The sequence below is a fragment of the Syzygium oleosum genome, unplaced genomic scaffold (genome assembly GCF_021117445.2).
Source record: "Syzygium oleosum isolate NSW1041296 unplaced genomic scaffold, Sole_v2.1 Sole_v2.06, whole genome shotgun sequence".
Classification (NCBI taxonomy): domain Eukaryota; kingdom Viridiplantae; phylum Streptophyta; class Magnoliopsida; order Myrtales; family Myrtaceae; genus Syzygium; species Syzygium oleosum.
The window spans coordinates 187728-327149 of NW_026607490.1; the positions used below are offsets into that span (position 1 = coordinate 187728).

The following is a 139422-nucleotide window of genomic DNA, read 5'->3' on the forward strand; positions in this document are numbered from 1 at the left end:
GGCTTTGCACGGGACTAGCAGCCGAGGGGACAATTATCTGATGCTGTTACGTTCATCATCTTCTGTGGTTTTCTGGACAACAGCTTTGATGCTTCAACGATTGAAGATCTGTACATGCCGGTGTCTATGTTCGCATGTGATTTATGATAATTGATCTAATTAGACGATTGTACTAAATAGCTAATGGATTACAGCGTTGGAGATTCCATACCTACAAATTAGATCAAATTGTAAAGGTAACGTTCGTGTTATTTAACAAGATATTAGAACGCACATTGGCTGTGGAAAAAAGCAATTAACTATGACAATATCAGCGCACGGATAAAAAAAGTTCTGGGTCTTGATCCTCACTCTTAGTTTTCGCGTATAAAGAAATTTCTTGAAAGATTTCGAGTATATATAACAAGCATCAGTAAGGTGGCCAAAAACAAAGTCTATAAATAGTTCGAAGTGACACCAGCCACTAGGATAACTAAGAAAGATACAATTTCTTTCAAATTGGATCAATCCCTGGATTACAACAGCTTTGGCTTGGAACCACTTATAAAAAGAAAAACAATTTGTATCTATGCAACATCATTATGCTAGAAGTTTAGACCATTGACACCAAGTGACATGTCGGGTTGCTTCTCTTGGAGAATGACGATGCCAACTACACTGTTGATGACCCAAAAAGATCACACCTAAACTATAACGTTGTTTACCAAAAGAATACACAATGTTAAAAATTTCTAACCTGAACACCACTTTCATGCCAGACTTAAAATTCTTATCTGCAATAAGAAGATCCTTTAGCATGTTAGCTGCGAGAAGAATTTCTTGCAACCTTCTGGGTTGTCCCTTTTTCCCCAGGCAACATATTTTACACGAGAAGCCCACTCGGCACTCAGCCAAACATGTCGGCCGCCATCACCAGTCTGATATTTGCTTATTTGTGCATTGTTTGGCCAATTATCAGATCAAACCATACATCCTGGAACAATGCAGCTCATAAATCAATGGTCAGCCATATGGAGCAATTTATACTAAAGGAGAAACACAATAGCAATATCTCTACAACTTCAATGGCAGAGGGTCAAAGCAAGAAAAATACTAGAACAAAGTATCGTATCCATTCTCATGTCAAGTTCAAATCGGGTTTCCTATCATATTAGGAGGTACACTGATGACTTGAATCTACCTTCGCAAATTTCCTATAATTTACTTAAAGAAGACTATTTACATGGGAACAGATGTCTGATGAGTGTAAAACCGAGTAGTTTTGCCTACCATGACAAGAATACAGTGAATGAATACGCTTATTATAGTGATGGAAACTCATTACAACTGTACAGAAGGACCGCACCACATTGACCAACATTATCATAGAACCTTAGGAAAGGAGAGCACACCTTCGAGAAGCTGTCCAACCTTCAAGCAACAGCAACAGATTCAAGTTTCTTCTTGACATCATCGAGGCAACATTGGATATCAGAGAATTCTCTGGTGTCAACAAAGTTTCCAGCCTGAATTGAAATCGATACCCATATTAGTGATTGTCCACCAGACCATGCCGAAAACAATTTTATTGTAATAAATGACAGCAGTTTAAATTCATTAAGCCGGTTTAATTTCTCTACTACAAATTGCAAAGAACTGAAACCTAAAGTCATTTCAAACAGGCAATGCGGCATGCTTGCCTGTCTAATGATGCTTTTCAAGTGCATCTCAGCTGCAAGGAGTTCTCTTCGGTTTCCAGTAGATGATGAAATTTCCATATATACTCTGCAAAGGTCCAAGGAGGCCAAGGCGAACTTCTTAAACCGATCACTATCCTTCCACAAATCTGACCCCTGAGAAATAGAGGGAGAGATATCACATTTTGGACGTTTAATATAATCATAAAATATTGAACTAAGAGAAGCTAACTTATCGAAAATACTGACTCCATGGATCCAAGACGTATGGGTTAAAAATTATTCATAAAGTGGTTTATCAAATGGACAAGATGATTTAGTACCACAGTTATATTTTCACTGTGAAACAGGCTAAAGAAAGTCTAGTTTGGTTTGATCGGCAGATTGACCAGAATAAACTTTCAATTTGGTCGATTTTAGCACAAAACTGAAACTAAACAAGAACCATACATTGGACTATTGGACTACCATACGAAGCAGTCACCTAGATGCCTCTTTGCGACAGTATTTGAGACTGTACCTGATACGACCTAACTTGCTTCAATAGGGCTTCAGAGCACATTACAAGATCTCCTTTCATTTTGTGCCACCTTGCATATAACCCCCACACATCTGCTCCGGCACCACTTCGAACTATCTGCATTGAAAGAGATTTACGAGATTTGCATCTAAAACAAAAAATCATATTTTCTCATCTCAGTACTTGTTACAATTGATTACAGATGCATCATTTAATTTTCACCCTAAAACCTTTGCATTTGGATAATTATGATCTCAAATGCTCTAGTCATCATTTAGCTGGTATGTACAGTACAGTTTCATGGCATCAAATGCACATTTGTCTGGCTCTTGCCAAATGGAAATTGTTAAACAGGGGATTAGATCAGGGCGGGGACACGCAATAGTGGATTTCTATAAACATGAACACTATGGCATGATGAGTACATAGAGTTAACCTCATTGAGCTCACTCATAAAATAACTTAACATGAAAAGCTTGCCAAATAGTTGGAAATTGACGTCATATAAGCAGTTAATGTTTAATGTACATAATCAAGCTTGAAAATAACAAAAATGTTAGGATATCCATCTTATGGAAAAAAAAATGACTATCATTTGAGGATCGAGGCTTCGGCAAGCAGAGATAAGTCACAAAAGACTTTGGTTTCTCATGATTTATACACGATCCATGTAGTAGGTTCTGGATAGATACCAGCGACAAGCCGCAGAAAAAAATATGCCTGCTTTGGCTATTTATTTAGAGGAATAAATGAAGCTTTTCATTTCAGAGGTTGAAATGAACACATAGTGATTAGGAAAAAATAGCAAACCTGCTGTAATATCTTTCCGAGAGAGTCTACCAAGTGCTCCCTTTGCCGTTGTCTCCCAGCCTGAGGATCATTACATCCTGAATCGTTATCCAACTCTGCATCAGAATCAGGAGATTGATTTTGATTGGTAGAACTTCCAGCTCTTTTTTCTATCTCTTCAGTGATTTTCCCTAATAACTCAGCATCTACTCTTTTACTGTTTGTCATATTCAGTACCATCTGCATAGCTTCCAAAGCCTAAGAGGAAAAGCAAATGAATAGAGTATCCATTTTAGTAAAACATTTCTCCGACTTATTGCACTTCAATCAAGAGAGCAGAAGGGTTTTTACAAGAAAATTTATTTGTCAGCAGTACAAAGCACCATGCCCTCTCAGCTGTATTAACAATTGGAAAATGCAAATTTGACAAGGGAAGACACTAAATCATACAGTCAAGCAGAATTCACAAGAGGCAACAGAATATGACCCTTCCAACTAAGGCAGGCACATTGGTCACGTTAAAGGGACAGTAATAGGTATTCGAAATTAATAGAATCAAAGTATCGCTATTTAAGATCAAGGAACATTTTTAATCATCCACAATGAGCTGTTCATTGAACTATTTTTGTGTAATTTTCCAATTCTCACTAGTCTTTGAATGCATTATTTCTTGAATGGATTTCCATGTAGCCTAAGTTATTATCATCCAGCACCTCCATATAATTTCATGACTCAACCCATATATGGTTGAAGTATAGCTCGCATGGGATCTGTAAATTTCTTGTCCTTCCCAGATGAATTCTAAGAGATTGGTCAAGAGATTGCTAAATTTGTTGATCGGGTACAAAAAAATCAGAACAATGGATGAAGATAATCAAGATTGACTTCAATTGCAATTTTTTAGATGTGCCTAGTAGACTCGAGCAGAGAGTCCCACGATACATTGATACACCTAAAATGATGAGTTTGGCATACATGCCTCACAATGCCGTGACCCGCCAAAACAGAAAAATTTATAACAGCTATAACCAGTTCTACTAGTTTTGAAAAATGAGTCACCAGGACATGAACCAAACTGCAAAATTCGATGTTCAGTGGTTACCACTGAAACTTTTCTGGAATTTGGTCAATACGCTAGTCCTCAAATTACCTCATAGTGGACATTAGTAATTCCTCATAAAATATTAGTGAATTAATTTACGCACTCATTCTATGGTACATGCAAACTTTTGAATGGTATCAATCTCAAGAGTTTAAGTAATTTTGCTTAATGCCATTGTAATCATTATCCTAACATTGCTTATTTATCCTTATAAAAGTTCAGTAACTCAGCTTATTGGTACCGATAGACGTGAAGTAAAGATGAAGGACAATAAAGGTGACAGAATTTTCCCGTTTCCTGCTCATGGCACTGAAGAAATGACCCAACATATAAGAATAGACGACCATAAGCTAGAATAATATATGTTTACTTTTACAGAGCACCAAGGAGGTGCCTCCTATTCACAACCTAAAGAAAAAAAATATCTAAGAAATTCGAAGACGCAGTGTCAGAAGAGCTCCACCACAATGCCTCAAAAATAAGGTGGAAAACTGAGTATCCTTTCCAACACATATAAAAATTTCCTTATTTTTAAAAGCCCACCTATTTCTTTCCTTTGATATAACTCAAAGAATGGAACCGGAGTTTAAAAAACAATTAAGCTTTCAATTATTTTTAACAACAATTAAGTCCAGACCAATCTGAGTTCCTCTCTAACAGACCTGCCACAACCCAACTAGAGTGCATGAGTGAGAAAGCCTTCAAATATGTTCAGAATCAAGCATCATCCATAGGCTGAACCGCTGAAGTTGCCCCATGGTTTGATAGAAATTTTAACATCAATTGGTATGGTTCAAGCACATAGAACCCACTAACAGATAACTATTAATATGTGGGGCAGCAAAATGCAAACAATATTTACCTGATTGATATTACCAACATCCATGGCGACTTGACTAAAGTTCTCCCACAATTGCCAGCTGTTTCTTCTGCCAACAGAGCATTTTTTATTTTCAGATTTCTTCATCTTTCACAGTTTGACCCTGCAGTTGAAGTAATCCCAAACAATACTACAAAAGAGAACGGACTTAACTTGAACTTCAAGGCTTCCTTAAATGCAATGAAAGCTTCTTTGCTTCTCTTTTTGATCATATGCCTGCAAAGTAATATACAAACTCATCTTGATTTTCAAAGTAAGCAATACCATATGTATTACTTCATGAGGAACAAACAAACTATGATCTAACTATTAAAGACCATAACAGCCGTAGATGAAGTACAATTCCTGCAAGTCATAAGGGCATAGCAAACATATGGCAAGCAAAGACATGCTACTTCCTCTATTGATATCACATCCTTTATGCAGTATATAAGAAATGGTATCCAGAAAAGAGGAATTGTGCTGGTCGATAGATGCTTCTTTTCTTTCAAAAGAGAGGCAGAGACCGTGAGACATCCCCTTCACTGTCCGTGGACAAGAATGATCCGGGCAGCCTCTTAAGCCTGCACTGGGCTATCTTGGGTTATAGGAGGATTACTGTACAAGAATTATTGGTTGAACAAGGTCTTCTTTTGCCTCATGTTAAAAAAAGAAAGGATTTCCTCAATCCCTCTGGTTGCTTTTTGGTTGATTTGGGAAGAGAGGTATAAGAGAGCCTTTATCAGAGTAATGACGCTCGTTTTTGCAGAAAGTCTTACATTTTTGGTGCAGAGAAAAATATGCGAGGATGTAAATGTTTTAATTGACTTTGTAGATGATTTATTTTGTAGCTGAGCTCTTTTTGTATATGGGTTTGCACCCCTTAGCGACCTATAATAGTCTTTTCTCTTACCTATTAAAAAATTATAAAGAAATTGTATCTGTATACCCTATGCAAATTGCTGTAGTTAGAGTGATAATACTTGTTACTTCATGGGGGACAAACAAACTATCATCTAACTATTGAACACCATAATGGCCATAGATGAGGTACAATTCGTGCAAATAATAAGGGAGTTCCCAAACATATGCTCCATTTTCAAGAAAGTGCATATCTTATAAAATGCACCCATTTAAGTGCATATTATCTACATGAGTGAGCTGAAATTGGGGCGGCCTTTACTCTCCACACATGCTTTAATCTTAATCCTTCTTTATGCATCCTTCTCCTTCCCCTCTTGAAAGCTAGTTATCCTACATAAAGATTTTAAATCCTACAATGCTTGTCTATGGGGTTTCAATGGGCTTTATATACATGCATTCTTCCTCCACCTATTTGCTTAAATTTTTGGTTGAATGTTCTTACATGGTGTGAGAGTTAGGTTCCACAAAGGTATATTTCGCTTGTGAGTCCACCAATTCCACGTGCTGTGCTCAGTCCCATTTGCAGATGAGAGGAGGCGTTAACATATCCCACATTGCTTGTCTACAAGATTTCAATGAGCATTATGCTCGTATAGGCTCCCTCTACCAATCAACTTAAGTTCTTTGGTTGGATTTTCTAACAAAGTTCAACGGATATAAATGTGTTAATGTCTTAAAAAAAATAATTGGCTTTTACACCCGGACCATTTTCAAGAAATCTAGAAAAATTCACTGAGCTCCCATGTCAGCAACGGTACTTACTCGTAAAGAAGCAAGAACAAATATGTTAGTGACCTTCCTTAGACAGAACACCATGCATAGAATAAAAGATAGGAGATCATTTTCTTTTGGTCCCTTTCTGAAAGAAGCAGGTGAAGGACATAACATGTGATACACCCAACTAGTAAGACTATCCAATTTCCAAATTGGCATCGAAATAATGTAAGAAATTATCCAAAGAGTGACAATATGAAAGGGTACCACTGAGAGGCCAGCAGGGCAATAAAAAAGGAAAAAGGCTAATATTCAAACCTCAAAGAGATCATACCACGAGAAAAATAGAAATGCACCACTGAGCATACGTGTTCACATCAACCATTCACTGGTGGGATTGTGATATAGTAGGAAAATGAGATAGAATACACAACAACCAGTGGACAAGAAGGGTCCAGAAAATGACAAGAAACTCACAAACAAGCAATATTGTTCCAAGCTTCCCCATTATCCGGATCAAGTTGAACCGCACGAGTGAACCCATCTAGAGCCTTTTCAATGTCCCTCGCCTATATCAGAATTAGAAAAACAGATTGTATAGTAAAAAAGATGTGCAATTAACAAAAGAACAACACCTACAGGATATAAAACATTATACGCAAATCAAACCGGTCTTGAACCATGCTAACACAAAATACCTTCAAAGCTGCAGCCCCCAATGCAAACCAGCCATCTGGATACAAAGAATTCAAGGCCATTGCAGAATCCCTAAGATGGAACAACGGCAAAATCAGTGCTTGTCCATGTCACCCAGGGATAGAGGCCAAAATTTATGCAAAAATTGAAACAAAAAGGTAAAGCACGCGTATAGACTTGCCATAAAACCATAGATTTCCCAAAGTCCCCCTTGTTGTATGCACTTCGAGCAAGGGACCTCTGTCAAAAAAAAAAAAAAAGAGTTAACAAAAATTAGCAGTTTAAAGGAAAATCGCTTCAAAATTTATGAATCAGCAAGACCAGTTACAGAGGAGGCTTGTCGCAACACATATGGAGTTGATGATCTAGGGTGGCTGTTAAATACAAGTAGACCCCGGCCATGGAGAAGGATTTTGGAAATGTGTTAGGAATGAATGGCCTATATTTTCAAGCTTCATCGAGTACGAGGTCAGACATGGGTCCTCTACTTCTTTTTGGAATGACCACTTCCTTGAAAGAACTTTTTCCTATCCTCTTTGGGCTAGCCACAATGCTAGAGGGTGCTATTAGTGCTTTCCACTCCACTAATGCAAGTGTACCCAATGGAATGTCCCCTTTGTCCACATGTCTGGATCAGTGGGATGACAAAGTCTAATGGACCCTGACCTCAGGTGGAACCTTTTCGACCAAAACTTTCTGCCATGCTCTAATAGTGCAACCTGCCTTCAAGGAATCCTGACTTTAGATGGAAATAGATTTTAAGAGTCAGCCTCTCAAAGCTGCCTCCTTTATTGGGAGGTTGTACAGGAGAGTATTCAACAATTGACAACTCTCAGAAGAGGTCTTCAGCTAGTGAATAGACGCTTCTCTAAGTTGACCACATCCTAACTCATTTCCCAGAATGAGACAACAGTAAATGCTGCATTGGGACTTTTAGGCATTCATTAGTTGAGGCTTCCACACTTAAAAACTACTCCAGGCCAGGAAAGGAACTTGTTTTGCAAATAACAAAGAGAAAGAGATCGATCCTAGCTAATATTCCTCCAGCATCTTTTTGGATTGTTTGGAGGAGAGAAACTTGAGGCCGCCTGCCACTTGAGAGTAGAGTCTAGTTTCCTTGATGTAAAGACAAGATCGTTAGATATTTTGAGTCTTTGGGCTACTCGAAACCACTTTTCATAATTTGTTAGAATTAGTAGACTCTCTCTGTGTAGTTGTATAGGGTTACTACTGCTATTGTCCGAGCACCTTTCTTAATAAATTTCTTTATTTAGCTTACAAAATAAAATCCGGTAAAGCATGCCTAGGCTATGTTCTGTTTGCATAATCGAAGCAAAATATGACTTTCCAGCTGTCTTCAGGACAATATTGGTTATAACATGCTCAAGGCATAGAACAAAGACAGTTACATACAAAATTACATATTTTGATGAAAAATATACCTGCACGCAAATTAGAGTCTAAACAGTGGCATGTGGACGAGTTTATTCACGTATTGGAAGGTGAATTCACCATAGCACATCAGAAGAGTAGCATTAAACAAAGCCTGCTTTCCGAATCTCAAACAGAGTATTGTGTCTATGGCCTGAACTGCACAAATGGCCACCACAAAGCTCACTGTCTTACATTTTGTTCTTCTTGTGATACAAAGAGAGTTGCAAAAGATCTCTAAGTAAATTGGAGCGGGTGGTGAGGTAAATGGGTACATCATCAGTCCTTCTCTTCATCCCCAGATCTGGACATATGTTTGTTATTGCAAAATATGATATCAAGATACGTTCTTCATTTTCCTTCAAATTTCTTTGATCTAACTTTCAATATACTTAAAACAGTATGTGTTACCCCTGCTTATGCCATCACTTTGCAACCTAAGATGTATTTGGCTTCCTTAACCTAACAACTGAACAACCCCGGCATTAACATCATGGGATTTACAAAATGTAATGTGAATGCTACCTTAGCTCGAGCAGATCTACCATTTGAAACTTCCAGTGCCTTTTCATAGCAGGCATCATTATTTGTCACATCACCCAATGAACACCTAGCAAGTAAAATAAAAACAAATTCAAGCTCTGAATCAGCAATGATTTTTAATTTAGTAAAACTTAAAAAAAAATTACAACAAATTTCTCCTCCTACAAAGCTAAGACAGGTTTCTCCAATAATAAACAGACATAAAAATTCTAAAAGCAAAGAAAATGCACAACACTAATCAAGAAATAATAACAAAATCTAAGCCACATACCAAAGCCTGGGGTCATTGGACATGACAGAGAGCCTGGTTTTAATAAGTTCTACCGCTGCAGCTTTCTTCTCCAACAAACTGAAAGACAAATCAATAAAATGTCAAACAGGAAGTGAACCACACATTAAAATACTCACTTCTCAACAATAGCTATTATATCATACCGATAGCAGTATATAAGATTGTCCCACAACTCAAGATCTTCAAATATCTTGACTGCCTCTCCCATTAAACCACACCTTATTAAAAATTCACCATATTCCCTGTGAAAAATTAGGGAAAAAGGTACCATAAGTTCTCACACAAAGTGCAGTAGAAAAAATGCTATTGTCAAATTCATGAAATTCCTGGTTAATAAAATATATTGGAGATACAAATTCATGCACATGTAAAAAGTTTATAAACATGTACACACATATATACATGACAGCTGCAAACAAACGCATATACAGATTAAGACAGACAAATATGTATAATTTAACCACATGCCTACACAGATGTACGCATGTCCGTATCGTCCTCCTAAAAATGGATACATCAGTAAATGTGCCTATTTTCATTGCCAGCTAATATGTATATTCCTTCTATTTACTTGACCGAAGAATTAATCATACTTTCGAAGTGCAGGAATAGTAGGCATATATACTCCAAAGCTACAGAACATCCTCTTGGCAACCTGTGGAGAAGGCTCATACACACCCTTAACCTGAAATATTGAAACCATGGTTGTGGTGAATCAACAATAATGCCAATAAGTAGTAGGCAGACATCAAATTACGACTCAAAAGGACAAAAGGACAAAAGAGAGCCGTTTTTAATAATCTAATGAAGACATCATTATAGAATGGATAAGTGATAAATCAATCCACAGATCTTCTGCTAGTGCTTCAAAAAATGAGGTCAGAGCAGAACGATTCTAATTAAGAAGTCATTATTTAAAGGAAAAACGAACTAAGTCAAATAGATGCCTCTATACCAAAGTATCCATCATCAGCAAAGCACGCTCCTTTGTGCGACTACGAGTTGACTCCCATTGTATACGTAATATGTCACAGAAGCAACGTATCTGAAATAACAGAGGGGGTATTAAGTAATTGGATACATAACAATATGTGACCAGAAATCTAGACAAGATGGCCAAAGATTGATCTTCTACAGCAAAATACAACAACAAAATATGCATCGATCATCAACTGACTATTTCTAGTAAGAAGAGATAGCTTTCATAAAAACAAGTAGAGAGCATAACGTTTTGAATATATTATCAATAAGTGGTCATGGCGAACTGGATAAAGATGATAACAGTAGAATAAAGTGCTCTCTTTTTGTATGTGCAAAATCCCACGTTCTTGGCACCAGGGCATTACAATATGCAGCAAAACTACAATGCAATAAAATTTGACTTACAATGAAATGCACAGACTGCTGGGAATCGACGGCCTCAATGTATGGAGCCATATCCCATCCTGAAATCGAATAAGTAAGTTACCCAAAAAGTAGCTCCGACATATTTCAGATGAACATACAACTACAATACCGATTAGGATAACGGTGGACTCATAGTATAATATGGTAACGAGTCACCAAATTAGTAGATACTGGATAAAAAATGTTTGTATGTGTGAAAACATGCAAAATAAACTGATACTTTTCATTTAAGTTGCACACAATATTTATCATTTTCAATATATGAATTTGTTAATAATTAGTTTTTCAAATAAAGTGCCACTGTTCTAATTTCCAGTCGCATCCAGATGTTAGTACTCAAGGGTCTAGCATTAGGATGTGACTTGTTATAATGGTTATATTATACTTATAAAGTACGCTAACCTCATGAACTACCCGACTGGAACCGTCCACCTAGTACGATAAAAAACCTGTGGATTGGCTTCAAAGTCCCACGATTCTTTCAAACTCAAAGAGGGTTGTTTCTTTCTCTAACTGCCAAAATACACTGCTTCAATTCTTCATATGCGAAACTTACAATGTAATGAGAAGGTCTACGAAGTCAGGTTCATCGCATGACTGGTTTTTTTCTTCAGTGCCATAACTATTTCTGGAACCAAACTCTTTCACTTTTCACTAACATGTGTGCATGATCCATTCCCACCAGTATTCATAGTTTAAATGTCAAGCATGTTAACATTTTTCTACTTTCAATTCTCTTTTAAACTTTCCAGCGCACTGCCTCTTTCTGTGCATCAACGGCTCAATGGTTTAAATTGTCTTTGTGGATAACCTCACAATATATGTATATTGAAAACATTCTCAAAGGATTGACATTTCACGTGATGATGTACCAAGACGACATGCTTATGTAGTTAAGTAAAGGCCAATTTTTCAACATCGAGACCAAACGAAACAGGAACGTTTGCAACCCACAGACAAAATAAGGAGTACATGGTCAAAACATTACTTTGTATCTCATCCTGTCGAGAGCTCCTTTCTATCAGAAGACATTTTGCCAGGATCACTGCCTGTTGGATTGCATGCAATGGGAGAGCCGCAATACTACCACTCTGAACGCTTTGAATAGCACTCTTAACATCACCATGATTATTCTCTAACAATTTAGGAGTCATCAAAACATCAGAGGTCTCACATGTGACATGTTGCAATGATCTCGAATTATTTTCACCAAGCCTCAACAAGGGCTCTATGTCTCCATCGTCCAATGAGCTTACATTTGTAACAAGAACTCTTTGTGCTTTTGCTTCTACCTAGTATCAATTATTAAAGAAAACGGAAAGAAAGTTATAAAGAGATGCAAACCCACTTCAGTCCAAGCAAAAGATTATATAACGTTCCTACTGCTCCCTCTTCAGAAAAATTTCAAAAGGCAAAAAACCCAGTTGTATATTAACTAGAAAAAAGGACAACAATAGCATGTTCAGATAGCAACAACAATTGTCTCAATTCTGTAATCCTAGAGGAAATAGAGCAGCACAAATCATGCATCACAGCCATTCATTTGCATGGGTCCCAAAACAGTACCCATGAAACGAGTTCTTCCATGATAAAACAATGGACACTAGCAGCACTTCTATTCACCTGATGTGCAGTTCGGAATCCAAGAACCCCAGTCACCGAGAGCTGAAGCCCAGTAGCCATTTCCGCTGAATCAAAATGATGCCTATTGATGACGAAAATCATTAGCACACATATTGCATCAACATCATAACTTCACAAAGTGTAATGAGTGGACCAGACTTTTTGACGCCATGCAATGTGGCAAGCCATCATCACACTAGACTAGACTTGAATCAGTTAATTGCTGTAAGAAAATGATATTGCTTTTTACCGATAAAAATGGAATTTTATTGAAGTAGCAGCAAGGAGGTCCTCACCTCCATATGAAAGTCATTTAGAAGAACTACCAATCTACTGTGGTAACTAAAGAACAAATTAATAGTAAAGAACTGCAAATACTACACATTTACACAATCTCTACATTCTCAAAAAAACTCTCTTATTCCTCTCCCTCCATGCCAACCCAGATGATGTCTAAGGTATAAATTTTGGACGCTTCTGCGTGGTTCTCTTTGATTTAATACCCTTCATGCCTCTATTAACTCCTCCTCCATACATTTTGCTGTTACCCACCTGACACCCGTGAAAGGTAAATATTCCAGATACCTCGAGTCCTAGGACGGTGCAGTAACAAACGGTCCACTTATTCTGCTGCTGCTCAACAGCTTTTGCATGTATTTACCAAGATTGTTGATACTTAACTACTTGACCAAGATGCCTCCCTTGCAAAAGAGGAAACCATAGTGGGCACAGTTCATTCACAAATTATTCTCCAAAAAAGAAAATTTGGGTTTCCATTTTCCCTGGTTGCCAAACCGCAAGAATATTCGTTGAATAAACTCAGCGAGACTCTTCATTCATTTTTTTCCACCAAAAACGAGGGGATCAAAAGACAGGCCCAGCAAACCACCACAGCCCCCCCGCCCGGGGGGCGGGAAGAGACCTTCTTTGCCTTCCACGAAATTCTTTGCTTGCAAGGGCAGGAGTGGAAACGTGTAGTTTCTTTGACTGGTGGAGGTTCGATGATTTTGATACATAACGAGGGGTATATAATATAGGATAGTAAAAGGACATAAATGTGAAGCAACTTTTCCTGGTAGCTTGCTGTCTTGATGTAAGAACAGATCCATAGGGATGGAGACTTTGGTCATGTTGCCTCAGCCTAAAACCTCTAATTGCACAAGAAAATGTGCTAGTAGGTCATACATTGCTGACTATTTTAGGATGACATTATACGGAGTCGCGTTTCACCGACGCATTCGATGTCTATTGCCAGATCAGCATTTTTAGAAAATTTAATCAAAAGCAAGGAACAGCCAAATGTCATATACACAAGCACTGTCAAAGAAATGAAATCATTTGGGAAAAAGTAAGAACAACATACTTTATTTAAAGAGCATGACAACATGAGCTAAACATGTAATACTCACTGCAAACTTCGTTAATGACAATTCAAAGTGTAAATTGGAAAAAAAAAAATGGAAACTGACCTGCAAGAATCAATCCTTCCATAGCTATGTTCCACCATACCTGCTTCTAGATGGACCATTGACACAATCGTCTTTTTTTCATCATCACCTAACTTGGGACCCCAGTAACCAGATACCTTCTCTAAAGAGCCAAAATGATGCAAACTCTCAGCAACAAAGACATGCAGGAGATCAAACAAAGAAGAAGACCTCTCATCCAATACTCTTTGATGAATAAACAGTACACGAGCCAGCCACCATGACATGCTTTGTAGTCCATCCACCGAAGCTATAGTGCCACGAACTGACAAGTCCTTTGTCCTCACAAGCAACATCTTAGCAAGGACTATGTACTATCAACCGGAAGAGAAACTGAGTCAGAAACATTTGTCGAGAAACTGATACTTGAAAAATCCAACAAATTACATGCTCTTCCCAACTACAGAAAAATTTCTTCATTGAATCACGTTTTTTAAATAGCAGATTATAATTATTTCAAAAAGAAAAGGTTTAATTTTGTTGTAAGATGTGTACTTAGGCAAAGAGATGTAATCGTCGGTGCATTGCCCGATTGAGGAGATTCCTGGCATTCATACTTCACCCACTTATGGATTTTCCTTCGTCGTCATTTATGAGTTTCAAAAGTATCAAGTTCGTCGTGTTAAGATGACTTTCATCATCCGACGAGAATTCATTTAAGGAAAGTGTTAAGATGTAAAATACATTTGCTGGTGCACTCAAGTTTAAGAAACACCAGCATATGCAGTTGCTATGTCAACAAACACAGGCACAGGCATGGGTGCACACACACCTAGAGGAAAGAGCATCTTTAATTTCCTATGTGAGTTACTTTTAAAGTTTTCTAGTCCTACGTTGGTTGATCAAATGGCTAAGAGACAGGGTATAGCATGTTTAGTACATTGCATAAACGTGGCCAAGGAATAGTGATCACTCTCATCTTCGTATCACCAGAAAAACCAAGTTCCAGCCTCAAGGCATGTAGAAGGGGAGAGAGATCACACACTCGATGTAAACGAGTTAGATGCACACATAGAGACTCATACAACATACATCAAAACATACAAGCAGACAGATACAAACCCACCTGAAGATGAGTGAATTTTCCGAGCAAATCAGAACCTGCAGACATGAGCTGATGACGGGCCCAATTGTCCCACTCCACATATTCCTCCACATCCAATGGCAAAGGACACTTGGGAAACTCCTTCAACGGTCTGAAATTTACATAAAAATCAAACCTTGATCAATTCTGGAACTGAAAAATCAGGTCTTTAAATGCAATTCAACAATAATTAAGGAACCTTTAGCACAATTGATCCACTGATAAGTTTGCATATAAAATTAGCAAGGAGGAAACCGATGGGACTCACCCGGTGATGTTACATTGAGTGAAGACCAAAAGCGCCGCCACAGCTACACACAAGACGAGAACAACCCTCAGACCGCTCTCCTCCGCCTCGTTGCCCGGCACGTTCACGAGGAACGACTCGGCTCGGTCAATCAACTCGGAGTAGGCGGCCTCAGCCGAGTCGGCGGAGTCGGAGAGCTCGGGGAGGGTACCCGCGGAGAGGCCAAAGACGAGGCGGAGGGCATCGGAGTCGAGAAGGGCCGCGCGATACTCGCCGGCCTCGACGGAGAGGAGAAGGCCGTGGACGAGGACGTGGAGGCGGTGATTCGGAACGGGAGGCGGAGATGGAGCTGGAGCCTGAGGAGGAGGAGGAGGAGGGAGGGTGCAGCGGAGGAGGCGGAGCTCGTACTCGCGGAGGATTCCGAGGTCGGAATCGCACATGGCTGGAGCTGGGGCAGAAGAAGAAGAAGAAGAAGAAGAAGAGTAGTTTCGCCGCGCGGGGGAGGGTTTAAGAGAGGTTTATATAATGATCATCGGACATGGCTGGGACTTGGGAAGCTTCAGCAGGTGTTTGCTGGAATCTTCGAGTTTTTACGGTGTCCAATGGTTGGGAAGCAAAGCTTCTGCACGTGTTTGCTGTAATGTCTTCGGTGTCAAACTGGAAGCGAAGTGTTTTTGGCTTTTCTTAAGGCGAAGTTCCAGTTTTTCACCCCCCGAGATTGCGCGCAGATTCTCAAAAGTAACCCCAGGGAACCGTCCTTTTGTTCCAAATTGCGCCCCCCACCACCCTAACTTGCACGAAAATTGTCTCGCTTTGTCCCCAAATCTCCGGCGAGAGCGAATGCTTCACGTGCCATGAAGGGAAATTGAGGAATTATCCCCCCCCCGCCCCCTCCCCCAAAAAAAAAAAAGTTGGGCCCCGCCTCATGCGCAACGGCTTATTCCTTTCCAAATCAGTCGGTTGGGGTTTGGCAAACAAAATTGGGATGGAACGATAAGATTTTTTGCCTTTGTGGTGGAAAGATAGGGCCATCACAAAAACCTCCCGAATCCGGCGAGACGTTTCCTAGCATGCCCCAAAAAGATGTGAAGTATTGCACGTGTCATATTTGTTTAAATATTTGAAATTCAACTTTCATTTCTTACTCACATGAACGTGTTCCATTCGTCTCTTTTAGTACACACTTTGTCCGAGCACGCTTGGTAAAATCAAGCTAGATAAAGATCGGTTATCGTTTGCAAAATTAAAACAATGCACCATAGCATCTAAAACAACATTTATGTCTGAGAAATTTGTATATGCGGTGAGTCCTCTTACATTCAAACGATTTTTGATGGTTTTGCAGACGAGGTGATTATGGTTTCTATTGGCCTAAACATCCACATGCATTGCCATTTGATCGATGCCGAAAAGTTTTAAAGCATAAAGTAAATTGTTGAAAAACGTTGCTTTTAGTATATAAGCAAATGATTTTACAAGTAAACTCCTTTTTCTTGGTGACATGCAACAAGGCCTCTCCTCTACTCTCAGAGAGGTAAGAGAAGCAACGTCCACATCTCTCGTCCAGGTCCAATCAGCGGCGGGAGTATGACTCCATGAGTTGAGTGAGTTCGGTTTTGAACTCCTTCTCCAACTCCACATCCTCAACCCAGCGCCTCTTCTTCGTCGCCGCCAGCTTCTCTTGGTGCCTTTTCTCCAACAACTCCCTTTTCGCCACAAATTCCTCCATTTCCTTTTCCTGAAGCTGAATGAACTCGGCGATTTCCTCCATCCTAAACCAAAAGCCCAAATCAGTACCGCAATTGTCGAGGAATGGAAGAAAATAAGAACAGCACAGTAAAGCTTTCAGTACCCCCTCTTTTCATCTTCAGCACTCGAAGGATTGGCATTTGACAGCTTCACTTGCTCTCTCTTCTCCTGTTGTTCCCTCTCGAAGTCCTCTTCCTCCGCATTCAATTCATCATGCATGACCTTAATTTGCTCTTTGTAAAACTGCTCCTGATAATCCGTCTGTCGGAAGCACATCGCAAGAGTAAGTGGACATGAAAATACAACATGGGGGGAAGCGCGTATTCTTTAATCATACGCGATAAACATTCTACTAAGATATTCAAATATTCCACCAAACACAATGAGCAAATAGCATGGACCAAATTCAGCCTTTCAAAAAAATTGAGCCTGAGATTTATAATCCTAAGGATTGGCCTAACCTTTTGATATGGTAAACATAGAGGGGCAAAAGGCATGCAAGTGGGCAAAAGTATACTGCTTCTCGCAGTTTGAAAAACTAAAGTTGAAATGAAAAACTTTTGTTTCTCCAGGTCAATTTACTTCTTCCGCAAATGAAATAACAACAGAATACAAGCACATTGAAGTGATATATAGCTCTAGAAAAAGATTTCTCAAACTTAGTTTTACTGAGATATGAATCCATACTTCCTCCTTGTTCTGTTCATAGAATATTTTTGTTCTTTGCTTGACAATACAGTTCTCCTCCATGGTCCTCCCCAGCCTTTCATTCACAATGCCAAGTGATTTCTCGAGTGCCCTCGAGTGCATTCGCTCCTTAACAACCTTGTTCTTAAGCCAGATGAGTTGCTGGTTGTCCTCTGTCATCTGATTAATTTGGTTGACCACCGTCTCTTTGTAGGATCTCATCTCAAATTTCAGCTTAGATTTAGCTGACCACAAAAATATTTTGAAACCGAAGGGTCAAAACAGAAATGAAAATACACAGGCAATACAGATTCAATATACAACAAACACACATGCAACCACACAAACCCACACGCCTGGAGAGAGAGAGAGGAGAGAGAGAGAGAGAGAGACCTTGTGAATGCCTGTTAAAAATGTCTAAATCCTCCTTTTTGGCTATATATCCATAAAGCTGACGTTTTCCCCCAGGATAAAATAAGGCTCCTCGGCGATCCCAAGCATTTCTATCTGTTCCTTGGTCTGCAAAGTGCTTGTGTAGACGTTCAGCCTCAAAAAAGCCCCTCACAGAGCTCTCAAAAATGAGAATGCTCATGCCACGGTGACCCCGAGGACCGTAAGCATGGCGAGCTTTTACGGCTGGATATTTTTCGAAGGAGTCCAGAAGTTCTTGGTTTCCCATACCAATCCACTGAAATTGAAGACAAGGCAGAGTTCAATTGTACTCTACCTAAACATAAATGATGCATTTTCCAACAGATCACAATGCAGTTGCCTATACTTTGCTGACTAAAATTTTAAGATAGAAAGTGACATGTCATCAATGAAATGAACAGAAAACACCAGTCTTTCCACTATTGTCAATACAGAGTGTCGTCGCGAGAGAAGACAACTTTACCTTGTCATCTTCGCCCTTTTCCAGGATTGTGTTCATGATGACAACCATTGGCGGCCACACTATGTCATAATCTTTCTCCTCGTCCTTCAACCCTTTCCACTTACCAAATACTTCGCCAGCGGGGACCACTGAAGTGCCTCTCCTCATCAACTCTTCATCCAAGAGTTCCGCAAGCTCCCGGTGAAGCTTAACCCTTTTCGCTCCGATTGTTTTTGCATGTGCCATCAAAGGCTGCAGACCTCGATACCAATCGATTGCACCAGGACCCCCACGACAAGCAGGACAGTGCCACTGCCGTTCAGGATCGTTTATCTTATCTAAAGGCAACGAATTGATTACCTCAAAAAATTTCTTAAACCAGCTACTGTTCTTCCGCGTTCCATGGCTCTTTTGACTTGTGTCGGAATCAAATTCATCACTCATCAAATCATCATCAGAATCATCCATCATATCAATGTCATCGTCATCCAGGTCATCTTCGTCAGCATCATGATCCTTGTCGCCCTCGCCGTCCTCACCAGCAGCATCATTTGAGGACAAGTTATAATTAATTTGGTCATCCTCTTGAAAGCTATCCTGCACCGAACCAGCTCTGCCTTGCCAATTCCATCCATGCTCAAGAGGTGCACTAATCAAAGTTTGTGGCGCCAAATATTGTGGAGACCTCATGCTTCCTCTACCAGCTGGTTTCCTAATGTCAGAAGCTTGTGGGAACCAGGAATTGCTGCCAGCTGCCCTCCCTGATCCACTATTAGTCCTTATAACTGGCTTCTGAGCCACATCTTGCTGCCCCCATGCTTTAGAATTAGAATTCTGAGGAGGCCGGGGTTTCCCGGAGCTACTTCCAGCTTTGGTTTTCGATTTCCTAGCATATACTTCCCACTCACCACCATCAACTGGTGCAGAATCCAATCGAACTTCTCCCACTCCCCGACTCAATTGCTCAACCTCTGATGTCTCTTTACCCTTGGAAGATGGATGACTATTGTTACCAGAGCTAGAAGAACTCCAGCTCCCTCTCCTGGAACTCATCTTTGTACGCAAACCCTAGCTGGATTACATATTCAGTTAGAAATTAAAGAAAAGAATTGATATAAAGTAGACAAAAAATAAAAAAACCATGCAACAAAAATGAAAGATATAGGCCCCTTTCTGGTTTTTTCCCATTCTAACTCATCGTATCATGACAACAGTGAAATTAAATGAACTAAACTTTGGCCAGAAGTGATGACCCCCCCCCCCCCCCCCCCTCCCCCACTTCCAAAAAGAAAAAAAAAAAATTTAAGGCGGTCTACCCATTCGTTTTAATTTATGGTTTCCTGTCACCAAGGTGGATAAAGCTGCTGAGGTGATGAACAACATCTTACCTAAAGCAACACTCTTAATGCAAAATGGGGAATAAACTGACAGAAGTAGAACAGATTAAATCCATCCAAGCCTCCTTCTTGTCCACCTATTTGATAATTTCCATCTCCCGATCTTTTGAGGGACTCCATACAGGGGAGGAAAAGCAAAAGTAAGGAAATAGAAGAAAAAGTTTCCATCAGATAGCACCAAAAACACATCAACACTCAGTTTGGATGGAGTACTTAGAAGAGAATGGAAAGGATTCGGATAATGACCTCAGGAGAGAGAGAAAAAGACAGGACATGATTTGTTTTATTGTTGTTAAGAAGGGAATTTGACAATTTCATGTTTAGTTGAAGAGGAGAAAAGAGCAGAAAAGAATTCTTCGAAGATAAAAATGAATGAAAATTGATTTTACCAAATTAATTCACGTTATCGCGCCGATGTGCGGGGTTGATGTTAGCAATGTTAAAGTAGTGAACCAATGAAGATCGCGCACCATGAATGACTAAAGTACGCATTACTTTGACATGATCTTCTATAAATTGACAAAGCCACAAAACTTGAAAACAAGTTTAAAAAGGCATGTTATGCTCACAACCGAAAAATTATAGGAAAGATACTTAAAAAGTCGAACGAACGAAACGGAGAAAAAGTATACCCTTTATCTTTTTGCCAGCAAAAGAAGTGAACTGAGGCTCATATGAAAATGCTAAAAAATCCTAACGAAGTTGTCAGAGATGCATACTCACAGGATTAACAACACGGCAAGTTAAAAGAAGTAGATGACAAAAATGAAAAGTAAACAAGAAAAAGGGGTGTTTTTTATTCGCCAAAAGAGAATTAAGGCTCACATGACATCAATGTTTTATAGAAATAACAAGGGGGCGTACATGTAAGAGAGGGGAAAATAATAATTTACAGAGTCTCCCACAATATCCAGATTTGGACTGATTTGAGGAGATTAGAGAAAGCAAAGGAAATTTGGGACTCTAATCCCTCCTCCATATCCCTTCTTAAGTCCCTTGATCTCAATCCCTCCTACCAATCAAGAAGTACATTTTCTTAATCTTCCCTCTTCCTCTCTAAAACACTCCTAATCACCCCCCATCCAAACTGGAAAAAAGGAAAAAAAAAGTTACTTTGAACAGTTCCCCTCATAGGCCCAACGTTTTCTCTTTTGCTCTTTTCTCTCAAGGTTTTACAGCAAACACGCACACGCAAGGAGATACGGAGAGAGTGGATGATAACCAAAAAGCATCCCGAAATCGACAAGGAAACCTATACCGTTTCGATCGATACGTGGATGGCGAGACGACCAGAGGAAAGGAATGGGGGAGAAACCACGCAGAACCCACCAGTGCACCTCCGATTCCGACGCGACCGACCCTAGGAACGACCAGTCCCGAGAGGCCGAAAAAACAGGGTCGAAAGGCGCAACCAGAAAGGCGACTTCGTGAGCCGATGCACTCAACCCAACAAGGACGCAACAGAGAGGAGGTGGTGGGGCGACGAATGGAGGGGCCTCGTGATGCATGCATGCAAACAAGTAGCAGCGGAAACGCACATGAACAAGCGCAGGCGGAGAGATAGAGGGAGAGAGAAGAGAGAGTACCTGAAGATCGAATGAGTCGGAGGAGATCGCGCAGGGTGAAGCGGGCGCGACGGCGAGAGGAGCGGAAGACTGAACGACTGACACAGAGAGAGAGGGAGAGGGAGAGAGAAAGAGCGAAGATCGTAGGAAAAATGTGAAATGAAGGAGTGAAGGCGCGACGAGGAACGGAGGACGATCTTTGGGCGTGCATGGTGCGGACCCCAATAGCGTCATATTCCGTGTTTGGTATAGAGAATCATATTTAATTTTCCTAAAGAGACGTACGCTATTCGGACGCTCGTAATTTTGTGAATTGATAGCTACGGTACCGGATACGGGCACCACACAGTCCCGGGTGTGGCCTCGATGGGGCCCGACCTGGGCACCAAGGATCGGGGCATAGGCACTAGGGTCCCGGGCTCGACGTTGATAGATAGGGGCGCGAGTGCTAAGGTACCGCTGTTCGACCTCAATAGACTTGAGAGTGAGCACCGAGATCCCAAACCTGGGCTTGATGGACCCAAGCACAGGCACAGGCACAGGCACCAAGGTCCTAGGCCTCGGCCTTAATAGACCCTGGCTCGGGCACCAAGGACCCGAGCCCAGGCGTCGAGGGCTCGAGCATGGCTATTGTGGACCCGGGCCTTCCCGAGGTCCAAAGTTTGAGCATCGGGGATGTGGGCATGACTTTTGTGGATCTGGGCCCGTGTGTTGGGGATTTGTGCTCAGGTACCGGGATCTTGCACTCAACCTTTGTGGATCCAAGATCGGGTATTGGGGCATCAGGCATGAGCACCGGGGCTTTTGGTCCGGTCTCGATGGACTTAGATGTAGGCACCAAGGTATTGGGCTCGACTTTAATGGACACGGGCACATACACCAAGGACCAAGGCACGAGCACTGAGATCGCGGGCCTAGTCTCGATGGATTTGGGCCCAAGCACCGGAAATTGGGTCCTGGACGCTGGAAACCAGCATTAGGGCTCCCATGCCCAAGCAACAAATTTCGGGTTTAAGCACAGACACCGAGTCATATTTTGGAAAATGATATCTGATTTTTTAAAATGGAAATTATTTTTCTGAATTTAAACATAAGTTTTCTGTTAATTCATTTTTTTTAAGCGAACCAAATGCCAGAAAATGAGGAAAATATTTTTCGCAAAATAAACGGACACTTAGTATTGACTTGAGATGGGGACCGACTCCGAGGTGAGTGGGCCGTAAGATTATGTTCCCGCAGCTTTCAGGCCCCACTAATATTTCAAAATTTTGCAAAATTTTCTTTATTATTTAGGAAAAAGTCACCAAAAACCCCAAATTATGTCCACTTTAACACATCTGCCCTGAACTTTTTTTGTGATATCAAAACCCCAGACTATACACACTGTGATACATTTGCCATAAATTTTTTCTTTTGACATAAAAAACCCAAAACTTGTACCTATGTGATACATTTGCTCTCTGTCAAAGTTCCGTCAGATGATTTTTTAGCCAAAACAATATCGTTTTTATTTCACTTTAGCCTCATGGGCATGTCAACATTATTTGCTTTTCGGAGTCCATGAAGACAAATTTTTAGCAATGATCATTGAGGGATGGTAAACGTATCACACAAGTACAAATTTGAAATTTTTTATATCACATAAAAAGTTTAAGATAAATATGTCACAGTGAGTATCATTTGAAATTTTTTTATGACTTTTTCCCTTATTATTATTCTAATTTTGCGATTGGAAGTGGGAACTCCTGGTTGATGAAGTCATTTACAATGCCGATCCATGAATTTACTTCCCAACCAAGGAAAAGCCATGCCCCCCTAAAAAAAATTTCATATTTTATATAATTATATTTTTATATGTGCGGTGATCACGTTTATTTGGAAGTTCTCCGTCTATACACAATTTGGTGTTTGCACGAGCATAGAGATTCGATCATCATGTACAAATCTTCTTATATGAAATTAATGATAATTCTGGTAAATCTTTTGAACTACGTTTGATAATCAGGACAAAAATCGGGATAGAATAAAATGTATCATAACCCGTATTTAGTGCTTACCTAAGATAGGATAAAGTCAGATGTAAAGAAGATATAGCCTAGATAAAAATATCTCACGGGAGAGGTGGAATAAAGATGGATATGATTTCTTATATCCATGGCATAAAAGCTATTTTTCTTGAATAACAAACTTCTTTAAATCAAAAAATTAAAGTAATAATTATATATAAAATAATATTCAGATTCTAATATAAAAAAATTAAAAATAACAAAAAAATTAATGGACAAGTTTTCGTTTTTTATTCCTAATGTTATTTATATATTTGCTTTCTTTCTATTCCATAATATATATTAAGTTTATATATATTCAATATCTATATTTATTACATATTTTAGGTATATTAATATAGTTTATTATTTAATAAAGGAAGGGAATAAAAAAGAAATAAAAAAGAGAGGAAAATTTGTTAAAAAATAAGTGTATAAAAATAAAGTAGAACCCCGATTTTAAATGAACAAATTTAAACTTGAAATGAATATTTCTAATTCACTTCCCCTCCTTCTTCTCCGTATCTTTGGTCCATGTTGAAGTTTCACAACTTCCGTAATTCTTTGTTCACATCAAAGCTCCATGAAAATGACGAAAGAGTCCAAACTCATTCGCCTCCGTAACTCTCTAGCTCACATCAAAAGTCCACAAAAGCAACAAAAGAGTTCAAACTCCCATTTTCTGCAACTTTTTTATTCACGTTGAAATTTCACATAAGTGACGAAAGGGCCAAAGCACTATATTTTTCGGAATCGTAAGAGTGAATAATCATGTTTTCTCTCTTTTATTAGATCTGGCGTATGCTGGCCGATCTACCTCGTCGATGTTGTCATATTCTATTTACATTTCTTGTCATTGTCCAACATGTTTAAGATGTAGATCAAACAATAATTATGAATTGATTGATGGAGATTATCTCTATTTGTGTATTTGTGGTTTCTTTACTAGTGAATCATGAGAAATTATTACCATTTCCGTTTGTGCATTTTTAGGTTCATTTATATTTATATACCGTTCATATTAAGCAATAGATATAACAGGAAATGAAAGTATCCGGCTTTATTACTGTGATTCGCCAAACAGTGAATAGTATATAGGATTTCATACTCTATCTTATCCAATCCTATCATTGCTAGAAATCCCGGTGACCAAAGCTTTGTGCCATTGAAATCCAAGAAATCCTCATTTTGGTTGCTCCCGACATGATCTATTAACCCGAAATTGATTTGGAGTCATGTGCTCCACTTCTTTCAAGGTAATATTAATTCAATCTCGACGTGTAAGTTCAATGCTCAACGTGATCGGGTGATGAAAGCATTCCGACTCGACCAGACCGAATGGATTATCAAGAGTAGGGTAGACTTAAAGCGAAGACCGAGGATATCAGTCTCGCCTGCTCTGTGACGGAGATGTTCCGAGGGTTGTAAAATAACAACCCAATCAAGTGAGAAACACGAGAGAAAAGAGACAGATGCAAATACTGAGAGTGGAAAGAGAGCCATCACGAAAACCCCAGATCGACACGAATCCGGCGAGACGTTTCCTAGCATGCCCCAAAAAAAGAAATAAGAGGCATTTGTGAATTATATTTTTTTTTTCAAATTTGAAATTCTGCTCTCATTGCTCAATCTAACATTACGGTCATGTGAAATCATGACTATGTTTCATGATCTTTGAAACAAAAGAAAATCATTTCACTTTGTACCAGCATCCCCGTCGTCTGCAGAAATTATCAAAACGATCGATCGTAGCCATTTAAACTATAGTTGCATCAGAGAATTTTTCATTTGCGTTCACATGGAACGGGTCCTCTTAAATTCACAAATCTTAAAGCTCGCCATATCTCTCTTCCATTTCCTAATTAACGATTCTTGATGGTTTTGCAGACAAGGTGAATTTGGTCTCTATTGACCTCAAACATCCACAAACAATGCCTTTTGATCGATGCCGAAAAGTACTAAAGCATAACGTAAATTGGTTTTTTTTGGTCTAATAACGTAAATTGTTGACAACTCCTTTTTTTTTTCCTGTGACATGCAACATAAAAAGTCATCGGTCCCAAAAAACATGAACCTGAAAAACAGCCCACTGGCCGGACAACACATTAAAGAGGTTGGAAGGCCTCTACACTCTCCAGGTAAGAGGGCAACATCCACATCTCGTCCAGGTCAATCAGTGGTGGGAGTATGACTCCATGAGTTGAGTGAGTTGGGTCTTGAACTCCTTCTCCAACTCCACTTCCTCATCCCAATGCCTCTTCTTCATCGCCACCAGCTTGTCTTCATGCCCTTTCTCCAGCATCTCCCTTTTCGCCACGAATTCCTCCATTTCCTTTTCCTGAAGCTGTATGAACTCGGCAATTTCCTCCATCCTGAACCAAAACCGAAGTCAGTAAGCAGTTAATCGTGGGGTGAAACAAAATGGGAACAGCAGAGTAGAACTTTTAGTACCCCCTCTTCTTATCTTTTTCACTTGAAGGATAAGCTTTTGATTGCTTCACTCGCTCCCTCTTCTCCTGCTGTTTCCTCTCAAAATCCTCTTCCTTCGCATTTAATTCATCATGGATGACCTTCATTTGCTCTTTGAAGAACTGCTCCTGATAATCCATCTGTTGGAAGCACATTGCAAGAGTTAGCGGACATTAACTATACAACAGGGGGGGAAGCGGGTATTCTTTAATCATAGCGGATTAACATTCTATGAAGACATTCAAATATTCCACCAAACACAATGAGCAAATAGTATGGACCAAATTCAGCCTTTCAAAAACATAAAAAAAAAAAGAGAGCCTGAGAGTGATAATCATGAGGATTGGCTAGAACTTTCAATATGAAAAACATAGAGGGGCAAAAAGCATGCAAGTGGGCAAAAGTATACTGCTTGTCGCAATTTCAAAAAATAAAGTTGAAATGAAAAGGTTTTGTTTCTCCAGGTCAATTGAAAAGTTTTGTTTCTCCAGGTCAATTGACTTCTTCCGCAAATGTAATGACAACAGAAATACAAGCACATGGACGCGATGTTTAGCTCTAGAAAAAGATTTCTCAAACTTATTTTTACTGAGATATGAATCCATACTTCCTCCTTGTTCTGTTCATGTTGCATCTTTGTTCTGTGCCTGACAATACGGTTCTCCTCCATGGTCTTCCGCAGCTTCTCACTCACAATGTCGAATGATTTCTCGAGTGCCCTCGAGTGCTTTCGCTCCTTAACAACCTTGTTCTTAAACCAGATGAGTTGCTGGTTGTCCTCTGTCATCTGATTAACTTGGTTGACCACCATCTCTTTGTAGGATCTCATCTCAAATTTCAGCTTAGATTTAGCTGACCACAAAAATATTTTGAAACCGAAGGGTCAAAACAGAAAAGAAAATACACAGGCAATACAGATTCAATATATAAACAAACACACATGCAACAACACAAACCCACACGCCTGAAGAGAGAGAGAGAGAGCGAGAGAGAGAGAGAGAGACCTTGTGCATGCCTGTTAAAAATGTCTAAATCCTCTTTTTTTGCCATATATCCATAAAGCTGACGTTTTCCCCCAGGATAAAATAAGGCACCTCGGCGATCCCAAGCAGTTCTGTCTGTTCCTTGGTCTACAAAGTGCTTGTGCAGACGTTCAGCCTCGAAAAAACCCCTCATAGAGCTCTCAAAAATGAGAATGCTCATGCCACGATGACCCTGAGGACCGTAAGCATGACGAGCTTTTACGGCTGGATATTTTTCGAAGTAGTCCAGAAGTTCTTGGTTTCCCATACCAATCCACTGAAATAGAAGACAACGCCAAGTTCAATTTGTACTCTACCTAAACATAAATGACGAATTTTCTACCAAATCACAATGCAGCCGCCTGTACTTTGATGACTAAATATTTTAGATAGAAAGTGACATGTCATCAATGAAATGAACAGAAAACACCAGTCTTTCCACTATTGTCAATACAGAGTGTCGTCGCGAGAGAAGACAACTTTACCTTGTCATCTTCGCCCTTTTCCAGGATTGTGTTCATGATGACAACCATTGGAGGCCACACTATGTCATAATCTTTCTCCTCGACCTTCAACCCTTTCCACTTACCAAATACTTCGCCAGCGGGGACCACTGAAGTGCCTCTCCTCATCAGCTCTTCATCCAAGAGTTCCGCAAGCTCCCGGTGAAGCTTAACCCTTTTCGCTCCGATCGTTTTTGCATGTGCCATCAAAGGCTGCAGACCTCGATACCAGTCGATGGCACCAGGACCCCCACGACAAGCAGGACAGTGCCACTGCCTTCCAGGCTCATTGATCTCCTCAACAGTCAACGAACCCATTATCTCAAAAAATTTCTTAAACCACTTATTGTTCTTCCGCGTTCCATGGCTCTTTTGACTTGCGTCGGAATCAAACTCATCGCTCATCAAATCATCATCAGAATCATCCATCATATCAATGTCATCGTCGTCCAGGTCGTCATCGTCAGCATCATGATCCTTGTCGCCCTCACCGTCCCCACCAGCAGCATCATTTGAGGACAAGTTATAATTAGTTTGGTCATCGTCTTGAAACCTATCCTGCACCGAACCAGCTCTGCCTTGCCAATTCCATCCATGCTCGAGAGGTGCACTAATCGCATTTTGCGTGGCCACATATTGTGGAGGCCTAGTGCTTCCTCTACCTCTACCAGCTGGTTTCCTGTAATCAGCAGCTTGTGGGAACCAGGAATTGTTGCCAGCTGCCCTCCCCGATCCACTATTAGTCCGCATAACTGGCTTCTGAGCCACATCTTGCTGCACCCATGCTTTAGAATTAGAATTCTGAGGAGGCCGGGGCTTCCCGGAGCTGCTTCCAGCTTTGGTTTTCGCTTTCCTAGCATATACTTCCCACTCACCACCATCATCTGGTGCAGAATCCAATCGAACTTCTCCCACTCCCCGACTCAACCGCTCAACCTCTGACGTCTCTTTACCCTTGGCAGATGGATGACTATTGTTGCCAGAAGTAGAAGAACTCCAGCTCCCTCCCCTGGAATTCATCTTTGTGCGCAAACCCTAGCCGGATTACATATTTAGTTAGAACTTAAAGAGAAGAATCGATATAAAGTTAAACGATAAATATTAAAACCATGCAACAAAAAATGAAAGAGACAAAGCCCCCTCTTCTGGTTTTTTTTATTCTTCCCCATTCTAACTCATCGTATCATGACAACAGCGGAAAAAAATGAAAACGAGTATTAAAAAGAGCACGCTGTGGTTACAACCGAAAAATTATAATAGAGAAGATACGTAAAAAGTCAAACGAACGAACGAACGAACGAAACGGAGAAGAAGTATTAACAGAAGAATTGAACCGTGGCTTAATATGAAAATGCGTTAAAAAAAAAAATTTTAAACGGAGTTGTGAGGGATGCATACTTTTAGGATTAAACAGTATGGCAAGTGAAAAGAAGTAGATGGACCAAAAATTAAAAATAAAAATAAAAATGAGAACAAACAAGAAGAACTGATTTGAGGGAGATTAGAGGAAGCAAAGGGAATTTGGGGACTCTTCCAATCCCTCCTCCATAGTCCATACCATATCCCTTCTTCTTCTTCTTCTTCTTCTTCGTCTCTCTGAATACCTCGATCTCAATCCCTCCTACCAATCAAGGAGTACATTTTCTTAATCTATGCTCTCCCTCTCTTAAGACCCTCCTAATCAACACCCCCCCCCCCCCAATCCAAACTGGGAAAAACAGAAAAACAGGGTACTTCAAACACTAGTTCCCCCTCAAAGACGGCCCAACCGTTTTTCCTTTCTTTCTTTTTCTTTGTTTTTTCACTCGTTTCTATCAAAGTTTTAACGCAAAAACCACGCTCGAGACAGCCCCGTATTTTCTCACCCGGAGCTCAAAAAAAAAAGAAAGAAAAAAAAAAGAGCACACGCAGTAAATAACCAAATGCGTCCACGCACCTGAAGATGGAGATCCAGAGAGAGAGAGAGTACCTGAAGATGGAGCAACACCGGGAGGAGACGACCGGCGGGGCGGCGAGAGGAGCGGAAGAGGCTGAAGAAGACCGAGAGAGAGAGAGAGAGAGAGAGAGTCAAAATAGATCGTGGGAAAAAGTTGGGAAAACGAGAGAGAGAGAGAGAGAGCAGCAAGTGTGAAGTGTGTGTGAAGAAGGCAGAGCGCCTCCTTTCGCATGGTGCCGGATCTCAATAGCCTTATTCAATTCCCCCTATAATAATAATCTGTCCTTTTTCTCTCTTTTTATTTTTGTAGCTTTTTTCTTCTCTTCCTTTTTTTTACTCTGCTATTTTTAGTATTGACCTGGCTGAGACGAGACGGCGACCGACCACCACCGGAAGTTGAGCAGTGTGGCCCCGCGTGGGATTTGCCGTCCCCGGGGGCCCACTAATATTATATCTGTCTCCGAACCGTCTGCCAAAAATAATTTATTCGAATTTTGCTGTTTGGAATTTGGACACACCAAAAATAAAAAATTAAATATTATTTATATATAATTCGTAGGGATAATGACACAAACAACCTCTAAATTTTAGCTCAATGCATAATGCGATTCCTGAAATTTTAATTTATTCAATGTGATCTCTATACTTTTTGTACATATCCAATTTAATCAATTTGATATTTTTCTTTTTTATGTGCGTGGATTGTTCGATTGACACATCGTGTACGGATCTTCCCAAGGGGAATTCCGGAAAATCTTCTTTTTTTTTTTTTTTGGTTGTCATTGAAATCCAAGAAACCCTCCTCATCTTGGTTGCTCCCGACACGATCCTAATACCCAAAATCGGCTCGGAGCCCCGCAACGCTTCGCTTCCGGCTGGCGCAATCTTAATTCGATCTCGACGCGCGATGGGTTCACTGATTTCATGGAAATCAGATGGCAAAATGAATGCATCCCGACTGGGACTCGACCGAATCGGTCATCATCAAGAGTAGGGGACGGACTCGAAGCCAAAGACCGAGGATCTCATTCCCCTCCTCCCCGCTCTGTGACGGAGAAGCTTCGAGGGGTTGCAAAAATGACAAACCCAATCAAATGGGAAACAAAAATCGAAACAAGGGACGGAGGCAAATAGAGAGAGAGAGAGAAAGAGAAAAGCGCGCACCTTCAAACCAACGGCGCTAGGTGTTGCGGCAACAAGTAGTGAGGGCGAGCGATGATCGCCGATGACCCAAGTCGGGGGAGAGAGGATATGACGATGGAGGCGATAACGAGCGAGGTGTCTCTAGGGTTTTCTCAACATACATATATTTTGTGATAGATGGATCTACTTACTATATGATCTTCATTTTTTTTTTAAAGTAATAGATACTTGACGCGGATTAATCGGAAGGGGTGGGGAGGGGCGGGGCTGGTTTAACCATACTCGCATTGTTTTCCCGTTTCGCAAATTCGAATTGTGCCGATAGGGCGGAGGGAACCCGGGCCTCGTGCTTATCCTTAGCCAAGAGGTAAATTTCTTACTTCTTTTGATTGCAAAATGAATCTTTTACGGTAAAATTATCCAAAAAGTCATAAACCTATTGCACTTTTGACAATTCAATCATAAAATTGTGTCAATTAAGTCTTATACATTTTCATGTTTTGCCAATCGAGTCCATCTTGCCAAAGCCAGTTTTGGCCGAAAATTACTAACGTGAATGCTGCCATTTTACGCGGCATGACCGACATACAGGGGATAATTTTTTTATAATGTTTTAATATTTTATCGAATTTTTTATTAAAATTTTTAAATTTTCCTTTTCTTCTTTTTTCCTTCTTTACTTTTTTCTTTTCTCTTCTCTTCTTTTCTTTTTCCCCTTTTTCTCTCCACCGGCCATCGACGAGGTCGCGTTAATGGCAAGTGGAGCCCTTGGCCCGCCCAGGCAGGGGTTTGCCCCAAGCATCAGCGGAGAGAGAAGGGGGAAAGGAAAAAAAAAATTCAAAAAATTATTAAAAAATTATCCACGCCAGCGATTTCCATGCCAAAAATCCAACCGGTGAACTCAATTAGCAAGACGTGAAAAAGTTTAGGGCTCAATTGACAGTTAAAAAGTTTAGGGCTGAATTAATAAAAGTGCAATAAATTTAGAAATTTTTGGACAATTTTCCCGATCTTTTATATTTGCAAACGTTTCTCCGTTTATTATTCCATGATCAATGCCACCATATCATCAAGGGAATTCCCTATCCTTGAGCGACACGAAGCAAATCCACACAAAAAGCAAAGATGCATATTAATGTCATCCATAATCACATAATACACATTAGCCATATTGGCAACAACACATGACAACGTTAGGCACCAGAAGCCATTTGCTTGACGTTGATCGGGTAGCAGACGGAAGGAGGACCAGCGTACGCTCTCTCGGCAATGATCTTGTTCACGGCCTGCGTCGGATGGAATGCGTCCCAGAACACGTATTCGTCTCTGTTCGTGCATGGCATTTGCAACGGCAGACATGTTATCTGACCTCGGTTCCTTCCTATCCCGCAGCACCCTCTGTCCACCACCCTCAATCCTACCACCAAATCAGTTCAACCTTTCAGGTTCCATTCATCTGAATCGGTACCGATGACTAACGCCATACCCGCAAGGTTTGGATACCTCGCGGCATTTAAGGAGCAAGAAAAGAAAGAGCGTCGAAAGTGGCTCACCGTAAGTATCGCCGTTGGCCACGATGTCGGCGAAGAGATCGAAAGTATTGCCGTACACAAAAATGGCACCTTGGCCGCGAGCATTGGCGTTGAGTTGGTCCACGAGAGACCTGAGACGCGCGTTGAACAACCCGACCATGTCGTTGACCGTGGATATGCATTTCCCGGGTGCATCAGCTCCATTGGCCAGCTGATTAGGCATGCAACCGAGTGGCCCAACCCCAGCAATCAAGAATTTCCTCAGCCCCAGATTGTGCAATGCCTGTGAAAAAGAAAAAAAACCCGAAATTTCTATCGTGGCTTGTCAAGAACATCGACATGCGAAAGGGGTCGATCATTTTTTTGTCCTAAATGATTTACCACAATGTGTGTAGTGTAATTGGTGATGAGAATCTGAGCATAGTCACAGGGATTGAAGAGGGAGCTGGTGTCATAGAGGGAAGGCATGAGGTAATTGTTGACGTAGTCGTTGCTGCCAAGGTTCATCATCACCAGCGATTTGGCCAGGTACTGCCTCAACTCCTCCTCTCCCATTTGGTTCTTGAGCTGGCTCAATGTGCTCCGGAAATTATCCACCTGTCGTCGCAGCGAGAATCGATCTCCCTATCACGTACACATAGGGGAACGGCCATTTCACTTCGTCAAATTTAATTCAATTGACATAAAGGGGGTAGCGAAACGAAACCGAGAGGTAGGGGAAAAAATGTACGAGCTGTCTTCCCGACTCGTCTAGAATGCCAGCAGCAGCAGAAGCATAGTTCACCCCTCTTAGAATGCTTCCGTCATCTTCAAGCGTGTTCATGTATGCCGGTATATATGGAAGACCCAGTAGCTCCCCTGTAGAATATGGTCGCCTCGAAACATCATTAATCAATGTTGTGATCTTTCTTTTGACACGGGGTGATTGCCATAAGAAGCTCATGTGTGCATTGTGATGGATTTAAATGAAAAGAATGAAAGACGAGAGCGAGAATAAGGACAGATAATCTACTACCAAGGAAGTCGATGATTGTTCTCCCATTGCAGAATCGTCCCGAAGGACCTCCATCGAAATCAACACCATAGGGCAAGTAGTTTGCTTTAGCGAAGGAGTTCAAGAAATTATTGTTTCCATCATCGACTAAAGAGTCTCCAAACACAAAGAAGGCTGGAACTTGTGGAGACCCACAAGCACCAATTGAGAAAACAACCGCCACAGAAGCACCCATTAGCAATAGCCTTGGAAACATCGAGCAGGGTTTTGCCATCTCTCACTATACAGATTCACATGCAATTCAAGTAGTTAAAGCCAATGTTATTGTTATATATAAATGCAGCCCTTGCGACAAGGCAGCGACGGTTCTTGAAACAGCAACGATCCATGTTTTCTTGCTTTGAACTCGCCCAATCTCCTCCTTGTTTTTAGAAGGGCAGTTACATCTTCATTATCTCTTTTCAAAGTCTTGGATTGGCAGTTTGCTCACGTTGAATCGAGTCTATGCCGGTAAGGCAGCATGGAATATGTATGTACTGTCATGCACCACGCAAAGCAGCTCCACCATGAACAAAGGCAACACTTGAAAGGGCGTGGATTATGCCATCTCAATGACGGGATATACATGATGCCCGCAGGATAAATATGATTAGCTGCTTAACGCGACCTCAACGAGAAGTTAAGAACGTCTAGCGCAGACCATATAATTGCTGGATAAAACAAGCTGCAGACTTTCCCCGAAAGCATTTTATCACAATATAGGACCTTCGTTGAAATGGACTCCTAGTCAGAATCGATTGAGACCACTACCTATCCTTTACATCATTGGAATCAATCCAGAAAATGTCACCCGTGAAGCTGTCATCTCAAACCGTAATTTCCCTTATATCTTTACCCGGCTCCTGTTACCTTAACAAAAGCCAAAGATCTTAGGTCCAATCATTGAGAAGAGCTATACTTTCTCCACAACCACGGCAACCGTCTCTCGCTCTTTATTAACCTAAAAGGTTCTCTGGCATTAAAATTCTGGAATAGGTGCAAAGCATTGAAAAAACACTAGTTGGTCACCCCCTGCATTCGCCCTCGTTCTCAAGGCAGTGGCTATTTCCAAAATGGCTTCAACTATGGCACTGCCAGTAGCCCTGCGATCCCTTTTTTTTTCCGATCTGATATGGTGTTGCAGACCGATGCTGTTTTGCCCATCTAGCATGTTCAGGTCATCTCTTGAGCCCGATAAAGCGTCATCACCGATAGTATTTATTGAAGCACGAAAATTGGAAGATATACAGCTGAGTGTCTCCAAAAATGTCATCCGAGATGAATGTACAATTTCAAGCCGCTAGTAATATAATATATTAGGAACACATTCATCGGCAGTCTGTTAAACCAGAATTTGAGCCGAATACCCAAAAAAGCTTCAAAGGAAAAGGAAAACTCACAACCACGTACAACCATGTACTAACATACACCATGATCAACAAGCATCGACTTTGCTGTGTCTACCCGAAGCTCAGACCCTGATTAAAGCGAAGATGCTCTTTAAGCTTTTCCAACTTCGAGCTTCAATCTAAAGATTGCATTAAGATTATAAAGTTCTTCACCCACTCAAATTCTCATACACATTCAAACGCTAGGATTTGGTCCCGATGTGTTATCGCTTCGTGCATGACTAGCAGAACACACAGAGTCATTGTAATTGGAATGAAGATTCCGTTCGCTTAAACCTACCTAAATATCATCATAACTGTCATCCTTGGGAGGATAGGCAGGGCAAGAGTTATCGAAGTCTACCTGGGCGTGCTACTATATCCATCCATTTAGGCTCGACCGGCAACACGTGGATCCAGGGAAGCTGGCTCTAATGCAAACCTGAAGTCTAAACCAAAGCTCTTTAAAATATGGAACTCTGGAAGAATGTTCCCATGGATAGACATACAGTATCCCCCAAGGTAACTGACGCTTTAAGTGAATGGATCACTTATTCTATAGCTATGTCTGAAAACATAGTGGTCTCTCTCTCTCTTTATAAAATCTTTGTTGTCGAGATTTCGCTACTATTATTGTTATTACCATCATCATGATGGTTATCATTGTTATTATCGTAGTCGCTGTTTTCTTCCTTTCCCCACAAGATACCAGTATCATTTCCCCACGAGACACCAGAATTTGTTAAGCGATCCATAGAAATGTTTTCAATTTTCCATTTTTAGTTATGGATAATCCGTGACTTAAAAATTGGATTACTCCATATTAAGTATGTTTTAACACTGCTCATATGACATCCGTTGACAACAAATTTGAGAAAAGTCTCGATTCCTTTTTTTTTTCAATCTGTTTACTGGTTTATGGACGGATTCCGAAACTTGTTTCATGTGGATATGCATGTTTTCAATTATAAAATTTGTTAGCATAGTTTTTACTGTTTAGGTATCAATAATCGACTGAATTGAACAACGACATTTTGGAGACTTGGCTCATAACTTAAAATCGGATAATAGTGTTTATTTGCACTTTCGAATGATTCGTAGTTGCCCCAAAAAAAGAAAAACGGAACAGACTCGAAGTAAACTATGTCTACTCATCTATTTGGATGCGTGCAGAAACCGAACCCTCCTTTGTTGTCCCTCTGTTCCTAGCGAAAGCGAGACAGAAAACTTTACACTTAGTTCCTCTCTCTTGTAATTTTGGTGCAGTGGCTATATTGTGCTATGATGATGGGCATGTTTGATGGTACAAACATTGACCTGCAGTAAATGAAATGGCACGAGACATGTGACACTCCAAATCTCACATAAGATCGGATAGGCTATGTGAAATGACTCGTAAAAGACCCACCCCAAAACGGTAACCTTATATTGACACCCCAACCGCTTACTTTCCATTAGACAAATACCATTAAGGAGCTCAATCAGTGCTTTATATCTTTCATTTTGTACTTGTTGTAAGATGAATTTGAATAAAAAGTCCATCTGTCCAAATCAAAACCATTGTTGATTGCATGAAGAAATATGTCATATTATTTGCGCAGCACTCAACAACATGTGGCTCTCACGGCCAAACTGATTCGTTAGGCAAAACTTCATAGTTTCAAATTTAATCTAGCCACCATTTCGTGAGATGAACTACTAGCCTGCACCAAGAAACACAGAAAACAGTGGATGACTGGAGAGATCCTTCCACCAACTATTCATTTACATATAGTACAGAAAGGAAAACTATCATGAGCAGCCATGATAAAGCTTTACTCAATTCTGTCGGAACTTCAGCCGTACAGTTATTACCCCTGGCCTTATATCATCAAAGCGGTACCTGCACAAGTCGAGCCAGTCGTAAACAAAATTACATTACGCTGAATGAAGTTGAGAGAAGACATGTTTATGTTTATGCATATCATGGGTAGTATGCAGAGGTGAAGTGAGTTACCCGTCTTCATTAAGGAAATTTCTCACTGCTATTGGTAGTGAAGCCTGCATTCGGCTATGGTTGCCTACACCTGCAGCAGCTGTCAAATTAGACCTGTCTCATTGGAATAACATACCTACAGAGTAGTAGTCACAAAACTTGAGTTCCAAATTCTAAGAGCAAAGAAATGTTAGTTCTGAGCCACAATCTTAAGGTTTTTACCTTTTTGGTTAAATTGGAGGAGGGGGGGGGGTGGGGGGGGAGAGGGGGATGCACAGCCGCAATGTTATTGATGAAGAAGGGTTACATTATTGACTCTCAGCCAGATCTCTAGGTCTTCTCTATGAAATTGCCAGAATGATCCTTTTTCAGCCAACTTAGGGGGTAAAAAGGGAAAAACAAACTAAAAAGGGTTGATATCACACACATTTATGACACTCATCAACATATTCATCTCAATGGAGACTAAGCTTTTATCACCATTACGTCCATGGTATGAATTCCTTAGATTCAATTCTTGTCATTGCAACATCACAATTGCAGACAAAACAAGTTTACTACAGATTCTATAAGAGAAACTTTTGTGTAACAAGCAGGAACAAATTACACAAGTTAGTAAAAGCTTCAGAATATATACAGAAACATGACCTGTGCATTTCAAGTTTACGTTCATGACATCTACATCCTAATAAATAGCACCTGATAATTCATAAATCTTCTAGGACACACCCAACGACCGCAACTTTATCTTTCATTGATAATCGTATGCAAAAATCATCCATTTCATTGTACATCTTATAATACAATCTCTAACAGAGTTTCTCTCGTGCAACTGCGCAGAAAGAAGGAGAAAACTTTCCTCGCAAATCATAAATACAGCTAGAAAGGTACATGAGGATGGAATTCTTATTAGAGGGCAATGTACACGAGGATAGGTTACTTATAAATCACATATGAGGAGTGTTCTACCAGACATAGGAGAAAAAAGGGCAAAGTACCTGTTATGACTTGCAATGATAAAGGTCTTTGTCCTGATTGTGGATTATCTAGCTTCTCCTTGTCAACTGATGAAGATCCAGCAACTCCATTCTTCTGATGAAGTCTCTTTGTAGAAACTGATCGATTTGATGACACCTGCAATTCGAGTTTTCGCAGACGTTCTTTCAAGGCTTGAACAGCTTCGGTTTTATGAAGACCATGCAAGTCCAACGTCCATATATCGTTGTTTCTATTCCTGATACTTAAGATTTCCTTGGCTGCACCGTCATTGAGTCTTTCAGCAACCAACCATTCCTCCCGAGCCTTTAGAGAGTGATGCTGTGCAGAAGAATGATCACCTCTTAAAAAGGCATTTTGTGCAGCCCTTGAGTGCTGAGATGCTGATCTACATAAAGTAAAGATTTCACCAAATCAGGATTACTCCAGCAAACAATACAGGACTCCACAACATTCTGTTAGAGAGGCAACACCATGACTTTTCTGAATACTTGCATTCTTGAGGTTTTAAAGCAGAAGGATTATAGAACTGTCAGATAGGTCAATTGTCGCAGCAGTTCAGTAGTTTGTCGCAGTTCGGTACCCAATATAGCTCAGTGAACACCTTGCGCAGGACTACCGATGCGCAGAATCTATTTCCATAAACAATTAATGTAAAATAGCATAAAAGCTGTACATGCCACTAAAATCATCACAAGAAAATGAACCTCAACAAGATTACATGTACAAAGTTTTGCAACAGAACCTTCTCTTTAGGAGAGATCACGGAAGTCCTCCTAAATTAGGCATTCCATGGCAGGCAAGACAGAGATCTGTACAAGTCAGATCCCCATTTTGCCTTCAGTAACTGCTATTGTAAATCTTCTCAGGCTCTAATATTCTTTCCAGGATGGAACATCCTTTTCAATGGATGATTGAACCATCTTTCCTGGAGTCCTAACTACACAAGCAGATATATGATGTGAAAATATGTTAACCACCAATAGAGTTCCATGCCAATTTGTGTGACAAATGTTAGATGCCAAGATACCAAGTTTAAATCTGACAAAATACTTGTAAGTTCAAGACAACGATTAATTGATTGAGTATAAGAGTGGATGCACAAATTAAAGAAAGTAAGTAAAGTGAAGTTTACAAAGAATGAGGATTCAAGTAGGGTGGTACTGGTACCTCAAAACTCGTATTGCATCCTTCCTGAATCTCAAGTAAACATCGTCCTCCTCCTCCTCCCACTCCAGCTCAAGAGGCAAAGAGTTCAAATGGGCCATAATAGACCTTGTTCCGGTGGAATCATCACAAATTTTTTCCCTTAAAGGATTTTCATCAATCACGTATTTGTTGACACTGTTAAAGTCATTGTTGAGAGTGTCAGTGCCATCAGAAAAGTCCACATTCTTCCCTGAAGAAAAATCTCTGTTCCTCATTAACTCATCATGGGAAGAATCCCAAGAAAAAGTATTTTGTTTTGCCCTTTTGCGTTCTTTATCTCCTTCGAAGAGCCCAGCAGATAGCATACCGTCCAGCAAAGTCGAGGCCTTTATAAAATCACTGTCGAGAGCTTCAACAATATCCACAACCAACTCGTTCTCAGCCCAAGAATGAAGTTCCTTCAGCTTCTTAAGTTCCGCTGTGCGGCTCTCTTGTACCAACTCCTTACTGGTACCTTGTACATTACTGGAATCATCAGAAGGCAGTTGTTTCTCTTCATTTCCATTGTGTTCCAAACCTGGAAAATCTACGGAAGACCGGAGAACTGCCGAGAAAGGCTTCTTATAAGAGTTATAGTTCCCGGCAAGATTTTGACAGGGGTTCGGCAAGACAATTGCTCTTGCTATTGGTGGGAAAGGATCATGTTCAATTTCAGATTCAAGACCATGTCCTTGTCGATGCTTTAGATCAAAGGCAGCCCAACCAGTAGATTTGCCCCTGCTATGGGAAGTCTTCTTCTGCTGAGAGCTGTTAGATAAATTCATCCTGAGTAGCGCACTACCATATAGAGCATTCTATAAGTATGAGACGGCCAGCTGGTTACTGTATGCTTCTGCTTCAATATGCCTTTACGCCGTTGACCCACAAGATCGCATCACACAAGTGTCCTAAAACTAATGAAGAAAACAAAGTGGCACAGAGACATACTAATAAGTCGAGATGAACCAGATTTCACCATTTAAGGAACACCGAAACAACAAAACAGTGCAAGTATAAAGTTTGAAAAACCAGCAAAAAGCAGCGAGGCGTTCAGTTTCTATATCTGTGAAAACTAATGTTCTCAATAGCTACCAACTGCATATGAAAGAAACTGCTCAACACTACCTAATGACGAGCGCCATAATCCTCTCTTAATTGACCAATTCCCTTAACCATACTAATACTTTTTCCAAAAAAAGAGTTCCCATATCCTCTCATAAGTTGAGAGGAAGTCCATTTGCAGCACAGTTAAATCAGAAGTAGTTTTCTCCTCTTTGGGAGAAAGAAAGAACGGAAGAATCTCACCATCAAACTAAAAACCGTAAAACAAGTATGCAGTAAACAACGACGAGATATCATCGAAAGATCAAACTAACAAGCAATCAAAGCAGATTAACACTAATCAGTATGTGCTATCAGTCTTCCGGCTTTTCCACAATGATAAAAGGTGCCCAACAATTCCTTACGCACACCCTTTTTCTCAACAACGCCGACGCACTTACTACTCCAGGACTTGAAGGTCCTCCATTTCCGTAAGAGCAACCAGCCCGTTACGAACAGAGGCGTCATGGAGCAACAGAACACAATAATTTTGGGTTCCCAAAGCATCGATGAACACTGACCCAGAAGAGCAAATGAAGAACCAGAGATTCAGAGGAAAGAAACAGGAGCAAAGAATAGTTCTTGCCTATTCAAATCGAGGGGGTGGAGAGGCGAACCGCAAGAGGAGTAACCAAGGTATGAACATATGGAGAACAGTAAGCGACGGCTGAAGCTTCTTAGATCCAATCACGGGAACATGGGATTCGAACACAGACGACGCACAGGTTGTCATAATCAGGAAACCGAGAGAATCCGGTGCTTCTGTGATCGGCGTGCGAGAGAGAGATGAAGAAGAAGACAGGATTCAGGTAGGACTCAACCTGTCGGCGGTTTTTGCCGTTGACGGCTCAAACTATTTCAGTGTGTTTTGCAGAGGAAAACGAAATAAACGACAACCGAGATGCAATCCCACCACAAATGTAAGAAAATCGAATTTCGAAAAAGCAACTATACATTAAAATTCATGAAATTGCAATATTGATTAATACAACTTAGATAATTCCATATTTTTCATATATTTCGTTGTCGATGGTTTCGGTTTTTGGAATAAATGCATGCATCTTTTGTCGTCAATTTTCGTTATTTAACATTCACTAGATATATCAATCAGCATTATCCATGCCAGTTTTGTATTTGTATTGATATCAGTGTGTCACAATCATAAACCCTCATACTAAGATATCATATATTGCAAAATGTAATGAGTTGCGAGTGTCAAAATTTAATTCTTGTGTTACTATTCGTATCTACTACATAATAGATTAAAATTTCGCGTATGCCATAAAAAGGTCAGCACATGGGTCAAAGGACAATAGTAATAACCTATTCAATAATTTGCATAAGGGCAAATTGTTGTCCCTAGACAACATTCCTTTTATCTTAATTTAACATCCTTATTGCTTAACATTGAATTCACATAATGATAAGATGCGCAGAAGTATTTATTTTTGTTGCAAACTTAAATGCAAGTTACAGTATTTTCTACCATTATTTTGTCAAGAGATTTGTTCTCTATTAGGAATTATGTGGTTTCACGATAGCATGCCAAACGTTTTTTTTACATGTAATCCACATTAAAATTACTTGTATATCCTGTTATTCCTAAGGCAAAATTGGCAAATGTCACAATCAAATTATAATGCACGTCGACAAATGTGATACTATGACTAAAAAAACTTTTAAAATAGAGAAAAAGGTAAGAGATATATTTATTACGGGCCTTGGATTTTTTTAAGGAACAAAATAATCTGACAAAATAAAAAAAGGAACAGAACAAAAGGTAGAAGGAATAAAACTGACAAATTTTTATCACAGACAAGGAAAACCAGAACAACTCTCTATTTTCACCGCCTGTTCTCCTGAAAATGTAGTTTTATAAGTGAAAATGAGATTTCTCTTTCAAAACAAATATCATAGGAACAAGCTAGTACATCAAATTTCTTTAGTCTCAAGTTTCCCTCAATGCAAAAATTGCCACCGGGATACCATAGAATAAATTTCTGTTAATTAAAACATTAGAGAAACACATCATGGAATGTGGGACTCCAAAAAATGCTCAGGCAGAATTTACAAGCTTTGGTCTTCCAGTCTTCTGATCCAACTCCACTCGAAGACCAAGTTCTGCGATCTCCGGTGTATTAACAGTTCCCCAGAGCTCCAATTCAGCAACTGCTTGTTGGTTTTCGGCATTTCCCTCGAACAAGTTTCTGACTGTCCAAATACCCCATTCTCTCAAGTACGGGTTATCTTCATCCGTGACGCACTGCTGCATAAGCAGAGTAACCCCACCCTTGCATCTGACCTCATCTTGCACGCTCCTCCTCTGGTACAAACAGTTGCCTATGACGGCAACGATGTCCCTCCGAAACCCTTTGTAAGGGCATTGTTTCAGTTGTTCAGAATCTGCATTCCCTTGGTGCTGACCCTGATTAATGGCTTTTCTGATCATCGTGGGAGGCTCAAGTTCACGGAGCAAATTCAGAAGCCAATCCAAAAGACCCGAGGAGAGAAGTTTGCCTGTTGTGTCTTGTGCATTTTCCGTGGATCCTCGCGCACCATCCTGTGCGCAAATATCTCTCAGCATGGTGAGTGTGTAACCAAGGACATCAATTGGAGAGGACCCTGTAGGAAGACCTAACTTGCCCCTTTCGGAAAAATCAACAAACCCGCTAGCTTTTCTGAACAATCCAAGAATGTATAATGCAAACTCGTTAGAGACGGTGACATCATTTAATCGCTCATTTAGGATCTCCGACACGATGCTAACAAGAAACGCCTGTTCTGATGAAAACTCATCACAGACCATTTGGACATCTTTGCTGTCATCAGCAGGAGCAACAGCTACTTTGGCAAATAAAGTAGGTAGATGTGCTTTATCTAAGCAGATAACTGAGAGAAGCAACTTAAACCATTCTGCTCGAAATCCAACTGTCAAACGATAGAAAATGACATCATGTGACAAAAACAAGAACAACATTAGGTTTAATCAAAGTGGGAGGAAAAGAACTTGAGAAAATGGCCTAAAGAGGAGCAAAACCGAAAAATGGAACTTACCGATTGAAGCAGTCCGAGCAATTTCTGACACCACAGACAAACCATGATCTCCACAAAGCTCTGCCAGGCATACAGGGTTCCCATCTTGACAAGTATACAGTATCATACACAAAGGATCAACTGTGTCTTGACTTCGAATTCTTGCAAGCGTGAGAAATTCATTTGGAAAGAATTGAACCCAAATAGTTTGCTGGTGTCTCTCTCCAGCCAACGAGACATTTGCTAGAGCCTGCAGGGCTATCCTAACGGCTCCACAATCCAAGGCAGGAGTACGCATCAGAGCCCTCAAGACAGTCAAAGTGATCCCGACTCCATTCTTCTCAATGAAGGTATCCTGATTGACAACCTCTCCAGCACATAGGCTCCTCAGAAGCTTCAGTGATGATACCAGAAGTGCAGAATTCAAACATCCCGAGTGTCCTTGAATTAGATCAAGTATCAAAGCAATGACACTCTTCGAAGCAAGATCAGCACGCCCGTCCGCAGTTCTTGATATTTTCGCAAGAACTTCCAAGGCGTCCGCCAGGCTCGTGGATCTAGAATAAGCAAACAACTGGTCTAGGATATCTTTCGGCAAAGATGACCCCGCATTCTCGCCCATTGAAGATTAACTATCCTTCCGACTGCACACGCAGAAAGCAGCTAATCAACTACGCAACATTTTTTATTTGTACAAGGAATATCAAAGACCAATTTCCGTCGGAAGTCAAGGTCCTCTAGCTGAAAACTTGTCCATAAAGCATGCCCCCCAATGAAAAAACCCAGTCTAGCAATCCATCAATTTAATCAGCAGATAAGAAGGTTCCACGCAATGAGCGCAAAACCCACCCGAACTTGATATTAGCAATCTTTCAAACACTTGGTGGGCACGAACAAAAAAGTGCATGAGAACCAAGCTGAGTACCTGTTTGAAGCTCAACTCTGCCACAGAGCTACCGGCGATGTGCTTCCGATCCTGGCCTTTCCCCTTTTTGATTCGAACTTGCCTTTGCTTCTCGGATTTTAGGAGGAAGAGAGAGAACTTCAAGAGGTTTCTGTGAGCTTTCCTCGGGACAATGAAGCCTATCGCCCTTCCTACAAAAACGTTCACATTTTTTTAAGAAGACGGTTGTTGAAGGTTGTTTTTTTTTTACCCTAGTTTTTAAAGGTTGTTACTTTCTCAATCTGGTAACATATATTTTCCGACTTCTAAGGGAAAAAAATCAATACACCAATATGATTTTTGCAATTTCTATTCCTATGGAAAAATGAAGGCACGGATATTTTATTCTGTAATCATTATTAATGAACGTGAAAATTAAAAATGTTTTGTCGTACTAGAGGCGAAACTTTATATTTATTTAGATTCATTTTCCACGGGCTTTTTACATTTTTCTAGGTGCGTATCGATATTTGGAAATCCCCATCATGGCTATTTAAGGAGGAGCGACGGAGATTAGTATATAACAATTTTCTTGGAGTGATTGTGCAACATATGCTTCAAATTGTTTTTAGGGAAATTTTCAATTTGGGGTCCAAAGTGAGCCCATTTTCTCAAAATGGGGTCCCAAGTGCAATCAGTCTCAAAATGGGATCCCAAGTGCCTAATTAGTCTCAATTTGGTGCCTGGGATCGCCCGCCGGCCGGCCAAATAGTCACCGGCGGCGAGTTTTTACTGTTCTAGTGGCCGGAACAGTATTTTTTTACTTTTTAATTTTTTTTTTTTTTTTTTTCTCTTCCCTCCGCCGGCCCCGGCTATGGCCGGCGGAGGCTACCCTCGCTGCCCGTGTCGGGAGAGGCCCGGCCCTCCTCCTGACGGCCCTCGCCCGACGGCCCCGCGTCGGCGAGGGCGACTTGCCCTCGCCGACGTCGGGGAGGGTGGCCTCGCCGCGCCGGCGGCGCCTCGCGGGCGCGCTCGCGCTCGCGGCGGGCGAGGGCGACCCTTGCCCTCGCCAACGTCGGGGAAGGCTGGGCAGCCCTCGGCCGACGCCGGCGAGGGCGACCCTCGCCAGATCCCACTCAGCCTCCTCAGCTCCTCCTCCGACAGCCTCAGCTCCGCTAGCGTGGGCGCCGCGGCCCCCTTCTCTTCCCACCTCCTCCTCTCCCTCTCCAGTTCCCTCTCCTTCCTCACCTTCCGCCTCAGCTCGCCGTACCTCTCCACGAAGCTGCCCGAGCCAAGCTCGGGGACGGGGTTCTCAGGCGTGCTCTAGCTCGTGTCGATCGTGTGGCCGACGCGGTGCCCTCTCCGGATCTAGCGAGGGTCGCCGTCGCCGGCGTCGGGCGAGGGCCGCCCAGCCTTTCCCGACGTCGGCGAGGGCAACCCTCGCTTGGGCAGGCGAGGGTCGGCCCTCGCCCGCCCAGCCGAGGCGAGGGCGGCCCTCGCCCAACGCCGGCGAGGGTCGCCCTCGCCTGCCCAGGCGAGGGTTGCCCTCGCCGGCGTCGGGTGAGGGTTGCCCAGCCTTCCCCGACGTCGGCGAGGGCAAGGGTCGCCCTCGCGATTGCCGGCGAGGGCAAGGGTCGCCCTCGCCGACGCCGGCGAGGGCAACCCTCGCCTGCGGCGTCGGACGAGGGCCGTCGGGGAAGGCTAGGCTGCCCTCGCCGGGGAGGCCCTCCCCGACGCTGGCGAGGGCAGCCTCCGCCGGCCATAGAGAAAAAAAAAAGCAAAAAAAAAAAATTGAAAAGTAAAAATTACTGTTCCGGCCATCGGAACAGTAAAAAACTCGCCGCCGGTGACTATTTGGCCGGCCGGCGAACCCAGGTACCAAAATGAGACTAATTGGGCACTTGAAACCCCATTTTGAGACTGATTGCACTTGGGAGCCCATTTTGAGAAAATGGGCTCACTTTGGACCCCAAATTGAAAATTTCCCTTGTTTTTATACATGATAAAAGCTGTTAATTGTTAAGATTCTTGACAGTTCAATGCGATTACAAAAACGCACTGATCAAAATAACACGAAAATGAACTTTAGACAATAGAATGACATAGAAAACAAGCACGGGAACAAATGCATATAATCTTCCAATAGAATGGAGTTTGAGCTCATTATGCTAAAGGGAGGTTGTCCCTATGAAAAATACCAATTATGCTCAATCTTTTCTAACTTTAGTCTTCTGTCATCTAAATTTATTTATTTCTTAAAATAATACAATTTGTTTCCCTTTTGCTGCGGACTTGTGATGATCAAGTCTTTACTTTTCCCCCTTTGACAAGGAAAATAATGGGACATTACGTACGTACGTACGTACGTACATACATACATACATACATAAAAAAATTATACATAATATAAATTATATTCGATTTACTATGTCTTGGAAATGAAAAGGAGAAAAAGGAAAATGAATATCTTACCAAGAGCTTTGCTGGAAACTGCCCTTTTTCCCTGCAGAGCAGAAATTGAGAAGGGCGCGAGCTTTGCAATTTATGCAGAATAATGACACGGATTTGATCGACAAGTTGGTTGCCCAGTTCATGAATCGATGAAGAAAGCCAAGAATCACCTTTTGATGCAGAAGGGTTGAGGTGAATTCCTTTGCTCACCCCCTGTGCGCTCTGAAAAACGATGGAGTCTCTCGTAGTTTCTCTTCTTCATCTTCTTTCCAGTTGTTTCTATTCGGCAGTGTATTCACGAATTCGAAAGCTCAGAACTCGGTTGCGTGTGTTGCTACGCTTATGCTTAGAGGGAAAAGGGTTGTTCATGCGGTTGTGAATCATCAAAGAATATGTTCCCTGTTACTACTACTCGTCAGAGTTTGGTTACATGTTAGTCTTGAAATTGAAGAAAGAATCTTAAAGTGCTTGGTTGCTTGTTGCTACGAGTTTTGTATGTCGGCCCGAGTCATATTCATGCTCTAGCAGTGAAGATTTTGGCATACCCGGATAATTTGGTGTTTTGTCTCTTGGCTGATGTTTTATGTTGGAAAGTTGTCGTGTTTTAATAAGATTGTTCATGCTTTTGATCCAGAGAGAACCGGTTGCTTGCTTTTCCGGTGGGGAGGGGGGCTTCGGATTAATGTGAAATGCAGAGATCAGTTGAAGCATTTCTGCGAAGAAAAGATGCGCATTGTTATTCTCTTCAAAGGAAAGCCTTGAATAAGCTGTCACTGTTCCTCCTGGTCCCCTTTTGGTGGCTGGTTTTCGCTTCAGGCACTGACATCAATCTTGGCAATGCTCTCGGAGGTAAGCATATTTTCACATTGTTTCTGGTGATGCTTGTGGGGGTGACAAGTTTCTCTTGTTAGTCGAGATCATCTGACTTTATATGGTTAAAGATGGCTTTATGTCAAACATTTGATGCTTTAAGATTGGCATTTGGTTAAAAATTTAATTGCTTGATGCAGGATTAGACACATCAGAGATTCCGGATGGTAAAGTTTGCTTGCCTGAATTTGGGCCAGGATTGCTGATGACATTTTCTTTGGTACCTGAAAGTCATTGTGCTGTTATTTGTCATGATTTCCGTGGTAAGAGTGCTCATTGTGAAGGTGTTGGGTCAAATGTACTTGACAGTCAAATAGAGTCTAAACAAGAGCATAGAAATTTTGCTGCAACTTCTGAAGAGCAGATTGAAGTTAAGAATTCGGGTGTCCAAGATGGTTTGGGCAAAGATGCACGAAAGGGTGATAGGGTGGCACGTGATGAACCACCAAAATTCGATGAATTTAAACATAAGGCTATTGCTCCTAGAGAAAAGACTATGGGTGGCCAAACTGGAAGCATTATGCATAGGGTTGAGCCGGGTGGGGCTGAGTATGATTATGCGTCTGCCTCCAAGGGAGCTAAGGTCTTGGCCTTCAACAAGGAGGCAAAGGGAGCATCGAACATTTTGGGCAAGGATATGGACAAGTATCTGCTCAATCCATGTTCAGCTGAAGAGAAATTTGTGATAATAGAACTTTCTGAAGAGACTTTAGTTTATACTGTTGAAATAGCCAACTTCGAGCACCATTCATCCAATGTGAAGGACTTCCTGGTACTGGGTAGTCTGGTTTATCCAGCAAAGACATGGGTCAATCTTGGCCAGTTCACTGCTAAAAATGTTAAACAATCTCAGAGATTTAGATTATCGGAGCCAAAGTGGGTGCGATATCTCAAGTTAGATTTACTTAGCCACTATGGTTCAGAGTTTTACTGTACTCTAAGCACCGTGAGAGTTTATGGTGTTGATGCTGTTGAGCGCATGCTAGAGGATTTGATCTCTGTCCAAGATGATATATTTACTTCAGACGAGTCAGGAGATGAAAAGTCGATCTTCTCCCAACCAGTGCCCTCTCAAACCGATGGGGATCATCAGAATCAATTTACAGAATCTGCCTCAGGAGCTGCACACAAAGATTCTAAGCAGAAGCTTGATGTTTCGAAGAGTAATTCAGACGATCAAATAAGTGATATTCAACCACAGCCAGTAGGAAGATTGCCTGGGGACAGTGTTCTTAAGATATTGATGCAGAAGGTGCGGTCACTGGACATAAACTTATCCATTCTGGAGCGGTACTTGGAAGAGTTAAATTTTAAGTATGGGGATCTATTCAAAGAAGTGGATGAAGAAATTGCAGAGAACACCTTGCTGTTGGAGAAGATAAGATTGGACATAACGGATCTTCTTGACAACAAGGGTGCTATTGTACGTACAATATCTGTTAGTGCTCTCTTGGAGTCTTATATGAGGTGTGTAATATTTGACATGGTTTCTGGGGTTCTTTCAGGTTAAAGATTTATCTGATTTGGTTCTTTGGAAGTCACTTGTTTCCACACAAATTGATATTCTGAACAGCGAAAATGCAATTCTCAGGTAGTTCTCAGTCTGAGACTAGCTCAATGGTAATAGTCATGTTCTGCTGCATGTTTCAAGCTTCTGTTTTGACATTGGCACATGGGTTGGCATCAGTTAACATGCATGTACGCACTGCTTAAACACATGACCTTTCCTCCAATCATCCATCTGCCATTGTTCCTGCATGGGGTCTGTATACATCTTTTACTTGTTGTCAGTGCCTGCCTTTTTAAGCTGATTTAGGACTTCTGGTTATCCTAGAATTTTATTGTTCAATCATTGTGCTTAAATGTGATTCTTTTTCAATTTTGTTCGGTCTAAAGTTACATTATGTGCAATATATATATATATAAAATGAAAGTTTGTAATATTTTAACTAGGATTGTAATTTCACTAGCCATGCTGGTTAAGATGAATTGAGAAGATACTGTCTAGGAAAGACAAAGGTGGAAGATTGATTGGAAGATGGATACTGATGCAAGCTATGGTTGGATGGGCAAGGCAATGTTGGCATTCTCGGTCCATGTGCTGAAAATCCCAACCAACCAAAACTGTTCGCTCATTAAAATACCGTGTTCAGTACCAAGCTCTTAGTTTTTACAAAAATAATGGTTTTGTTTCGAATATCAGCATCCTTCACCCTGTACATAGTTTATGAAATATTCAATTGCAGTGAGCCAACCATTGAAAAATAGATTCTCTATCTGATATACTTATTGAATTGGCATATAGCAAACACTAGTGTATTGTATACTGCACAACTTGTGAAACAAACATGAAGTTGATGAAGATGATGTGGCATATTAAAACTTTTGCGTCATGTGGATGACATTTTGCTGTTTACTGATAATAGGATAAATGCTATTTGCAGATCAGAAATGGAAACGATCCTGGATACTCAGGAACACATGGAAAACAAGGGTATTCTTGTGCTTCTTCTAACCTTGATATGCGGTTTCTTATCAGCTATTAAGCTTATTGTAGATTTGACTGTAAATATGTTTAGTGGAAAGCAGAAATTTGTGATGTTTCCTCACTCTAGGTCGTCTTGGATTTTCTTGCTGTTGTATTGTGCCCTTGTAGGAATCATTCTTTTGTTGTGATTATGTTGAGATCTGTCTCACCTGAAGATTGATTCCTAGTAGATTGAAGATAGTGAAAATATTGTAGTTTGTGCGATGATTATCGTATCAAAGGTTGAAGATTTCCGCTTGTAATTAGGAATTTATTGGATGGTCGTTCTGATCATGTTCATGGTTCCTTCATGTGACCAAACATATCATGCCAGTTGGTGATATCACAAGTTAGAGCCATCTCTTCACCTTAAAGTCCGTTCACCTAAACTTTCCATGTCATAGAAAGAAATTTGACTGTCCAATTGAAGATCCTGTTCTAGGCTTGGATACAAAAACCGAATCCTCTCTATTTTTCTTTCTTGATTCAATGTGAGCGAAGATGGAAAGCACCTTGTTATTGGGGGTGAGAAGTTGCATGCTGTATAATGTTGAGAATTTGAAGAGATAGTTTGTCAATTTTAGTTAATCGATTACTTGTGACGCGGTTCCCCTTGGAGGCGATTTGGCTGCACTGGTTTGAGACATCATGTATATATAGAGGTATAGAGAAGTATATTTGAGAAGAAAGTTTTCTATTTTGATCAAGACAATTCGTGGAGGATTTTGGACTATCTCCATATCTCAGAGAAGTTATAGGGGTCAGGTGCATGTAAAACCTTTGCACGTCTTCTTTGCTCGTCTTTCGATGAGCCCAGAAAGGCCTAGACCATCTTTTCACCGCATCTCCTTTTGGTCTTTAAATGAGCTATGTGAATGGAAATCACCAGCTTCATGCCATAGTGGATTGGCAATTAATCCATTTGCATGGAGATTAATTTCGGTTAACAAACATTGGTATGAGTTGGCAATCCATCCAAACAAGCTTGAAAAGTCTCCATGAGATGCTTATAGCAAATAACTGAAACAAGCAAGTAAATAATTATACAGACCGTGTGCAGAGAAAGCAGCGATGAGGCTAAATGCAGCAGTTGAGTGCAGTGAACACCCTTAAATTTAAGAACAGCACAGAAATGAAAAGCCGTCTGCAATGTTGGCCAAATGTTGCAGCACAAATATAAGCTGGCCAGTGGCCAGGTATATAGAAGATGCGAATCCTTTCATGTATGAAGGAACTTATATCGTCTATACAAAAGGAAAGAGAAATTAACTCTCAAAGTATAAAGAGGTAAATGACAAAAAAAAAGAGAGAGAAAAGGCTGAATTGGTGTTTTTCGACTCACTCAAAACGATTATTCTTCATGCGTGCAATAACAGCCTCACGGATAAAATTTATCCACACCTGAAAATGTACATAAGACTGGATAAGGTGTCTGAATGGTTGATCTGTATTCTAATTGCAAAACCAGCTTCCACTTCTGTTGCTAAGTCACTCTTGTAATCCTGTTGGAAAACTCTCGCTCATAGGAAACCAAGGTGCCTCCGACGAAGTTAATTTCATCCTGATCTCAATCAACCACTACCAAAGTGATGTCCATTCAAAATCTTTTGTGTGGCTTGATATGAGGATAAAGTCCCAAAATGTGCTCTGGCATGAAGTCATGACGCGTCAAAATTCCAACAATTGGAGGCCTCTGCAAAGATTAGAGAGATTACTGTGAGTTTTTGTTCATATAAGCATATCACTAGCTGTTTGATATTTTTCTTTGCAAAATTAGCAATAGAAATAGAGCAACAAAAACTGGTGAGACATGGTTTGTAGCATGAGTGAAGAAATGATTGTTTCACCATGGAGATATGACCACTTAGAGATGACAAGCACCTTGCCTGGTTAAAACTAAACAAAAGCAGCCACTTTCCAATTTCAGTAAGCGAGACTAAGATAATTCACCAACAAGCATAAAAATCCTAAATGTCATTCTATATTGGAAAATATGACAGACCAAACTTCGTGAGTTAAAGACCTCTTAAACAGTAAAGTTATTAGAAAAGAAAAGGTTATATGGATCTTACCCCCTGACTCTTCGGTACCACACACATGTGCCTCAGACCAAGTTGACGAAAGAGTATCGCAGCTTTGGCAAGCGACATCGTCTCAACCACCGTGTACGGTGATGCATTTGTAATGGGGTGGAGATCAATGTACATTTCCATATCTTCATCATCAATATCTAAATCCTCCAACTTGATCCCCTTTCCAGACCCTGGCTTGGCAAAATCAAAAGCGGCATACTTTTGTAAGATCTCTTCTCCACTAATCACCCTTTCACTTGAAAAATTCTTCCCCTTGAGCAGCACAAGCAAATGAGACCTCAAAACAATTCCGCAAAGTTCTGCAGATTCTGAGAAAGGTGGTTCGTCTATCACAGGAAACCCATTATGGCCAGTAGTCCTTAAAGCATGCAATATGGTCCCTACCTTCTCAATGCCTGAGAACATAATTAATGGTCCAGTAACCACATCGCGTGCAACCAGTTGCCTCATATAAGGTTCTGCATGGGCCTCCATGTAAGGCAAGCCTTTAAGTTTAACTATTTGATCATAAACACCTTTGTTGAAACTATCTGCCACTGTTTTGGAGACAAGAAGAACCAGCATAACAAGGGGAAGAAGCAAGAGGTCATTTGTGAGCTCAAGCAATATAATGCAAAGTGAGACAGTCATTCTCATTGTGCCACCGAGGAATGATGCAGCACCAAGGAGGGCATAGAGACCTGTGTCAAGTTGCGAGACAGATTCGAAAAGTCTCCCAACAAGACGACCATAACAGGCACCAGCAAGTATAACAGGAATAAAAAGACCAGAAGGAATTGCGATGCCATAAGTTATGATGCCAAGAAAGTAGACGGCACCAAAGAAAATAAACAGACTAGATATATTAAATTCTTTTGTTGTGCCAGTGCTGAATAGGTTGCGGATAGCATCGTCATAGGTATTCAAAAAGAGGGAAGCAAGATCATTGTAGTAGCCTGATGAGCACTGGAAGCTCTCATAGTTGCCAGATTCTCCAACAGTTGGACAGCTTACTGACAGATCGGTAGGGCAGGCTTTGCACTGGGCAAGCCATGGAAGGCCAAAAGAACAGCACGAAGTCAAGAGGGCAATGGTGATAACAAGCAAGATCTTGAAAGAAGCACCTCGCCTGCAGTAGTCATAACACCGTATAGGATATTAAACATCACTTTCTCTGTATTGTAGAACCCTCTAGTCACTGTTGCCTAGAATGCCTTACTGTACGAGAGAAATTTCTTACTGTACGTACCTAGGGAGCTAATACATAAGCAAAGAAAACCAAACAAGTTAAATAAACATGAGCTTTCTCTGTATTATAGAGCCCTCTAGTCATTGTTACCGAAAATCCCTTTCTGTAAAGAGAGAGAACTTTTACAGTATGTTCCTAGGGGGTTAATAAATAAGCAAAACAAACCAAACAAGTTTGATAGGACTTACTCATTAATGTTGCTGTAAATTCGTAGGACCTTGTCTATAAGAAAATTGTAGAGACTCCCCAAGATGCCTCCAATCACTCCTAAGATTATAACTCCTATTATATCTGCACCAGAATATGATGCCTGGGCTGAACTGACATCGTACATTATAAGACCACCTTGGCCAAATAGCCCACATTTTCCTGTAGAACAGTACTCTATGAAAGCTCTTAAAACTATAGCAACCACCGCTGTTGTGAAAAATGTTCTCCAAAGAAGAGCACTTCGCCACCTGAACAAAAAACAAAAAGGACGCACATCAGAAACTTCTAGTAGTCACAGCATTGACCATTTGATGAAAGAATCTGCTCGATCTATCTAAAGATATACAGTAATTCATGCAACTATAGGTTTTCTAGCTTATAGGTGAGGGCAAGCCCCTACATTCCATGTTATCCATTCATCCAATTAGCAACCTAATTGAGCATATAATGGTCAAACCACAATTTTTTTTTTTTTTGGGGGGGGGGGTTGGGGTTGTGGGATGTCAAGCAAAGATTCAAAGAGCACATTAAAATATCCGATCATGTAAATTGTGCATCATGAATTCAACCACATACTGAGATATGGTAAGGCAGTATAATTTGCTCGGTGTTAGCCGCATGGCTGCATCAGTAAAGCTCAATACTTGGTTCAGTTGATGTGGAGACACGTATAAGAAGAGCATTTTGCAAAATGAGATGCTTAATCTATATAGGAAGAAAATAGGGAAGCGGAAAGATTGAGTAGACTTCAAATGTATATAGCAAGAAAATATGGGTTGAATCATTTGAATGCCATCACATGAGATTCTCCACACACTTCCCCATAGTAGCATATTTAGAATAAGCACCGAAAGAAATGACAGATGAAAATTCAACTATGATCTTTAACACAAAGTATTTATCATCAAGTTCTTGTACTAAACATCAAAGATATTGTTGACCGATAAGAAAAATAATTTTACTTGAGGCACCTGCAGGATAAAAAAAGTAGAATGATATCATTGAAGAGTTCTCCTATGCATGAATTTTTAAGTTCCGTGTAAAAATGCAATGCAAATCTCGCAAAAGCCTAGCCAAAAGAAAATCTCGCTATCGCAGACTTCTAGGGTTCCCAACAATAACTCATCTGGTCATTAGCAAGAAGCTGCTGAGAGAGAGAGAGAGAGAGAGAGAGAGAGAGAGAGAGAGACCATGAAGCTGCCTCTTCGAGGGCAAAGAGGACACCGCCAACTGGAGCACGAAATGCAGCTGCCACACCAGCAGCAGCTCCACAAGTAATCAGATCTCGCCTATCTCGGTCATTTTTGAAGTATCTCAACCATTTCCAAGTCAAATGATATCTGCGAGAACCCCCTTGTCCAAGTAAAGAGGCTATACAAGCACCTGTATGCACCATAGGCCCTTCTTTACCCACGACAAACCCAGCAGAGACACCGAGGACGGAGCCAAATATCTGACAAATTGTTAATAGGTGTCAAACTGGAGGATAGATTGTCATAAAAAACAACATGATGACAGAAAAATGCAGTGCAGTGCTTGTCACTAAACCATAATAGGGTGGGTGCATACTTTCCTGGCTATTCAAGATCGCACAATAAGCTCGTGTTGCTCTCCGATATGTCCAGTGAACAGGGTCAAACTGATATCATAGTGAGGAAGGACATGCAGAAAGTTGTGGACAGACTACTACACAGATATTTTCCATCAAGAGAGTAAGTGACCAAGTGAAAAATAATATGCAAAGCATATTGACGTGTTCTGAGCAATCAGTATTCCTTCTATAGCTTATTTTGGATATCAACTATGAGAGTCTGTTTTTACTCCTATCACTCTAATTGATGCCGTGAAACCAGTACATGATATTGTCTTCATTCTGATGCCAGACAAAAACATACCAGTAAAGATACTGAACAGCTACCAAAGAAAGACGGAAAAAGTATCATAAATAACAATCATATTCTGCATATATCCATCTCGTTGCATTCGCCTATTTGAAAAAGTCCAGTTTGGAATAAGCAGATGAAGACTTCCATTATGCAAGACAAGTATTACTTCTTAGTTCTTACCTTTACGAAAAGGGTACTAGGAGCTAAGATGGAATATGCATCGATGCCATTGAGGTAGGCTTTAACCTCAGGAATACCAGAACCTGCAGCAGCTGGAGCAATGAAAGCACAAAGGGCACCGGCAGCTGTTGCCAACACCACATTACAACCGGCATATGCTGCAAAAGCCGCAAAATATCTGCACTGAAACCAGTATCACATCACACTTGGTAAAGGAGGGAGCAAATACACATACTAAGGCACCAACACCTGCGCGCACCATAGAAATGCGCATCCGCCCACAAGCATATGCACACACGGAAAACAAATTAGTCGGTCAGAGTAAAGAGATTCAAGCAAATTAATGCTACAAAAAATCTTGCAACATATAAAAGCAGGCAGACCCAAGGTACCATGGTTAACACTTCATGTTTAGATACATACTCAGAGAGATAATAAAGATGCAACCCCCACCCCGAGAAGAAAGAAAGAAAAACGAGAATAGAGATGCACAAAAAGAGCGCAAGAAAAACATGCTCACCTCTCCTTAGACATGAGATCAGTAGTTAGTAGCAGCTTGTACCCAGCTATATTCTCGACTGCAATATTGTTGAAGAAGCCAACTAATCCAGTAACTAGACCTATGATAAGTGCAAAGGCCCATTTGAGCAGAATGTACTGAAATATTTGAATTTTCTTCCTTGACCTCCAGTCCTGGTTAAATAACTCGTTTTCAACAATCCTGTCATTAGGAAAAAAGAGAAGCAATATAGCTGAGGAGTGGATTTCAGTATTTTGGAATTTTTGCCAACCACATTTCCAAAAAGATCATTGCAGAGAAATCAAACCTAAACTTTCGCCATTTAAAGTTTCACACCCTAATTTCCAACATTCATCGTGGGAACCACAACATAAATGCAGCATCTATTATCTCCCTCATACAAGAATGGAGTTTCGCATGCAGTTATAGTCAATAATTGCAATCATGGTAAGTAGAGAAACAACATGGTGACCTCAAAAGTTCTCGGAACACAAGAATACTCGCGCATGCACATGCAAGGACACAAGAATAAGTAGTGTCACCTTTCTCTCACTTGACTTTTACTGTTTCTTGACCTCCTGTCTTTCTCGCATTCAATATTTTGTCTGTGCATATATTATGTGCAAGGTAAGACATGCAAGTCCATTTCTTTTAGGCTTGAGTCCTGAATTTATTTATTATTTTCGTTAAAGCCTTCTACAATTGGACACTGCTCGAATGCAATGCGATAGATTTTGAATTCCTTTTGAAAATTTGATTGCTCGCAAGTCAATAACAGAGATTTAGAAATGTGCTTCTAATGAAGATTTCTCTAGATCCAAGTTTGCACAGAGTCTGAGCCTCGTTTTCTAAATCTTACTATACCACCGTTACAATTTAATTGAGCCGATTTGGTCTGGCGTATATTGAGTATTTCAGTGTCAAGCTTGAGCACAAAATATAAGGTTCGATGAAGCTTGAGTCAAATCTCGAGCATCGAACTCCAAAGTTGACTCAAGTTCAAGTAGCGAGCTTTGTCAACTCGAGTCATCTTGTTTACGTCCTTAGAGGCAAGCCACCTATCATAATCCGGACCGAGCGATCGGGTAATATGAATGACCCGAAAAAGGACAGGAATGAACATAACAGACACGCGAGTGCGACGAGAACGTATAAAGGAGAAACAGCATACTCGTAGTCAAGGCTCTCGATGGGGCAAACATTGGAGCCGACGATGGCAATCTGGGAGGTGGTATTGACCCTTTTGACGAGAAGAAGCTCCCTGAAGGTCATGTTCTTCTCCGATATCCCGGACCAGTACCTCTCGATCTCCTTCCCATCCAGCAGCCCCTCATTCTCAACATCGCGCTCATCTTCGCCATTGTTCGCACGGTTCTCCCGGTCCATAGTCCCCTCAAACCAATGTCCGGATTCTTTCTCTGGCAAAGCGTGCGTGCAGTGACTTCGACCTGCATAACCAAATGATTCAGCCCACGAATGAAATCCACCGATTCCCACGAGCTATGATCCCGGCTTTTCCAAATAAAGAAGACATATCAAGAAGGGTCCACTGCCATTTCGAGAAGGCAAGACGGGAACTTTCCAAGCGAGAGGCGATCACGATCAGCAAATTTGCTCAATCCACGCTCTATTCGGACATGGGTCGAGAAGACCCAGATGCATAAGCAAAGCAGGGAGGGGGGGAGGGAGCATGACAAAAAAAACCGGAACAAGAAAAACAAACAGGAAGGAGGAGATACCCACCTGGACCACTCGATCAGCAGACCCAGCAGAGGACGGGAATGAGCAGAAGAGAGTTAAGGAGCAGGACCCGTATCAGCACATTCAGCGCACGCCAAGCTGAGCTGGTTGACTCCTGCCCGAAAGTCTGCGTCAGGACAACAACAGAAGCAAGCCAAAGCAAAGCTGCTTTTCCTTCTGCTATGGAGAGAGAGAGAGACAGAGAGAGAGAAGGAGATATCACGTTATTAATGAGTCCTCTGCAAATCCATGGTGTTTCGTCAGAAGGTGATGATGCAGATGCAGATGCAGATGCAGACAGAAGAGAGAGAGAGAGACTGAACGGCAAATGGCAAAGGGATGCGTGGAGAGACGTGATTGGGATCCGGATGGTCGGGAAAATCCAATTTATATTTAACAATTTCCCCTATTTTATTTTTCTCTCATTATTACACAAATTATTGGACATCCTAATCCTTATCAAAAATCATACATTGATTCAAGAAATCCCTGCATTTTAGGGTTGAGCGGTTTCGATCCGGTCCAATTCAACCCAAGAATCAGGAACCAGAATAAGAGGACCGGTTCCCAGTTTCTAGGATCGGGGATCGGACCGGCTAGTCTTGGGACCGTAGACCGGACCGGATCAGACTGATGGTTCGGTCCGGTCCGGTCCAATCCGATTCCAATGGGATAAATATTAAATATTATCTGTGAACCGGGAACCGATTGCTCCGTTCTTTCCTTTGTAGTTTTGATTTGATCCCATAAGGCCATGGAAAAAATTGAAAAAATATATATAATATATAAAAAAAAAATTGAGCAATCGGTTCCAATGGGATCAATATTAAATATTTTTCATATATATTTATTAAATATTATATATATGAAAAAATTAGAAAAATATATATTTATCGGTCCGGTCCCCACCCTAGAACCGGAAATCGGACCGCTCGGAAACCGGTTCCACTTTTAAGAACCGGGAACCGGATCGATATTCTCGAGAACCGGACCAAACCGATCGGTCCGGTCCAGTCCGATCCGGTCCCGGTTTGGGAGGTCCATCTTGTTCACCCCTACTACATTTTGTGTTTAATCATTCCCTTCATCCGATCCTCATATTCTCTTGCTGCATTTATGCTCTTGCCCAACTTAAAATCTTGAGGGAGATTACGAAAGTGTTGCTAATAGGAGAAAGTTCATTTATTTCTTAAATTTGCAACTTCGACCTATCCTTTGACTTCTTTTTAACCGTCCGATTTAATTTGCGCGAAATTTTCAATCATGAGAAGTTGACGTGATGAGTTTCCAATGTGCAATGAGAAAACAAAATCAAAAGTGAGTAGGATAAATATCGAATCGCCCTTTCGATGTCCAAAGTGAGGAGAGACGGAGAACTTTCTTTGAAAATCGATAGAGCATTAATTAGGGCCTGCATCATTTGACTTACTCCAAGCAAACAATTTAATCGAAACTTTCTTTTTTCTGAAGTTATAAATACGTTATTCTAACTTGAAAATCGCGAATATTGATTTGTGAGTTTAAATAACATAATAAATTCATCCACATGGATCTTTCGATAGTCGAGTGATTCGCCGATTATTTTTTTTTTTTGTTGGAGCAAAATTCGCCGATTTCTTGAAAATGAAATATTGCACTCTAGAAGGCCAAAAAGGTATAGACTTTTGAAGTCTAAATAAAAAGAATAAATATCATGGATTTAGCTTTGCAAGTAGTGGACACAAAATAAGTATTGAAACAAAAGGGCTCCCTTGATTATATAACTAAAGGGACACAGGAAAATAGTTGGTTTTTTTATTATTAATATTAAAAATGAAAAAAATAAAAAATAAAAAAATTGGTCCACTACTACTAGTCTATAGTTAGAAGTTAGAACCAGATGGCGTAATCGTACACGAAAAGCAAAATCACTTATATTATAATCTCCCGGTTCTTGGCGTGTGATTTATCTAATTTCCACATGGCACCAATCCACCGCCCATCGTTTTCCCATTCCACCCAATGACGTCAAGCCACGTGGAATTGAATGGCGGCTGCCTCGACCTTAGCACGTTTCTCGAGACCACCGTGATTGTGTGTTCTCTTTCTAGAACCCAAAGATGAGACGCAATATGGGCTCACGGGGAAGAAACAATCGAAAACTCAAATCATGTTCCCACATCCCCTTTTTAGGAAAATGTCCCAAAATCATGCGATAATCATAGGCAACATGACACATTTTACGGTATTCGTGATTGACCCTCGAATCTTGAATGAAAAAAAATGACTTTTTTAATAATTTTCCCCGTTGAATGAAAACCGTAGCCAAAGGATCGTGCAATAATCATAGGCAATGTTGTAAAAGCCATGATTCTCGAGCACTGCTGGCACATCAGTGTGAGCACAGAACATATATATATATAAGAAGAATGAGATGGACAATCAAGAATAGGGACATCACGGAAACTTATCATCGTTTCTATATAATTTGGGTTTGTCTTCTACTTGCTTGGGGGGGGGGGGGGGGGGGGAGCAATAATTGATACAGGCCAAAGGGGTCACTATTTGCTTCACAGCCCCCTCTGCATTATACTAATCCCAAAGGAGATATGAAGTGAAGAAGCCGTGCAAAGAAAAACCCACAAAGAATCAAGATTTCACATTCTTTTTTTAAACATTGGAATACATGAACTCCCGCAGTCATGCATGACAGAGAGTGAGGGGGAGAGAGGAAATGTGACAATTCATTCATAGTTTGATTGTTCACATCACATGGAATGGATGATCCCCCAGAAAGGGAAATTGGGGAAGGAGGGGAGGCCATGACCAAGTTTTCCCCTTGACATGGGGACAGGAACGATGCGAGCCACTCGTGCTGCATGGCCCACGCTCGCCAGCTGCCGCGACCCCTGCATAAACGTGGATCGCTCTTCCTTTTTGTCCGCATGTTTCTCAATTTTTGTTCTGTCGTGATTGGGTTGCGTGTCATCGAGGATTTCAAATCGTGGACCCAGAAGATTTCTTATTAAGAGCGATTAATCTGGAGACAACTTCTTCCAGGGAAAGTTGTCCTTTTTAGTCCATAAACAAAGTAATTAATAACGCCCGGATTTAGCAGCCTTGGCTTTTGGTCAAAAGCAGGCAGTTTTGTCCAGTTGGGTGTCTGCCACGTAGCCGAGTTAAGTCAGTGATCCCATGTTAAAATATTCTTGATCAGTCATTATGTGCAGCTTATTACAACTCAAAGATTGATTAGATGGAGAAACGTATTTTTTTTTGTTTTATTTCCCCATCTTACCCTGGTCTTTCGATTTTTATTGCAAGGTTCGATCTTACGAATGTTGGTAAAACAAAACCATCCTCGAGGCAAATGCCGCGAGAATAACGTAACATTGCCATTATCTCTGGAATTGTTATTGTCCAACCAATTAATATGGAATTTCCTGATAATATGCACTTCAACTTCAATGTGAGCTCTAAAAAAACTCTACGTGCATTGATCCCTCTAAATGGAAAGATGGGGTTTGGTAGGCAGGATCCGTGCCGAGCACCAAGTCAATCGACCTACCGCTTGCATGCTTCCCTCTCACTCAAAACTCCATATAGCACATCACAGGGACTATCAACAAATGGAAGTATGTGTCTACCTCCTATGAAAAGGAAAACCGCAGTGAGATGCTATCCTGTATTAGTAAGACTTGAGAATAGATCACTGATGCAGTACCATCCTTGGAATATGCTCACAGAGTAGAAGTAAAACAGGTTGACGGATAACTTGCGCTCCTCCTAGGCGATCCTGCAATCAAGCAAAGACGAGCACATCGAGAGAACTAACAAAGTACATAGTGAATTCAACGCTCAGCTGCATATTTGCTGCAATTCACATCTTTGCAGGGTATCGAAGTTTAATGAGACGTAAGGCACAGTTTCAAACTGGTTGAAATGAAATGGTCTCATTTACAACAAGGTGTAAGGAATGTACAAGAAAACAAGACGACCAGCTTATTTTTTTGCTGCTGATTCAGAGACGCCGAAACTCAAAGCAGTAATTCCTCCAGTCAGTATGAGTATAACTAATTCCCCAGGCCCAACGAATTCTGGGTTTTGTTAAAGAAGGGTCACTAAAATCACAGGTGAAACCTAAATGACAAGTAACAAAAATGTCTTCCCCGTTACTTAATGCACATACTGCGCAGTATATCAGTTAACAATATTGCTTTGCTCTGGCTTTCACCAACCTTCCATATCTTGAAATCGGGAGGAAAGTATTCCCGACGCCAACGGTTTAGCGATGCAAGTGAGAAAGGACCCTGGACTACGCCTAGGGGATCAACATAGTGCCATATCAAGCTTTCCAGGTTATAATCATGGCTCTGACCCTGGCAACTGCTAGGATCCTCATCTTCATCATCACCGGTCAAATCAATCACTACCTTAGGCGCTTGAACATTCTTACCCTTTGTTCCATGAAAGCCGTTCTCTAAAACCACGCGTCTTTCTTCCTTACTAGCATCTATTATTGGTCGCTGTTCACATTCTTCAATTTTCTGAATTACGAGAATTTTCTCATCCTCCGTTCCCTGAAACCCTTGCTTCTCCATCTTACCAGGTCCTTCTTCATTTCTCTGATTTTCTACCACTTGTTTTTCGTATCCAGAAACACGAACACCATTCTGGTATTCTGCAAATTATGACACAAATTACAGGGAATGGTCCTCACCATCTTAACATGCATAGATAGTAATGAAAATGACAAATTGACATAGCTGATGACTTTCAGAAAACTGATCCCTGCTCATCACGATGTTAACTGCAATCTGGAATTACTCTCATAAGCAAAGCAGCAGACGGGATAAGAGTATATTGGCTCACAACTGAGTATCTGTCATTCGTTTATTAAAACGGTAAGTTAACTTGTATCGGGCAATGTAAATGGCTTTATTCGAGGTGTAATTGAAACTCCCATTCTGTTCTCAGCCTTTGAACTCTCTCCGGTGCAGATAAAAATAGATCCGATAGGGGTAATATATTTGTATAAAATTAGTCATTAAAGGAAAGAAGACCCGAAACGTTTAATTCTCTAGGTTCCAACTCTTCGTTATTTTTATTGCGCTCTACCAAGAGTTTTGGCGAAACTCACCCCAAATTCTCCTATTAATTCCCAAATAGAGCAAGAATATTATTCATCCCTTTTTCAGGGATTCTCTTCGTTAAACAGGGTAGGAAAGGCATTCATGCAATAACCAGAAATTGCAGCAAGAAAAGCTCAACTGGGAAAGCTATTGATCAGGTCTGGTTGAGAAAAGCTCACCAGACTCGATCCAAGCAGAATGAATATTGCACCGGATGCAATGGAAAGGTACAAGATGGTGCTTTTATCATAAACTCCAACAACAAAGTCTTCCCACATCGACTTTATACCCCAATATCACCAAAGGTACATATTCAAGCTTTCCAATGGATCTACTTTTTCTCCTGTAACTTTAAGAAGATTAATTTCTTCTCTATGGTCTGTTCTCTTTAATTTAATCTTCACCACAAGATATTGAAGCAGGCAAAGACGAACCATAAAGCAAAATCCAACAAGTTGTTCTAAGGCTCACCAATTTGAATAGGCCTCTAACTAGAAGATATATATAACAACAAACATAAACATAGAAATTCTAGCAGGAAAAGTACAGACAAATAAAGATGGGTGGGTCAGCATAAGCCTTGATGGCTTTCCCGGGCAAAGTTAAAGGTTCCTGAACGGGAGCATGAAATTTAGTGATATTGTGGAGCTTAAGCCTTGAAGAGAAGGATGCTGATGTGGAAGAGGAAGAATAAAGGATGTTAAAATGAGAGCAGATGAATTTAATTGGCAGTGGGAAAGGGAAAGCGAGGTGAAAATGCAATGGCCCTCAGAGTCGAATATTTTAATGGACATCGATGACCCAACACAACAAACCAAATACTAAGAGATGAATTTTGTTTTGTTCACACCCGGGGAGAGAGTTGGTTTTTTTTTTGGGTCAGGTTTTAAATCCATGGTTCCCCCTGGATGCACCCATTTGATAAGTCCATGCAGAAGCCTGTCATTAAATAAAAAGTGCCCGTACATACCTTCCAAGTTGGTCCTCCAAGGTATCTTAGTCACTGGTACAATATTGCCCGTAGTAGCACATTTAGCCTCCTGTGAACTTTCCCTATGGAGGGATCTTGGCGATGTATTGATTACTTCTAAATCGTCTGGAATATCTGTAGAATCAATTTCTACTCCATCTGCAATCACCTCAGGAATCTCACGCAATAAACGTGCTTGTTCTTCAGGAGTCTGGAGCAGCTTCCTCCTCTCCAAGTATTCAAACAACGTACAAATTTAAATAAGTTAAGGAACCGATTAATGGCTTAATACCAAAAGAGGGGGCAAAAGAGAGGGAGTTAAGAATGCAACAATTTTCAGCCAGGGAAACTAAGATTCTAGATGCTGTCTGCTATGTCTGGTTATAAACGATAACGTTGGGCCATGATATGGTAAGCCAATGTTCAACAAAGTAATGGCAATTTAATTGAAACAAAGCTTTAACTATCACAAGCTTCCATCACGTAACAGCAAGTGTGAAACTGAGTGATTGATTGAATGATTGGAAGCGTCAAAAAGACTATTCCTGCATTCACATAAGCATATTCTCTGCCTGGGTCACTAACAGAGGCATAGCATGGTCAGGTCATGTGCACCTTCGAATAACAAGGCAAATATTCAATCTGAAAATAGCAGGTGACCAATACCCATCACCAAGTGTAGCCTCAAAATAACGAATTTCAGGTACATCCTCAATGTGATAATGTATGCATTGGATGACAAATAGCCTTACTTTACTTTCCAGGGGAAGAAAAGCATGAAATTTCAAAATAGGATGCTTTCAGGGAACCATTCCATACGATCAGGAATGACTAATTTTCTTTCCATATGTAGCGACAATTATTTCACCGGACTATCACCAGCAATAATGCCTCGTGTCATTAATAACTAGCAGTGTTCTGCGAACGCAGGTCTTTCTTACAGTAGGCTGAGACTCCAGGGATGCCTTGCCACTAAATAGTTTCCAATTAGATCCTGTTTTGCTATTATTTTTGGCAAGAAAGAAAAAACAACTCCAGGTCAATTCAGTTGTAACTAATTCCCAGTCCTTGTGTCATTACAAATCCATCAATCACGACACAGAACATTCCTTTATTGAGCAATCTTGGACCTCATAAACATATGTTATGTTTTATATGGCAATAAATGCAGGAAACAGTAAGTAATTGTACCCATACAATCCTAGAACTAGAGGAAAATGCAGTTAAAAAATACATAGGTATTATCCTTAAGAGTATACCAAAGCCAAAGCTCATTCACCACCAAGATCACAGAGAGGATGAAAGAACAACTCGGAAGGCAAATGATTGGAATAAACATTATCACATAATCCATATGTTAACATCTTAATTTGTTGGGTTAAATAATTCATATGACTTAACCAATTAAAACGACTAGTTCCTAGTATTGGAGCTTGTCATAAAACAATGCAGGTCTCAAGTTACTGGTCTCAACATAAATGATATATGGTGAGAACCCCCACAACAAGATAGCAGCATCAGGTACCGTGCTGCTCACTTTGAACTGATCTAAGTTAGCAATCCAACTGAATGATATTATTGAAGAATCCTCATCTTGTGCATTTTTTCAAATGCACATCAGTGTGGTGGCCAACACCTATTACTCAAGCAAAATTTCCAGCACAGGCAAAAGGATATTCTTTGCGCCAGCCCTTCTCATTGGCTTGTTCAATACGACTCTGCAGCAAAGCAAGTTCCCTTGGAAGCCACTTGAAAGGGAAAGGCATGAGAAAGAAGAAAGGTCAGTCGAAGATTAATCCAGACGCCAAGAGTATCAAAACAGATACGCAATGACATTGATGGGAAAAAAATTGTTCTTCAAGGCAAACATGAGAAAGCAGGCTTATGCAAAGCCAAACAATGCGACTTAATTACGGCCATATAGTGTGACAACCTAGCCTGACCCATACAAGGTATTGCCCACATTGGCCAAGCATATACTAAGCCCCATTGTTTTGTCAACCAAACGCACCTCATAAGGTTGGGTCCACCTTCAACATATATAGGTCAGCAACACTTCCCACTTTCGCAGGTGGGATTCAGTTCATTCTTATCCCCTTCACCAACCTAAAGGGCTTTAGAAGCAGCACTATACCTGAGCCTTCTTGTTTCGGGGCTCCAGTGATCACTCCCCTACCAGATTATAAAGAGTAGACTTGAGTCCACCACTCCCTTCTACTCGACTCCATTTGTTTGTATTCTCATACAACTGAGGCTACTATACTAAACTAAATTATATTGTCAAGTTTTCTTGGTATTCATCTCTTAATCCATGCTATTCATGCATCAACATATTGGATTTAACGCTACATACATCAAGAAATTCTTCCAACCCAGATTAAGCAATAATAGGTTTTCACCCTTTTCTCAAGGTACTATTAAAAATGTTGACCAGAACCAGAAACAAATCTGTGATGATTTATGGGGCTTCCTAGCATGGAAACTAGCTGTGCATACTTTTAAAGAAAAGTAGTAAAAGGATAAATGCTGCTAATATTACTGTGCAATGTCAACTGCTCAATTTAGAATTCAAACAAGGTAGATGAGATCTTACATGCTTTGTTATATCTTCATGTAAAATTCGAGCTCTCTCTTCGAATTCTACCTACCCAAAACCAAGTGCAAACGAGCCTCAGCAAAAACCATAAGTGAAATATTCAAAATTCAGGTTCCGCTTTGTCAAGTAGAATGGTTTAATTTTGAAAGAATTTATCTTCTAATAAATAACTGCATGCATTCCTTTTGGGAAAAAACAAATTCAAAGCAATTGACGAGCACTGACAATAGCAATAACTAAAAGAGCGCCACATAAGTGAGCCAGAAGCAATTGCAAGAGAACGCCATATAACTGGGTTAGTTCAACAAAAGCAGGCTGCAAAGAACCTTTCCTTTCAGTCTAAGTGAAAGGCCAGCATGATCAGCTACGGTGCATGGAAAGCTTGCTTAAGACAAAATCAGCTAGTCATAAAGAAGCTTATCTACAAGTTAAAAGATATATAGAATCCCCTATGGCAAGTGCAACACATCAAATTTCCACTATAGAGGAAAGATCAATGTGAATGCCTTTTTATTGAACTCCAATGGACCGTTAGTCGTACTCTATCGTCACACTAGACTAATTTCACGTTGAAAGTCAATAGAAATGACATCAAGTTTTCCAAAAAATGTATCAGCTTATCAAAAATTTCTACCTCATCAGTGTGGACTAGTCATAGTGGAGCAGGGTAAGATGGGAGTTCAAAGAATGATGCCTAGCAATAACAAGAAGAATGCAGGCATGAAAACAGGCTTAACCTTACTCAGTTTAGATAACTATGAAGACCTTTCAGATCTATAAAAAAAGTTATAGACAAAATCTCATTTTGACTCTTGTCATAGAAGATCAGAACTTCCTGCTGCTTACATTTCCAAGGGGATTTGAAAGTAGGCAAATGCTTCAGCTGTGAGTTTTTCTTTATTTCATCTTTTTTTTGGTGATTCTAGCAATAGAGCCCACACACATAAAAAGGTATGAACAATCAAAAGATATCCACGATACAGAACTCTAGAAGGTTCAAAGACAGATCACAACAAAATGGGTGCCATAAGAGCCAAGATAAATAAAATGACCGCGTGAAAGAAACGGCCAGCATGGAGGGAAAAGATGCAAAGAGCATCTTATACCCATGACCAGATTCTAATAAACTAACAGATGTTAAATCCACTGATCAACAGCTTCCAATCGCAAATTCAATCAGTCATACTCCTACTGCTCGCCTTCCAAAGTCCCACGAGATTCTTCAACATGCATCCCACAATTAATAATCTCTTCTAAGTGTTCAGATGTCCAATTAAGAAGGTGCTACACTTCCCTAAGAGCTGTAATTTGGAAAAAAGGCTGACACTGCCTCAGGTCTATAACGAAAAATAAAAATACACAAGCAACTACTGCAACACAAAACTAATTTTATGACACTGAAAAGAGCGTAGGAATATGATGTTCTGATAATTTACATAAGATTGACAGTTCATAACAAGAAAAACTTACTACAGTTGGCCTCTTGAGCAAACCATCTTTCACTCTCTGACGCAAATCTTCACATTCTTCCTGCAGAAATTTAGAAAGTAAAATTATGGGCACAGATCCACGGTTTGAAAAAATCTTCAGAAAGCTTCACATTCGAGCAACAAGAAGTCACTGAGAATCTTTCGAGAACCACAAAACAGGAATGTAGACAAACCCTTTCTTGATTCTGCTGTACTGTAATTGACACGGCAGCTATTCTGATTTCAAAATACCTCATACTCTCATCACTAGAATAGAACCACATCACGACTTAATTATTTCCATTTGCCGAGGACAAGAAGCTCCAGTCATCTAAATGCGATTGTGACAGTTCAAAATGCAAATGCTCAACCAGCTACAATCAAGAGACCTTTAAAGCCATTAGCCAGTATAGTTGGTTATGACCTTGGGCATGCCAAAGCTGGTGACAACTTCTAAGTAGGAAATGCACAGGTAAGTTATTCAAGTATCTCTGGAGATAATTGACAGTACGATCACTTTAATTAATCCCGCATAACTAATCGCCATGCAAGCATAGTTTCCCATTAATCAACATCTTAGCTAGAAAACCACATTTGGCCTGGATGACATAATGGGATTCAGGCAATTCCCCCATGCCTACTCTATTTTATACACCTATAAGTTAGTCATACAACTTTCTCTTTTCATGGCCCACCACTATACCAATTATACAACCTTAAAATTGGTTCTGAGCTGGAAACTTAGGAAGAGGTTTATCTTCTTTTACCATAGGAAGAATATCGTAATGTTAAATATTCTGCAAAAGTCTGTGAAGTAATGCTTGAGTTAAAAATCGCCAAAATTGATAACTTTTACTTAGTGGCCCTGCTCTAAGTTACCTACTACGGAAGCAGCTTGGGAAGCAAAAGCCCGTTGTGCATTCATCTTCTTAAGTAAAGTAACAAAAATCTCCAAAAAGAGAAGTTTGGTAGTTCTATTATATGATCAAAAGGAAAGGAGAATCAATCAATATCTTATTTAGCACTCCGATTTTCCCCAACAACTTTGGAAACTGGCTCTTTAATTACCAAAATTTAATCTAATTTATGCCTAGAATCTGCAATAAATTTGCTTCGAAGGGGGCCATCTATTGCAATCTGCTGAAAGCTTTTTCAAAAAGAGATGCACATTCCCTTATCTCCACCTTCAAGACAGTGTAAGCATTTAAAACCATCAAAGCCTCCTTAACTTTGACTGTATCAAGCCTACTCAAGTCAGGCAATGGTTTCAATCAGAAGAAAATACAGCTAGCATCTGCCAATTACCTCAGTGAAGTTCTCATCAGAAAGCACGGAAATGGGAATGTCTTTAAACAACCCAGCCACTTGAAGTAGGACTTGAGTGCTAGTATCTGCTGATCCTGTGGCCCCTTTCACACCTAAATAAGTAGGAAAATAAAAACGGCATCGGTTTTCAAATATTTAAGAGGAAGCTGCGGCAATACCCATAACCACGTCATCTCATTCCATTTCACACTAGATTCGAACAAGCATGATCTAATTGCCAGGCAACTGCATTGAGGAAGCTATTACCTCAGGCTGCCACTTCATAGAGGAAATGTTGTTGAAGGATAGAAGATACGATGAGCAATATATTTCTAGACAGCATAAATAACTTTAGGTGTGTTTGTTTCATGGGAAATTTCACGATAAAGCAAATTGCTTTTCACGTAAATCATTTTCAAGGAAAATGATTAGCTTTCATCTATTTGGCGGAATGTTGAAAAACAAATAAACTCTATCTTAAGATAGAAGGTGAAGAAGCGACTTAGAATTTATGGCAAGAGACTTGTTATGATTGGAAGAATGATTTTTTCTATTTTGAGCCAAGAATTCATTTTCCTAATTCTAAGTGTGGGTGTTTTCTTTGACCGTAAGTGTCTTTCCATTGAATAACCATTTTCAACGAATTAAACACATGAAAGTCCGAAAAAACTAATTCGCAGAAAGCTCTTTCAGTGAAACAAACACGCCCTTTATTTTCCTTTGTCGAGTCATAATTACTTTGCATAAGAGAAACCATAAGAAGTAATGTGCAACGATAAGGATAGTCCATTTGTTGTGTACATAGCATGTAGGCTATTTCGCCTCAACTTATAGTAAAACGAAGTGAACAAACAATCCACAGGCAGAAATTTTGAAAGATCTTTCACAGAACACGTCCTTCCCAACAATATGAAAGGTCTCAAAGTGACTTAACAAAAGAAAGGGCCAGAGCTTGAGAAAAAAATGTAGAAAGAACCCATGCAGCTTCCACCATTGCCAAAAGCTAATAACTACAGCAAATCACCTGTCACTTGCAGAAGTTGATGAGAATTCTTCTGAAGGTAGTCGTTGGGATCTGACTTTACCCTCACAAAGCTTCCAACCACTTTGCCTTCAAAGCTAGCAGAGTCTTTGCAAAGAAGCTGAATTAAGCTCCTTTTCAAGTAGATGAGTTTGATGTTATCGGGAACTAAAGCAGCAAAACAACTTTCTGAATTTTCGACCACTTTTCTCTTCTTCGGTGTTTTTCTCTGAGGAAGTGAAGGCTTAGCTGTTAAGTTCTCATCCCCGGAACTGACAAGAAAATCCTCGTCCGACTGCTCTAGGTTCTCTGCATAATGTGCTTCAAGCAGATTATAGATTTGAAGTCTGCTAATAGTTTTCCTTCCAAAAAGAGAGCGAAGCCTTTCGTCACAAACAACTCTCTTCTTCTTTTGCGGATGGACAAGCTTATTTTCATTAATATAGGTGGTTATAAGATCTGCTACATCATTTTGAGGGATCTGTTGGCTGGTATCTTTACCAATAGATTTAAGAAACTCGATGAGCTGTCTCGATCCCCAACCGACAAACTCCTTCTTCCTGTGTTGGTACTTCCTCTTCTGTGGCACAGGAGCATTAATTGGTCCATCACACTCTTCCACCCACGTGAGAGGCTCTGTTTCTACTCTGCTGTCCATCCTCAAGGTATGATTGAATTCAAACAGTCACATTTCTACACTCGCCGTTATCCTCTCCAAAGAAGAATTTTGTGCACACTCGATAGCAAACCAACGTTCTATCAATCCCTGCAAAAGGGTTGAGCTTGTGAAACAATGCAACACAGGGGTGAACAACACAAACCACGCAACATATAGGATAATCGAGAAACCTGAAACCTCAAGCCCCCTATCTGTCTACAGAAAACAATGACGAAACAGATAAAACTTGTCATGTGCCCTCAAAAAGGACCAAGCAGTGAAAAAAAAAATGATGGAGAATGGCCAAGCGTAAAAGAAAAAAAAGAACCAACTTTTATGCCCTGGGATGCTTGTCGATTCACATGCTACGATATAGCCGTACATGAAGAAACGCCGTCTGGCAGTATCGGAAAACAGCTACAGATTTCTCATTTCCAACATCTCAAGAACACGAATTCATCAGGGGGCCACCTCGAAGGACATGGGGAGAAAAGATGCAGTTGCCGGACGAGAATCGAAATGGGCAGGAACAAAAGAAAGGAGAGAAAAGAGGAAAATATCGCAGGAATGCCTAAAAGGGAAAAGAGAGAGAGAGAGAGAGAGAGAGAGAGAGAGAGAGAGAGGGACAAAAGAACGGCATGCAGCGGCAGCGGCAGCGGCGGCAACAGCAACCACATCATCAGTATCGTCCCGTTGATCGACAATTAGGGAAACCAATTCATCACCCACATCCGCCACGCGGGAGCAGATTGCATTATCCCAAAAAGGGCACTCCCCAGCTGTCCCCAGCACACAACTACAATTCGGGACGGTAACGAAAGCAGCACGCAAAGAGCCGAAAAGAACTGCGGCACCCACGAAAGCATCACCTGAGAGGCTCCGACGACGACGAGGGGAAGGCAGGCGCCAATCCCGGCTCTCGCCCGGCCACCGTCCCCGAGGAAGAACGGAGGAGGAGGAGGAGGAGGAGGCGCGCGAGGAGAGAGAAACGCGCCCTCTCTCTCTCGCTCGCTCTGCCTCTGTCGGAGTGGCGTGGGTGCGCACGAGGGCGGGGGAGTGCTCCTGGTACCGCGTCGTGTTTGTCGAAATGACGAGCGCTGTTTTTGCTCGAACGTACACCAGCAACGGCGACGTCACACCGGAAAGCGAGGACGACGCCGTCGTTTCTTGCTCTCTCTCTCTCTCTCTTTCTTTCTTTCTAGTATTTTATTCTCTCTCTCTCTCCCTCTCTGTTTTTTTCCTTCTTTTCCCTTTTAATTTCGCGAAGCCAAAAAAAGGGAGAAGGAAACAGTGATTGGGTCATTGATGATTCCTGAACCCTTTTCGGAGAATCACACGTACTAACCGTTTGTTTGACTGTCCAAACGATTCCAACTACTATCTCAGCAATGTCCATATTTTCCTTAAATTTATATTTTATATTCTCAAATTTAAACGGATCTAACCCCACTGATTATGGCCCGACTAGCTCGATCGAAATGAATCAGTGAGAGGGGATAGAATGAACGGGAATAAGCAACGAGATATCGGGGATAATCCACATTTGGTACTACGTTAGTTTAGCCTTAATGAGACGATCATTTGTTTAGTTGTTGTCATGCCACGAGGGTTTTTTCATTTATATCGTTTTTGTTCCTTCTTTTGTTTCTTTATTTCACATCTTATCTTACACTAAGTAGACTTGTCAAAATGGGTTCACATGTCCATCATCTCAATGAATCTCTTTTTACTCTTTCTCGCCCTTACTCATTCCGTGCTTTCACCTCAATTTGAGTATTAGTTTTCTAGATTTGATTTAATACGGAAGTGTTTCAACAATATGAATCTCGTCAGGTATAAGTCATTAGATTTGCATCGTATACAGATTTGTAGAATCAGGGATCAGTTCCATCGACTCGACCCAAGCCTAACCCGATCATTGACGAGTCAAACACCAAGTCATCAAGTATCGCCAAGAATGGAATGGATACATCATTCATATCTCAAACATGCTTACTCCTTGTAACTAAATGAGGGTGAAATGGAAATAAATTAATCCAAAATGATGAGGTAAGCTATTCGAACCAATGTTCAAGAATCTCATCCAAATTAGTTCCAGGAATTATCTTCAGAATTAATCTTGGATTTTCTTACCATCATTGGTGATTATAAATGGAAATGAAAATGCATAGCAAGATTTGAAACCCATAGAAACGTAAATGCAAGTGCCAGTTTAGACTGATCTTTGCTAACTCCCCAACAATAGAAGCCCAAGCCCAAGCTGAAGCCCATTCAAGTGAGGGTCAAGAAGATCAAGCCCGTCCAATTACCAAATCCTTTTGCATTCGATTCACTCAACGGTTGAGATTGGTTCTCTTTAAACCAGAAGGACAATATCCCATTTAGATCAAGGAACGGATGTACAAACTATGAAACTATGCTACAACCACAAAATAAAAAGTCAAGAAGATCATCATCAACATTCATATCCCAAACCAAACCAGTATCGATCTATCTGTCTATGCTAAAAATAATCGTTCGTATGTATTCTTTGAACTTATATCTCGTCACATATGTTACACAACTTGCGTTGCACCCCTAGATACCTTGGGGTGCGTGGTCTCGTCCGAAAGCATCTCATGTTGGGTCGAATCGTACTTCTCCCCGTCCCCCCACAGTGCATAGGCCTCCTCCCCGTGCACCGCGTCGTCCCCGATCAGCAACTGCTCCTCCGGCATCCGCAGTGGCACCACCCAACTTATCGCCACACACAGGACCGACGTGACCACCGCGTTCCACCCGATGATGAAGGCCCCGCCCACCATCTGCTTCAGGATCTGGACCCCGCCGGAGCCGCCATAGACTCCCCCCCTCGAATTGGTGACCGGGAGGAAGAGGGAGCAGAGCTCCGGCTCGGCGAAGAGGCCCGTGAGGATGCAGCCAAGGTAGCCGGCCACGGCGTGGGTGTGGAAGACTCCGAGGGTGTCATCGATCTTCTGGAGCAAAGTCCACCTCTTGTGCACGATCATCATGGTGAACCACGGGACGCTTCCGGACATGATCCCCATGATTATGGCCGCCCATCCTTGGACGAGACCTACACAGATGTGATGTCGACAGCATGGAATACAACGTTGTCACCCATCGCACGCGGAAGAGTGGACAAGTCAAAATTGTCCATTTCACTTCTCTCGAAACCCTAAACTTCTGGATGACAACATTCAATTATGGGTACCATTTCAAGGTGGAGCTTATCTCGTGAACATCATCATCACTGCCCCCCGCAAAAATTGACTCGTTAAGAGTCACAGAGTCAAGAATGATAATAGATATCTCCACTCCAATCTCATAGAAACTTCGGTGACTATGAACATGGGAATATATATATATAGTTCCCTATTGAAATTGATGTGAATGTAATTAAGGATTGTCCATTGGCTAATTGAGTTCGCCATACCTGCGGCGGGAGTGATGCAAACGAGGCCTGTGATCATGCCCTGGACGGCCCCGATGACGGAGGGCTTCTTGAAGAAGATGACGTCGAGCCACGTCCACACCAGGAGGCTCGTCGCCGCGCATATGTTGGTGTTGAGCACGGCCACCGACGAGTCTATGTTTGCCGTGTACGGGTCTCCCCCGTTGAACCCCGCCCACCCCATCCACAGCAGTCCCGCCCCCGCCAGCATCAGCAGCACATTGTTCGGAGGGAATCTCTCCCTATCCTTTGTTAATCTCGGTCCCACCTACATATACAATATCATTAACATTTTGCATAGAAATTAGTGCACAAAGAACATGATTGTATTTTCACAAACATTATTCCATTAATCGCGTAGAAATTCAACGAACCAGCTAAGCATTCCTTGGATTGATGCACCGAATTACGACTGTCAAAAATGAACTCATTGATTATTGCCAAGTAAGTCAAGAAGATGATTCTGAATATGTATATGTGCACGTTCAAACATAAGCCAGCTAGTCAAAATGAGCAAATAAGCAAGAGCAATATCAAAGCTCTCTATGGAACAGCTTATTTTCTTCAAGATACCAAATCCCTGTTGGAATCTTGATGAAATAACATGTTAATTTTCCAAAAATTATGGCTTCTTCCAGAATAAACTCTGAAAGCTTGTTTTAGTCCTGCATTATCTCTTGGACTAGTACCTCGATGTTCTAGTAGAGTTAATAAATATATCTTGCACAGAATCACAATATACCATTTCAAGAAAATGTACATATGTATAAATAAATCCATAGTAGATTTTGACCAAAAAATTTCCATAGCAAACAAGATCGTCTGCAATTTCCGACTTTCCACACCAATACATTTGAGTCTTGACTTTCCATAATTGCGGCTCCACTAAAGTCTATCGAGCCAAATTCGGTCCCATTTAGTTGAGCATTCTCAAGGGGCTTTTGGCCTCGAAAGCCCCTTAAGAAAATGTTAAGGCATTTGGCAAACATTCCTAATGCTGGCTTTCGGCCGAAAGCCAGCATTAGGAATGCTCAAAGCGCAAAGTTGATATGGACCAATTTTAGGCTTTCAGCACTTGCCAAACGCTGAAACTAATTTTTTTCTTCCCAAACTACCATTTCTTATTTTTTAATATTCCGATTTTGCCCTTTATTGTTACTGTTCAATCACTTGGGTGATACGACCTCAGGCGGCTGTTGCCTGGGGTTGCTCAACTCAGTTGCTCAACTTAGGCGTCGTCTCGCCGGCGCCGGATCTGGCTTGCTATACCAAAGCCCTTTACAAAAAAAAAATGCCAAACACTACTTGGGTCAAAGTAGTTTCATAAAGAATTTTTTACTGAACATCATTTGCATTTTTCCAAGGGTCAAGGGTCAAGGGTCAAGGGGCTTTAACCGCCGGCGCCAGATCTAGCTCACCGGTCCCAAAGCCCTTTACAAAAAAAAAATAGCCAAATACTACTTGGGTCAAAGTAGCTTCACAAATTTTTTTTTTACCAAACGTCATTTGCATTTCTTCAAGGGGCAAGGAGTTTTAACCTAAAGGTATTTGCATTTCCCCGATCAAACCGGCCCAATTCATCTATCACACACTGTGGATGAAGAAGAAAAGAAAAGGCCCAATCTGTGGTGATAATAAGAAAAAAAAATTGGCTCAATCTTTAGGGATTTAATAAGTCTGTGGATGTACCCAGTAAGCGGTGGTCAGGCCGGCGGTGCCGGAGGAGAGGTGGATGACGTAGCCGCCGGAGTAGTCCATGACGCCCCAATGGAACAAGAAGCCGCCGCCCCACAGGCTGAACGCGCCCACCGTGTAGGAGAAGGTCAGCCAGAGCGGCACGAACATCATCCATGCCCTAAAGTTCATCCTCCCGAGCACCGACCCCGCGAGGAGGATCACGGTGATGGCGGCGAACACGCATTGGAACCACACCATCGACGCCATCGGGTAGAAGGGTCTCGCGGTGTCCGTCTCGACCGTAGTATGGTTCTTGTAGAAGTGCTTGGTCTCGGGCAAGACGGCCTGCTTGATCAGGAAGCTCTGGCCGAGGGCGGGGCCGGCTTTGCCCCAGAAGGGAAGGAGCTTGTCGCCGAAGGACATCTTGTAGGCCCAGATGACCCAGCAGAGGACGACGGCGGCGAAGGCGTAGAGGGCCATGAAGGCGGAGTTGACCGCCCACTTCTTCTTGACGATGCTGCCGTAGAGGATCACGAGGCCCGGCACGCTCTGGAGGCCGACGAGCGTGGCCGCCACCATCTGCCATGCGTTGTCGCCCTTGTTCAGCCAGTCGGGCACCGCGGCCGACGTGAAGGCCTGGTAGGCGACCGGCACAGGGTTCGGCGGAGGAGCGGCTGCCATCATTTTCAATCTTGATCTGTAGATCTTATGTGATGATCAACTGGGTGTCACTGCAGAACCCTCTCTCTCTCCCTAGCTAATATATGAGCGTGAGAGGAGGGGTGGGGGTTTGATATAAATAAAGAGGGGAGGGGATGATGAGGCGTGTGTGGAGCGGGGAGATACACAGAATTCATTGAGAAAACAATTAAGGAAAGATGACGGTCGTGCTCCTGCGTTGCATGCTGGTCATGTTCTTCGTCATAAATCCCCCCCAAAAATAAAATCAAAAATCAAAAAATGAATTCCTATGTGCATATCTTACGCTACGTCGAAGGTCCTCGCATACTGGGAGAAATGCATAGGAGTTAGGACCACCCCCCATTAATGCTGTACAGTAATGTACCGGGAAACAGCAAGACTTAATCATTGACGGTGGCAATATTTTATTTGGACCGTACGATGAGCGGGGAGCCCCATTCCACATGACTCCTTCCTCGATGCGTGTGAGACTTGTAACCTAATCAAGGTATCGTGAGTCGTATTTTATCACATTTAACAAGTACATACTATGATGAAGGAATGCGAACAAATAAAGCTATAATGGGCGTTCTGTAAATCGATTTATGACGTCAAGAGGAGGGACAAGAAACGTGGCATGCTCAGGTGGACGTCGGGCGAGACAAAGGCAATGAAAGAAAACATTGAAGGCGCCACCGTATACGGCTATCTTCCGGGCGATGGAGAGCGACCCCTCTTTAATCACTTTCACATGATATGCAAACGATGGACCAGCTTTTAGAATTACATATCTTACATTATATATATGTGTGTGTAAATAATGCAAATGTATGAATGGACAAGAGTAGTTGACTCGAATTAGTAATCCAAACATAATATAGAGAGAAGTCAACCGACAGAATAGTCGTTATCGTCATCTTTGAAAACCAAAGGAGTTTTGCTGGCATTCACAAGCACAGAGGATTGTGTGGTTGTAATTACATTAAAGGAGCATCTTTTTTCTTTTCTTCTCTTCTCTTTTCCTTTTCTCTTCTTTTCTTCTTTTTCTTTTCCTCTTTCCCTTCATCGGCCTCGGGCAAGGGCCAAAAGGAAATAAATAAATAAATAAATATTTCAAAAAAAATTTAAAAGATTGTCCACGTCGGTGTCGGTTGTCCAACGTCGGCGATGCCACATAGTGATTTCCGGCCAAAATTTTCCAGATGGATTCAATTGACAAACCTTGAAAAGGTTTAAAACTCAATTGATATAATTAAAATATTTAGTATTTAATTGGCAAAAATATAGTAAGTTTACGACTTTTTCGACAATTTCCCCCATTTTAAAATGGTTCACCGTTGGTCCATGAACCTATTCCGGTGATGAAATTTACTGACTTGATATTAACACTATTAAAAGATTTGCCGAGTTGAGATTTTTTTTTTATAATAACGTTGACTTCTATGCTAATTTCGGATTTTTATTTTAACAATATTGACTTTCTTTGCTGAGTTGGAATTTTTCAATACTATAAACTCTCTCTCTTTCTCTCTCTTGTGAGAAATTTGGAGTCCCAAGTCTATAATGCAATGATATCTTTCTCACCATCGTCTGCCATTATTAATCAGTAAAAAGTGACTTAGCACTCCAACCGTCAAATTTAATTAAAAGGGGGATCTATATAAAAATGTATAAGGACAATTTTAGACCCCAAAAGAAAAAAAGAGTAAAAAACGACTGTTTTCATTTTCGGACAAAAATGAAAGAGACCACCGATTCCATTTTTGCCGCTGAGAAATTGGCGGTTTGATTTTCATGGCTTCCCTTTCTTGTCTCTTTGCGCCGTTTGCAAGGGCTTCTTTCTTAGAATATTCCCTATTCTACGTTTGACCGCGACGCCGCTTGTTCTTTTCCCCGCTTTTCCATCATCTTGGAATTGCGTTTGTTGTCTTGCGTACGAGTGGTTTATCATGAAGTGACAGAGCTGACGAACCCTTGTGTTAATGGGCGGTGATGCATCACAGCTCGAAAAGATAAATAGGCCTGCAGCGTAAAATCTTGCAATCGAGCCGCAGTACGTCCAGTAGCCCAAAAGGGTACCAAGCAGAAGATGTATCTGTTCTCTCGAACGTCACTGGCAATTAAAAAGGACAGAAACACACCAGAGAAAACGACCAAAAGCATCTCCTACTTGGTAGAATTTGCAGAGTCATTGACAAAAGAACCTGCATTGCAGTGTTTTTCAGGTACCTATACAAGGAACTGAATAATAATTGCAGAAGCTGCATCTCACTAGAAAAAAGAATTGCGGACATGAATGTACATGTATCGTTCGATATCAAATAAATTAAATTACATGGGTTAGCTCGCCTCAAAAATCAAAGCCATGTACACCGTATTCCCGGTTACATAAGTCGCGACACGGAGCCAAAATTTTGAGAAGCACAAGAATGAGTATGGAATGAACCTTAGAACTATGGGAAGTGGATCTCCTAACATCATCACGATCGCGCGCACAGATTGGCTACATCGGTGAGATTTGGCAACATCTTTTGAAAATGTCACCTGCAAGCGCACACAACTTATTTGAAATAGTCCGGACGCAAAATTGTAACAAAGCCAGGAAATGATCCATCTTCATCCTTCTGTCTCCGCACTTCCCCATTACTCGGGATGTACCACGACACTTTTGGTGATAGTGGTGTATATAAATCTGCACAACATTTCCCTTCAATATTTATTTAAAGGTTTAATAATTCAGATGAGTTCTAAGTGTGTAATTAGACATACAACTTCAGGCAGAAGAGTGAAAGATCTTTTTAGTATTAAAACAATTGATCAACAAATCACAGTTTCTCATTCCTTGGACTATTAAGTGGGCCAAACATACATGGCGTTCCATCATAAATCCATGCCCACATCTCAGGCTAGTCTATTATGCCGTGAAGGGCATCACATGCCCTTACAATTTATAAATGCTGGATCACCAATACCGAACCTCAGTCAATGAACTTTTCATGAGATTCGATGTTGATCATTATACAATGGTCATAATTTCCTGGGGCACGATGGCTTCCTGGCATAACAGCCTAACGCCCATTTCTCACCCCTGGTATTGAACGTACTGCTATATAAACACCTTTCTTGAAACAAATATACTTTTCTCTTACTCATAATTTTTTTGGAAAAAATATACGTGGGACCTCAGTGCCCATCTGACCCAGAAAATTATAGTTCTCTTCATTTCACAATATCTCACTGGGTACTGGCCTCCCATACCATTGTGCAGAAAATATTATAGACCTGCGGTGAATATGCCCACTGATTTGCCACAACTAAGACTTAGTCAGTGTCACTAACCACACTACATGGATGCTCTTATGCTATTTAACTCCTTATTTCAAATCTTCACTCAGATCCAAATACTCAAGATCTTTCCTTAACCCTCTTACTCTGCAGGATCCATCCCCATCATAGACGCATATCTTCGTAACCAAAAGCATCCAAGGCTGCCATTACATCTGTCAAAGCCACTTTACACAAGCTTCTCTTATCTTTACCCTCAATTTGGGTCACCCAAACTTCTCCTCGAACATACTCATTTCTAATTGTGTTTGTAATCCGCTATTCAACAAGTCACTCATCCAATTAGCAAACATACTTTCCATGGACATCTATGCAAACCATCTAGTAAAGGCATACTCATTTCTGAGGAAATAATAATGCATTGTGGATGGTTGGTGGGTAAACTTCTCTACCACATACATCCGTTTCGATATTGTACACCTAAAGGATTTTTTCTTTGCATATCAATACACTTGATATAATTACCTGTAATTGGAGGAGGATCTGGTTCTCTTGTACTATGCAACACGGCAGTTCCAGATAGCACAGTGATGAATCCGCAAAGTTCTGATGCTATGCTACTCACACTTTGACCAGAATAATCCTGCAAAAGCATACACCTTAATAGGACATCAAATCTCTCAGTGCGTGCATGCACGTGTGTGCGTGGGTATGTGCGGGTGAGACTAAGCATGAGATAGTCGTTATTGAGATACCTGGAACATAATCGCACTAATTAATATTGTAAAACATGTAAACAAGGCATAATAGATAGGCGAAACAACAGCAGTGTTGAATATATCCAATGCCTGCAACCATTTGAAAGGTATTAGATAAAACAACCACGAAAAATTAAATTCAACATCTTGGGGGCTTAACTCCTAACCGAAATGATGATTAACCATAAGGTGACTCTAATAAACTTAACACCCTGGAATAGATACTGAACTAAATGCTTCACCCAGTGTCCCCCGGTTCGTTCCCCCAATCAATCCAAAAAAGTCCAGCGGCAAATTGCAGCGGAAGGCCATTGCATAAATAAGGGACGGAAAAAAAAAAAAGAAGAAAAAAACTCTGGCATGTAGTTGCCACTTTATATGATGGTCCTCGTAACCATGTAAGTTGTAACTACTTGACTCAAATCACGAGGGACCCGCTCTCAAAAGTACTCGGCGCTCTCAAAAGTACTCGAGTGATGCGCTTTGTGAGCTGGTGGGTCTCTACTTAAGTATCTTCCAGCATCCTCTTTCACATCCCATATGAGACGCGGGTTTCACAGATTCACTACGCCACAACCCTTGTCTTTGTTGCATCTGCATCATACTTAAAACTCAAGGGCTATTGGAGGCCGTAGTCCCATAGTGCTAGCTGTCACCATCCCACTGCACCAGGATGCGCTATGCATGCTATGAGCGTTCCATATGGTGAATGTCCACATTGTAAATGTTGAGTTTTTGGTGCGCAAAAGCTTAGTTATTCGACCAAAAAATAAAACAAGCTTAGTTGGTCCTCAACTTGGGAAAGCTCAAACAAGAACCATGCCACTCCATCCAAATAGCAGAAGCAGTTGACTAGAGCGGATTTGCTTCCCATCAGTTAGATTCTGGTTGATAAACTCCAGGCAAGTTTTCCCAATTAACCTGGTCCAGTTGGCAGATCCTTGATAGGAATATATCAGAGATATGTGGAACTGTCTTCTCCTTCCATGTCCTTTTCTGGCTTCGTAATTACCCCTTAGTAAGTACGAATTCACAACTAGAAGAAAAATGGATTATTCTGTGGACTAGTGTGGTTGCTGGAAGAGAGGTAATGATAAGAGCTCATTTCTCTCACAGATAAGTGCTTGCTAAGAAATTACTCAAGGCTGATCGAAAACTGGGAGAAAATTGCTAAAAGAAAGAAAAATAAAGATATGACAATGGAAGAAAACAGGGAATGGTAGTGACAGGTACAATCAAGTTGAATCTTGCCAAAATCAATAGGACAAAGAATGGCATCTAAAAGGGTGCAATCACTCTATGTTATGAAGAAAGCACTATAATCCTCCATGTCATTTGGTTTCCCCCAATTTCTCGCCAAAGCTTCCAATCATTCGATATTTCATGACATCCGTTCCCCAGTACTTTATGCAGGAAAGAAGTCTCTGCCTTCTTCTAGTTTCATATTTTGATCAACTATACAACTCCCCACAGTGGTAAAAGAAGAGGCACTCATGTAATGCGTGCTTATCCATTTCTCTTCGACTTCAGCAAAATTGTGCGAGTCATGCATACACTGTTGATGTGTAACACAAAGGAAGCTCATATAAAGTGCGTGTAATAATGGATCTCAAGGCACAAAGAGACTATCCTGAAACTCTTCAGGGAAAGAGGAAAGTGAGTGATGTACTTATTATAGGTATTTTTGCCAATGTAGAATAAGTTACTTACCATGTTTAGATAATTTAACTGGGTGATGATACAGGTAACTGCAACCACTGCAAAAATCCACGTCTGGAAATATACAATCTGGTTTGTTCCCTCCAATGTGAGCTTGATCGCAATGCAGATTGCCTTTATACTTGCAACCTGCCAAGCACCACAACTCGTAATCGAAAATGTTCTTACACGTCACTATGGTAAGAGGCTGGGAGCATCAATAGGAGGCTAGGTGGAGATAGAAGAAAGATTTCTCACCGTCAAGGACCCGATAATCGAGCAAATTCCAATGTAAACCACTATATTTGTTTGGCCATAGCGAGGAGCACATGCAATAAAAGATCAGCGTCAATGCCACTGCTACTACTGACGCTGTATACAAAAGAAATGCTGCAAGAAGTAGAGCGCCGCCACCAATGAGGAAGAACAAAAAGAATTGCGAAAACTGAGGAGATTAAGGTTTTGCATTACAGGAAAAGCTTTCTTTTCTGGCGGCACAACCAACCTGGTTGAATTGCTAATTCCCATATTTCCTCGACAGAATTAATTGAACGCTCGTCGGGAGCATGAAGAACTATTATTGTGGAGCCCACAATGCACAAAAGGCACCCCAACATCCCCACATCCTCTGAAGTTTCTCGTTCAACATGAAATGCGCCAGGATAGCACTGTCAAAGTCACAACTATCCCAGAGTTCATAACCTTTACATCGGAGGATTCGACTCGAGTACAGCACGGCGCATCTCGATAAACAGGACAATCCAGCAGCAAGCCAATTAAGAAGCGGCCTACCTGACAATGATACTCAATGCACCCAGCGGCGTCACAAGCACACGGCAGGGGCGTAAACGTAAGCCACAAAATTCGATATTTCGCCCACAATCACTGCCAAGATCCGAAAAGAATCTCGAGATCAGAACGCCAATATAGCAAGATCTACCTACATTCCACATGAAGAAACGCACGTTTGCATCTAGAAAGCAAAAATCAAGCACGACTAGATACACAGGGCCACGAGGGGGGGGTCAAAAGCAGCTGGAGTCTACCCTGTCAGCAAGAAGAGGAGCCGACTTACTCGTAACCATGCCCAACCACCATAGCGGCTCCAACAATATTTGGTGTGGGTGCGCACGAGCGTGGGGGAGTGCTCCTGGTACCGCGTCGTGTTTGTCGAAATGACGAGTGTTGTTTTTGCTCGAACGTACACCAACAACGGCGACGTCACACCGGAAAGCGAGGACGACGCCGTCGTTTCTTGCTCTCTCTCTCTTTCTTTCTTTCTTTCTAGTATTTTATTCTCTCTCTCTCTCTCACTCTCTGTTTTTTTTTCTTCGTTTCCCTTTTAATTTCGCGAAGGCAAAAAAAGGGAGAAGGAAACAGTGATTGGGTCATTGATGATTCCTGAACCCTTTTCGGAGAATCACACGTACTAACCGTTTGTTTGACTGTCCAAACGATTCCAACTACTATCTCAGCAATGTCCATTTTTTCCTTGAATTTATATTTTATATTCTCAAATTTAAACGATCTAAATGAATTGATTATGGTTCGATTTGCTCGATCGAAATGGATAAGCAACGAGTTATCGGGAGTGATCTACATTTGGTACTATGTTAGTTTAGCCGTCATGAGACGATCATTTGTTTAGCTGTTGTCATGCCATAAGTGTTCCTTCGTTTATATCGCTTTTGGTCCTTCATTTGTTTCTTTATTTCATTTCTTATCTTACACCAATTAGATTTGTCAAAATGGGATCACAGACCCATCATATCTATGAATATCTTTTTATTCTGTCTCGCCCTTACTTGATCCCGCACTCGCTCATTCCGTGCTTTCACCTCAATTTGGATATTAGTTTTTCTAGATTTGATTAATATGGAAGTGCTTCAATAATATGAGTTTCGTCGGATATGAGTCACTAGATTTATATTGCATGCAGATTTGTCGGGATTAGGGACCAGCTCCATTGACTCGACCCAAACCTGATCCGATCCACCGACGAGTCAAACACCAAGTCATCAAGTATCACCAAGAATGGAATGGATACCTCATTCATATCTCAATGTGCTTACTCCTTGTAACTAAATGAGGGTGAAATGGAAATAAATTAATCCAAAATGATGAGGTAAGCTATTTGAACCAATGTTCAAGAATCTCATCCAAATTCGTTCCAGGAATTAACTTCAGAATTAATCTTGGATTTTCTTACCATCATTGGCTATTATAAATGGAAATGAAAATGCATAGCAAGATTTCAAACCCATAGAAAACGTAAATGCAAGTGCCAGTTTAGACTGATCTTTGCTAACTCCCCAACTATAGAAGCCCAAGCCCATTCAAGTGAGGGTCTAGACGATCAAGCCCGTCCAATTACCAAATCTTTTTGCATTCGACTCACTCAACGGTTGAGATTGGTTCTCTTTAAACCAGAAAGACAATATCCCATTTAGATGAAGGAACGCATGTAGGAACCATGAAACTATGCTAAAACCACAAAATAAAAAGCCAAGAAGATCATCATCAACATTCATATCCCAAACCAAACCAGTATCGATCTATCTATCTATGCTAAAAATAATCGTTCTTATGCATTCTTTGAATCCGTCTCTGGCCATATATGTTACACTACTTGTGTCGCACCGCTAGATGCCTTGGGGTGCGTGGTTTCATCTGAAAGCATACCATGCTGGGTTGAATCGTACTTCTCCCCATCCCCCCACAGCGCATAGGCCTCCTCCCCGTGCACCGCGTCGTCCCCAATCAGCAACTGCTCCTCCGGCATCCGCAGCGGCACCACCCAGCTTATCGCCACACACACGACTGACGTGACCACCGCGTTCCACCCGATGATGAAGGCCCCGCCCACCATCTGCTTCAGGATCTGGACCCCGCCGGAGCCGCCGTAGACTCCCCCCCTCGAGTTGGTGACCGGGAGGAAGAGGGAGCAGAGCTCCGGCTCAGCGAAGAGGCCCGTGAGGATGCCGCCGAGGTAGCCGGCTACAGCGTGGGTGTGGAAGACTCCGAGGGTGTCGTCGATCTTCTGGAGCAAAGTCCACCTCTTGTGCACGATCATCATGGTGAACCACGGGACGCTTCCGGACATGATCCCCATGATTATGGCCGCCCATCCTTGGACGAGACCTACACAGACGTGATGTCGACAGCATGGAATACAACCTTGTTACCCATCGTGCGTGGAAGAGTCAACAAGTCAAAAATGTCCATTTCACTTCGCTCGAAAACCTAAACTTCTGGATGACAACATTCAATGCTGTGTACCATTTCAAGGTGGAGCCTATCTCGTGAACATCATCATCACTCCCCCCACAAAAGTTGACTCGTAAAGGGTCACGGAGTCAAGAATGATAATATATCTCTCCACTATTATCTTAGAGAGACTTCGGTGACTATGAACATTCGAATATACATAGGTCCATATTGAGATTGATGTGAATGTAAGGAATGTCCCATGGCTAATGGAGTTCGCTGTACCTGCGGCGGGAGTGATGCAAACGAGGCCCGTGATCATGCCCTGGACGGCCCCGATGACGGAGGGCTTCTTGAAGAAGATGACGTCGAGCCACGTCCACACCAGGAGGCTCGTCGCCGCGCATATGTTGGTGTTGAGCACGGCCACTGACGAGTCTATGTTTGCCGTGTACGGGTCTCCCCCGTTGAACCCCGCCCACCCCATCCACAGCAGTCCTGCCCCCGCCAACATCAGCAGCACATTGTTCGGAGGGAATCTCTCCCTATCCTTTGTTAATCTCGGTCCCACCTACATATACAATAACATTAATATTTTGCGGATAAATCAGTGCATAAAGAACATGATTGTATTTCCACATATATTATTCTATTAATCGCGTAGAAATTCGACGAACCGGCTAAAGCATTCCTTGGATTGATGCACCGAATTACGACCGTCAAAAATGAACTTATTGATTATTGCCAAGTAAGTCAAGAAGATGATTCTGAATATGTATATGTGCACGTTCAAACATAGGCCAGCTAGTCAAAATGAGCAAATAAGCAAGAGCAATATCAAAGCTCTCTATGGAACAGCTTATTTTCTTCAAGATACCAAATCCCTGTTGGAATCTTGATGAAATAACATGTTAATTTTCCAAAAATTATGGCTTCTTCCAGAATAAACTCTGAAAGCTTGTTTTAGTCCTGCATTATCTCTTGGACTAGTACCTCGATGTTCTAGTAGAATTAATAAATATATCTTGCACAGAATCACAATATACCATTTCAAGAAAATGTACATATATATAAATAAATCCATAGCAGATTTTGACCAAAAAAGATCGTCTGCAATTTCCGACTTTCCACACCAATACATTTGAGTCTTGACTTTCCATAATTGCGGCTCCACTAAAGTCTATCGAGCCAAATTCATCTCTCTCTCACACTGTGGATGAAGAAGGAAAAGAAAAGGCTCAATCCTTGGTGATAATAAGAAAAAAAAAATTGGCACAATATTTAGGGATTTAATAAGTCTGTGGACGTACCCAGTAAGCGGTGGTCAGGCCGGCGATGCCGGAGGAGAGGTGGATGACGTAGCCGCCGGAGTAGTCCATGACGCCCCAATGGAACAAGAAGCCGCCGCCCCACAGGCTGAACGCGCCCACCGTGTAGGAGAAGGTCAACCAGAGCGGCACGAACATCATCCATGCCCTAAAGTTCATCCGCCCGAGCACCGACCCCGCGAGGAGGATCAGCGTGATGGCGGCGAACACGCATTGGAACCACACCATCGACGCCATCGGGTAGAAGGGTCTCGCGGTGTCCGTCTCGACCGTAGTATGGTTCTTGTAGAAGTGCTTGGTCTCAGGCAAGACGGCCTGCTTGATCAGGAAGCTCTGGCCGAGGGCGGGGCCGGCCTTGCCCCAGAAGGGGAGGAGCTTGTCGCCGAAGGACATCTTGTAGGCCCAGATGACCCAGCAGAGGACGACGGCGGCAAAGGCGTAGAGGGCCATGAAGGCGGAGTTGACCGCCCACTTCTTCTTGACGATGCTGCCGTAGAGGATGACGAGGCCCGGCACGCTCTGGAGGCCGACGAGCGTGGCCGACACCATCTGCCATGCGTTGTCGCCCTTGTTCAGCCAGTCGGGCACCGCAGCCGACGTGAAGGCCTGGTAGGCAACCGGCACGGGGTTCGGCGGAGGAGCGGCTGCCGCCATTTTCAATCTTGATCGGTAGATCTTATGTGATGATTAACTGGGTGTCACTGCAGATCCCTCTCTCTCTCTCTCTCTCTCTCTCTCTCTCTCTCTCTCTCTCTCTCCCTCTCCCTAGCTAATATATGAGCGCGAGAGGGGGGTGGGGATTGGTATAAAGAAGAGGGGAGGGGAGGGGAGGGGACGATGAGTGTGTGGAGCGGTGAGATACACAGAATTCATTGAGAAAACAAGTAAGGAAAGACAGGGAGAGGAAGATTCGTTTCGGATACAGTGCACCTTTGATCTTCCAATATCATCATCATGCTTACTGACTTACCATTTAATCAAACTATATCAAGAAAATAAGCGGGTGAATGACCACGTGGGAATGGGCTGAAGAGGGCGAGAGAGAGAGAGAGAGAGAGGCGCAAAAAGGAACACAGCTGCAGATCCTGCGGAGACGAGGCAAGTCCGGTTGGCTTACATACACCGAACAGGATCATAGACAGCTGTGGGATTCAGAATCTCTCTCTTATCTTTTGGAAATCTCGGGAGAGCGTTGAATATTCTCCTGCCCTCGTAGATTTCGTGGGACGGACGTGCTCCTGCGTTGCATGCTGGCCATGTTCTTCGTCATAAATCCCCCCCCCCCCCCCCCTCAAAAAAATAAAAAAAATTGAATTCCTATGTACACATCTTACGTTACGTCGAAGGTCCGCGCATGCTGGAGATATGCATAGGAGTTAGGAACCCCCCCCCAAATTAATGGTGTACAGTAATGTACTAGGGAACAGCAAGACTTAATCGAGATGGTAATTTGAATGCTGATTTCATTTTTTTTTATTTGGAGCGTACGATGAGGGGGGAGCCCATTCCACATGACTCCTTCCTCGTTGCGTGTGAGACTTAAAACCTAATCAACGTATCGTGAGTCGTATTTTATCACATTTAACAAGTACATACTATGATGAAGGAATGCGAACAAAGAAAGCTATAATGGGTGCTCTGTAAATCGATTTATGACGTCAAGAGGAGGGACAAGAAACGTGGCATGCTCAGGGGCGAGACAAAGGCAATGAAAGAAAACATTGAAGTCGCCACCATATACGGCTATCCTGCGGGCGATGGAGAGCGACCCCTCTTTAATCACTTTCACATGATATGCAAGCGACGGACCAGCTTTTAGAATTACATATCTTACATTATATATATGTGTGTGTAAATAATGCAAATGCATGTATGGACAAGAGAGGTTGACTCGAATTAGTAATCGAAATATAATATAAAGAGAAGTCAAGCAACGCAATAGTCGTTATCGCCATCTTTGAAAATAAAAGGAGTTTGCTCGCGTTCCCAAGGATGGAGGATTGTGTGGTTGTGATTACATTAAAGAAGCACCTTTTTTTTTCTTTTTCTTCTCTTTTCATTTTCTATTCTTTTCTTCTTTTTCTTTTCCTCTTTCCCTTCACCGGCCTCGCGTAAGGGCCAAAAGTAAATAAATAAATAAATATTTCAAAAAAATATTAAAAGATTGTCCACGTCGGTGTCGGTTGTCCAACGTTAGCGGTGCCACATAGTGATTTCCGGCCAAAATTTGCCAGATGGATTCAATTAGCAAACCTTGAAAATGTTTAAAACTCAATTGACACAATTAAAAGGTTTAATATTTAATTGACAAAAGTGTAACAAGTTTACGACTTTTTGGACAATTTATCCCATTTTAAAATGGTTCACCTTTGGTCCGTGAACCTCTTCCGGTGATGAAATTTATTGACGTGATATTAACACTGCAAAAAGATTTGCCGAGTTGAGATTTTTTTTTTATAATAATGTTGACTTCTATGGTAATTTCGGATTTTTATTTTAACAATATTGACTTTCTTTGCTGAGTTGGAGTTTTTCAATACTATAAACTCTCTCTCTCTCTCTCTCTCTCTCTCGTGAGAAATTTGGAGTCCCAAGTCTATAATGCAATGGTATCTTTCTCACTATCGTCTGCCATTATTAATCGGTAAAAAGTGACTCAGCACTCCGATCGTTAAATTTAATTAAAAGGAGACTTCCCTATGGATCTTTTTAAAAATGTATAAGGACAATTTTAGACCCCAAAAGAAAAAAAAAAGTAAAAAAAGACTATTTTCATTTTCGTACAAAAATGAAAGAGACCACCAATTCCATTTTTGCCGCTGAGAAATTGGCGGTTTGATTTTCATGGCTTCCCTTTCTTGTCTCTTGGCGCCGTTTGCAAGGGCTTCTTTCTTAGAATATTCCGTATTCCCAACAGCTATATTAAGTTATTTTGTCAGAGGATTGTTTCGCAAAATTCTACGTTTGACCGCGACGCCGCTTGTTCTTTTCCCCCACTTTTCCCATCTTGGAATTGCGTTTGTTGTCTTGCGTCCAAATGGTTTATCACGAAGTGACAGAGCTGACGAACCCTTGTGTTAATGGGCGGTGATGCATCACAGCCCGAAAAGATAAATTGGCCCGCAGCGTAAAATCTTACAATTGAGCCGCAATACGTCAAGTAGCCCAAAAGGGGACAAAGCAGAAGATGTATCTGTTCTCTCGAACGTCACTGGCAATTAAAAAGGACAGAAACACACCAGAGAAAACGAACAAAAGCATCTCCTACTTGGTAGAATTTGCAGAGTCATTGACCAAAGAACCTGCATTGCAGTGTTTTTCAGGTACCAATACAAGGAACTGAATAATAATTGCAGAAGCTGCATCTCATTAGAAAAAGAATTGAGTACATGAATGTACATGTATTGTTCAATATCAAATAAATTAAATTACATGGGTTAGCTCGCTTCAAAACTCAAAGCCATGTACACCGTATTCCCGGTAATATAAGTCGCGACGCGGAGCCAAAATTTTGAGAAGCACAAGAATGGGGTATCGAATGAACCTTAGAACTAAGGGAAGTGAGTCTCCTAACGTCATCACACTCGCGCATACAGATCGGCTACTCAGGTAAATTTAAATTCTAGAAATTGCTAGAGTGGAGCTCCCCCATGATCTGGTTTGCTCGCACAAACAAATTTCCATTTTTACACTACATCGGCGAGATTTGGCAACATCTTTTGAAAATATGTCACCTGCAAGTGCACATGACTTATTTGAAATAGTCCGGACGCAAAATTGTAACAAAGCCAGGAAATGATCCATCTTCATCCTTCTGTCTCCACACTTCCCCATTGCTCGGGATGTACCACGACACTTTTGGTGATAGTGGTGTATATAAATCTGCACAACATTTCCCTTCAATATTTATCTAAAGGTTTAAAAATTCAGATGAGTTACAAGTGTGTAATTAGACATACAACTTCAGGCAAAAGAGTGAAAGATCTATTTAGTATTACAACAATTGGTCAACAAATCACATATTCGCATTCCTTGGACTTTTCAATGGGCCCAACGTACATGTCGTTCCATCATAAATCCATGCCCACATCTCAGGCTAGTCTATTATGCCGTGAAGGGCATCGTATGCCCTTACAATTTATAAATGCTGGATCACCAATACCGAACCTCAGTCAATGAACTTTTCAAAAGATTCGATGTTGATCATTATCATATGGTCACAATTTCCTGGGGCACGATGGCTTCCCAGCATAACAGCCTAACCCCCATTTCTCACCCCTGGCATTGATAGTACTGCTATATAAACACCTTTCTTGGAACAAATATACTTTTCTCTTACTCATAATTTTTTTGGAAAAAATATACATGAGACCTCAGTGCCCATCTGACCTAGAAAATTATAGTTCTCTTCATTTCACAATATCTCACTGTGTAGAGCTCTGGCCTCCCATACCATTGTGCAGAAAATACTATAAACCAGCGGTGAATATGCCCACTGATTTGCCACAACTAAGACTTAGTCGTTGTCACTAACCACACAACATGGATGCTCTTACGCTATTTAACTCCGTATATCAAATCTTCACTCAGATCCAAATACTCAAGATCTTTCCTTAATCCTCTTACTCTGCAGGATCCATCCCCCTCATAGACGTATATCTTCGTAACAAAAAGCATCTAAGGCTGCCATTACATCTGTCAAAGCCACTTTACACAAGCTTCTCTTATCTTTACCCTCAATTTGGGTCACCCAAACTTCTCCTCGAACATACTCATTTCTAATTGTGTTTGTAATCCGCTATTCAACACGTCACTTATCCAATTAGCAAACATACTTTCCATGGACATCTATGCAAACCATCTAGTAAAGGCTTGCTCATTTCTGAGGAAATAATAATGCATTGTGGATGGCTGGTGGGTAAACTTCTCTACCACATACATCCGTTTCGATATTGTACACCTAAAGGATTTGTTCTTTGCATATCAATACACTTGAGATAATTACCTGTAATTGGAGGAGGATCCGGTTCTCTTGTACTATGCAATACGGCAGTTCCAGATAGCACAGTGATGAATCCGCAAAGTTCTGATGCTATGCTACTCACACTTTGACCAGAATAATCCTGCAAAAGCATACACCTTATTAGGACATCAAATCTCTCAGTGCGTGCATGCACGTGTGTGTGTGGGTATGTGCGGGTGAGACTAAGCATGAGATAGTCGTTATTGAGATACCTGGAACATAATCGCACTGGCTAATATTGTAAAAGATGTAAACATGGCATAATAGATAGGCGAAACAACAGCAGTGTTGAATATATCCAATGCCTGCAACCATTTGAAAGGTATTAGATAAAACAACCACGAAAAATTAAATTCAACATCTTGGGAGCTTAACTCCTAACCGAAATGATGATTAACCATAAGGTGACTCTAATAAACTTAACACCCTGGAATAGATACTGAACTAAATGCTTCACCCAGTGTCCCCCGGTTCGTTCCCCCAATCAATCCAAAAAAGTCCAGCGGCAAATTGCAGCGGAAGGCCATTGCATAAATAAGGGACGGAAAAAAAAAAGAAGAAAAAAACTCTGGCATGTAGTTGCCACTTTATATGATGGTCCTCGTAACCATGTAAGTTGTAACTACTTGACTCAAATCACGAGGGACCCGCTCTCAAAAGTACTCGAGTGATGTGCTTTGTGAGCTGGTGGGTCTCTACTTAAGTATCTTCCAGCATCCTCTTTCACATCCCATATGAGACGCGGGTTTCACAAATTCACTATGCCACAACCCTTGTCTTTGTTGCATCTGCATCATACTTAAAACTCAAGGGCTATTGGAGGCCGTAGTCCCATAATGCTAGCTGTCACCATCCCACTGCACCAGGATGCGCTATGCATGCTATGAGCATTCCATATGGTCAATGTCCACATTGTAACTGTTGAGTTTTTGGTGCACAAAAGCTTAGTTATTCGACCAAAAAATAAAACAAGCTTAGTTGGTCCTCAACTTGGGAAAGCTCAAACAAGAACCATGCCACTCCATCCAAATAGCAGAAGCAGTTGACGAGAGCGGATTTGCTTCCCATCAGTCGGATTCTGGTTGATAAACTCCAGGCAAGTTTTCCCAATTAACCTGGTCCAGCTGGCAGATCCTTGATAGGAATATATCAGAGATATGTGGAACTGTCTTCTCCTTCCATGTCCTTTTCTGGCTTCGTAATTACCCCTTAGTAAGTACGAATTCACAACTAGAAGAAAAATGGATTATTCTGTGGACTAGTGAGGTTGCTGGAAGAGAGGTAATGATAAGAGCTCATTTCTCTCACATATAAGTGCTTGCTAAGAAATTACTCAAGGCTGATCGAAAACTGGGAGAAAATTGCTAAAAGAAAGAAAAATAAAGATATGACAATGGAAGAAAACAGGGAATGGTAGTGACAGGTACAATCAAGTTGAATCTTGCCAAAATCAATAGGACAAAGAACGGCATCTAAAAGGGTGCAATCACTCTATGTCATGAAGAAAGCACCATATAATCCTCCATGTCATTTGGTTTCCCCCAATTTCTCGCCAAAGCTTCCAATCATTCGATATTTCATGACGTCCGTTCCCCAGTACTTTATGCAGGAAAGAAGTCTCTGCCTTCTTCTAGTTTCATATTTTGATCAACTATACAACTCCCCACAGTGGTAAAAGAAGAGGCACTCATGTAATGCGTGCTTATCCATTTCTCTTCGACTTCAGCAAAATTGTGCGAGTCATGCATACACTGTTGATGTGTAACACAAAGGAAGCTCATATAAAGTGCGTGTAATAATGGATCTCAAGGCAGAAAGAGACTATCCTGAAACTCTTCAGGGAAAGAGGAAAGTGAGTGATGTACTTATTATAGGTATCTTTGCCAATGTAGAATAAGTTACTTACCATGTTTAGATAATTTAACTGGGTGATAATACAGGTAACTGCAACCATTGCAAAAATCCACGTCTGGAAATATACAATCTGGTTTGTTCCCTCCAATGTGAGCTTGATCGCAATGCCGATTGCCTTTATACTTACAACCTGCCAAGGACCACAGCTCGTAATTGAAAATGTTCTTACACGTCACTATGGTAAGAGGCTGAGAGCATGAATAGGAGGCTAGGTGGAGATAGAAGAAAGATTTCTCACCGTCAAGGACCCGATAATCGAGCAAATTCCAATGTAAACCATTATATTTGTTTGGCCATAGCGAGGAGCACAATAAAAGATCAGCGTCAATGCCACTGCTACTACTGACGCTGTATACAAAAGAAATGCTGCAAGAAGTAGAGCGCCACCAATGAGGAAGAATAAAAAGAATTGCGAAAACTGAGGAGATTAAGGTTTTGCATTACAGGAAAAGCTTTCTTTTCTGGCGGCACAACCAACCTGGTTGAATTGCTAATTCCCATATTTCCTCGACAGAATTAATTGAACGCTCTTCGGGAGCATGAAGAACTATTATTGTGGAGCCCACAATGCACAAAAGGCACCCCAACATCCCCATCCTCTGAAGTTTCTCGTTCAACATGAAATGCGCCAGGATAGCACTGTCAAAGTCACAACTATCCCAGAGTTCATAACCTTTACATCGGAGGATTCGACTCGAGTACAGCACGACGCATCTCGATAAACAGGATAATCCAGCGCCAAGCCAATAAAGAAGCGGCCTACCTGACAATGATACTCAATGCACCCAGCGGCGTCACAAGCACGGCAGGGGCGTAAACGTAAGCCACAAAATTCGATATTTCGCCCACAATCACTGCCAAGATCCAAAAAGAATCTTGAGATCAGAACGCCAATATAGCAAGATCTACCTACATTCCACATGAAGAAACGCACATTTGCATCTAGAAAGCAAAATCAAGCACGACTAGATACACAGGGCCACGAGGGGGGTCAAAGCAGCTGGAGTCTACCCTACCAGCAAGAAGAGGAACCGACTTACTCGTAACCATGCCCAACCACCATAGCGGCTCCAACAGGTAAGCATATCCTCCACCACCTTAAGAAATCAATCCCCAAAATCAGAATCCACATTCCACGTTAACAATCTATAAAGCTCAAAGGGGCAAACCAGAAATGAAAGAAACGATACGGAAAAAGGACCTCGATGGGCACAGCACGCGACTTACTGGCGCGAGCGCCGGTGGCGCCGGCCCGCTGGAGGCCCTTCTTCTTGATGATGAAGCTGGAGCCGATGAAGGCGCTGGAGACGACCGCCAGCACGAATCCCGTCAAGTTGCTCGAGTACATCGGCACCACATCTATCGTCGTCGTCGGCAACAGCAAAAGAGGAACAAACAAACAGCAGAGAACGGGCGGCGTCCCTCGCTGGAAACCAGCGGGGCTAGCAGCAAGATTGGCGCCGCTGGCGACGGCGGAGAGCGCGGCCTCGGTTCCGGGCGGAGAGCGAGGGCAATCGCATCGGCATTGCCGCCGCGGAAGAGCGAGAGAGAGAGAGAGAGAGAGAAGAAGGGCGGCGCAATTCGAAGGCGATTGTCGAATTGAATCGAACTCCTCTCCCCTCCTTCCCCCTCCTCCCTCCTCCTTCCTCCTTCTCCTTCTGGTTTTGACGGAGGAACTGGAAGAGAGAGAGAGAGAGAGAGAGAGAGAGATTGTCGTTGTCAAGACAAGACGGGGAGAGGACGCCACCTGGGTGGCTATTCTTTTTTCCTTTTCTTTTTTTAATTCTTGCTCTTCTGTTTTTTTTTTATTGGAAAATAAATTTTATTTGTCGGATTTTTATTAAAAAATAATTAAAAATGAGATGCAATTTTTTTTTGTTTCCACTGCCCGCCCTTTTTTTGTAAGGAGGGGTGTTTTTGGAGTTGTTTTCTTTTCGTTGTTTACCTGCCGCGTCCCGCACGCATCAATTAGTTGGCTCTTGGCTCGCCCGCGGTTTATATGAGAATTTCAATTACGTAAATATTGCTCAGGTTACGTAATGTTCGCTTACAGATCGCACGTGATCCTTCGAAAACAAAAAAAAAAAAATGTACAAAAATTGTCCACGTGTCTTGACCCCGTTCAGTTTTGGTCTCACGTCGAGCTTTATTATTTTTGAGTCCCTGTGCTAAGTTTTGATGGCGGTTTGGGATCGAATTTCATGTTTCCCGTTCAAATCTAGACGAGAAGATCCACTCGTGGAGGTGATGATGTGAAGTGGCCAAACAAAAGGATGCGGAGAAATGGAATGTTGCCGTGGTTCGCTTTTCAGTTCACGAGCTTGTATCTTTGTGTCGATTCATCGGGAATGACCTATCTCTAAATGGTTATCGTTCGATGCTCCTCTTGAATTTAGGTTCACATTGACAGAACTAGATTGTTACGACCCCAAGCTAAGGTAGATTTTCCGTGCGCATCGATTAGGGCTTGACGACGGTCGAATGTATTCTTGAGTTCCTAGACCCATCATCAAATTCATTTGCGTGCTGTTAGAGCTCTACTTTGTTTATTTTTTTTTTAATTAGAATCAAGTTTGATGCTAAATCGAATTAATTATAAAAGACCGAGCTCAAAAATATTGGAAAATTTGCTAAAAAAAGTCATAAATCAATTGTTTGACCGCCAATAACAGTGTAACACTTTTTCCTATCATAATTGCATTTCCTCGAGTTCGACCTTTGTTCAACCTACTATTCCTCGTTTTGATGGTCATTATGACCACTGGATTATGTTGATGGAAAATTTCCTTAGGACTAAGGTGTTGGATGTTTGTTTGTAAAATAAATAAAATAACGTTTTTCTGTCCCACGTAGAAAGTTTTGATAAGCGCCTATTTTATAATAGGAGTTTTCTTACAGATGAAGATTGGGTTTCGAATAATTGCGCGATTATTAGGCGCACTTAGCGCGGCCGCGGTTTAATTAGCTCTAATCCCTTTATTTTTTTATTTTATTTCGTAAGGTTATCTCCTTAATCTTTATTAATTGAAAGGTTGTTTTTTGTTTATTAAATAATTTTCGAAATTATGAAAATTCGGAATTTTATTTATATATTTTTATTTTATTTTATTCCGAATTTTACATATGTCTTTTCAAGACAACTTTTAGTTTCGCCAACCTTTTCCGTTGCATTTGTTCGTGCAACTTTTCCTGAAGGAATATCTTTATTAGCTTTGCAACCTTTCGTGAAGAGTTCCTATGAAGACCGATTTATATATGTCGCTTTTCGCAAGAAAGATCAATCAATTTTTTCAAGTCCTAAAACTATTCCATCATTTTGATGGTCATTATGACCACTGGAGTATGTTGATGGAAAATTTCCTCAGGACTAAGGAGTATTGGGACGTTGTTACTTCCGGTATTGCCGAACCGAGAGGAAGGGGCTCGGTTGACAAGAAGCACAAGGGGCAGCTCTGGAAGCAGCAAAATTGAAGGATCTTAAAGCCAAAAACTATATGTTTCAGGCTATTGACAGGTCCATCTTAGAGACAATTCTTTGCAAGGACACCTCCAAGCATATATGGGATTCCGTGGAGAAAAAATATCGAGGAAATGCAAGAGCAAAAAGGCAGCAACTTCAAACGCTTCGTGGGGAGTTTGAATTGCTAAGAATGAAATCGGGAGAAACAATCATAGATTTCTTTTCCCGGACAATGGCGATTGTCAATAAGATGCGAATCCATGGAGACAAGATGGAAGAAGTCTCAATAGTTGAGAAGATTCTTCGCTCTTTGACACCAAAGTTCAACTTTGTTGTCTGTTCCATACAAGAAGCCAAGGACATTGAAGAACTCTCAATTGATGAGTTGCAAGGATCGTTGTTGATTCATGAACGAAATTTCCTATAGCAAGAACCAGAAGAGAAGGCATTGAAGGCCTCAACTGCAGGTCACTTTTCGTTAGCAGCAAGAACGAATAGTGGCAGAAGCAGAGGAAGGGGAACCAATGATCGCCGCAATTTTGGATAAAAAATCTGACGGCTATTTTTCTCGTGATTCTCAAGGCAGAGGATGAGGACGTGGAGGTCGACACTAAATTGATTGCAGACTAAGGTTAGTAGACAAATCCAAAGTGGAGTGCTTTAGATGCCACATGTATGGGCATTGCAAATCTGAATGTCGAACCAATTTAAATACACAAAGTATGGAAAGGACTAATTTTGCAGCAGAAAAGGAAGAAGCAGAAACTCTCCTAATGGTGTGTCAGGAAAAAGAGAGAATTTCATCAAACTTGTGGTATCTCGACACTGGCTGCAGCAACCACATGTGTGGAGAATAGAAATCATTCTCTACATTAGATGAGTCGTTTCGCACCACAGTAAAATTTGGAGATGACTCTACTGTGTCAGTCATGGGGAAAAAGACGATTGCAATTGTTCCTAAAGGGACTTCAGTACATACCATCAAAGAAGTGTTTTATGTTCCAGAATTAAAGACCAACCTCCTAAGTGCTGGCCAATTACAAGAGAGGTGTTGATTGCTCAAGTTACAATGACTGCCAATCGGATGTTCCCACTACATCTTCATAGCACTTCCCACTCATGCTTCGCTGGAAGATTAAAAGAGGCAGCTTGGGTATGGCACTTCAGATATGGACATCTCAACTTTGGTGGACTGTAGACATTACATCAAAAGAAGATGGTGAAAGGACTTCCCCCAATCACTGCTCCGTTTGAAATATGTGAAGACTGTGTTGTTAGCAAACAACACCGTGCTCAATTTCCACAAGGAAAAGCATGGAGAGCAAAGAAGCCGTTGGCACTAGTCCATTCAGATATTTGCGGGCCAATAGCTCCAGTTTCCAATGGAGGTAAACGATATATCATCACCTTCATTGATGATTATAGCCGGAAGATTTGGGTTTATTTTTTGCAGGAAAAATCTGAAGCTTTTGAAGCATTCAAGAACTTCAAAACACTTGCTGAAAAAGATAGTGGAAATCCAATAAAAGTCTTTCACACAGATCATGGTGGTGAATACAACTCGGCTGCATTTGCAGATTTCTGTGCGAAGTATGGGATTAAAAGACAACTCACTGTAGCTTATTCACCACAACATAATGGCGTCTGCGAACGGAAGAACCACACCATTTTGAATATGGTGCGAAGCCTCTTGACGTCAAGTGGAGTTCCAAAGAGCTTCTGGCCGAAGGCAGTTAATTGGAGCATTCATTTCTTGAACATAAGCCCCACCCTTGCTGTTTTAAATATGACACCTGAAGAAGCTTGGAGCTGACGAAGACCCGCAGTTGATTACTTCAGAATTTTTGGGTGTATTGCATATGCCCATGTTCCATACCAGAAGAGGAAGAAGCTAGATGACAAAGGAGAAAGATGTGTTTTTCTTGGCATTAGTGATCAATCAAAAGCCTACAAACTCTATGATCCTATAACCAAGAAAATCATCATCTGCCGAGATGTGATTTTTGATGAAGAGAGATTCTAACCGTGGAGTGAGCAAGATGGTGGTGATGGTGATGAACAAATTCCAGCAAATTTTGAAGAAGCTACCGAGCCGGAACAGCAGCCCACTACGAGCCAAATCACCACAGAAATTCCGCAGCAGCTGCAATACCTGGAGAACGACCACAATGTGTTTGACGAAGGCCAGCATGGATGGAAGATTATGAAGTATCAGGAGTTGAGCAATCCGAAGACCCACTGATCCATTTTGCTTTGTTTGTAGATAGTGACCCAACTACTTTTGATGAAGCAGTACAAAATAAAAACTGGAGAGTTGCAATGGATGCTGAAATTGAAGCGATTGAGAAGAACAATACTTGGGAATTGACAGATCTTCCCAAAGGGCAAAAAACAACCGAAGTCAAGTAGGTGTACAAGACAAAATTGAATAAGAATGGTGAAATTGACAAATACAAGGCGCGCTTGGTGGCAAAAGGTTACAAACAAGAATTTGGAGTAGATTACAAAGAGGTGTTTGCGCTCATGGCAAGACTTGATACAATCCGATTGGTGATTGCATTAGCAGCACATAATTCGTGGCCCATCTACTAGTTACATGTGAAGTTAGCATTCTTACACGATGATCTTCAAGAACAGGTATTTGTTGATCAACCTTCTGGATATGTGAAGCCTGGTAGTAAATATAAAGTATATAAATTGAAAAAGGCTTTATACTGATTGAAACAAGCTCCGCGAGCTTGGTACAGTAGGATTGATGCTTTTTTTTTGAAGGATTTACAAAATATCCATATGAGCATACACTATTTATTAAAGTTGGTGATGGTGGAAAATTGCTTCTAGTATGTTTGTACGTGGATGATCTTATCTTTACGGGGAATGATAGTGTCTTGATTAGCACATTTAAGAAGTCTATGATGGATGAATTTGAGATAACTGATCTTGGATTGATGCATTATTTTTTGGATATCGAAGTAATTCAATCTACAGCTGGAATTTTTGTCTCTCAAAAGAAGTATGTTCAAGAGATTTTAGACAAATTTCAGATGAAGCATTTAGTGACCACACCAACTGAGGTTGGATTGAAGTTGTCAAAGGATCATGATGGGAGAAAGGTAAATAGCACTCTCTACAAGCAAATCGTGGGGAGTCTAATGTATTTAACAGCAACAAGGTCGGATATCATGCATGCCGTAAGCCTTATTAGCAGATACATGGAAAATCCAACTGAAAAACATTTGCAAGCTGCAAAGTGAATTCTTTGCTACTCGAAAGGGACTGCAGCTTTTGGGCTGTTCTACAAAAAGGGAGAAAGATCAGACTCGCTTGGCTTCACTGACAGCGATTATGCAGGAAATATGTATGATCGAAAAAGCACTTTTGGCTATGTGTTTATGCTTGGTTTAGGTTTTGGCTATGTGTTTATACTTGGTTTAGGGGCTGTCTCATGGTCTTCAAAGAAGCAGCCAATTACTCTATCAACAACTGAAGCTGAGTTCATAGCTGCCACCTCAAGTGCTTGTCAAGCTATTTGGTTAAGGAAGATTCTTGGAGAACTTCAATTTAAACAACAAGAAGCAACAACAATCTATTGTGACAACAACTCAGCCATTAAACTTTCAAAGAATCTGGTTCTATATGGGAAGAGCAAACATATAGATATGAAGTATCATTTCTTAAGGGATCTCACAAAAGATAAAGTGATAGATCTTATTTTCTGCAGGATTGAAGATCAACTTGCTAATTTATTCACCAAGCCGCTCAAATTGACTACATTTAAGAAGCTGAGAAAGCTTCTTGGTGTTTGTTCGTTGGATGCCCCAGATTAAGAGAGGGTTTGTTCTTATTCCCATCAGTTTAAAGGGAGGGTGTTGAAGTAGTCAAGTTTTAGTTTTACGTATCTTCAATAATGTAGTAGTGGAGTCCTAGTCAATAGGAAGTAGCTTGATTGTAGGAGTTTGTTTCTAAACATGTTCTAGTTAGCGGGATACGTTAGTGGGCCTTTGTTGTTGCTATTTGTAGCTTTTTTCTTGCTAAGTGGTTTGGATGTTCTGCCTATTTAATAGGCTTATGATCAGATGAATAAAGTACGAGAGTTACAGCGGCAATTCTCTTAAGTGTCTTCTTTTCTGGGCTTATTTGATTAAAATTTCAACAACTTACCCAATGATGGAACACAAAAAAATATGGAACATGATTGGCACCGTAATCTTCGGTCTTGTCTTCCGGCTACGGACAATAATCAATAATATCAAATAATCTCGAATGGCTCTGTTTGTTTCTCGTAAAATTTGGCACTTCTTGAAAATATTTTCTAATGAGTCATTTTCCAGGAAAATGACAATATTTTCAGGTGTTTGACTGTAATTTGAAAATGAACTAAAAATTATTTCATTGTCGCTTGAAAAAAGAAAACTTGCTTTTGTTTTCGTAAAGAGACATGCACTATTCATGCCATATAAGGGCTATATATGCTATATCATTAAATTTAAAATAAATTTTATCAAACTAAATTTTCATAACATAACTACTTTCATAGATTGTAAACAGTCATTTTTTCTCTTATGGAACTCGGCCTGCGGTGCTCAGGTCACGGATCAGCCTTGATTTTCATTTTTCTTTTTACTCTGAGCATTTTTTTTACTTTTGAATTTATCTCAATTAAGGTTTGACGAAAAAAATATGAAGATCGGGACAAGAATGACATCACTTTTGGCATTGATTCACACCTAACAACCACTTATGTGGGAGAAAATAATAGAAAAGAAAATCAAATTAGCATTTTTTTATATTAGCCAAATTGGACGGAACGCGACCTAATTGCCCCAACTCGACGGGATTCAAGGACTTGATTACATTTTCACGATAAATTTTAGGACTTCTGGTACACTTAACCCTTTATAATGTTTTTTATCGAACAGACTATATGATAGTCGGATGAATCTTTTGAATGAGCTGGCTTGAGTTGGGAAAGAACATCACGGATCGTTCGGACCAACCATCTTTGATCATCAAGATGATGCCTAATAAGCTAATACAAGCTGACACCATCAAACCAAAGACATCAAATAAGTCAGCGCAGAGTCGTTTTGAACAATCGTAACCCCCCAACGACAACGAGAAGAAACCACTTCTTAACATAATATCTCCTCCAATTCATTCACTTTAATTTAACGCCACTAACTTCTTCTAGAAAGAAGTCGTATTGCTTCGTAAATAAATAAATAAATAATTGATTTATAAAAGAAGGGGGGACGAAATTCAAGAGCAGAAAAGTTGTCGAGGGCACGTCTTTGTTTTCCCCACTCTGTTGACATTTTCAACGTCTCGAAGTTCAATCCTCGTCGGCATGACCCCACGCGGTACGCTAAGTGCGAACGAAACCGAAAAAGAAAAGACGTCCTTCCTTGTCCGACGTAAGATCGCGATTTAACGTTCGCGGTCCCGCTTTGTTCCCTCTAAGAAATCGGACACAAATCCACTCCCATAAATATATAATCGTAATTACCGACCAAAAAAAAAATATATATGTATAATCGTAATTGCACCGATTATATAGGGATAAGTATATTTGAAAATCTTAAAACTGATTGCGACAGTGAAATCGAGTCCTAAAACTTTCAAAAAAATACAATCGAGTTATCCAATTTGTCAAATTGATCCAATCGAGTCATTCTACTGATTGTACCTTTTGAAATTTTTAGGACTCACTCGATTGCACTTTCGTGATAAGTTTTAGAACTTGATTGCATTTTTTGAAGGTTTGGGGACTCGATTGCGTATTCATGATAAGTTTTAAGATTTTCGGTGTACTTTATCCTAATTAAATATTAGAGTAATTAAATTGCTAGAGAGATGGTCCAAATGGGAAGTTGGAATGAAAACGAGCTTTGCATTCCCACGGGTCAAATCCGGGGTGTTTGGTCAAACGGACCTTCCGTTAACTATCGGCTAAGTCCGTTCGTCCGTTTCGTCCATCGCTCTCGCGTAGCACGTGTACAACCCCACACCGGTTTCTTTATCCATTATTAATCATAAGGTTGTAATGACAAGGGTTGAGTTACCCTGAAACCAATTTGGACATGACTCGAATCAATTATTTCCGAGACGAGATGCCACGCGTGTTTATTTACTCATTTACTTATGCTAATACTGTCGTGGCATCTCCTTATCTCTGCTCGATTCTTGGTGATTTTTATGTCATTTTTTCAAGGGAGGACAATCGGTCTAGATAGACGGGCTCGTTGTAATAATGGGTTAATGAGTCAATAAAAGCGAGCAAACGAGACATGTCTCTTTAGTTCATATAACTCTTCTGTGCATGACATTTCAAACTCTATAAATTGATATGAACCATTGCTCATTTAAAAGAAGAATAGAAACGCATCTCTTCTCTTCAATTATTTTCCTCTTAACGCCGTTGGCAGGAACTAATCGCTCTAAGGAGATTCGATAATCCGTACCTCACATCCTATTTAATTCTGTTACGATTTTATCTGGTTTTTATTAAATTTGTTATCGCATTCTCAGAGTTATCACTTCAGTTTACTTTTATCGGTTACAACAAATGATATCGTGTTACGTTTTTCTCTACAGGATTTGGTGTGATCCGGTGTGAGAATAATAATAATGAAATTTTTAAAAAAAATTCATTATTTAAATTTTTTTTATAAAACAATTTGAACTCTAATTGCCATGCATTGATCTCTAATTACAATGCTTGGCTTGGGTGTATTGAACTTTAATTACAAGGCTTAGCTTGGGTTTTATACACAATCCCTTTGATGGTCTCTTCATTCCCATTCGATGTGGGACTCTCGGCTTGCCTTGAACACCTTCAATGTGAGACTCTTGGCTTGTCTTCATGCAAATGTCAAGAGTCCCATATCGAATGGGAATGAAGAGACTATCAAAGGGGTTGTGTATAAAACCCAAGCCAAACCATGAGCATGTGAAATTATATGCCTTTTGTGGTTACGATCCTTTGCTAGTTAAGAGCAAAGGATTCCATTGGACCGCCTAGAACAGGACCGGGCCAATGATCCGGTTCCCGGTTCTATGATTTGCCGGTCCGGTTCTTAGTTCTAATTTATTTCATAATTTTATAATTCATTATTTTTTTATTTCATAATTTATTTTTAAAATTTTTAAATTACGAACCGGATTCCGGTTCCGGTTCACACATGGCCACAAATCGGAATCCGCCAGTTCCGAACCGTGGCCATGACTACCTTACCCGTCTCGTTGAACCTTAGTGCGAATCGCATTTTGTCCGGACATACCAAATGAATCCTTGATAAAACAAGAGGAGCATTCAAGAAGCTACACACAAAAACCAAACACAAGCAAAAGTTGCATTTTGTGTGTGTGGGGGCCCCCTTTACAAATTTAACAATAAAACCCCAGAAAAACAAAGGCAGTAGATGAGCCAAACTTGAGGAGTCTAATAGAATACTTAGGTTAGAACGCCAAAAAAAAAAAACAGAAAAGAAAAGGGAAATAAAAAAAGTCAGCGGATGACAGGGTTGAACTTTGACCACTTCCAACTTCAACCCCCCAAAGTTTTAGTCCAACCCGGTAGTCTGCCGGCAGACGTCTGCTCCTCCAAGCCACCACCCTCCCCTCCCCTCCCCACCACCATTTCCTTCCCTTTGAACTTTATTTTGCTTTCTTTTTCTCTTCCCCTTTTCCCTTTCACGATTCGGTGATACTATAATTGCAACTTAATTAGCACGGCGGTGATACCCGTTATCTCAACGGAAAGAATTCCTATTTTAAAGGCCCCTGTTTTCGTCGCGCAACATCGGATTTAAAAGCGCGAATTATACGTGTCGCGAAGAAATAAATCACTATCAATTGGATTTTTACCACGGCTTATTTATTAATCTAAGGAGCGGTTTAGGTCCGGGGGGCACATTTTAAGGAAAATGTCGCGAGAGGGGATCACTTTCTTGCAAAACATCATTTGACAATTTGGATGAGAAAGTAAAAACATCATTAACAAATTGATTTCTTGGCGGGTGGTGACAACGGGAGACTTTGATACTCTCTCTCTCTCTCTCTTTCTTGATCGATATTCCTGTTCAACTCTCTCTCTCTCTCTCTCTCTCTCTCTCTTCTTCTTGGTCTCCTTCTCCTTCTTCGAAACTCGTGATCCTCCTGGTTAACTTCTACCGGAGATCGCTGCCCCTCCTCCGCCTCCTCCTCTTTCTCCGGGCACTTCAAGTAGATCCGCCGCCTCCTCTCCCTCCTTCACTGGTTAGCTTCACCTCTCTCTCTCTCTCTCTCTGTCTATTTCTTGTTCGACCCCTAATCTTGGGTATGGGCTTGCAGTCATCAGCAGTGTAATTGCTGAAGCGATTTCCTCCTCCTCCTTTCTGTCTTTCTTTCTTTCCTGTTTATGGGTGCTGCGAATATTCACCGTGCTGGGTTTTCTTCCCGCTGAGGTTTTTACTTCCGGTTTCTTGAAATCCTGTGATGTGCACTGTTGACGGTTTGGTGATTCTTGGTTTGCTCCTTTTTTACCATATTCAGCTGAGTTGCGATTCGAACCCCAGATGGTCGCCGGTGGTTGTCGGCTCTACAACAATTTCTCTCTTTTCCGTGGTCCCCTGCAGTTGAATTTGAAGGCTTACCGTTCAGGAGAGGGGCGTCTGGTTGCGGAGTTTGGTTTGTAGAGACTAGAGTTGATGCTGATCGAAGTCTCCTGAGCTGGGGAAGTGGGTTTTTCGATCCGCTTCGATCGTCGGACTTTGATAGAGGAGCGAGTTGTTGGTTGTCGTCGCCCCTTGGACGAAATGGGAGGGCTTTGTTCCAGGAGCGCTGTTGCTAAGAGCAATCCTTATGCAAGCACAACTGGGAATTTCAATTCTTACAGCTATAAGTCCGCTTCGGTTCACCAGTCGAGTGCGCGGAGCAATTTGACTCCGCCGCAGGTGCGCGAGGTGATGGTCAAACAATCGCAGGAAACCAAGCAGTTGCAAGAACCGGCTGCCCCGACCCGTCAGGCGAGTGCTGCTCAATATGGGAACAATGCTGATGACTTTTATGATGGGATTCCCAGGTACCAGATGCAGAAGTCCAGATCAGTTAGGTCCATTGCGAAGGTATTGTGCATCTGTTCGTGCGCATGTGTTGTGGCTTTTTAGCATCTCTCTTGGTTGTGCTAACTTTGATCCTAGGAGCTAGAAAATTAGCACAACGTAAATTATCTCTGTGGGCGTTTGTTGATTGCAAAGTATTCTGCTCCTGTTTGTTTTTATTTGCATTCTTTTTTTGGTTGAAAATGTGTCCCGAAGTTCTTGTGCCTAAATGGTTGCCTGTGCCATCCGCTCTAAGAAATGGTTTCACGTGGCTCCTTGTTTGTACTTGAAAAAGCTAGGTGAATTTATCTGTTTGATAGTGCTGATGGACATACTTACTGAATATATTTTTTGAAAAGAAATTATAGGCAGGCCTGACGGATATTTGTTCTAGTTACGTATTGTAATTAGCATGTTCTGTTGGTACCCTTCAGCAATTTTAGTTTGCTGTGTTCTGTAGGATGTAAGCATGCTGCGCCTTGAACCCACTAATAGAGTAATCTAGAATGATCGGAATTATGATAATCAATTTATAGGTACTTCTTGAAAGCTTAGAAAGTGGGAAATAGCTATTATTTGTAACATGTCATGATACTTAAGATTGGTACTAAAAATTTCATGATAGATAAGAAACCTCGTTATAGAACTCCTACCTATCTATTATTGTCTCCCACTGAGCTTCTTGCCTTTTTGTTGATTGTCACAACAGTTGCCCTGACAGTGGTTTATATGAGTCATGGTGTCATTTATCACTTTAGAGTTTCAATGGTGAAATCGGCTGATTCATATTTTCCTTAAATGCTTAGTGGAAGTGCATATGATGCTTAAATTCGGGAATGTTCTCGTAATTTCATGGACTCTTGAAGAATTGAAAAGTTTGCACGATTCCTTATTTGATCGTCTTCCCTGAAACTGTGTTCCATTTGTCTTAACCTTTCTGGGCTGTATGTGCACGTTAAGTGTTCCTGTTTCAAGGAAGTAGAGTGGCTCTACTGTCTATTTCCTCTCTCCCCCTTGATTAATGCCATTCTCTGCACAATGGTCCTCTATTACTGCAGGTTTCAGAGGTTAGCTCCCGTCTAGGCAGAGGGGCAGTGGAAGTCCTGGACAATCTCACTAGTAGCATGACAAATTTGAATCCTGGTACTGGATTTGCTTCTACAGTGGCAACTAAAGGAAATGAACTTGCAATATTATCTTTTGAGGTTGCAAACACTGTAGTCAAGGGGTCCAGTCTTATGCAATCCCTTTCGAAGAGAAGTATAAGACATTTGAACGAAGAGGTGCTTCCTTCAGAAGGTGTTCAGCATCTAATATCTAAAGATTTAGATGAGCTCCTACGCATTGTCGCAGCGGACAAGAGGTAGGTGTAGATAGCAAAAATCGGTTTGAAGCATGAGCCTGACTGATCATTTGTTGGCTCTGGTCATTTACTTGTCAACTTGAACATATTATTCTCACAGGGAAGAGTTGAAGATTTTCTCAGGAGAGGTGGTTCGTTTTGGGAACCGCTGCAGAGATCCTCAATGGCATAACTTAGACCGCTACTTTGAGAAGTAACTAAACTGAGGCCACTTTTTCTGTTTTGGTTTCTATTAATTGTATGTATCATAGATGTTTACTATTGTTCTTGCGTGCTATTTCTTATCATTATACAGGATTAGCAGAGAATTAACTCCTCAAAAGCAATTGAAGGAAGAGGCTGAAACGGTGATGCAGCAACTGATGACTTTGGTCCAGTACACTGCTGTAAGTATTAAGATTCTTATATCATTTTCACTTTTCTGTCAGTTGTAATTTTCATTCATAAGAACAACCTTTGATTAAAAGCCATAAGTCATAAGTTAGAAGTTGGGTTGCCCAGATCTTGGCTGGTGGATTTAGTGTTCATCATATCAATTGGAAGGCGAAAGCTGAGGTCATCTTGCCTAACTTGTGGTACATGGATAACGGGGGATGAAGGCGGATATAGACCTTCGTATGTACATGGCCTCGAGTACGAATTAGGCCAAATATGATGTAGAATTTCTCCTGCGAGAGAAAGAAAAATACATTAAATGATTTGATAGTTTGGAGTGAGAGGGAGGGAGTTTGTGTTGCTGATCCCACGGTTGACAAAATGCGTCGTTCTTCCCAGTGACATCAACTACAACTCTTTCTCTCTCTCTCTCTGTCAGTAGTCTCACTCTGCGTCTCTCCTAGGTTGTGATTTCACAGAGAGAAGCTGAACTGTGGCCTAGGCATTGATATCATGATACCTTGTTTCTAGCTGCCAAATCCTGGCTGCAATTTTATCATTTGCGCTTCCCCCCCTTCCCACAAAAAAGAAAAAAAGGCTTTCTTTTGTTGTGTGTGAGTGACCAAATACTCACCAATCGCTTATTGACAAGCGGTAAAATCTGTTTTTCTATTCCTTGGAAAGGTACACTTTCGTCCTTGTATTATGAGCGAGTTCCTTATACGAATGAATTTTCCATTTTAGTTTATCACCGACTTTTGGAAAAGAAAGTTGTTAGTGCAGGGTTAAAATGGAAAAGTTTCGGCACAGGAAACAAAATCATGAGGAAGACCTCCAGTTGTGTAAATGCTGTATTCATGATATCTCTAGCTCTGGCATAGAGTCACTATTCCTGCCTTCCTCTTTTCTCAAATTACCTCGTTTTGGGCTCGGAGAAAATTAGAATCATCATTTGTGGTCCACCAGGATGATTGCCGTTAGGAGTATATGCGTTGGATTCTACCACTTACCAATGCAATTTCAAACGTATCAATTCATTGATTGAGAAATACACCAACCAGCACTTGTTCTGTAGACTGTTCTTCTTGGAACCTACATTGCGCCAATAAGATCAATGAATGTAACATATAATCTAAGTTACAACTTTCTCTTGATCGTTTGCCAAAACTCTGATTCCTTTTTTTTTTTGATATGTTTCCTAGAGGATGACTTTACTGTCCTCAGGCTTTTAGGTTCCAGAGTAATGCTTTGAGTTTCTGGTTAGGAGATTCAATATGTATACCAGAATTTCATCATCTTTTTTCCTGGTTTACAGGAGTTATACCACGAACTGCATTCATTGGACAGGTTTGAGCAAGATTACTATCGCAAGCGTCATGAAGAAGATAATTCAAGTACAACACAAAAAGGTGCCTTTTTGACTTTTCTGTCAATGATCACCTTAACTTGAGTTGACTTACATGGTCATCAATTTAAGATTCAGCTTCATCAGCGAAAGAGAAAGAGTTTCTTCGCTGATGCTGAATTGGATATGTTGTGGAATAGTTTTAGTTTGACGAGCAGTGGCTATCGGCAGATAAATATAGAGTATTACTGTTGGAGTGGGACTTTGCTTCCATGATGATATGTTGATCCTAATAAGGACTATGCTTGATATGAATTTCGGACCTGCTTTCCTAGGGATAACTTTCCATACTGTTTTAAGCTGAGAGATCTAGGCCTTATCGCAATTGGATACATCCTGGTCTTTGTCACTGTCTTGCTTTGTTTAAACTGGAAATGGCTTGATTCGCAACCTTGGTGGGTCGCCAACTGGACTGGGAATAATGGTGACAATCTTATTTAGTGGGTGCTAATAGGAACCAAGATAACCTCTCTGGTTTTGCCTATATATGGGCTCCCTGAACATTATCTCTGATTATATTCCTTTGGAAATGTGCATATTATACACATCTCCATTTTGGCATTGCTTAATGGCAGAATTCTCTTTCCACAGCCTATTGCAATCATTTTCTTTTGTGATGTGCATTTTTTCGGCGTGTAGGTGATGGCCTCTCTATTTTGAGAGGAGAACTTAAGAGCCAAAAGAAGCAAGTAAAAAATTTGAAAAAGAAGTCGCTGTGGTCCAGAAGCTTGGAGGAGGTAACTCTAGATTTTTACTATGTGGGAGCGATGTATCCTTCTTCCAACGAAATATGAGTTTACTTTCTATTTGAGCAAATCCGTCCTTTGAATTCGCCATACCTTAGAGTTGTGCAGGCATCTTCTGGAAATTCCCTTAGCGGAACCTTTTAAATGATTTCCAGAATGCTTTGCTGCTATTGGAATGGACATAACTTGCTATTCTTGCTAATTCACTGGAACTCAGCAGCATAACTTGTTTTTGGTTGGCTTGGATTGTTGGAGGGGAAGGCAGGAGATTCATACACCTGGCCGATGAAAATGCTTTCTCTTTCTTTAATACCGTTCGACTTTTGAACAAGTAATAGACAAGGATATATTCTAGATAGGGATTCCTTTTTATCCTTATCCATGATAAGAAAAATGCTCATATTTCCAGAGGATAGTAGAGAGAGAAGTAAATGCAGTTTTTCAGAATCTCAAGTATTGTTTTGCAGGTGATGGAAAAGCTTGTTGATATCGTTCAGTTCCTGCTTCTGGAAATACATGGTACTTTGGGGACTGCTGGTATGTAAATCGAAAACTGAGTAAATATTCTCTTGTAGAAAAACTTTCCCCTTTATTTTGTATAATTTAGCTCAGCACTCGTTGCCATTGTCTATTGGTAAGCTATTTTTGTCAGCCTTTTTCCTCTGGTCACCCATTGTAAACTATTCCAGAGTCGATCATTTTCTCTTTTCCTACTTCCATGGCTTTCTCTCCTGTTTTTCTCTCTTAGGAAAACAATTTCTTGTGCAAATTATCAGGTGTTAAATCAACATCTTTTTTAGCCAAGACGATGTATATAGATGCTTAGTTGCAACAACGAGAATTTGGGCAGCATTAGCACAGTTCATGTCGTATGAAGTTCTACTTTGTCAAAGAGAAAATTTTATTTTGATGCAGAAAAATATCTTAAAACCTTCCAATGGATCCACACCTGTAGGAGCAGAAGAATTATCCACAGCGCTTTTGATGAATAATGATGTTTCTGGTGGCTCAGTTTTGGATCAGACATGCATTTAGTATTGTTCTTGTTGGAAAGTAAATATCGTGGGTGTCTTTTCTGCGTGACTGTAAAAGTGTGGTATTTATGATATTCCCATCCATCATTTTGCAGATGCTCATGTACCAGCAAAACCATCCATGAGCACTAAAAAACTGGGACCGGCTGGCCTGTCTTTGCATTATGCAAATATTATCATCCAAATTGATACTCTTGTAAGTTTTCTTCTTTTGATATGCGACCAGGTCTGGTGGCATCTAGTCTGAATGTTGTTACTTAAGTCGAAGGTGGCAAGGTGTTTCTCGATGGCATCTAAAGTTTGCATTCTTAGCGCTGATGACACGTGTACATAAAAGTGAATATGCGAAAGTTATCAATAAGATATTTTCTTCTTTTCAGCGAAATATTGTTCAAGACGACAAAAACTTAGATAAATAAGGCTCATCCAGTAAATGATGCAGATGCGGAAAAAAAGTCAGTTGTGTATTTGGTAGAGCAACATTTTCTTTGGCAGAAAAGATACATCTTGTTCATTCTGTGGTTATCCAGTAGAACAAGAAGTCTTTTTCATTCATTCATTCAGATTCATATTTGATTTTGCCTTTTAAAATTTCTGGTCTTCAAATATTTGTCGGCGCCACCTGTAACTACTTCAAATTTTCAATTGGTAATTTTTCCCAATTAAGGATTGCATAACAGTCGGTTCCAGGAAATCATTAGACTTATGGCCATGTACTCACCGTTTTCTGTTTAAATGCTTTATGCACGGTTCTTGACATATTGTTAGCAAAGCTGTTGTCAGAATAGAAAAACAAATAAACTTAAGTTAACAGCAAGTGTAGCAAGTTTTAGGATAGTCAAACTTCTAAGTTTTTGAAGAAATATGATGAAATTGGTTCTAGTATATTGTGCTTATCTGTTTATCAAAGTGAAACATAGGTGAACTTCATTTCAAAGATGAAGTAGAATCCCTTGCTGCCAGGTTGTTGTGGCTTGAATGTGAGTCAATGGAGCAGGTCGTCCAAGCTCTATGATCTCACTGTCTTTGGAAGAAAGTTTATGAAATTGCTACGTTTGCCTTAAACTGTGTTAATCTGGAGTATTGGCTGAGAAAGATGCAATATTCTTTGAAATTATCAATTAAACTATGACAAGTGTAGATCGCATATTTGAGGCTATTTACAGAGCATACTTTGATCCAATCAGGTAGCTCGATCCAGCTCTATGCCGTCCAGTCTGAGGGATTCTTTGTATCAGAGTTTGCCACCTAGTATAAAGTCGGCTTTGCGCTCCAGACTTCATTCTTTTCATGTCAAAGAAGAGGTATTATCTCATAATCATTTTTTTCTCGTTCAAGAAACTGAACGCATTCTACTTTCCATCGATCCAAAATAGTAAATTCGAAGTCTATTTCTCAAGCTTCTTCCGCTGATTCATTAATGCTTTGAGAAGGCTCCATATAACCTTATAACTTGTCTCTGTACAGCTCTCTGTTGCAGACATCAAAGCTGAGATGGAGAAGACTCTGCAGTGGCTTGTTCCAATTGCCACAAACACAGCTAAGTAAGATGGCTAGTATATCTCCACTACCGACCTCAAATGCTTTCAAGCTTGCCTTCGTTTCTTCTGATATTTCTGTCTTTTTTTCTAATTGGAGCAGAGCTCATCATGGTTTCGGATGGGTTGGTGAATGGGCAAATACTGGGTCAGTTAAACTTGTCAGCACTTTCTGTATTTCTTAACCTCCCCTTCCACCCAACCACCACCACCACCACAAAAGTGAAAAAAAAGAACCCCATAGTGGTAACTTCATGCCAAACATAGATGATGTCATGTCTTATTGCAGGTCTGAGGTAAACAGGAAGCCAACGGGACCTATAGACGTGATTCGCATCGAGACGCTCCACCATGCAGATAAGGATAAAACTGAGACCTATATCCTTGAACAACTTTTGTGGCTCCACCATTTGGTTAGTAAATCAAAGAACTCTGCAAACACTGGTGGCATGAGGTCTCCCATTAAATCCCCGAACCACATGTCACTGGAGAAATCCAGCAATGAGGTTAAAGATGAGTCTGCCAAAACCTGCTTGCCTTTACTGAACTCTGAAGACTTAAAGATGTTACAAGACATAAGTAAGAGAAAACGACGGTTGGGAATCAGTAAGAGCCAGGATTTCGACTCCTTCAAGACTAGGCTAAAGAAGCACGACAGACTGAGCAAGAGTAGCAATCATTTCCCAGCTAGGGAGAGTAAGGAGTCACTTCCATTGAAACGGCTCTCTTCAGGAATTCCGGTTATTGATTTTGTTATCGATAAGCAAAAGGCCTTGGATGTCATTGATAGAGTCAGCGAATTTAGATGATTCAAAGGAATTCACATCCCTCTTGATAAAGTAAAGCCTATAGAGAGAGACACGGTCATCCCACATCCTGCTTTTTGTCTACCGCTGTGTACATAGAGTTCTGGAAGGCAGCGATCCCCACAGCATCCCTGGTAGATGGAGGTTTTCTTTTGATACATTCTGCTTTGAAGAATTTGGGGAATGTTTGCAGTCTCTGTCACTCAAAAGTTCCTAGGGGCAACACAGGTAAGCTTTGTAAACTGGAGAGATGTGGCTGGGAGGATGTGCAAGGGAGGTGATTCACAGCGTGGCTTGAGAAGATAGTGAAAAGAATACGTGACATTCTTTTGGTGTTTGTACAGAGAGTGAAGTCATCTGTTCTAAATTTTTCATTTTGAGGGTACGGAGTTACTCTTTTTGGGGGTTGCGTCTGCATTCCTTCAGTCTCCCCTGTCCTACTATTGCGGTTGCTTTTTATTTCTCGTTGTTTCTTTCTTTTGCACTTGTAATTCTTTGTATGGACTTGAAGATGTAGACACTCTACATGAACTCTATTTGTGAACTAAGTACAACACGAAATCGCTTGCCGGTGCTCAAGATTATCCAATGTTGAAAGGAACGTTTGTTCTAAGCATAGTGGTGTTTTAAGAGTTTTTTCTTCACTCCCCTCTCGTCAAAACTCAAAAGCAATTCGGTGCAAGTTCGAAAATGAAACTAGAACAACAGTCTCAATTACCTCGCAGGTTATCTCATCCCTATTCTCGTGACTCAATTTCTCTTGGCCACCTTGCTGGGGTTTAAAGGTATACGAGACCTTTTATCACACTGATCCACTTACCTAATGATCATCTGCTTGCCTGTGATTTTCAGCAGCAGAAGTTGAGATAAGGTCGACTTTGCAAACAACATTAAGATGACCAAAAGCGGTGTTTGGTCAAACTGGGAAATCATGTCACAGAAACAATACAACAAGTGACAATAATGGAGCGGTCTTTTCATGCAAAGTACGTTATGGTGGTGGTGTTGTCTCCCGCCGCACTTGGTCGTTCAAAGCGCAAATCAGGTGGCAGCACCACTACTTTCATTCCATGTCCTTATTCTGGACAGTCTCTCTTCCCTTATGTCGCCCATGTTTCTCCTTTTTGACCCGTAAAGACAACATCTTTACCGGTTTTAGATTATTTTTATCCGCCATCGATGTAAGAATATTCTAAAATTTCAATGCGTGTAATAAGTTAAACATTTAGCTTGAAAAAGAATTGGATGAGATTATTTTGTGGAGGATTAAGAGTAGTACCAAATTCACAGTGTAGAAAATACATCAAAAGTAATTTTTCTCGGGACCTTGTGTAAATTTCATCATGTATAGATACGTGATTGATTTCTCTGAGTCTGGACAATGCATTCTCTTGTATTATCCCCAGTCAGCAAAGCAGGGAATAAGAATTATCTAAGTGGGTTACTGGGAATGGGAAGCTTCTGTGAGGTCTATTCATCTTTCTCTCTCTCTCAGCATCTGCATTGCAAAAAAGCAAATGCAAAAGGATAATGTGAATCTTTAATTGCAATTATTACAGCACTAAAAGCAGAGCAGAGAGAGAGGCCCATTAGGTAGTGGGATTCTCATTCGCAATTCCACCACCCAATTTGATCAAAGAGAATTAGCTTTGCTTATTCTCTGTTCTTTTGCCAAATTGGCCCTCCTTTCAATTCCTCCCCAGTCCTTCTCCTTTTCTTTTACCTTTGCCCTCATATGCTTTGTGGGTCCCTTTCCCTTGCACTAAATCACATGATTTCCATTGTCATCATGGTGATTATAATATGCACCATTTTCTCCTTCATCTCCTCACTCCGCTACCTCATCTTGATACATGCTGGGTTACTAAAGTCATGGGTGTATCAGGCAAGTTTGGGACTTTCCTTTTGTTTTTTGTTCTCTTCTGATTAATATTTCATTTTGGGTTCTTGTTCTTCTTCTTTTGTTACTAATCATCATTGCCAACTTGCTTGTGTGCGCAAAGTGGAAACTTGTTTGATTGTGAGTAACTGGTTTTGTCCTGATAGTTAGCACTTCTTCCTCTTCCATGGGTTCTTTTCTTTGCCCCCTAAATTAAAGTTTTTCCTTAAAGAAATATTTCTGATTATCCAGGATGCTTCTTGAGTCGTTGTTGCTTGTCCTTATTATTGCATCCTCAGTGAGTACGTGTCGCGGCTCTGAGAGTACGTGTAGCTGCAGGATAAAGGTTCCTATTGATTGTATTGCATCGACTTTCACGACTTATGAGCTTAACGATTGCTGTAAACATGATTCTGGTTCAGTTAGATGATCCATGATAGCGTGTGAAGTATCAGAACGACCTGCTTCTTCTCTTTTTTTATTCAACAAAAAATAGTTGTCAACATTCTTCATAAAATGACTGGTCTTGACGCCATGGAGTCACTATAAAAATAATGAACCATTCATATCAGGAAGGAATCATGGTATGGAGAGCCGATAGATGGTCCATGTGGTCTCCATGTTCATATCAGTCATCACATTTTTGAATGGAGTACATCACACGAGGGAATGAAAAAACTGGCCACACAGGGCAGTTCCTTCGAAGCAATCTGCTTACTCTTAGAGAGATACCTTGGAAAGCCTTCGTTATGTTGTTTTATGTCAATACCGTGTTTACTACTAGTTGATGAATGAAAGGTTTAGATGAAGCATTAGGAACATGTCTCCGGAGAAAATAATGCCATATTTACCTACAGGCCTTGATGTTGATTCGTAGGTGAGAGCGAGGGTACAATTTTCATTTCTAAGTGTTTTTCAGAAATATTTGGGTCCCTGAGAGTTCAGGATTCCAGTTTATGCAACATATCAATTGAAAAAATCTCATCAGGAGGGTGCCGCAATATGAATCACTTGATTAAAATGTCTTGTACCAAAATATAGCATTCCTAATAAAAACAGTTCATTTTTTGTGGTTTCTCATCTGGTAAGAGTAATATGAAAGAAGTGGGAATTTTCTCTTGGCACCGTGCTGAGGTACATGCAATAGTTGTTTCGTTTACATACGCAGTAGCAAGTTTTCTTATTTTGATTTTGTGTAAGGTGGAATGACACTTGCATATTGTATATATAGTTGATGTTTTAGCATAACCGTGGCATATTTTCTTCTGTTTAGAAATATCAAAAGGAGACAAGAAGTTACCGGCTGAAAGTTTGGAAGCTAAAGGCCATCATATGTGTGGAACTTTTCTCAATGGTCATGCTTATTTGAAGCAAATCATTTTCTCTTTTATGATCCTCATCTTGTTAACAGACAGCTATTCATCCCATGAACCCGACATTGAAGGTACAATTAAAGTCTTCTTGCTCTCTTTCACCTATGTAAAGCTATAAACTTATTCTAGGAAAGTCTTAGGGGACGATTTATATTGACAGAATACATAGTTTTTTCTCTCGGTGTACCTCATAGGTGCTTACCTGCTGCCACTTCTGATTTACCAGAGATTAACTCAACAGCTCACTGATTCTGGCGCATTTAGTGAAAATGTTCATGCTGAAAGATCTAATTTGTGCTGTACATACTATGAAAGGAATCAGCCTTTGTCACTACAGAAACGATCTTCTTGCTGTATTTAGTAACTCTAAAAACTGAAAATGAGATACTTCTTTTCTTCATGAAATGAGGAAATCGTTATCATTTGCTTTCTGTGGTAGTAACAACTGAACAAACTCTCTTATCATATGTCTGCTTTTGTTAATTCTCAGGTGAGGCTCTCATTGAAGTCCTGAAATGCCTCAATGATACTAATTCTCAGGTGCATTGGGATAACCACCTTGTGAGCCCATGCTTCAGTTGGTCACATGTCAGCTGTCTATATGGACATGTCAATACACTGTAAGTTCAACATAAAGGGTACCACCAATCTGAGTTTGAAAGTCCTTCCTATTTCATTACATTGCCAGGTGAAAATGCAGATTAGCACATCTAAATCTGTGATTAACTTTCTGATTGGCAGGAGCCTCGACTCAATTGGATTTTCAGGAACTCTCTCTCCTGCAATTACCAAGCTAAAGTATTTGGTCAACTTGTAAGTGATCCTTGATGGACAACACTGCCTATATTTTTTAATTTTAGTATTTAGTTATTTTTGAACTCGTTATCCAGCCTTTTCTTTCCCTAAATAAGGGATGTGCTTGTATTGATAGTAAATTTTATGCTTCCTGCAGGGCACTACAGAACAATAACCTGTCAGATGTGCTACCCGATTTCCTGAGTAACATGGTGTACCTACAGAATCTAAATCTAGCAAATAACAAGTTCAATGGAACTATACCTGCCTCTTGGGGTCAACTTTCCAATCTAAAGCATTTGTAAGGTGTCTTTCCCAAAGATAAATGCCATTACTTAATTCTATCCATGGAAAATGAATAACCTTCACATGTTAATTTGATGTTCCTAGGAAGATATTATGACATAATTGTGATGTAGAAACTTCCAAATTGGAATTTCTCATTTACCGTTATCGCTTTAAGATTAAATGACAAGAACCAGCTTATATCACCTTCGATCGAGGATATTAAGTGAAAATCATATATCTGGAACCATTCCTGACACCTTTGCAAATATTACAGGATTGACCGAAGTCTAACCTTCATTTTATTATTTGAACCTTATCTGCTGGAAATGTCTTTGATATCACTGACCTTATCTTTGGTTCAATAGGGATCTTTCGTCCAATAACTTGACGGGAAAGATCCCCACGCAACTCTTCTCGGTTCCAACATACAAGTAAGATCCACTAGACTTTTTAACTTTTTTTTTTTTTTGGTAAGGAAGACTTTTTAACTTTTATGTCCGTTAAAAGTAATATCTTATTTTAACCTAAAAATGAGCTCCACTATTTACATAAATTAGTTACCATATAAAGTCAGATTAAGACAGATAGGGTAGATAATCGGCATTGCATTGCTTCACATCAGACTCGTAATTTTATGCTCGAATGCTGTGATTATTTGAGATATGTTTGATGTTTAAGTCAGCTAACTTGATCTTTCTTGTCAGTTTCACCGGAACAAATCTCATTTGTGGCTCTAGCTTGGGTCAACCTTGTGTAAAGTCACCACTTTCAGGTTGTGGCTTTCATTGTTATATTTTTTATTTTATTCTGCTAATAAATTGGTAGCTTAGAATCTGATTCAGAACAATTGGCAGCTTCAAGTGGCAAGTCGAAACTTGGAGTTGCTGTAGCTTCTGCCGGTTGTGGTGCATTCACACTTTTGTGTCTGGGGGCTATCTTTGCATACTGGTGCCATCAAATGCACAAGTCCAAACATGACCTGTTTGTGGATGTAGCAGGTATTTTTTTGCTTTACCTTGATATCTCATATCATGCCTGAGTCTTTTCACTGCCTGATTGAGTATGTCTCAGGCCATCCCATAATCGATGGGATCTTTTCCAATTAATCCGTTCTTGTTTGTAAATTTTACCAATTTCTTCCCTTTTGGTTTAAAGCTGTTAGATTCGGCAGTTGAATTAGATAAGAGAGTTGAGTAAAATAACAGACAGAAATTTGAGAAAAATGTCTGATGATGTCTTTCTAAAGGCTGTGCAAATCTCGTATTTTGATTTCTTTCTGCAGATAGTGTTCAATGCAAATAAATGTATATTTTTGTTCAAACTCCCCTTTAAGGCTACATGATTCCTAGTTTTAGGTTTTAAACCACTTTTGTCTCCAGTTGCAATTTGCATATGTATTCTGAAAGCACTTGGAGAGAGGTCGATTACTGTTATTCAACACAAGGATGCTGAGTTTAGGACCCCGTGATGTGATATAATTGGTGAGAAAAACTGGATAAAGGGAAGGAAGGAAACTTAGATAAATAAGATGAGAGATAAAAATGAGAGAGGAAATCCCATCTTTAGAGAGAAAAAATCCCATAAATGTGCGCTGAATTAGATGGTAATTATTGTATATGGGAATCACTCTGTGCCTTTCTTTATTCATGGTAAATGGGAAGGTGGATTAAGGTAAAAAGTGGAGCATGATAGTAAGGAGACGAATACTTTTGTCTTCAGTAGGAGTTGAAATCTCTAGAGCTTCGAATAGTGTCATCTTCTGTTCAGATGAAAGTTTCCTTTGATGCTATTCACTGATTTTTGAACTATTATCCTGGAACCATCACACTGTTATAAATATTAAACAGCAAGAAATTAAAATGAAGGGGGTGCTTTAAAGGGCTTGGGCCGCGTGAAAGCATCTTCGAGTCTTCCATGCTTTCATTTTTCTCTGTTATGGAAATGGGCTCAAGTATACTTTCATGAGGAATGAGCTCTGCAAGGAGCTCATTGGTTTTCTGTATCTTCCTTATTATGAAGCTTGTGGCTGATACATGAGAGTATATATACTTTTGGTATCTTAATGTAAATTACTGACTAGCAGTTCCAACTGTCCAGGTGAAGATGACCGAAAAATTTCTTTTGCTCAAGTGAGGAGATTTTCTTGGCGTGAAATTGAACTCGCTACCGATAATTTCAGTGAAAACAACGTAATTGGACAAGGAGGCTTTGGCAAAGTTTACAGAGGTGTTCTCTCGGACAGTACAAAGGTTGCTGTTAAAAGACTCTCCGATCATAACAGTCCTGGTGGAGAGGCTGCATTCCTGAGGGAAGTTGATCTTATAAGCGTTGCAGTTCACCGTAACCTTCTTCGTTTGATTGGTTTCTGTACAACCTCTTCTGAAAGGATACTTGTTTATCCCTACATGAAGAATCTGAGCGCTGCATACCACCTGAGAGGTACTTCTCCAAGACTTATTCTACTGTCCCTCGAAGTCCTTATGAGGTCCTGAAATTTTGTAGTAGAGAGATTAGGCAATGTTTGTGGGCTTACTTCTCTGGATAGATTTTTTGAGGCTGCCAATTTTCACTTTATTGTCTGATATGTGTGGGACAGTACCAAGGATGCGAGGGATCTTCTATTAAAGATAAGTGTGAAATTAGGTGTATGGCATAGCTGCATCAAGTACCCCTACTCTTTTTTTAATAGTCTGACATGTCTAATAATATGGGAACGAGAAGAATCGAATGACTAAGATATATTTGAATAGGTCACGTTTGTAGTTACTGAATCTTCTTTTAGAGAAAGCACTCGTAACTCCAATGAGAATATATATCACTAGTAGATTTCTTAGGTACCTTAGTTAAGACAGCCACTCTCTCTCAATGGTATCTTCGAGACTATGATGGGCCACAAAAAAATACTCTACTACTTCTGTTGCAACTTGCAAACCCTTCTGCTGTCACTTTCTATGACCATCAACATGATATGACACACTTTCTACCGTCTTTCTGGATTTCCTCGCCAGGTGTTGAATGTTGATTTTATTTGTCTATCCTGCATGTAAGCTAATGGGACTGCTTAATTCTTTTTCATACATCATGTCACAAGAACGTAAACTGGAGGTGTTTCATCCGCAGAAATTGAATATGTTATTGTCATAGTTTCCCATGGTTGTGGGGTCATATATCTTACGTAGGCTATAGGAAAGTAGCAAACCTTGAAGAATCAGACATTGAAAGCAAGTGTCCATTATACAGATTACGAGGCATACACTAGCAATTGACCATATCTGAGCATCTTGAGATAATGATAGATTCATCTGAGGAAGATGTAATTTTTCCTTAATAAACATGGTGTGTTTCGCTCTTATCTTATAATCTAAAGCACGAATACCCCCACACTTGATGCATGTTAGATTTTTGGAACAACTACTAGCAGTCCTTTCCAAAAACAATCAGCATAATCTATTAACACAGTTCATATTTGGCCGCACTCTCTTACTATGTACTGTACTCAATGAACGTGACAGATTTAAAACCAGGAGAGAAAGGGTTGGACTGGCCAACGAGGAAGCGCATAGCTTTTGGAGCAGCTCATGGCCTGGAGTATCTTCATGAACATTGTAATCCTAAAATTATACATCGCGATCTAAAAGCTGCCAATATCCTCTTGGATGATGATTTCGAAGCCGTTCTTGGTGATTTTGGGCTGGCTAAGCTGGTTGATACAAGAGTGACTCAAGTTACTACACAAATAAGAGGTACAATGGGTCACATTGCTCCAGAGTACTTGTCCACTGGAAAGTCATCAGAGAAGACGGATGTTTTTGGCTATGGTATAACACTTCTTGAACTTGTAACTGGTCAGCGCGCGATTGACTTTTCTCGGCTTGAGGAGGAGGATGATGTTCTTTTGCTTGATCACGTAAGATTTCTTTTTGCAGATTTTCCTCAATCTTCTTTGCTGAAATCCAATTGACACAGTAAAATGGGGAAGAAATGGCAGATACACGACGTTCGTTTTATCACTTTTCGAATTAAACACTTGAAAATCCTGAAGGAGGTAGAGAACTGATTTTGGCAAGAATGAGCAGATATTAAGGTTCACCGAATGATTGGTGCAGAACAGAGCCCTTATTGTCCAGCCAAAATATTATTTTTTCGTGGAACTGGATAAAGTACCTAGGCAGGTCATATTTTAGAAGTTTCAAGATTTGTACTGCCTAAAATATCAGTCAATCATCTGTGTCTGTGCTGTATAAATGGTACAAAACTGTTCCAATGTAGGCTCAGATTCCTTTTATTTTCTGATGAAGACATGCCATGTTGAATGCTGAAAGGGATCGCATCAGACATATTTTGTAAGACCTCGAAGGTAGAAATATCAAGACTAGTTTAAAAGTGGAATATCAGATCACAAGACCTGGCTTAGCATAAAATTTTGCAACCAGTGTTGTACCCTACGCAAGAGTTACTGCAATCGGGAAGTGTTTGCTAGATTGCTTATTGAATGGAGCGGTTCCTGGCTGAATTTCTGTAGTTTGAATTAGCATATTGATAGATTTTCTTCACATTTCTTTGTGAGAATTGAGAACCAATTTGCATCATGTAGATAAGTGGAAATTGGACCTATATTAATTTTAGTTGTTTCCTCTGCTTCTATGACCAGAATGATCTCAAAGAGAATAATTGAAGTTGTGATTTTGACAGAGCAAGAAGCTGCTGAGAGAAAACAGGCTCCAAGACATGGTAGATCGCAATCTGTTGATGTATGATGTGGAAGAAGTCGAGACCATCATCCAGGTGGCATTGCTTTGCACACAAGGGAACCCCGAAGACCGTCCCACAATGGCAGAAGTTGTAAATATGCTTCAAGGGGTTGGTCTATCAGAGAGATGGGCTCGGTGGGAACGACATGAAGAGGAAAGGAGCAAGCAATCCTTGTTCACGTCTCACCCTTTCCCTTGGGCTGAAGACACCACTCAACTTGAAGCCATTCAATTGTCGAAAGCAAGGTAGGACCGGTTTTGAACCGAACCTTTCAAGTTAGAAAAGGATAGCAACATCTTGACCATTATATGTAAATCGATATACAGATCCTGGAAGCATAATATCTCAATTTTGTCATCTATTGGCTAATACCTGCTTGTGTTATAATTACTACTGGAGACTATGGCATGTCTTCATGAATGATCTCAGTGTGTATGTTTAGAACATTACAAAACACTGGCCTTTTGTCTCTGTTTGGTGTTGTTTATAGTGAAGTTATTGTCTAGAGGAAACAGGAAGGCAGATGCTTCCATGTGCATCGGTAGTGTGTACATTCTTTTTGCCATTTCGGTAGTGTGTACATTCTCTTTTTCCATTTCATAGTGATATATCAAATGACGTGGCAAACTCTTATCACCATGGTAATAAAAACGGGTTGACTTGCTTTTATGGCCTACTAAAGGAGGAACATGCAAAGCATGCTATATTATGGTTCTTTTTGTGGCCAAACGTGCTGTTATGGCCGAAAAACGGAAACATGAGGACAAAATATCGATTTAACAGTCGTTAATCCATAACTGTCGATTTTCGAAATCAAAGGCTCAATCACTGGACTTTGGTGTTACCCAAAGTCACCTTTATCCTGTAAAAAATTGACGTCCTCTGTTACCTACAATTCTGCATTGCAGAGGTGAGAAGCTTTCAAAAGCTCTTGAAAAGAACATGTTGCACTGAATTCATCGGCTGAGCTTATTCATACTCCCCTAGAAAACATCTCCTAAGTGTTGAGTACGTTTAAGCATTCGTGCAAAATACACACATAGCATTTTCACGTGAAAGAGATTTAGAAAGGATGTAAATATTACTGTGAGTGATGATAATTCTTATGCAGCTCTCCAAAATGTCCTGTTTTCTCGGTTGAGCAATCAATAATGTGTTTGAATAATTACATCGCCATTAGAATGGCCAATTTGAGAAACCTCGAAATTGTAGGACATGATTTCACAATCTGACTTAGAAATCAATAAATTTGTCCAATTATAAAAAGAAAATTCCAATTAGAAGAAGTGAATTTGGGTCACGAGTCCTTTTATTGACAAATGTGCATCAAAAGCTCCCCTACCGGATTGCCAGTGATAAAGAAAGATTGGCCAATGAACGCATTTCGCTCCAATCTTAGGGGCACTTGTATACACAAACAAAAAATATTGTAGGACTAATTCCAATACAAATTTAAGGTTGAGTGACAATTCTGCTCCAAACTTTTTTTTTTGTCTCATAAAAAATAACCAATTTTCACTTAAATCCCAAATCTGATCCTCGTTGATTTAGAAACTGTTAATCTCTTCTTCACTTCATTGGCAAGTCAGAAAAATCTCCAGATTGAATATTTCCGGCCAGACTCCGCTGTTTTGTCATAATCTAAAGTTGTAGACCATCGCCCGTCGAGAAACGCCATGGACGAGATCCGCCAAGATCACGATCAAAACCTTTTTTCTCAAACAAGGGTTACTTCATACAAAGAGCCAATAGGAGGATCAGATTTGGGATACTGGGAAAGTTGATGATTTTTTACGAGACAAAAAAAAGTTGGGGCCAGATTGTCACTCGACCTAAAGTTTGTGCTTTTCTTTGGAATTAGCTCTAAAATTGTGTAAATAAACTCGACAGAGATAGTTATGTCCTAATTGCACATAACAATCCCAACAATGGCCTTTCGCATCCTCTTGACGAAGGTTGCTCTTTCCCTTCCTCTCCTCCTCTTCTGCCTCCTCTCGGTGTAAAACTTCAACAACAAAAACAAAGCCGACAGGGCCTCCATCACTCCCCTACATCGCCTTTGTTGAGTACGACAGTTACTGGAGGGAGTTGAGGAAGTTTGCTTGGAGATCGCCAAGAGGGAGCCTAAGTTCGATGACGTCAACATTTCCAGTTGGATCCGCCTTAACTTAAAGTTCAAACCTGTGAGAGGAAAAAGTGAAGTTGTGTTATCCAATAAAGTTCAATATATACATCAAAATAAACCCTAAAGGTCCTAAAGACAACTTTACCCTTTATACTTCTAACACTTCCCCACAAGCTGCATCATATATATTAATCATGCCCAGCTTATTACAAATAGGGTTAATACCACGAAAAATTCTAAACTGGTACACTTGTGACAGATTTACCCCAAGCTATTTTTTTGACCATAAAAAATCCTAAACTGGTACATCTGTGACAATTTTACCCCGAACTATTTTTTTGACCACCAAAAACCCCAAACTGGTACACCTGTGACAATTTTACCCCGAACTATTTTTTTGACCACCAAAAACCCCAAACTGGTACACCTGTGACAATTTTACCCCGAACTAATTTTTTAATATTATTTTTTTTTTTTTCGAATTTTTTTAGTTTTTCTTTTCTTTTCTTTTTCCTTTCCTTTTCTTTTTTTTTTTCCTTCATCTTCATTGGACCAACAATGGATTGTTATATTGTAATTGATACCACAATAACGTGACACGTAACATAAATGCTACATTTTGACCCAAAAAAAAAACATAAACGCTAAATGAAAGACTTTCTTTTATATGCATGAATTTTCATGACAACCACTTTTTTCTACATTCAAATGTCTCACGTTTTATTTATTATATATTTCAAGTGATCATATTGATTTATGAATCGCCATGCACATATAATATCTCTCATCTTATATATAAAATATACTAATTTTGTAAATTAATCTGTTAAATTAAATTGGCAAGCAAGACGTATAGAAATTGTTGATTAGCTATACTCCAAGCTTAGGTAACAAGCCTACGTTGGACCCCAACAGTTTGCCTATCCACTTGCACCCAAAAATAAGAAAGACACGATAACAATATAATGCCTTTTTCGCGAGACATTTAAATGTAGAAAAAAGTTGGTGGCATGAAAATTCATGTATATAAACGAAAGTCTTTCATTTAGCGTTTATGTTTTTTTTTTGGGTCAAAATGTAGCATTTATGTTGCGTGTCACGTTATTGTGGTATCAATTACAATATAACAATCCATTGTTGGTCCAATGAAGATGAAGGAAAGAAAAAAAGAAAAGGAAAAGAAAAAGAAAAGAAAAGAAAAACTAAAAAAATTCGAAAAATAAAAAAAATAATATTAAAAAATTAGTTCGGGGTAAAATTGTCACAGGTGTACCAGTTTGGGGTTTTTGGTGGTCAAAAAAATAGTTCGGGGTAAAATTGTCACAGGTGTACCAGTTTGAGGTTTTTAGTGGTCAAAAAAAATAGTTCGGGGTAAAATTGTCACAGATGTACCAGTTTGGGGTTTTTTATGGTCAAAAAAATAGTTTGGGGTAAATCTGTCACAAACGTACCAGTTCAGGGTTTTTCGTGGTATTAACCCTTACAAATATAATCTATCCTCCCATTATCCAGAGATTTAGTAAACATGTCTACAAGTTGTTCACCGGTTCGAATGTGACTGGGAAGGATCAATCCATTGTGCAACTTCTCTCGAATAAAATGACAGTCAATCTCAATGTGTTTTATTCTCTCATGAAACACGGGTGGAAGCTATATGCACTACACCTTTATTATTACACCATAGAGTCATGGGTACTGAAGCATTAAGCTTAACTCAGTCAATAACTATTGAATGCACACTAATTCACATGTCACTTGTGCCATGGCTCTATATTCTGATTTAGCATTGGAGCGGGCAACAACACTCTGTTTCTTACTCTTCCATGATACCGGATTTCCTCCAACCAAGGTACAATAGCTAATAGTTGACCTCCTATCATTTGGAGATCCTGTCCAATCAGCATCTGAAAATTCTTCAACTCTGCTATGACCATGGTTTTGGTAAACAATTCATTTCCTTGGAGTCTTTTCAAGTATCTCAATATCCGGATAATTGCATCCTAGTGAGATGTACGGGGGAAGACAAAAACTGGCTTACCATATTGACTGAAAAGGCAATGTTTGGTTGAGTAACTATGAGATAATTTAGCTTACCTACCAGTCTTCTATATCTTTTGGGATTATCAAGAATTTCTCCTTCCTTAGCAGCCAGTTTAACCCATTGTTCCATAGGTGAATCAAGAGGCTTTGATCCCAACATACTCGTCTCGGTAAGCAAATCTAGAAAATATTTTCGCTATGACAAAACAATACCTTTCTGTGATTGTGCAACTTCAATTCTTAGGAAATACTTCAACTTTTCTAAGTCCTTTGTCTGAAACTGTTGCTGAAGATAGACTTTTAGTTCAGCTATACCAACCAAATCATCTCATGTGATAATGATATCATCAACATACACAATCAAGAATAGTTTGCCTCCCCTTGACTATTTATAAAAGAAAGAGTGATCATTTCCACATCTAGACCGTCCAAAAGAAAGTACAGCCTCAGAAAACCTTCCAAACCACGCCCGTGGGGATTACTTCAAACCATATAAAGACTTTTTTAATTTGCAAACTAGTCCCTCAGACTCCCTCTGAGCAAGAAACCCCAAAGGTTGCTCCATATAAACTTCTTCATTAAGAGTGCCAGGCAAGAAAGCATTCTAAACTTCTTCACGTATCCTTCTGCATCAACTTTATCTCAAGTTGAATCTCCATCAACGCCCAACTTCATCTCTACGGGCCTGCGTTGCTACACTACAACGCCCACCTGCCCGGAAACCGCAACCATCGGCTCTGATACCATTGTTGGGTGTTCTTGGGCCTCTCTTACCCCAAAAGTTAGCTCAAAGGGTAAGATTTTTCCTCATACTTATAAGCACACAATCTCTCCCTCACACATCGGACCTGGGTCAGAGCCTAATTTGTTATGAGAGTGAACAGCAGAAGCTCGATACCTTTCGCTTGGAGAGATCACTAAAAGAGAGCCCAAGTTCGAGCCCGTCAATATATCTAGTTGGATCTACCTTCATTCAAAAGTTTAAGCCTATGAGTTATGGGTCAACTACGATAAATTAACTGCTTTATACCACACCGATTCTTTGATGTGGGATTTTTCTAACACAACTCACTCACACATGTATCCTAACATGGAGGAGGAGAAGAGGAAGGGAAAGATCTAGCCATGTGAAGAGATGTGAAGTGCCATTGTTGGGATGATTATGTGCAGTTAGGCTACTAAGTTTGGGATGCGATTGAATAAAAAATCCATAGAGGAGGACGAGGATGCTTTGGTGGATCAAATTAATCAAAATATCAATACTGTGAACGAAGCTGTTAACATGATGGATGAGCTGACGCTTGAAGAGCACCTATCTAGAACGTAAACAAGTTGGAATCTTCGTTGATATCATGTCGATGTAAAAGAGAATATTGATCCTTAACCAGAATCCTCTCTACTGCTTCATCTAATAAAGCTAAAATTTAATACGTGGAAAATTTGGCAATGGGACAGCAGACTGCCCACTAAACTTGATGAATCAACAATACATTAAAATCATGTTTACGTCTCTCCACACAATACATCAATCCGGTTCTTTGATTCCCGGTTCTACCCTGAAACCATGTTCACCCCTATCGTCGACCTTCCTCATATCCATCATCATCCCCCTTCATCAACATAAACACGGCTTAAGAAATTTTTAGTTCGCTTGAATCAATTTGTGACTATGATCCGGATTGTTCTAGTTGATAGTGATGAGCTTGTTACTGTAATATATCACTAGTTGACTCTTCAGCTTGTCTGGGCTTGTTTTTCTATGTCTATCAATTTGAATACGTAATCTCGATATTGTGATACTAAAATTTGATTAACAGTCATGGTACTCTAAACTCTGTCTGTTCTGTATTCACTTCTGTGAAGTTTCTGTGCAGCTTTCGTGCAGTTTCCATGCAGCTTCCGTGCAATAATGACCAATCGAGACTTATCGCACTAAACAGGGTCGACTATATGAATCTCATTACAAAATTGACCGTCCCACAATGGCAGAAGTTGGAAAGAACATAACAAATCTCTTTTGACTCATCACTCTCATTTTCTGTACTAAGCGTCCACTTTCCTCAAATCCATCATCATCCCCATCAATCATCATAAACAAAGACACACCTCCATTATTAGTCCCCTCTACTTGTCCCAGGTTAAGATTTTTTTAGTGCGCTCGAATCAATTTAAGACAATGATCCAGATTGTTCTTGCTGATAGTGATTAACTTGTTATTGGGATTTATCACTAGTTAACTTGTCAGCTTGGCTGGGCTCGTTCCTCTGCATCCATGAATTTGAATATGTAATCTTACTTTGTTACGGACTGACCCTATAAATCGAGCACATCTTCGGTTTATGCAAGTAGAATCCCATTGACCACGATCACTTCCTCCTCCGCTGCCCACTCCGAACATGGCCCCAGATTTCTTCTCTGACCCTATCTTCTTCACAGCTTCTGCTCTGGTCTTGGCTGTGGCTTTTGCTCATCTCTTTGCCAATACACTAAAGCAAAATCCGAGCAAGACTACGAGGGCGGCGGCCGACTAAGCAACAATAGACGCTTGGGGTGAGCGGAGGGGATGTCCCAAGAGGGGGAAAAGGGTTTAATTTGAATGATTTTCTTGATATTATTTGACAAACAAATTAAGTCTGGATCCCTTTACATAGTTAATCTAAATTTGCTGATATTGGAAGATTGCACATGCCCATGCACATAACGTGCAATCACTACTAAATATTTGTTATTTTACGTAATAAGCCTCAAATTAAGTGTTCCTGGATATCATTTCTGGATTTTAAATGAGCCGCGAGAAAATCGGATGATAAAAAGCTGGTTATTCATAGAGATTTTAGTGCAGAAGCCCAAGTCTAAGGATTGCATGATATGACTTAAAAGTTAGAGCCGTGCGCAGGAGATGGTACAACTACAGCCTTCTAAAGGATCTATTGGGGGACAGAATTTTCACAGTCGATGGCGATAAGTGGCGCCAACAGAGGAAAGTGTCAAGCTATGAGTTCTCCACAAAAGTGTCGAGAGACTTCAGCAGCGTAGTCTTCCGAAGAAATACTGCTAAATTAGCAAATATTTTGTCCGAAGCAGCAAGTACTAAGAAATACAGGTAAATTTTGAGTTATCAAATATGACTTAGCCAATCTTGCCGTAGTTTCTTCATCATAGAACAAGATGTTTTATGCGGGATTTATTTGTGAAGTCAACTCTGGATTCCATATTTAAAGTTGCATTTGGAGTCGAACTGGATAGCATGTGTGGAACAAGTGAAGAGGGCGCTGAATTCAGTAGTGCTTTTGATGATGCAAGTGCAATGACCCTGTGGCGATATGTTGACGTCTTCTGGAAGATTAAGAAATTTCTGAATATTGGATCAGAAGCAGCACTGAAGCAAACATCAGAATAATTGACAATTTTGTGTATAAGCTCATTAGGAGGAAGAATAAGCAAATGCACAATTCAACAGACGATCCTTCTATAAGTTAACAATCCTCTGGCTCCATTTTTTGATGGAAATATCATGGACGGCATGTTGCATGGATCTTGCAGATGAAGAAGGAAGACATTGTCTAGGTTTCTCCAAGTGACAGAGACTGACCTGACATACTTGCGGGATTTAATACTCAACTTCATTATTGCTGGCAAAGACACAACCGCAGCCACGCTTTCCTGGTTCATTTACATGCTCTGCAAATATCCAATTATACAAGAGAAGGTTGCACAAGAAGTAAAACAAATGAGCAATGTCAAAGAGATTTCAGATTTTGCCAGTTTTGCTGCAAGTATGCGTGAAGAGGCTCTAGAAAAGATGCACTACCTCCATGCAACGATAACAGAAACTCTCCGGCTCTATCCTGCAGTTCTTGTGGTGAGAAATATGTTGATTTTTTCTTTCTCCACGGTCCATGGAAAGCTTGTGATCCTAAATTTATTCGTAAAAGATATAAACGTTTGCATTATTGAGTTATTTGATTTTCAGTGGTCAGTCACAGTAGCTTTGAAATTTTAAGGGTTGGCCCACTAGATAAAGTCAACTTTTCTTCAGGAAGTAGACCCACGCTCAAGCCGCAACCCTTCCCTCATCTTAGCTAGCACATAATGCATTCGAACCCCTTCTTTTTTCACATAGAAAATTATAACAAAGATGATCAGCTAGAATTCTTTTCTTAAGCTCCTGTGATCTTATTCTATGATTTTGTTACGGTTGCTATCAATTCGCTTTTCAATTTAGATCTATCTGTCAGCTTTTCTATTAAATTTTGAAATTATTGTTCATTCAGGATGCGAAAATTTGCTTTTCTGATGATGTTTTCCCAGATGGGTCCAGTGTAAGAAAAGGAGATATGGTAGGTATCCTTTCAGCCGTATGCAACTGCAAGGATGATATTCATACGGGGCGATGATGCAGAAGATTTTCGTCCAGAGAGATGGCTGGATTCAAATGGAGTATTCCAGCCCGAAAGCCCTTTCAAGTTTACAGCCTTTCAGGTCAGAAAAAAATGCACTTAGATTCATTGGCATCGACCTGGGCCGGACCTTCAGTTTGACTTTTATATTGGTGTATTGCCAGAATTAAGTAATTTGGATAGGAACAAAATGACGTGCATCATCTTGTTCATTTCTTATCCATATACGGTCTTTATCTCAATATGAACATCTACATTCAAGTTCTCTCAGATCAAGGAAATAAACTATTCGTATATTGACCTATGGCAAGTAACAACCCAGTTCTTCCGCTGAACCACGGATTTGTCTCGGTAAAGAATTCGCTTATAGGCAGATGAAGATATTCTATGCCGTGTTGCAGCTCAGAAATGATAAAGACTACACAAAATAGGACATGGCAACAGCAACAGAAAGTTTTTCTCATCAGGTCCTGATGGCATACTACTTTGTATGATGTCTATTGTATTGATGAAGTTACAGCAACTTCTAGCCAATACAGTGGGATGGTAGATTATACACAGGCTAAAGAACAAGCTGCTAGAGCAAAGACTGCGGATTTATATGTCACCAAGGTGGGCATTCTTGCCTTGTCTTTTCGAAAGAACATCCCTTCATATATAGGCTGATTGACAAAGACTAGCAAACTGCACAAAATGATCTGCATAGCCAGCTGGTCTAGAGAATCACCATGCATTGCTAACTTCAGTAAACTCCAATGAAGCTTAATGCATTGAGCCAAGCAAGGGTTGTAAGGATTGTGAACATAGGAGAGAGTGCACCAAACTCCATGAGCTCTTGGTCATACCTGTTTGATACATCGTCGTCTGCTACTTTCGCAGTGACGACAAAGGCAGACTTGGTAATACCTAGCAGCCTCAGAATGTTGTCCAAGAAGCCAAAGAAATAGGAAGTTGTTCTCTTATAGACCCACATTCTTTGGTCATTCCACCAACCACGAAAAGTGCCTCCACACCATACGAATTCGCTGGCACTGTATGCACTAGTCGCCATAATGGTATAGATGAACGGGAAGCTCCACTGACTCGAAACCTGATGGTGCAAGAAACTATTAGCTCTAGCAAATGACATTTTGAATCAAAGATTATGTGGATGTCCCTGCACTATGGTTACATCATAGCCAAGTGTTTTATACTGTCGAGTAGCCAAATCAGGGTTGATCAAATGGCTAGCACAAGTTATTAGTGCTTGATTTTGACACTTTTTGGGTGGTGATAATGTAATACTACTATAATAGAGGGGGTATAGCTGGAGTTTATCTATGTTTAATGACTTGATTGTTTGGAGATTTTAGAACCAGGACCAACCTTAAGTGTATATTTATCCATGTGGAAAGTTGAGGCATCAAAATTAGTTTTCTCCCAAAAAAAGGTCATCTAATTAATTACCTTGGGGAACAAGGAGATGCCTCTGAGTAGACAGAGAGATGGAATAGTCACATAGTACAGAGAAGCCAAGCAATTTGCCGCCCATAGCAAGTAGACACAATACGAGAGTTGCAGCTTCAGGGGGATTTTGCCACGTCCATACAGCAGAGGACAGTACTGTGACAGGAAGATTTGGAGAGTACCTTCAGTCCATCTCTTATGTTGAACTAGGGACTGCAACAATGTTGTGGGGGCAACTCCTAGAAAGCCTTTCTGTTCGGGGTTGAAATAGATCGATCTCCAACCTCTGCATTGGATTGTGAAACCGGTAAAGACATCTTCCACTGGGCATCCATACTTCAGACCCATCTGCAATTCAGAGAAGACTTGGTTCATGGATGCTTTTGCATGTGTATGTTGGCATATTTCTAGTGCTCGAAAGCATGCCTATGTGGCCTATTTCAGTTCTGATGGCTGAATTTCCCAGTCCAGTCTTTGAATAATAGGGCATAAGCAGAGCTTTTGGTTGCATCAAAATCCGGAATGATATAAGAGACTCAATTGCTTTTGTTCTTTATTCTTCGCACTTGATCAAAATGACATAGAGAGCCTTACATGAGAGGTTTATCATCTAAGCCCGATTTCCATGAACTTATAAGCCGCTTCTCGCTTGTTAGTTGTAGACTATAGAATTCACTGCTCCCTTGTTATCCATAGTACATGGTGCTGAATACCTAACCTTCTCTGCTTTCTTCCCGTATTGCCATTCTTTGCCTAAGTTTCTCTCCAGAAAATTTTGAAAAATACTCAAAGGCTCGATAATTTAGGCAAAACGTCGATATGGTTCACATGTTTTGACTAGTTTTTGAGCAAGTCGAGGTCTTGGATTTCATTAATCATAAGGATGACTCGAGCTTATGCATGTGTACTTGTGAGTATACGCTCTTATGATGGATATGCGCATGTTAGGACATTCAAATGTAGAGAGAGAGAGAGAGAGAGAGAGAGAGAGAGAGAGAGAGAGAGAGAGAGAGAGAGAGAGAGAGAGAGAGAGACCTCCTTTCCCCACTCAGTGTTCTCTTCATAACCACAGCTGGCTAGTGTTTTACACGTTTCTTCTAACACACTTGCACAGTCTTGTATCCTCTGGTGGTGATCCCACCTCAAGGACTCACTTTTATTTCCCCGTCTATACTTTCTCCCACACAGTGTCTCTCTCCGATGAAAGCAACCGGTACCCATGTACGGAGGTCCACCATAATTGTCCATTCCATGGATCTCCACCTGCAATCATCGTAGAAAGTACTAAAAGTCGTTATGATATCATCACTCACCCAATGTACTTGTCCTATCCCTTCAATTTAATGTGTCCAATAGAGTCTATCGGCCTCCTTTTAATTAGCTTCATGTTAGTCCACGCGTTAGAATTTGCTGAGTTGCCAATGGGTATGTGCTGACTTGGACTCGTGATTAGTTCAATTGAGTCGTGGTTACCCATTTTAGTGCAGTTCATCAAATATGGTGTATCAGTCTGCATATTCTAACGGAACCGTAGAATTAATAGAATAAAACAATTAAGCGAGTGCAATAAGCACATTTAACATATAGAAATTGCACTTAAGTTCAGGGACAGTGCCGTGTCAACATCCTTTTGAAGTGGCTTACCTGCATTATTACGTTCAAGGAACTGCTGTATAGGTCATTCTTCGTAAGGTTATCAAAGCACTGCGGGAACTGTACGAAACCAATCTCATTGCCATTCTTTTCGTCCATCAAGAAACACAGCGCGTCTCTCACTGAGTCTGAGTTGTTCGAGTACATGTCGCAGTCCACGTTAAGGATGATGGGTGAGTTGCTAATCATCGACGAGACCCTAATCTATTTGATCCAGAAAAATTACAGAAAGATTAGTGCCAGGATCGTCTTTTAAGCCCTCGATTGATCCAAGAGCAAGAACCTCATATAGATAAATAAAGAAAGCTGTAAAGCTTGATGTTCTTCACTTTTCTTTCTGATGAAGAATGTGGGTTTTTAGTAAATCATCGTATGCTGATACTTACCAGAGCATTCGTAGCTCCTGCTTTAAAATGGTGGTTGTATTGTGGTCTCTTTTCTCTGGCCAAGTACACCAGAGTTGGTAGAGGCTTTCCTTCACTGTCCACGGCCATTGAATCCCTCCCATCAATTATTATCTGAAGGATCAGGAGAAACATGTCATTGATGTAGCTGTAAGATTAGAACGTTAATCATTTATTGTAGATGTATAGTACTTGAAGAATTGTTTGATGATCTCTCCGGCTCGAGACATTGTCCCATTCGAGAAATCCTTTGTGTTGCTCGCGGATGTCATCTGGAATCCGTCCCGACTCCGCTACCGTTTCGATTCGTTTCTTCATGTCGTCGTATGTGTTCTGTCATAAGCATAAGCATAACCAAAGGGCACAATTGTTTCAAGTTTTCATTTATTTCATACGATTATGTGTAAAAGTTGGAATGAGTCACCTTGGGTTGAAATCGGCAATGGTAAGTAATACATTACCAAGTTGATAGAATCACTCCAGTTACATTAATTTGAAATTCTGGTCATTATAATTCAATCCTTCATTGTTTCCAATGGTCTCTTTCCTATATCCAATATTTTAAATTCTACTTTTTGTTCCTGTGCGTTTAATTTGTCCAATCAAGTCCTTCTACTTCCACACTTCTTTTAACCAAGCCCGTCAGATACCGAGTCTTGCCAAATCCAGCTTTGACGTGGCCATTGACGACGTTGTGCTTTGACACGGACAAAATTTTTACATTGTGGGCATCTATTTTGACTAAATTTTATTCACATCATACTTCGACATTATCTCGGGCTAAGATTTTCAACGTAGGTTTATATTAGCATCCAAATATTTTATCCACTTCATATTTTGGCTCATCCTCCGGCCATATTAGCTTTATCTAGTCGGATTTAGTGTCTCAATGGCTTTATAGAAAATTAATGAAAGCAGAAGAATTTAGATTAGGAAAAACTTAAAGGTACTGAGACGAAAAGTATACTTTTGTTTTCTTGATTTAAGTGGTGATCTCTGGATGGATTGAAGTCTCTTTTTTCTTTTTACTTCTCATCTGGATCCAAAACCAAGATTTTTGTTACGCGACAAAAGCAATGTCGTTTTCATGGAATCTCAGTATTGAAGTCTACAACACTACAATCCCATCCAAGATATACCCTTCAATGCTGACATAGGAATTAATTTGTCATCAAGGAGGTGGCATTTATTTCTTGTCGAATCTTAAGTGTACATGTACATATGGAGTGAATCGGCTATTTAATTGCTAATTTAGCTAAAATCACATATAGATGATAGTCATAAATATTTTACTGAAAAAATGGTACAATATGGGAGAGAGAGACGTGCTTACTTTCATGGAGGACCACTCCTTGGACCAGAGAGAATCATTTAGAGGCTCAACAGCCTTTCTAAAATAGGCCTCCGGTGACCTGGGTTCAACTTTAAACTTCCGGCAAAAGGGAAGCCATTTCTTGGAGAATCGAGAAGCCTCAAGTAATGCATAGAAAGTAAGGTCCGAACTGCCGTCATCGGAGAGATGAATGCTCATCTTCTCCGGCGGATAATTGTATGCCATGATTGATAAGACGGTATTGACCACTATGGTCGGTGATCTATCACGGGATCTGCCGTACACACAAACATGTCTATTCCCGGAAAAACCTCACCGTACCTAAAAGAGTTCATGCAAACAACCTTACGAGAGCGATCAAATTCAAATCTCATGCAATGACTTCAAAACAAAGACTAATCCTTTTCTTTTCCCCTTTTTAAGGATAAATAGTGTCTCGGATCAGTTTTTGCACGCTAAGTTTTGTTCTTGTGATGGTAATGGTGTTATGAGATTAAGGCCAAACCTCGACCAAACCGAAAATTTCAACAATATTTTCGAAGGGTGTATCCTAAGAAAAAATTATCAAGGTGTTAATGACTGGCACAAAATATTTATCACAACCAGCTGGTCAAGACATTTAAGGTTTTTTTTTTTTTTTTGGTCAAGAAGACTTTTAAGGTTGAAAGTTACAAACTTCTCCCATCAAGTCAACAGACATATTAGTGAAGTAGAGAGAGAGAGAGAGAGAGAGAGAGAGAGAGAACACACCTCTGAGAAAGCCTGTCCTTGAAGGTATGGCGATACGAAGGGTTCCATCTCATGACGATGGTGAGAAACCAGTAAAAAGCGAACCAAAGCTCAGAGAAGAAAGCTCCAAGCCAAGCCAAATTCTCAGCTGTTTTGGACTCTGGCAAGTGATGGATTCTAAAGTAGAAGATGAAGAAGATGCTGATGAAGATGGAGAACGTGTATAATCTGAAGACGAAGCGGTTCTTGGCGGACTTTGTTTCAAAGAGAGGAAGATTACTCTTCTCTCCCATTTTTTCCTTTGTTTGCCTCCTTTCTGCTGTGGCAAGTGAGTGAAGCAATTAGGCAACATTTATAGAGAAGGCTGTGTCTATTCTTTGGTCATTCCACCAACCACGAAGAGTATGCACTAGTCGCCATAATGGTGTAGATCAATGGGAAGCTCCACTGACTTGATACCTGATGTGCAAGAAACTATTAATTAGCAAATGACGTTTTATATCAAAGATTATATGATTGCCCCTGCACTTTGTTCATATCACAACTAAGTGTTTTGTATTGTCAAGTAGCCAAATTAGGGTTGATCAAATGGCTAGCACAAGTTATTAGTGCTTTCTTTTGACACTTTTTGGGTGGTGTCAGCGTAATACTAATATAATAGAGGGGGTGTAGGTGTAGCTGGAATGATTCTTATGTTTAATGAATTGTTTGGAGATTTTAGCACGAGGACCAACGTTAGGTGTATATTATACATGTCAAAAGTTAAGGCATCAAAATTGGTTCTCCGAAAACAGGTCATCTATATAATTACCTTGGGGAACTAGGAGATGCCTCTGAGAAGACGGAGAGATGAATAGTCACATAGTACAGAGAAGCCAAGCATTTTGCCGCCCCGAGCAAATAGACACAATACGAAAGTTGGAGCTTCACCTTTAACAGTTTGTTAGCGGACGTACCTTATGATCCACGTGACTTTGACACGCAACCTATTACAAAACACGTTAGTCGACACTCAACGAGTTTATACTAGGTCAAGAATGGAATTTATACGGGCCACAAAGCCCAGGCCTGAGGGAGAAATGAGTCACAGTGGGAAAGCAAAGAAGGTGGACCGAGGGAGGATCGAGAATGGAGTTTATACAGAGTGAGGGTTAGGTGTGGAGAGATGTTTATGGAGTCTTGAGTGGAGTAGGAGGATTCGAAATCATACTTTCTTTCTTTCTTTTTTTTCTTTTTTTAATTGATCACTGTGCGACAGTCATGGTTTTGGGATTGATGGGTATGGAGAGCAGAAAGATATTTGGTGGATGAGAACAATGCACAAGTTTTTTTTTGTTTTTTTTTGGGGGAGGGGGAAGCATCAAATACGTATAAGAATGTAGAAGCTGTATCTATGGATGCTTGCCCAATGCCCCAGTGCGATTCAAGTCGCTCATAGTTTGCAGCAAGGTTTACTTTGACTATGACAGATGTTTCTCCCATTTATGTAAAGATGTCTGATCGTGTTGGACACCACACGACAAAGAGCATAAATGGTTGAAAGACATCTCCTTCCTTCCTTCCTTCCTCGTCTTTATGGTTGGACCCCATTCGTAACCCCTCCCCACCCACCAAGTCCCAATCTCCTTCCTTCCTTCCTTCCTTCCTCGCCTTTATGGTTGGACCCCATTCGCAACCCCTCCCCAACCACCAAATCCCAACCGCCACCGTTCATGAACACGTCACGTCTGTACGTATCTATTCCACTTCTTGAATGCATCAGTAGAAACCCTGGACGTTGTGGTTCACAGTTCCTCCTTTCATCTGGGGACAAGACTGCGATGAATGCTCTCTGCTCAGGTTTCATATACCTCAAAAGAATTCCAAAATCCTACGTATCTTCAGTTATATCGAGCCACGTTGATTCGCCGTTTGATTTTTCAGTCAACGAGTTGCATCGAAACCATTTTGTATTTGATGCGTCGGCCAACGTTGGTCACATTACATAGCATGCACTTAAATACTCTAAGGCTGCGTTTGGTTGTCCAGATTTGGATTCGGATAGAATAGGATAAAGCAAGATTAGGAATCTTCCAAATATCCTTTGGATCGTAGAAAATCACATGTTTGGTACAATCCAAGATAAGATAAAATCTTTAAAGACTTGCCCAATACAAACCAAAGCAAAGTTAGAAGACAAAATATGAAGCACGAAATCTGCTGTACGTTTAATAGGAGAAGAAATAGCCCGGTTTTGTTGCAATGGAATTCACAGGAAGAGGCACAGCAATGACGGATGTGCTTTTTTTTTTTTCTCTCTGCTTTTGATGCTCCCCAAGCGTGAGGAGCTTCCCTCCGCTCAAGGGAGGAGACAATGCGCTATGCCACTCTGAGTGAGTCGATTACGTTCTCGTAGGCCACAGTGGTTCCGCTCCTCAACGGTGAGTACGGTGGCCAGTTCGACCCGCTTCTGCATGAACTGGACCACTCCTTGTTCTGCTCAGCCGACTCGAATTGGGTATGCGTACTAATCTATGCTCAGGTTCTCCGGCACCGCCATCACAAATCGGACTCACTGAGGTGCTCCGGTCAATTGATCGATCAGAGAGTGTTGGCTTCAAGCAGAGAAGAGAGAGCCATCTCCTC

At 40.7% G+C, this 139422-nt stretch overlaps 14 protein-coding genes and 2 pseudogenes across 23 annotated transcripts; 3 read left to right on the forward strand and 13 right to left on the reverse strand.

The window, feature by feature from the left end:
• Positions 1-464: 464 nt before the first annotated feature.
• Positions 465-15968, reverse strand: LOC115689654 (uncharacterized). Its single transcript, XM_030615779.2, has 21 exons — positions 15416-15968; positions 15130-15259; positions 14046-14377; positions 12577-12658; positions 11942-12245; positions 10933-10991; positions 10502-10591; positions 10140-10231; positions 9690-9788; positions 9526-9603; positions 9237-9321; positions 7462-7520; positions 7283-7352; positions 7062-7153; positions 5121-5183; positions 4950-5016; positions 3007-3243; positions 2197-2313; positions 1680-1832; positions 1392-1505; positions 465-973 (listed from the first exon to the last, which is right to left on the reverse strand). The coding sequence occupies exons 1-20, from the start codon at positions 15832-15834 to the stop codon at positions 1413-1415; spliced, it is 2721 nt and encodes a 906-aa protein (XP_030471639.2). The 5' UTR covers positions 15835-15968; the 3' UTR covers positions 465-973; positions 1392-1412.
• Positions 15969-16658: 690 nt separating this feature from the next.
• LOC115689657 (protein SUPPRESSOR OF GENE SILENCING 3-like) lies at positions 16659-21556 on the reverse strand. Of its 2 annotated transcripts, none has more exons than XM_056312574.1 (6): positions 21431-21556; positions 18726-19776; positions 18224-18518; positions 17831-18075; positions 17247-17404; positions 16659-17166 (listed from the first exon to the last, which is right to left on the reverse strand). In XM_056312574.1, exons 2-6 carry the CDS (start codon positions 19755-19757, stop codon positions 16968-16970), a joined length of 1929 nt encoding a protein of 642 aa, XP_056168549.1. In that variant the 5' UTR covers positions 19758-19776; positions 21431-21556; the 3' UTR covers positions 16659-16967. The 2 variants fall into 2 exon arrangements, with proteins under 2 accessions (XP_056168549.1, XP_056168550.1); XM_056312575.1 differs by lacking the exon at positions 21431-21556 and adding an exon at positions 20093-20286.
• A 4076-nt stretch (positions 21557-25632) lies between these two features.
• LOC115689656 (protein SUPPRESSOR OF GENE SILENCING 3-like) lies at positions 25633-28744 on the reverse strand. Its single transcript, XM_030615781.2, has 5 exons — positions 27688-28744; positions 27185-27479; positions 26788-27032; positions 26163-26320; positions 25633-26083 (listed from the first exon to the last, which is right to left on the reverse strand). Exons 1-5 carry the CDS (start codon positions 28723-28725, stop codon positions 25885-25887), a joined length of 1935 nt encoding a protein of 644 aa, XP_030471641.1. The 5' UTR covers positions 28726-28744; the 3' UTR covers positions 25633-25884.
• Positions 28745-31977: 3233 nt separating this feature from the next.
• LOC115689660 (GDSL esterase/lipase At5g08460) lies at positions 31978-33724 on the reverse strand. The gene is made up of 5 exons (XM_030615785.2): positions 33332-33724; positions 33047-33174; positions 32698-32940; positions 32338-32599; positions 31978-32201 (listed from the first exon to the last, which is right to left on the reverse strand). The coding sequence occupies exons 1-5, from the start codon at positions 33582-33584 to the stop codon at positions 31978-31980; spliced, it is 1110 nt and encodes a 369-aa protein (XP_030471645.1). The 5' UTR covers positions 33585-33724.
• A 2617-nt stretch (positions 33725-36341) lies between these two features.
• On the reverse strand, positions 36342-40885 carry LOC115689659 (uncharacterized). Its single transcript, XM_030615784.2, has 5 exons — positions 40615-40885; positions 38879-39810; positions 37711-38096; positions 36734-36803; positions 36342-36619 (listed from the first exon to the last, which is right to left on the reverse strand). Exons 2-5 carry the CDS (start codon positions 39679-39681, stop codon positions 36556-36558), a joined length of 1323 nt encoding a protein of 440 aa, XP_030471644.2. The 5' UTR covers positions 39682-39810; positions 40615-40885; the 3' UTR covers positions 36342-36555.
• Positions 40886-41980: 1095 nt separating this feature from the next.
• Positions 41981-44129, reverse strand: LOC115689652 (uncharacterized). The gene is made up of 3 exons (XM_030615777.2): positions 43956-44129; positions 43052-43674; positions 41981-42925 (listed from the first exon to the last, which is right to left on the reverse strand). The coding sequence occupies exons 2-3, from the start codon at positions 43650-43652 to the stop codon at positions 42054-42056; spliced, it is 1473 nt and encodes a 490-aa protein (XP_030471637.2). The 5' UTR covers positions 43653-43674; positions 43956-44129; the 3' UTR covers positions 41981-42053.
• Positions 44130-47053: 2924 nt separating this feature from the next.
• LOC115689651 (SUN domain-containing protein 4-like) lies at positions 47054-50024 on the forward strand. Of its 4 annotated transcripts, none has more exons than XM_030615774.2 (4): positions 47054-47213; positions 47375-48657; positions 48740-48825; positions 49679-50024. In XM_030615774.2, the coding sequence occupies exons 1-4, from the start codon at positions 47054-47056 to the stop codon at positions 49908-49910; spliced, it is 1761 nt and encodes a 586-aa protein (XP_030471634.2). In that variant the 3' UTR covers positions 49911-50024. The 4 variants fall into 4 exon arrangements, with proteins under 4 accessions (XP_030471634.2, XP_056168123.1, XP_056168122.1 ...); XM_056312148.1 differs by lacking the exon at positions 49679-50024 and adding an exon at positions 49188-49623; XM_056312147.1 differs by lacking the exon at positions 48740-48825 and having other exon boundaries at positions 47375-48701.
• An 866-nt stretch (positions 50025-50890) lies between these two features.
• Positions 50891-57830, reverse strand: LOC115689649 (chloride channel protein CLC-c-like). Its single transcript, XM_030615771.2, has 8 exons — positions 57622-57830; positions 57050-57326; positions 55879-56079; positions 55359-55536; positions 54483-54745; positions 53271-53540; positions 51834-52962; positions 50891-51454 (listed from the first exon to the last, which is right to left on the reverse strand). Exons 2-8 carry the CDS (start codon positions 57262-57264, stop codon positions 51359-51361), a joined length of 2352 nt encoding a protein of 783 aa, XP_030471631.1. The 5' UTR covers positions 57265-57326; positions 57622-57830; the 3' UTR covers positions 50891-51358.
• Positions 57831-61501: 3671 nt separating this feature from the next.
• Positions 61502-71922, reverse strand: LOC115689691 (uncharacterized protein At5g08430). The gene is made up of 8 exons (XM_030615831.2): positions 71618-71922; positions 70094-70856; positions 69070-69182; positions 67766-67825; positions 66293-66343; positions 65377-65447; positions 63700-63947; positions 61502-62278 (listed from the first exon to the last, which is right to left on the reverse strand). Exons 2-8 carry the CDS (start codon positions 70746-70748, stop codon positions 61770-61772), a joined length of 1707 nt encoding a protein of 568 aa, XP_030471691.2. The 5' UTR covers positions 70749-70856; positions 71618-71922; the 3' UTR covers positions 61502-61769.
• A 1131-nt stretch (positions 71923-73053) lies between these two features.
• LOC115668635 (ammonium transporter 3 member 1-like) lies at positions 73054-76679 on the reverse strand. The gene is made up of 3 exons (XM_056312101.1): positions 75892-76679; positions 74185-74470; positions 73054-73824 (listed from the first exon to the last, which is right to left on the reverse strand). Exons 1-3 carry the CDS (start codon positions 76561-76563, stop codon positions 73304-73306), a joined length of 1479 nt encoding a protein of 492 aa, XP_056168076.1. The 5' UTR covers positions 76564-76679; the 3' UTR covers positions 73054-73303.
• A 2123-nt stretch (positions 76680-78802) lies between these two features.
• Positions 78803-83628, reverse strand: LOC115667819 (probable magnesium transporter NIPA6; annotated as a pseudogene).
• Positions 83629-84799: 1171 nt separating this feature from the next.
• Positions 84800-88086, reverse strand: LOC115668633 (ammonium transporter 3 member 1-like). The gene is made up of 3 exons (XM_056312704.1): positions 86819-88086; positions 85794-86079; positions 84800-85442 (listed from the first exon to the last, which is right to left on the reverse strand). Exons 1-3 carry the CDS (start codon positions 87488-87490, stop codon positions 84922-84924), a joined length of 1479 nt encoding a protein of 492 aa, XP_056168679.1. The 5' UTR covers positions 87491-88086; the 3' UTR covers positions 84800-84921.
• A 2090-nt stretch (positions 88087-90176) lies between these two features.
• On the reverse strand, positions 90177-95443 carry LOC115667775 (probable magnesium transporter NIPA6). Of its 3 annotated transcripts, none has more exons than XM_056312677.1 (9): positions 95001-95443; positions 94790-94870; positions 94537-94627; positions 94252-94427; positions 94012-94139; positions 93766-93903; positions 92072-92164; positions 91842-91959; positions 90177-90718 (listed from the first exon to the last, which is right to left on the reverse strand). In XM_056312677.1, the coding sequence occupies exons 1-9, from the start codon at positions 95119-95121 to the stop codon at positions 90588-90590; spliced, it is 1077 nt and encodes a 358-aa protein (XP_056168652.1). In that variant the 5' UTR covers positions 95122-95443; the 3' UTR covers positions 90177-90587. The 3 variants fall into 3 exon arrangements, with proteins under 3 accessions (XP_056168652.1, XP_056168651.1, XP_056168650.1); XM_056312676.1 differs by having other exon boundaries at positions 94814-94870; positions 95001-95258; XM_056312675.1 differs by having other exon boundaries at positions 94252-94412; positions 95001-95258.
• Positions 95444-105201: 9758 nt separating this feature from the next.
• Positions 105202-114159, forward strand: LOC115689695 (protein PSK SIMULATOR 1-like). Its single transcript, XM_030615833.2, has 13 exons — positions 105202-105489; positions 105766-106337; positions 107372-107676; positions 107777-107869; positions 107972-108062; positions 109367-109460; positions 110096-110193; positions 110670-110739; positions 111332-111432; positions 112424-112540; positions 112704-112780; positions 112878-112922; positions 113064-114159. The coding sequence occupies exons 2-13, from the start codon at positions 106029-106031 to the stop codon at positions 113581-113583; spliced, it is 1920 nt and encodes a 639-aa protein (XP_030471693.1). The 5' UTR covers positions 105202-105489; positions 105766-106028; the 3' UTR covers positions 113584-114159.
• A 146-nt stretch (positions 114160-114305) lies between these two features.
• Positions 114306-123179, forward strand: LOC115689676 (probable LRR receptor-like serine/threonine-protein kinase At5g63710). 4 transcript variants are annotated; one of them, XM_056312082.1, is made up of 12 exons: positions 114306-114566; positions 115712-115782; positions 116733-116903; positions 117323-117452; positions 117574-117645; positions 117785-117928; positions 118281-118346; positions 118620-118687; positions 118770-118913; positions 120013-120354; positions 121428-121822; positions 122567-122726. In XM_056312082.1, the coding sequence occupies exons 1-12, from the start codon at positions 114544-114546 to the stop codon at positions 122588-122590; spliced, it is 1650 nt and encodes a 549-aa protein (XP_056168057.1). In that variant the 5' UTR covers positions 114306-114543; the 3' UTR covers positions 122591-122726. The 4 variants fall into 4 exon arrangements, with proteins under 4 accessions (XP_056168057.1, XP_056168055.1, XP_056168054.1 ...); XM_056312079.1 differs by having other exon boundaries at positions 114529-114566; positions 122608-123179; XM_056312081.1 differs by lacking the exon at positions 114306-114566 and adding an exon at positions 115112-115465 and having other exon boundaries at positions 122608-123179.
• Positions 123180-131687: 8508 nt separating this feature from the next.
• Positions 131688-137128, reverse strand: LOC115689679 (cellulose synthase-like protein E1; annotated as a pseudogene).
• Between the last annotated feature and the right edge of the window lie 2294 nt (positions 137129-139422).

Bases quoted from the DNA above. Each gene is read 5' to 3' on its own strand.
- LOC115689654 (XM_030615779.2), bottom strand. From the start codon at position 15,834: ATGTGCGATTCCGACCTCGGAATCCTCCGCGAGTACGAGCTCCGCCTC. The intron at 5,017-5,120 runs GTTAAGTCCGTT...CTCTGTTGGCAG, and splicing joins AAGGAAGCCTTGAAGTTCAA to AAGAAACAGCTGGCAATTGT. The intron at 1,506-1,679 runs GCAAGCATGCCG...ATTTCAATTCAG, and splicing joins TGAAAAGCATCATTAGACAG to GCTGGAAACTTTGTTGACAC.
- LOC115689657 (XM_056312574.1), bottom strand. From the start codon at position 19,757: ATGAGTTCCAGGAGAGGGAGCTGGAGTTCTTCTAGCTCTGGTAACAAT. The intron at 17,405-17,830 runs GTATGGATTCAT...TGCTTCCGACAG, and splicing joins ATGAACAGAACAAGGAGGAA to ACGGATTATCAGGAGCAGTT. The intron at 17,167-17,246 runs GTACTGAAAGCT...CTTTTGGTTTAG, and splicing joins GCTGAAGATGAAAAGAGGGG to GATGGAGGAAATCGCCGAGT.
- LOC115689656 (XM_030615781.2), bottom strand. From the start codon at position 28,725: ATGAATTCCAGGGGAGGGAGCTGGAGTTCTTCTACTTCTGGCAACAAT. The intron at 27,480-27,687 runs GTAAAGTTGTCT...CTTCTATTTCAG, and splicing joins AAAAGGGCGAAGATGACAAG to TGGATTGGTATGGGAAACCA. The intron at 26,084-26,162 runs GTACTAAAAGTT...GTTTTGGTTCAG, and splicing joins GAAAAAGATAAGAAGAGGGG to GATGGAGGAAATTGCCGAGT.
- LOC115689660 (XM_030615785.2), bottom strand. From the start codon at position 33,584: ATGGCAAAACCCTGCTCGATGTTTCCAAGGCTATTGCTAATGGGTGCT. The intron at 32,941-33,046 runs GTACATTTTTTC...TGTACGTGATAG, and splicing joins ACGAGTCGGGAAGACAGCTC to GGAGATCGATTCTCGCTGCG. The intron at 32,202-32,337 runs GTGAGCCACTTT...ATTTGGTGGTAG, and splicing joins GGCCAACGGCGATACTTACG to GATTGAGGGTGGTGGACAGA.
- LOC115689659 (XM_030615784.2), bottom strand. From the start codon at position 39,681: ATGAATTTATCTAACAGCTCTCAGCAGAAGAAGACTTCCCATAGCAGG. The intron at 38,097-38,878 runs GTACCAGTACCA...TACTTTATGTAG, and splicing joins GATGCAATACGAGTTTTGAG to ATCAGCATCTCAGCACTCAA. The intron at 36,804-37,710 runs GTACTTTGCCCT...CAGCTGCTGCAG, and splicing joins ATCATTGCAAGTCATAACAG to GTGTAGGCAACCATAGCCGA.
- LOC115689652 (XM_030615777.2), bottom strand. From the start codon at position 43,652: ATGGGCGAGAATGCGGGGTCATCTTTGCCGAAAGATATCCTAGACCAG. The intron at 42,926-43,051 runs GTAAGTTCCATT...ATCGTTTGACAG, and splicing joins TGCTCGGACTGCTTCAATCG to TTGGATTTCGAGCAGAATGG.
- LOC115689651 (XM_030615774.2), top strand. From the start codon at position 47,054: ATGCAGAGATCAGTTGAAGCATTTCTGCGAAGAAAAGATGCGCATTGT. The intron at 47,214-47,374 runs GTAAGCATATTT...TGCTTGATGCAG, and splicing joins TCTTGGCAATGCTCTCGGAG to GATTAGACACATCAGAGATT. The intron at 48,826-49,678 runs GTAGTTCTCAGT...TGCTATTTGCAG, and splicing joins AGCGAAAATGCAATTCTCAG to ATCAGAAATGGAAACGATCC.
- LOC115689649 (XM_030615771.2), bottom strand. From the start codon at position 57,264: ATGGACCGGGAGAACCGTGCGAACAATGGCGAAGATGAGCGCGATGTT. The intron at 55,537-55,878 runs GTGAGCATGTTT...GTTTCAGTGCAG, and splicing joins GATCTCATGTCTAAGGAGAG to ATATTTTGCGGCTTTTGCAG. The intron at 51,455-51,833 runs GTAAGATCCATA...TAATCTTTGCAG, and splicing joins TGGTACCGAAGAGTCAGGGG to AGGCCTCCAATTGTTGGAAT.
- LOC115689691 (XM_030615831.2), bottom strand. From the start codon at position 70,748: ATGGACAGCAGAGTAGAAACAGAGCCTCTCACGTGGGTGGAAGAGTGT. The intron at 66,344-67,765 runs GTAAGTTTTTCT...GGTTTTGGGTAG, and splicing joins TGCTCAAGAGGCCAACTGTA to GTAGAATTCGAAGAGAGAGC. The intron at 65,448-66,292 runs GTAAGATCTCAT...TTCCCTTTCAAG, and splicing joins ATGAAGATATAACAAAGCAT to TGGCTTCCAAGGGAACTTGC.
- LOC115668635 (XM_056312101.1), bottom strand. From the start codon at position 76,563: ATGATGGCAGCCGCTCCTCCGCCGAACCCTGTGCCGGTCGCCTACCAG. The intron at 74,471-75,891 runs GTACATCCACAG...TTGTATATGTAG, and splicing joins GCCTGACCACCGCTTACTGG to GTGGGACCGAGATTAACAAA. The intron at 73,825-74,184 runs GTATGGCGAACT...ACATCTGTGTAG, and splicing joins TTGCATCACTCCCGCCGCAG to GTCTCGTCCAAGGATGGGCG.
- LOC115668633 (XM_056312704.1), bottom strand. From the start codon at position 87,490: ATGGCGGCAGCCGCTCCTCCGCCGAACCCCGTGCCGGTTGCCTACCAG. The intron at 86,080-86,818 runs GTACGTCCACAG...TTGTATATGTAG, and splicing joins GCCTGACCACCGCTTACTGG to GTGGGACCGAGATTAACAAA. The intron at 85,443-85,793 runs GTACAGCGAACT...ACGTCTGTGTAG, and splicing joins TTGCATCACTCCCGCCGCAG to GTCTCGTCCAAGGATGGGCG.
- LOC115667775 (XM_056312677.1), bottom strand. From the start codon at position 95,121: ATGTACTCGAGCAACTTGACGGGATTCGTGCTGGCGGTCGTCTCCAGC. The intron at 94,871-95,000 runs GTAAGTCGCGTG...TGATTTCTTAAG, and splicing joins CGCCACCGGCGCTCGCGCCA to GTGGTGGAGGATATGCTTAC. The intron at 94,140-94,251 runs GTTGGTTGTGCC...TACTTCTTGCAG, and splicing joins GGAATTAGCAATTCAACCAG to CATTTCTTTTGTATACAGCG.
- LOC115689695 (XM_030615833.2), top strand. From the start codon at position 106,029: ATGGGAGGGCTTTGTTCCAGGAGCGCTGTTGCTAAGAGCAATCCTTAT. The intron at 110,194-110,669 runs GTAACTCTAGAT...ATTGTTTTGCAG, and splicing joins GGTCCAGAAGCTTGGAGGAG to GTGATGGAAAAGCTTGTTGA. The intron at 110,740-111,331 runs GTATGTAAATCG...ATCATTTTGCAG, and splicing joins TGGTACTTTGGGGACTGCTG to ATGCTCATGTACCAGCAAAA.
- LOC115689676 (XM_056312079.1), top strand. From the start codon at position 114,544: ATGGAGCGGTCTTTTCATGCAAA. The intron at 116,904-117,322 runs GTACAATTAAAG...GTTAATTCTCAG, and splicing joins CCATGAACCCGACATTGAAG to GTGAGGCTCTCATTGAAGTC. The intron at 117,929-118,280 runs GTAAGGTGTCTT...TTGGTTCAATAG, and splicing joins CTTTCCAATCTAAAGCATTT to GGATCTTTCGTCCAATAACT.